Consider the following 116,591-nt stretch of genomic DNA (forward strand, 5'->3'; position numbering starts at 1 on the left):
AGGTGAGCTAAAAAAGGCAGTCTGCCATCAAAGGAATCTAGGGACTTCTGTTGAAGTTGATGTATATATTTGATGGTTTAAATGTTATGCATGAATTCTGTTATCTTCGCTAGCTAAGAAGAACGGGAGTGGATCGTAACCCTTGGCTAGCGAAGATGGAATTCTATGATCTCTTTAAAATGGTTAGAAGAAAGACATTAATCAATTCCCCATTCACGAAATGACTCATCGCTGTATTTTAACAGGAGTTGCATGATGGCTTTCACGTGTTGAGCAGGAAATGGTGACACTTAATTAAATGTAAGGGAGTGATGCTTAATTTTTAGTCAATTTTGTATCTTTTTCCTTTAAATACCAAAGCTAGCTTTTTTTTTTGGTAATGTTGTTTATAAACTTATCATTTATTTGGGATAATGCTAAAGACATAAAGTCAGTGTTCTCTCTGTTCTCAGACTACTTTAACCACCAATAAAAAATCTTGTTGTCAACTTACCATGATATAACCAAGAACACTGAAAGTGTGGTTAAACCCAATGAATTAATTACTATAAATTCAAATTTATTGGGAGTTTTTTATCAAATGTTTACTAAATAATAGTTCACAGAAAGACATGTCATTTAGCAACTTGTAATTGTTCACAACTTTGCCTCTTGGTCTAGATGAATAGTTGTCTCATTGATAATCAAACCGAATCTCCTTATTTTTGTATGTTGATTAAAACAAACAAAATTTGTGGTAATGACCTGTACTGTGTTAATCCAGTACTCTGCATTCTTAGCAATAAAATAGCAAATATCAATTTTTAATTACTGTGGATATATAGAATAATAGGTAGCCCTTACGGACTCGTCAAGATATTCCACATGATATTGTCAGTATCAATAAATAGTTGACACAGCATAGGTTTCTGACACAGAATGAATGTGTTCTAATGAACTTAAAATTTTTGTTTTCTCTCAGAGCAATTCACTATGCTGTTGAATATTAATCCTCTCAAAAAAATGTTTGAAGAAATTTTCTTTTTTATTTATGAAATTTCAAATGAGAAAAATTGATCCCAATTTTTTTAATCACATCCCCCTTTCCCTTATTCCAAAACTAATCTCAATTAAAATTTCTAATGGAGTTTGCAACAATAACTACTCATTTAAATACATCATAAAATATTAAGATGTAAAAAAACTGCTTGTTATCACTGAATGGTAAAGATTATTTTAATTTATCAGTTAGTAGTAAAAAGTGAATATACATTGTATATTGTATATAACAAAGATTTAAGTTGATTCTGGACAAAGAAAGATAACTCCAATTAAAAAAAAATCTTGCTATTGCACAATATTTTGCAATTAGATATTTCTTGCTTACTATTCTGGACAAAGAAAGATAACTCTAATTAAAAAAAAATTTGCTATTTCACAATATTGTGCAATTAGATATTTCTTGCCATTGCGCAATACTGTGCAATTGAAAAGACTTGCTATTGCACAATACTTAATATAATAATTTTAGATCCTGATTTGGACCAACTTGAAAACTGGGCCCATAATAAAAAATCTAAGTACATTTTTGGATTCAGCATATCAAAGAACCCCAAGATTTCAATTTTTGTTGAAATCAGACTAAGTTTAATTTTGGACCCTTTGGACTTTAGTGTAGACCAATTTGAAAACAGGACCAAAAATGAAGAATCTACATACACAGTTAGATTTGGTATATCAAAGAACCCCATTTATTCAATTTTTGATGAAATCAAACAAAGTTTAATTTTGGACCCCGATTTGGACCAACTTGAAAACTGGGCCAATAATCAAGAATCTAAGTACATTTTTAGATTCAGCATATCAAAGAACCTAACTGATTCATTTTTTGTCAAAATCAAACTAAGTTTCATTTTGGACCCTTTGGACCTTAATGTAGACCAATTTGAAAACGGGACCAAAAGTTAAGAATCTACATACACAGTCATGACAGTTAGATTCGGCATATCAAAGAACCCCAATTATTCAATTTTGATGAAATCAAACAAAGTTTAATTTTGGACCCTTTGGGCCCCTTATTCTGTTGGGACCAAAACTCCCAAAATCAATACCAACCTTCCTTTTATGGTCATAAACCTTGTGTTTAAATTTCATAGATTTCTATTTACTTATACTAACGTTATGGTGCGAAAACCAAGAAAAATGCTTATTTGGGTCCCTTTTTGGCCCCTAATTCCTAAACTGTTCGGACCTTAACTCCCAAAATCAATACCAACCTTCCTTTTGTAGTCATTAACATTGCGTTTAAATTTCATTGATTTCTATTTACTTAAACTAAAGTTATTGTGCGAAAACCAAGAATAATGCTTATTTGGGCCCTTTTTTGGCCCCTAATTCCTAAACTGTTGAAACCTAAACTCCCAAAATCAATCCCAACCGTTCTTTTGTGGTCATAAACCTTGTGTCAAAATTTCATAGATTTCTATTAACTTAAACTAAAGTTATAGTGCGAAAACCAAGAAAATGCTTATTTGGGCCCTTTTTGGCCCCTAATTCCTAAAATGTTGGGACCAAAACTCCCAAAATCAATACCAACCTTCCTTTTGTGGTCATAAACCTTGTGTTAAAATTTCATAGATTTCCATTCACTTTTACTAAAGTTAGAGTGCGAAAACTAAAAGTATTCGGACGCCGGACGACGACGACGACGCCGACGCCAACGTGATAGCAATATACGACGAAAATTTTTTCAAATTTTGCGGTCGTATAAAAACTCAACTACCTTTTATTCTATTTATTCGTAATTATGACGTCACACAATGTATTGCCTAATATTTTCAGTGATACAGCCAGTACGTTGATACTTGAAAATATGCGGCAGTAAGATCAAAGGGAAAATATACGAATTACCGATAATCATTAATCTTCAATGGATACCAATATTTGTGAGTTTTGTGGGTACAGGTGTTCCATGAATTCAAATGTGCAACAAATTACAAATATTCTGTAGGCTTTGTATGTAAAACCACAAAAAATATATTCACTTAAATGCTAGTTTACCACAATCCACGAAAATTGGTTCCTACGAAATAAATGAATCCATAGTATTTGGTTAGACCTGTATCATTGTGTATAGATGTTGAAACCCACACCATTCTTCTTATATAGAATGGATACTATTATAACTTCAATCATAGAGGCAATCCTGTCATTAATCAATTGTGAATGGATTCTTGAAGGATTCTACAGGTCTTGCATTTGTGTCTCTGCATTTTTCTGTGTGACTCCAACATATTATTTCTTTATAAGATATTGGTAATAAGAGATGTATTTACTGCCTTATAAGTCCTTAAAGAATTTGTTGACTTGTTGGTTCAATAAATAATTGATTGATCAATTGATGAAGGATTATATGAAAATACCCTCAACATAGTTGAAATAATCTGCTTAAACATTTACTTTTATGGAAAAGTATTTCAGAGCCAGACTATTAAAGTTCTAAAAAACAAAAAAATAAGTACTGAAGCCACAACTCCTGTCTCCTTGATAGCTTGAGCCAAGACCAGAATATAACATGGACATTTTTACTAATTTAGTTACACAGATTTTAAGGAGCAACGGGACTATTTATGGGCTATTGCCAATTCTTAAGATGAATTGTGATCTTTTAAATATATTTACTCAAGCCAGGTATACATTGATCATTGTTTAAGCCTGTACTATGATCTAGTTGCTTCTAAATCATTTGGTCTCAGATGGATAGTTGTCATTTGGCATTCATACCACATCTCCTTATTTTTATGTTTACTGGATAGATATGTGTTTATTTTGTTAAAGCATTTTGAAAGAAAGACAATCAAAAGAATAAAGCAAGCACAATTTTTATTCACATCATCTCAAAGTTATTTCAAGTTCTCTAGCTACTTCTAATCTGATTTTACTTTGTAGTTTCCAACTTGTGTCATATGACAACACTTTGTCATGTGATTGAAACTGTAACCTATAGCAACGACTCTTTCTTCCAGTTATATCACAGACATAGGTGTCAATCAATTTGACTGACATAACTGAATCATTAGCCACTCCTCTAATGACATCAAAAAATGTATATTCATCAAAATCTTTCTTTTCATTCTCCCAGAAACTCATGTCATGATCAAACATCACTGGAAATAAACTTACTGGACTATATTCAAAAGAATTATCTCCCCTGATTGTACATTGTTTAGAAAAATCTAAATTATTTGAAAATAACAATTCAACATGAGGGAGTCTGAATGCTGCTAAAGTCAGAAGATTTAAATCTAATACAAAGACTAAACAATTGACTGTGTTCTTATTTGAATGTTTTTTGTAAAACCACAAATGACCAATAGTTCTATTCCTGATTTCTGAAGGACAATAAAAGTATACTTGTATTGAACCAATCTCATTCAAACCAGGCAGATCAGTATCAAAATTTTCTAAAGCATCACATGATATTTTCAAGCCTGGAAAAGATGCATCCAGACAGGAGGTTATTTTCTTAAAGCTTGAAGAAATATCTTCAGATTTACATATTTCTCCACTTTTAAAGCTGAAAACTCCAAGCATTTCAGATTTTACAGGACAAGTGAATGGGTTTATTTCACAAGGTCTGAATACTTGTCCAGTCATCAGACATAGCGGTGGCAATTTATCCTTAATTTGTCGATGAGAATCTGAAAATTGCTCACAATGTAAATTTTCCAGTTCATCATTGATTTCATTTACATTTCCAGCTGTTTCATGATTTGAATCTGCAATTTTGTTGAATAAAAAAGGCAAATGTTCCAGGAGTGAAAATCTCAAATGACAGCCAGACATTTTTTTAACTGCTTCCACTCCTGCCTGACAGTCAGTTACTTCCCCTTCTTGTTGCTTATAAGTTATCTCCCCTTTCGACTGACATGAATTTTCATTGCTGAGTTTACCTTGTCCATCAATATTTTGAAAGCCATAAATTTTCACAGCACTGACTTCAAAGGTTTGTTTCCCATCAAATTCTGAACATTTTTCTGTTCTATAAAATCTCAATTCAAAGTTTTCAAAGTATTTTGATTTGGGCATTTCTCCATTGATCACAGCAAGTAATTCTTTCAGTGAGCCTGGTACCTCTTCCAAAACTGGGGCTGGTGCTGGAATCAGTTTAATAGAAAAATGTTCTGCTATATTACTTTCGAGGTGTTTATATACCTGAGAAACTGGATGATTATCTTCCTTGAACAGGTTTCTGGAAAATATAAAACTGACGTGTGCAATTATAGATGCCAACAAAATTCACACTGCTAATTACCAAAATAAAAATATTTTTATGTGCTTAACCTTATTACATTGTAATAGCAAAAACTCTTCAATCAAACTTCACATATTATTATCAACACAATAACTTCTGATGCCCTACGTCTAGCAAAGAAAGAAACAATATTCTTTTAAAACATATTAATATTTTTTCATTCCCAACTGATTTTTACACTTTTAATACCTAACATATCTTTTTATTTATTTGCTATGCTTAATACAACATTAACTAGCTGTGGTTGATTAATCTCATTTTGTGTGATGATATCTAATGACAAATATAAATACAGCGTGACTTCATCTTAAGCCTATGTTCACTGGACATGATATTGATAAAAATAACCAAAAGCCATGGTATAGGTTAAAATATAAACAATAATATTCACTCTCAACTAATAATTATATTGGTCCATTAATTTTTCTTATTTTGTTTTGCTAAGAGATAGTGTGGGTCCCAGGTTAGATTGTAGTTTTTAATATCATGGATGCCATACAAAATAATTACATCTCAGTTCCATTATATTATTAAGATTTATTCTTTGCCTAGTTTTTCTTTATCATTTCCATGAACATGTCCCTGAAAGACATCAACTTACCTTACAATTCTGCTGTTTAAATATTCAAATTTGATTAAGGCTAATTGAATACATTCTGTTGGTAATGGAATTATCTCCCCTTTCTGAAAGACATGAGTTATTGCCCTTTCTGTGTTAAATCCTTTATCTTGACTCCTATAAAAGAAATGTAAACTAACTGCCAAGTTTAATTGATGAGCTTTGATTTTTTGTAGATTTGATAGCTTAATAAACTGGAAGTTTCACCCCATAATTACATATTTTATCTCAACTGTTCAGTTTATTTTACTCTACATCAACAACTGTGTATAAAATCATTATTGTTATAGCTTGAAATCAAATACTTTCCAGTAAAACACTTGATTAAAATCTTCAAATTAAAGTTTTAATTGATCTTAAAAATATGGGTTTGGCTGAAATATTATTCATTTTTTAAAGGTCTATTCCATTGCACACCTGATAACAAAATCTACTGAAAATCCTTCTTCTAACAGAAAACCAGGTGCTCCGCAGGGCGCAGCTTTATACGACCGCAGAGGTCAAACCCTGAACAGTTGGGGCAAGTATGGACAAAACATTCAAGCGTGATACAGCTCTGAATTTGGATTGTGACCAAATTTTTGACATTACATGGTTTTTTTTTACACAAAACAAATGTCAAGATTTTACAAATCAATTAAAGATTTCTTCTTCAAACTTTTTAAATCTAAAATTAAATAGTTGACACAGCATAGGTTTCTGACACAGAATGAATGTGGTGTAATGAACTTAAAAGTTTTTTTTTGCCTTTGAGCAATTCACTATGCTGTTGAATACTAATCCTCTCAAAAAAATGTTTGAAGAAATTTTCTTTTTATTTATGAAATCTGAAATGAGAAAAATTTACCCCCCCCCCCTTTTTTTTCACATCCCCGTTTCCCTTTTTCCAAAACTGATATCAATTCAAATTTCTAATGGAGTTTGCAACAATAACTACTCTTTTAAATACATCATAAAATATTAAAATGTAAAATAAAGTGCTTGTTATCACTGAATGGTAAAGATTGGTTGGTAGTAAAGTTAATATACATTGTTTATTGTATAAAACAATAAAAAAAACTTCATCAGTAACATTTTATATTGGCAAATTTCCAATGAAGTTATTTACATAAAGTTATTGGCAAATAAAAATAGAAAATGACATCATAGTCATGTCTGGCAAATGTCCAACATACATTATCTAAAAACATTTTAGATAAGATAAGGAAAAAAAGCTTCATCAGCAACATTTTATATTGGCAAATTTCCAATGACGTTATTTACATAAAGTTATTGGCAAATAAAAATAGATAATGACATCATAGTCATGTCTGGCAAATTTCCAACATATATTATCAACTACTATTCTATACAAAGAAAGATAACTCCAATTGAAAATTAATTGAGATTGCACAATATTGTGCAATTAGATATTTCTTGCTATTGAGCAATACTGTGCAATTGAAAATTTCTTGCTATTGCACAATACTTGATATGGAATCCTGATTTGGATCAACTTGAAAACTGGGCCCATAATCAAAAATCAAAGTACATATTTAGATAAAGCATATCAAATAAGCCCAAGAATTTAATTTTTGTTAAAATCAAACTTAGTTTAATTTTGGACCCTTTGGACCTTAATGTAGACCAATTTGAAAACTGGACCAAAAATTAAGAATCTACATACACAGTTAGATTTGGCATATCAAAGAACCCATTTATTCAATTTTTGATGAAATCAAACAAAGTTTAATTTTGGACCCCCATTTGGACCAACTTGAAAACTAGGCCAATAATTAAAAATCTAAGTACATTTTTAAATTCAGCATATCAAAGAACCCCAAGGATTCAATTTTTGTTAAAATCAAACTAAGTTTAATTTTGGACCCTTTGGACCTTAATGTAGACCAATTTGAAAACAGGACCAAAAAAGAATCTACATACATAGTTAGATTCGGCATATCAAAGAACCCCAATTATTCAATTTTTGATGAAATCACACAAAGTTCAATTTTGGACCCTTTGGGCCCCTTATTCCTAAACTGTTAGGACCAAAACTCCCAAAATCAAACCCAACCTTCCTTTTATGGTCATAAACCTTGTGTTTAAATTTCATAGATTTCTATTTACTTATACTCAAGTTATGGTGCAAAAACCAAGAATAATGCTTATTTGGGCCCTTTTTTGGCCCTTAATTCCTAAACTGTTAGAACCAAAACTCCCAAAATCAATCCCAACCTTCCTTTTGTGGTCATAAACCATGTGTCAAAATTTCATAGATTTCTATCCACTGAAACTAAAGTTATAGTGCGAAAACCAAGAAAATGCTTATTTGGGCCCTTTTTGGCCCCTAATTCCTAAAATGTTGGGACCAAAACTCCCAAAATCAATCCAAACCTTCCTTTTGTGGTCATAAACCTTGTGTTAAAATTTCATTGATTTCTATTCACTTTTACTAAAGTTAGAGTGCAAAAACTAAAAGTATTCGGACGACGACGACGACGACGACGCCAACGTGATAGCAATATACGACCAAAAAATTAAATTTTTTGCGGTCGTATAAAAACCAAAGACCCCTGAAAAGTATTTTTAAAAGCATGTAAATAACATCAGTAATGTCTCGCTGTGACTATGAGATGAAAACAGCAATAAAAGCATTGTTTTTTTTAATTTTTGTATTCTTCATTGTTGTCATGGTTGTGGTATACACTAGACTGTGAATTCTTTCACCTTTTGTCATACAGGTCTACTTTATGTTGTCAGTTTTACTCATTGCTGAAGGCCATATGTTGGGTTACCTGTAGCTGTTAACATATTTGTTATTTGGTCAATTGATTGTTGGTTTAATAGCAATCAAACCTCACCTACTCATTTTTATAATTTAGAATGTACCTGAAACCAGTAGAAGAATACTGCTCAAAGTCATTGACTACAAATGGCCAAACATCTTTCAAAATGAGGCCAGCATTAGCTGCCATAGAAACGACCTGCCAACTGTCATGCCAAGCTCTCATGGGTTTGTCTGCAGGTGTTCCACCTTGACCTTTACATAATGTCATTAGGATTTGTCCTTCATCTGTAATGATATTCTCAGCACTGTAACAAAAAAATGTTGGTTGAAATAATTATATAAGCAAAAAATGAAAAAGGTTGCTCTGGGTGAGACCACAGCAATTTGATAAATGAGTTAAAATGACATTTCTGAAACAATTTTTTGCTTGTTGCTCATGTAAGAGCTGAAGACATGCCATCAGGGCTCACATTCAGTGAAAATATAAGCATTTAATCAAATTGTCATTTACTCTCTTTTGGAGTGTTGTCTCATTGGCAGTCATACCACATCTTCTTTTTCATTTTAGCATACAAATTATTATTTTTTAACTATAGACAATAAAATATATTGTAAAGAAAACAACAATTTATTATCAAATACCTGGTTGTTATTATTGGACAAGGTACAAACAGTAAAACTTTACAGTTTTGTATGTAAAGTTTCAAAGTAAATTTCATCATGGATCCCTTTTTCCGCAATTAGGGGTTCATTCAGGGATGAAAATAAATTTGAAATTTGCGCCATTGGCTTTTACAAAGTTAAATAGCTATCAATGTATTAAATTGAGTTGCAGTAACAAAACAATTAGGTCAAAGTCAGAAAAGTATCAGTGGCGGATCAAGAAATGTCCATAAGAGGGGGCCCACTCCAGTCATGTTTCAATGATTCCTTATATAAGCAACCAAATTTTTCTCACAAAAGGAGGAGGGACCAGGCCCCCTGAAAAACCATCTAAATCTGCCTCTGGGTATAAATAATTTTGTATTTAGCACAAAACTGGAGAAGGGCTCTGTAAAACCTCACCCTTCCCTAGTTTCTCAGTCTCATACAAAAAAGTTAAAAAAAATGTCTGACATTGATCAAATATTGCATTAATTCTTGTAGCCAAAGGGAGATAACTATTTGTAATTTTTCTATCTAAATCTGAATAAGACTTCTAGAAAATCTTATTAGTAAAGATATTTGATTTTCCCTATGGATGAAATACCCTATTTACTTTAATATGAATTAAAGCATATATATAGGAATCTAAGAACCAGTAAAAAAAGGTTTTTTAATACACATCATGATCATTTATTCTTATCTGAAATTACATGACTTTTGCATGACATCACAAAAGTCTTTTATGAGTTGAAGCTTACTGGCGCCCTGTATAAACAATAAACTGTTACAAAAAACATTCAAAGAGATATGTTTAAACCATCATAAACACTTTAAAACCAAATCCATTTTATGACCTCACTTAGTGTTTCAAAAATTGAACCATAATCTATCAAAATTTCTAAATGTTGACTTTCTCAACTTTTCCCTCCATCAGCTCATTACTGATGACCTTTGTTTTTGGGACACTTGAATGAAACAAAAGTTGTCTGACTGAAAACAAAATCTCGATTGGAATAAATAATGCAAGCAATAAAAAATAAGTTTGTTTATGGTAAAACATAAATTTAAATTTCTACTGTCAAATTTGAGTAATTAAATTGAGTAGCACTGAAATCACTTCCGTGAAGATAGTTTCTGTTACCTGCAGAAGAAGTCAGACAACAGCTTTCTATTTTTCTTATGGTTAGACTTCCCACCAGAATGAGGAAAATTGAAAATAATTCTATCAAACTTTACATTCTTGAATCGAGGATCTGTATGTACTTTAGTAGCATCTGTTGCCAGGTACACTGTTACACCTAAAATTGAAAAAAATGAGAATTAAACAAAAAGAACGCCATGGAAACTATGAACTTTGTTTAAACCTGATACCTTTATTTTGTAACAAAAGGGAGATAACTGTTTTCCTATCTTAATTTGAACTAGAACACACCCGCAAAATCGCAGGAATTTGAAGCTTGATTGAAAGTATATATACTGTTGTAGGGAGACATTTCGTAAAAGATTTTGTGTCTGGAGAATTTCAGTAAAAGAGTTCATGTCTGGAGAATTTCAGAACAGATATAAAAATTCATAGGCACTTGGAAACAGTTTCAGTCCTTTCCCTTGTTTCCAAAGTCCGTTAATTTTTTTTCTGTTAAATTCCATTATTTTTAAGTTTCTGTATACTATGAACATACATATCCCATAAAAAGAGTATATTTGCTATTAACTATCAATTTCAAGTTTCTTCTCATAGGAGATCACTGCTATATTATAAAGAGTCTTTATAATATAGCAGTGATCTTAGAGAGTCTCTATCAACCCGATAATTATTGTGCTGTCCCTGAGAACTGTAATGAAATTTATGTGCAAGTTTAAAACCTGAAGTCCTGTTTGACTTAAAAGTGAAATTGCTGGGATTTTAAGCTTGGTCGAAAGTATGTTATTGCTTTTTGGAAGAACTTTTGTAAGGTCAAATAAAATAGTATGTGTGGTTCCAGTTACATCTGAAAAAAAATTAGGGTAGGTACATGTAGGTAGGGATTTTCTTTTATTTTATGGTGTTTTTTTTTACATTAAGTCTATGGGAGCATCATTCTGACTTTAACAGTGCTTAATGAAAAATGACAATAAAATCTTTAGGGTAGGCTAATTTCAAGACAAAAAAGTAGGGAAGGTAGGGTCACTGGAACCACACATATATTTTTATTTGGCCAAAAAGATTTTATGTCTGGAGAATTTAAGAAATGATATCAAAAGTCATATAGGTACATGGAGACAGGAAATTAATTTTAAGCCCTCTCTCTTTTTTTCATAATCAGTCGGTTATCATTTTGTTTTCTGTTATATTATATTATTTTCGCGTTTCTGTATATCATGTATACTATGAACAGAGACATATAATACATTCTATGTCTCTGCTATGAACATACGTATCCATATTATAAATATTAAAGTGTATTTAATTTCCTATTAACTATTAATTCTAAGTTTCTTCTCCATGGTGTTCTCTGCTATATCATACAGAGTGTCTATATATATATATTATAGTAGTATTTTAATCATAGTACACAGTACATGCAGAAAAGCGCAAAAATAATTATCCTGTCCCCGTCAGAGTACTTATGAAAATTATGTGTAAGTTAAAACCAAGGTATAATAGTAGCGGTTCTTACGATCTAAAAACCACGTTATGGACAACACTCTGATTGGCTTATTTATTTTTCATTTTTGTTATCTATCATACAATTGGTTCTCAACGTTAAAACCGGTAGTCATGTCTGACATAAAAGTCAGTCTGATGACGGAATGAATATCCGGACGCCTTTATTTTCGTTTTTTTCCCAAAATAACCAAAACTGAATAGTCATAAGAATGGATGACAAATGCGACTATGCATGGTATCAATAGGACACAAGGCATGCTGATCAATTTATTGTGGGAGGAAGAGAAACGACACACAAAATGAGGTCTTCTTGTTTAATAGTATAGATAAGTCAATAAGAATATAAGAATCTGTGTTTCTCTCTTTTTTTTAATTATTTATGCAATGAATTTATACATATCTCAAAAGCCAGATTTCTTGTAGCAAAAGGGAGATAACTTTTGTGGTAAAACTTTGTTTAAAAATTGGCACATTTTTTCTTTTTATATTTTCACAATATTAAGTACATAATGAAATGTGCTATATTTTATTGTGAGAATTATAACTTTATCATGTTTATATAAAGCAATGAAAAAAAATCCCACATGTTTCAGCAACAAAGTTTCAATTTCCTTTATGCACATCAAATGGCAAGGACATACAATATATTTTCTATCATTTAAGATTTGCAAATCCTATACCGTACATTAATAGAAAATTTAAGTTAATAACTGATGCTTGAAATTTTTTTAATTTTGTCATGTTGGGGTCTGTTAGTCTACTTGACAATATACCACATTTCATATTTTCATAAGCATATAGTAAAAGATCAATATTCAGTAGCAAGGACTGCACTACCACATGAAGAAACAAGAATGTGTCCTCAGTACACGAATGCCCCACTCGCACTATCATTTTCTATGTTCAATGGACCATGAATTTGGGGTAAAAACTCTAATTTGGCATTAAAATTTAAAAGATCATATCATAGGGAACATGCATACAAAGTTTGAAGTCGATTGGACATCAACTTCATCAAAAACTACCTTGACCAAAAACTTTAACCTGAAGCGGGACAGACGGACGAACAGACGGACGGACGAATGAACGGACGCACAGACCAGAAAACATAATGCCCCTCTACTATCGTAGGTGGGGCATAAAAAATATTCGAATTGTGTAATTAGTGAGGTGAGAGTATTTTTGCACCTTAAAGAAGGCCTCACTGTGACTTAGAGATGAAAAATAGCAGTATCATAAATTGAAAGCAAACAAACTGTACTAGTTGTGTGTACAACATACCATGTTCCTTTAACAGATCAATATTTTCCAATGCTGTTTTGTGTTTCTGAATGGACTCTTCTGTCTCAAAACTAGTTGACACCATAAGCTTTCTATATTGTTTTGAAAGGAACTTCACCATGGCAACTGAAAAGGAGAAATCACCTTCACCAAGAAGTAAAATCTGACCTTCAAATGAAGAGTTCATCCTGAAAATACACATGTAAATTTTGTAGTGAAAAGGAAATTTAAGCAGCATCTTCAGTCAAATTTTCATCTAAGAACTTTAACTTTAAGAACTACATAATGCAAACAATCTTTTACATTGGCCATGGTTGCAATAAAATAACTGATTTCCAAGTAGATTAAAACCAATCTTTCATATTTGATTAAGCTATGAAATCATTGTTATTAGTGGGTCCAGGGATATTAATTAAGTGGATTTCATGGGTTAAAGCCATGAATTTAATTGTCCAGAATAAGTGTTAATCATCAAGGACGCCTCTGGGCATGCTGGGTGCGGGAGTTTCTCTCAACATTGAAGACTCATTGGTGGCCTTCGGCTGTTGTCTACTCTATGGTCCAGCTGTTGTCGCTTTGACACATTCCCCATTTCCTTTCTCAATTTTAATCAATAATATATCCATGAAAGTAATATACCATGTTTTATTACTACTCTTATAGTTGTTGCAATGACATATGACTCATATGTCATTGAAACAACTATAAATTTCTAATTTATTATTATTGACCATTAATAATATTTAAAGAAAAATTGAATCATAATTTCATTTTATTTATTACCTTTATTTTACCAAGTGATATGTTTCTGATAACACAAATAACAACAACTGTAGAATTCTGTTCAAATCCTTCAAAGACTAACAGTACTGTACATCTTTATGAAGATTGCTTTGCATAGAACACCAACATCTTTCTAAATAATCATGTGGTCAATTATGGTCATTTACCTAAAAAAGATTAAAATAAATCATCAAAAAGTATGCATTACACATATATATATGCATGTTACAATGATCATGATGATGACAAAATATTTTCAACCTAAAAGGATATACATGTACATATATCTTAAAATCTTGTGCACCGCTACTGATAACAGATTAAATTGAACCAATAAGTTGAAATGAAATCGTATTTAGACAAATATTTTGACACAACAAATGGTCTTTTTAGTCTCAAAACTTTCAAATTTTGATAAAACCATTACACACATTAGTTCATTATATTTCATTTTTAAATTTTATCTTCATCCATATGTTTCTGTGATATGAACATGATGAATGAGAACGTATTGTGTTTTTTGTCATTATGTCCTGTCAGGGGCCCTTAATTGGAAAATAAAGAACTTTGAACTTTACAAAAATGTATATCATAAAATTAAGAATGGAAACAGGGAATACATGTGTAAAAGAGACAGAATCAAAACTAAAGAGCAAAAAATCAACCCAAGGGTCACCAATAGGTCTTCAAAGAAACAAGCTTAAGAATAGCAGCTTTTTCGTCACATTGTGTATTGCCATATATGTATATCATGTATATACATAAAGCATGTCAATAAAATTGAGAATGGAAATGAGAAATGTGTCAAAGATCTAGACAAAAACCTGACCAAAGTGCAGAAAGCAGCCGAAGGCCTCCAGTCGGTCTTTAATTAACACATGAGAAAATCAAGTATGCCTTGGCATATAAATATCGATTCAGTTTTAATAGCCTTGTCTATTAAACAACTGATTTTCTTTTTCAAAGTGGTTGAGGGGAAGATACCAGCACTCCCTCCAGACATATATGTAATGCCAGATGAACTTATAAATTCCACTGACTAAAATGACAAATTAGAGCAACAACCTTTAATAACTTTGTCACTAAGAACATAATAGACCAACAAGTCTTTTACAACAAAACCAGCAGTCATAGTCCCGAACAGTAAGGCAGACCAGTTCAAAAACTCCATTTGTGTGCGCACTGCATTAAATTGGAACCGTCTGGTATACTCTTTAGTGTGCATCCCTATAACTGAGGAGTATGAATTAGCACTCCTCAGCAAGTGCAACTAACTTGACCAACCTGTCACACAATAGTAAAAAGGAATCTGTGACATTTACAGGTGGGAAATACAGAGTGGGTCTCATTGGGGTCTAAAGGTGAGGCGGGATTGCTGATTTTTTATAAGCGTGACATGTGAAAGTCAAATTATTGTGTCGGGAAATGAGGTCTAGCAAGTCGCGGGAAATAACAAAAAAAAAATGAGAATTGCTTATGTACATGTACATAGTGTAAGCGGGATACAGGAATCTGACAAAACAGTAAGCAGGATCTGGGATTGGAACCACCAATGAGAGGCCCTACACTACAGAGTGGGTACCATTAGGGTCTAAGCCTGACGTGGGATTGACAATTTTTTGTAAGCGTAACACGTGAAAGTCAAATTATTGTGCCGTGAAAACGGGAAATGAGGTCTAGCGTGACATGGGAAATTACCAAAAAATGAGAATTGCTTACATATATAGTGTAAGCGGGATACGGGAATCGGATAAAACAGTAAGCGGGATCCAGGATCCTAATTACTCCCCCCTACAGATACATCTCCTGATTCATGACATTATTTTCATTCCTATTATTTTTGCCCATTATCCTTTATTCTAAAAACTACTAGGCCTATCTACACCCTCTTAAACGACCAATGCCTCACCGACAACAGTCGATGGCCGAAACGTCTTCTTTTCAACTTATGACACTTATCTGCCCATGTTGACCAGAATGGAAGGGAAATTTCATTTTTATCCATTTTACACTCAATTTAAAGATATGATTTCTTAACCAATGTTTTTGTTTTGTCTTTACAAAATCGTGCTTGAGATATATATCATAATATCACATGCAAATTGCTAAAATTTGGGAAAATATGGTTTTAATATTTACCGGAAGTGTTTCTCACAATATAAAACAAAAGTAAAGTCGGATTGATTAAAAAAATATTCCGACATCTGTCATAAGTTTCCTTTTCTCTCATTCATGATTTATATTTAAGGTGGTCTAATTTAGATAAATTTGCTAAGTTGATTAGTTTTGGTCAATTTGTATATCATCTTTTTAGCCTTTTGGCGAAAGAAAACAAATGAGGAAGAAAAGATTCCGACTACCCGTCACCGGTAATTATTTAGTAACGCCTTCAGGTGATACGGAAGTTGAAATTGTTGAATTGTTCAGGTGTTGAAAACTGATAAATAATTTACAGAGTGTTTCCATTTACGATGATAATAAGCTGACGGAGAATTGTTCAATTTTAACTAAATATAAGATATATTGCAATCAAAAGAATCAACAATGCTAATTATTCCAAAACCAATAAAACTCATCACCTTGAAATTTGTGGTTCTCATATCGCTTGTCAAGTTGGTTGTTACACAATCTGTGAACTGTCCCTGTGAATCTCAATCTTTGTGTCGGATAAATCATTTTACTAACCATAGAGAGGTAAGAAATAAAAATAATAAAAGGTATTGTTCATGTTGTTTGAAAAATGATTGAGGGACCGAATCCACCATATATAGTTTACATGATTTAATTATGAAGGTACATTAATGTAGGTATCAGTTTGTCCAAAATCATTTAAGCTCCCATTCACGTTAGTATTTTTTTAGGAAAACATGTCATACCATTCATTGATGATATTTTTATGACTCAAAATACTTTTAAATAGAGAGCCGTGGTGTAGTGGTTAGTGCATTGGACTACTTTTCAATTCAAAGTTTTATTTAGAGTCGATATTCAATAAACTACATAGCACAAGCTCTAGTGAGCTTTTCAAATCGACTTATAACAAAATACAATACACACACACACACAATACAATACACACATACAAAAGTCATGAAAACAACACAATTTTAAACATATAATGCATAGTAAGATACCATAATGACATATATAAGTTAAAAGCATATAGTACACTTAAAACATAGCACAAGTTAATAATAAGATTGCACAAATCATGTAGTCACACAAAAAATAAAAGTAAAATAAAATAGGCATACACACTATACATTCTATATGCATGCACTGCACTGGCATGAGCTGTTACATGTACTTGGATCCCATGTTTGTACCAATTTTTTGAATTGGTCGAAAGATGTTTCCACTCGACAATGGTTCGGTAGCTCATTCCAGATTTGTGCAGCATTATAGCGAAACGATCTTAAGCCATATTTAGTAGTTTGAACAACTGCTGTTTCCTGTGATCTTAAATCATACTTGTTAATTTTTATATCAATCAAATCATGAAGGTAGCTCCGACTTTTTTGGTGAATTATTTTAAATGTTTCTATTGCAATTGTTTTTATTCTTCTTATTTTTAAAGATGGTAATTTAGATTTTTCTAGCAATTTTTCGTAAGGAATATCATCATGATCATAATCTTCATAATCTTAGAGCTCTTTCTTGAAATTTTTACATTTTAAAAGAATTTTTTTTACTACAGTAGTGCCAAATTACTGGACAATAGTTAAAGTTCGAAAGTATGAATGAGTAGTATGCTGTTAACCTACCTAGCCTGTTTAAATATTTACCCATACATTTTAGAATATTTAATTGTCTTGATGCCTTTTTACATATATTTCAGAAATATGATTGTTAAAATTTAAGTCCGAATCTATAGTTATTCCAAGAAGTTTAACATTTTCTTCACAAGAAATTTTATTTCCATTTAAATTAAATATCAAATTATGTTCATTTGTTTTTTTCCCAATTGCTATAGCCTGGAATTTATCAGGATTAGCCTTCATTAAATTTATAGAAAACCAGTTTATTAGATTTAAACTATCAGTTTCTAAACTTTCAACAACTTTATCTAAATTATGATCACTGTATAATACAGTGTTGTCATCAGCATAATTATAAATGGTGCTTTTTTGTACAAAATGAAATATGTCATTTATGAAGACATTGAAAAGAACTGGACCAAGGATTGACCCTTGTGGTACGCCTTTAAACATATGATCCCATTCGCTGTAAGAACTTCCAATTTTAATTCGTTGTTTTCTGTTTTCTAAATAACTTTTTAATAATTTTAGAGAATTTCTAGACAGACCGTAATAATGCTTCCAATTTAAGTGTAAAATGGATAAAAATGAAATTTCCCTTCCATTCTGGTCAACATGGGCAGATAAGTGTAATAAGTTGAAAAGAAGACGTTTCGGCCATGGACTGGTGTCGGTGAGGCATTGGTCGTTTCTTTCAAGTATCATTATTTTAATAACCCCCACTAATTTCAACACCCCCGAACAATGAAATTTTATCGCGAACAGTAGAATTTTATTACATAATCTGAAAGATGAAACCTTGAACTTTCAGGAAAAATACTCCCACTGCTGGGAAAAATCTGTTAAGCAAGTATCAGTTCATTATGTAAAGCCATTATTATAGCATTTTTTTCAACTAAAATAGAATTTGCAGCTAAATGATAGCATCAAAGGCACCTTGATACTTAAAAGAAGCAAAAAATTCATTTTTTTCAATTTTATTAATGAAAAGATATTTTTTAAACCTATGTGTTTAAAATTTTGGTAAAACTACAAAATCACAATTTGTGACAAAACTTCGAATTTGCTACTCAAATAAGTGATTTATAAATCACTTATTTCAGTAAGTCCTCTGACTGTCCAAAACATCATGATTCAACACAAAAAAAAATGCTGCCTCACTTTATTTTGAGACAATGACAACAATTATACTTATAAGAATACACTTGCCAAAACTTGATTACAAAGTTATTAAACATAAAACCAATTAAAATTTGGCGCGAACATGTAGGGTGCGAAAGGACTTTGGGTGCGAACGTGAATGGTGTGAACGGACTCGGATTTGTTAAAGACACCCTTATAGATTTCGATAAAGAGTAGGCTACAAGGCAGCACTCACACCCACAAAGTGGAAAGGGATTAATATAAGTTTCAAAACTTGTTTCCCAATCCACTATAAATAAATATGTTTAAACTAAATATGATCAGGACATTGAACTAGATTTGTTCTCACTAGAAGTTTCAATTTTAGAAACATAATGATGACCTTTGATATATATTGACTCTAAAGATAAAAATTTATGATAGACCAAAACCCAAATGCACAGGAAAAATATAATTGTTTAATAAAGCATTATTGTGTTATCATGTTCAAGCTCAACATCAGTGTACGGATCGTTTTATAGGTCTACATGAATACATGATGTATATTTAAAACAATTAACATTATCATATTTTTTTGTTTTTGTCGAAAAAGGGAGACATACATAGCGATCCATCATTTCATGGGCAGAAACAGTGTCCTCAAATAATTACTCTGTGATTAAACATGTCATTTGCATGTTAAAGTTTTTGAAATTTCAATAACTTTCTTAAACTATCCTTGATTTCTACTAAACTTTGACAGAAGCTTGTTAATGATCAAAAGCTAGTATCTAGAAGGAAATTTTGTTAAAATTTTGTACCTGTTTATCCATATTTAACTTATCAATGGACAATCAATGTTTTTCTTCCAGCATGTTCCAGTTAACATTACATACAGTCTGCAGTTAAAGATTTAAAAGATTTATTAAATTCATAAACTATCCTTGATTTTTACCGAACTTGGACAGAAGCTTCTTGCAATCAAAAGATAGTGTCTAAACGGATATTTTTCGTTATTTTTTTCCTCATTTTTGCTGAGTTTGCGATTAACAGCAAAAGTAGGCAAGACACTGGGAACCCTCACATTTTTTTTCTTTTCTTGCAATGGCGTTGTCAGTTTATTTTTCTACTAATAAGTTTGAATGTCCCTCTTGTCTTTTGCCTCTGTTCTAGGATTAACATGTACAAAAAGAATACACCAGAGGGGTGCATACTGTATCAATCATTGTCAATTGGCTAGTCTTTGACCTGTTCTTTAGCTAGACAGAAAAGCCTTCAATACTTTATGATCTGCCCAAGATCAGTTCACCAGTGTCCAGTTGGTCTCGTATTTATATCGGTTTGATAAATTTGATAAGAAAATGTACTAACAGGTTGGGTGTTTTTTTGCTCTGACACCTAGGGATATTGTGTTTTTCGGTCTGTGCATATATTCTTTTCATTCTTTTGTTCATCCATCTGTCAGTTCGTTTTTCCATCTGGTCAGCTTCAGGGTTTTAGTTTTTGATGAAGTTGAAGTCAAATCAACTTGTTCCCTATGATATGATCTTTCTTATTTCAATGTCAAATAAGAGTTTTTACCCCACTTTTGCAGTGTTGATCATGAACATATAAAATGGCAAGTGGACCATCCATGTATTACATTGTTTGGACAGATTCTTGTTTTACATTGATGTAAATTAGATTTCTCATGTTTAATCATGTTAATATGTTGATGTCTATATGAAAGTTTAAAGTAACGATAATATTATTTTTAACATTTTTAAAAAATTTCAAATTATAATAATAATTTTTAAACATTTTACATGTTTGATGACAAAAATTGAACATGATTAAGTTAAACTACAATGCATCAAAGACTTTCTACTTCATTTGAACCATGATTAGATAAAGTCAATGAATGCATACATTTCAAAGATTGAGTTATCATCTAATTTAAATGTTTTTTGGGACATAATAATAGGTTTGTTTGCCCAAACGCTACCTACCCAGAAAAAAGCTGCCTACTCAAATTCTTTTATTATCCTGATTTGAAGAAGTTTTTTTTTAATCAAATAGGCATGAAGACTAATAAACATCTGATACTTCAATTTCTTTTTTTGAAAAAAAAAAGAAAATGCCTACCTACATGTACCTACCCACTGTCTCAACCTTTAGGTAGGGTTTGGGCAAACCAAAATATTTTTAAGTGTGGCCTTGTTTAAAAGGTATACCTACTACAGGAATGATGAAAACACAATAACATGAAAAAAATAAAAATATCAAGCTGCCAAATGTCTGAAAAGTATCAACAAACAATAACAAAGGGAAACTTTGGAAGGGCAAACTGTTTTGTGTTGAATACCACATACACCAGAAATATCATATTTTTGAATTGGGCTTGTATTGATTTTATATGGCAACTATAAACATGATAAAAGGTTTTGAAAATAGCTGTGAAAGTCAAAACATAAAACTTATATTTTTATCCCCAAATGAGCCCCTGATTGTGATGGAATGTGATTGGCATGACATTTGGATTATATATCATGTATATAAACTATATATATTATATGTAAATAAATACATGCTATTTATTAAGGAAATAATGGACATGCACATGTATACATGACATACATGTAGTGTTTCAGCTACAGAAAAAAAAGAAACTTTACTTATCATGCTTATTATGCTTATCATGCTTATACACCACATCTTTTTAGTTTTTAAATGAACAGTATTTGATACAAATACACAAACATGACAAATGTATATATTTTGTGGTCAATTCTTAAAAAGGGGACTAAAGATACCATAGGGATAGTCAAACTGACTCATAGATAGAAAACAAACTCACAACACTATCATGTATGGATAAAAATGAAAAGGCAAACAGACAAATAATAATACTGAAGACACAACATAAAAAACTAAAGACAAAGCAACACTAGTGACACTCATTATATTAATTATGATCATGAATAAAAGGAGATGGAGAGATTAAATTTATGACAGTGAGACAGAAACACACAATTCAATAAGTACAGGTACATGTATAATACATACTTATTCAAGTGTGTTTTTTTATTAACTGGTAGAGTAGAAAGTACATTTGTACTTATACAAATGAGCATAGACATGATAGAGTTATATCCCTTTGACATTGAAGTTTAACATTTTGACATTAAGATTTTTTTTAAACTTTTATCAGTAAAAAAACGTCTCACTGTGGATTCGTATATTGTCGAGCCTGCAACTTTTGTTGCAGAAAGCTCGACATAGGGATAGTGATCCGGCGGCGGGGGCTACGGTGGCGGCTACGGCGGCGGCGTTACCTAACTTCTTAAAAGCTTTATATTTTAGAAGGTGGAAGACCTGGATGCTTCATACTTTGTATATAGATGCCTCATGTTACGAAGTTTCCGTCAGTCACATGTCCAATGTCCTTGACCTCATTTTCATGGTTCAGTGACCACTTGAAAAAAAAGTTCAAATTTTTTGTAATGTTGAATTCTCTCTTATTATAAGTAATAGGATAACTATATTTGATATGTGCGTACCTTGCAAGGTCCTCATGTCTGTCAGACAGTTTTCACTTGACCTCGACCTCATTTCATGGATCAGTGAACAAGGTTAAGTTTTGGTGGTCAAGTCCATATCTCAGATACTATAAGCAATAGGGCTAGTATATTCAGTGTATGGAAGGACTGTAAGGTGTACATGTCCAACTGGCAGGTGTCATCTGACCTTGACCTCATTTTCATGGTTCAGTGGTCAAAGTTAAGTTTTTGAGTTTTGGTCTTTTTATCTAATACTATATGCCATAGGTTAACTATATTTGGTGTATGGAAATATTTAATGATCTTTATGTCAGTCGCGCAGGTTTTATTTGACTGTGACCTCATTTTCACGGTTCATTGCACAGTGTTAAGTTTTTGTGTTTTGGTCTATTTTTCTTAAACTATAAGTCATAGGTCAACTATATATGTTGTATAGAAGCATTGTTAGCTGTACATGTCTGCCTGGCATGGTTCATCTGACCTTGACCTCATTTTCAAGGTTCATTGGTCTTTGTTTAGTTATCTTGGTTAATGTTAAGTTTATGGTACAGTTGTTATAAAGCTTAGCTTTTTACTTAGGACTATCAACATAATATCAATGATTAGTAGAAGGCGAGACATTTCAGCGTGTGCACTCTTGTTTTCATTACGAACAATTTTAATTTATGTTTGTACTGATATGTTTGTACTGATTTTCATGGAAAACTTTTTGTGGATATTTGATTTCATGGTTTTGTGAAAGTCTGCACATGTACAAGCTTAAATAAAATGTGTAATTGGTTGAACATTTAAATTCATTTTTTGGTTCATCTGTAAATACCAAATCCATGAAAATTGATAACCCACGAATAATAATGAATCCAGAGTAATTCGTTTTTAGTGACACACCAGCCTCAACACACCTGCTGTTTCCTTATTCTAATGGTTTCATTTTAGTTTTTTGTCGAGCCTGCAACTTTTGATGCAGAAAGCTCGACATAGGGATAGTGATCTGGCGGCGGCGGCTACGACGGCGGCGTTAGCTCACTTCTTAAAAGCTTTATATTTTAGAAGGTGGAAGACCTGGATGCTTCATACTTTGTATATAGATGGCTCATGTTACGAAGTTTCCGTCAATCACATGTCCAATGTCCTTGACCTCATTTTCATGGTTCAGTGACCACTTGAAAAAAAAGTTCAGATTTTTTGTAATGTTGATTTCTCTCTTATTATAAGTAATAGGATAACTATATTTGATATGTGCGTACCTTGCAAGGTCCTCATGTCTGTCAGACAGTTTTCACTTGACCTCGACCTCATTTCATGGATCAGTGAACAAGGTTAAGTTTTGGTGGCCAAGTCCATATCTCAGATACTATAAGCAATAGGGCTAGTATTTTCAGTGTATGGAAGGACTGTAAGGTGTACATGTCCAACTGGCAGGTGTCATCTGACCTTGACCTCATTTTCATGGTTCAGAGGTTATAGTTAAATTTTTGTGTTTTGGTCTGTTTTTTTTCATACTATATGCAATAGGTCTACTATATTTGTTGTATGGAATGATTGTAAGGTGTCTATGTCTAGCAGGCAGATGTCATGTGACCTTGACCTCATTTTCATGGTTCAGTGGTCAAAGTTCAGTTTTTGAGTTTTGGTCTGTTTATCTAATACTATATGCCATAGGTCAACTATATTTGGTGTATGGAAATATTTTATGATCTTTATGTCAGTAGCGCAGGTTTTTTTTTACCATGACCTCATTTTCACAGTTCATTGCACAGTATTAAGTTTTTGTGTTTTGGTCTATTTTTCTTAAACTATAAGTAATAGGTCAACTATATATGTTGTATAGAAGCATTGTTAGCTGAACATGTCTGCCTGGCATGGTTCATATGACCTTGACCTCATTTTCATGGTTCATTGGCCTTTGTTTAGTTATCTTGGTTAATGTTAAGTTTATGAGACAGTTGTAATAAAGCTTTATACTTAGGACTATCAACATAATATCCATGATTAGTATAGAAGGCGAGACATTTCAGCGTGTGCACTCTTGTTTTTAATTCAGATGATTATTTTGTATTATTCAGGTTACTGTCATAACAGAAAAGAAATCTGACTTTAAGAAATGGACCTGGGAAGGAATACACAATGTTATTCATGTAGTCCGTGATACAGAAAGTGAGGATGAAGCAGATCTTATGTGTTATACACATAGCAAGAAAGCTAACTATGGAATTCTGGGTAAGATAAAATTGAGAATGGAAACGGGGAATGTGTCAAAGAGACAACAACCAGACCAAAGTGTAGATAACAGATAACAGCCCAATGCCACCAATGGGTCTTCAATGTATCGTAAAAATCCTGCCGCGTGCTTCTGCTGGCCAATAAACAAAAATGAATACTAGTTCAGTGGTATAGACATCATACTAACCTCCAAAATATATAAAAAAAGATGTACATTTTTATATATATGCATAATTATCAAGATTCAAACCTCAAATTTGTCACTTTTAATGAAAAGGATACTACTGAGATTAATCCTTGAGTCCTTAAGGTGGTATCTAACATTACAGGGAGGTAACTCCGTAAAGTCTGAGCTTACTGCTTTAATAACGTTGTGTTGTAAAAGGAATATTAAGCTTCTCAATGATCAAAATTGGTGTTTGACAAATTGCTATATAACCAGTGTAATTTTTCTGACAAAACGGTTGGTTCAAAATTTTTTAAATTTTTATATTTTTGTTAAAGTGTCAAAGTAAATACATTGACAAAATTTTATGAAAATTAAACAAGCCAAATTAATTTTAGTGAAAGTGTTGGGTACCACCTTAACTCACCATTTAATGCCTATAGGTTGGTCCTCAGCCAGCATCACAATTATTTGAGCTCAGTCTAGAAATCATTGAAAAATGAATTGAAACGATTAATGTTGATACAAATTTTCTCCCCATATTGTTATGACCAGAAGCCTTGTTATGAGCTCATACTTTACTGTTAATTATTAGGATTATGCTGATAATGGTTTTCTTTAAACATGTTAAAGTTTTGACTAGTTGGTCCATATGTAGTTTGTGGACTCATCTGAAAAAATACTTTGTGAGAACCTTTCTAACATTTTTGGAATTATTGAATTTAACTATGCGCATCAGAGCAAAATGCTCATATTTCATTGGAATAAAACTATATTTGGGAGTGTGGTTATAAAAGATAAATAAATATAACACAAGTATAACACATGCATAGTCTGTTTCATAGTTTGTAGCTAAATTGTTTAAAGAAAAATAGAAATATGATAATAAGTGGTCTGCCCAATACCAAAGCGTTGAAATATGATGGCGCTGAAGACCACAGCACTAAAACGGCTTGGGGAGAACACTGTCAGATGAACTTAGTGGATGTCAGCACTTAAAAACAATATAACTTGCTTGTTAAAAAAATATTTAAATCACGATTTATTAACACTATGGATTGGAATCAGGCATGGAATCAGGCAGCAAACTTTATAAAAGAAGAAAACATGTATAGATAATGACAATACCCAGACTTCTTATATCAATACTGTACATATAGTCATGGCAAACACCGAGGAAAATTTAAAAACAGAAATTCCTTTATCAAATAGCAAAAACAAACACATTAAACAACTAATCACATTAAACAAATGGAAAACATATTCCTGACTTTGTGCATGCATTTTCTTATGTATAGAAAATGGTGGATTAAACCTGGTTTTAAAGCTAGCTAAACCCTTCACTTGTATATATGACAGTTGCATAGAATTCGATAGAATTGACAACAAAGTGTGAGTAAAACAAACAAATAATTAAATAGATAAAAATGACAAAAATTGGGGTACAGTGGTCAACAAAGTGTTATTATTGTGCACATTTTTGATTTCGATTTTTTCATGACAGACAAAAATGTGAGAATAGTAATGCCATAACAGGAAAAACTGCATACAAATACATTTATACTGTATGTGTCAGATTACTGAATGTAACGTTTTGTTATTGCAATACATGTCATCATGATCACTCCGTCACATTATTTGCTAATCATAAAAACCTAGCAATCATTTAGATCTCACAATCATTTCTAAGTTTACAATATTTAAATTGTTTTATATAATTTCAGTAAAAATGCCATACAGTGATGATATGAATAAATCTGATTTTGACACATGGGTAAACAACTCTATTAAACGTGCAAAGAAAATGTACGCCGAAATTATAGCGGTGGACTTGTTAGATATTGTCGGCAACTGTCACATGAATGAGCATCATGCACAAATAGCCTTTAACTTTACCAATGCCTTTGCCAAAAGGGTTCACCTTCACAATCAAAAGGTTTGTTTTGCCATGATATTAACACGATTCTTCTTTACATGTTTTATCTTTAAAGTCATATGAAACTTTGAATTAAAAAAAATAATGCATATGTTTTTAAAACTAAATGTTTTTTTATTTTGTGTAATATAACTTTGATATGTACATATACTTTTTTCTCAAGAAAATTCTATAAAATGTCCAAATTTAAACTAAATTTACTTTTTTTAATTGTTTGCTTCCAGCAATTTCTGAATTTACAGTATATACTCCATGAGATAACACCCTCAAGGAAATTCTGTATCTATAGTTATTTTAAATATATATAATTTTGATTCTGTTCATCTCTTTCAATAATTCCCCAATGAATTATATCTCAGATCCACTTGCTTCACATTTTTGTTAGGTATGACAAATTTAGATGGATATAAAAAGGATTGGGCTATAATGGAGGATGATAATATAAGAAACTTAAGATAGATAAAATTTTACCTAATAGTATGCAGCTTTCCCACCTGAAAAGAACTATCAATAAAATATTATTAATGATAATAACCACATTTTATTGTGAGGTATTACATATAATGAGTGTATTTTTATTTTATTTTTTAGTTGTCATGCATATTGCCATGGAAACCACCATGTTTTGGCTCAAATTGTGACTTGACTTCAGAATTGATAAAAACTGGAACTTGTGATACTATAATGACAAGTCCAGACAGCTTTATTACAAATTGTGATAAACCCTGCAGGGCAAAAGCTACTATGCCAATCAGTAATGTAGTCATAGGTAAGCTAGCATATAAAAAGCTACTATGCCAATCAGTAATGTAGTCATAGGTAAGCTAGCATTAAAAAGCTACTATGCCAATCAGTAATGTAGTCATAGGTAAGCTAGCATATAAAAAGCTACTATGCCAATCAGTAATGTAGTCATAGGTAAGGTAGCATATAAAAAGCTACTATGCCAATCAGTAATGTAGTCATAGATAAGCTAGCATATAAAAAGCCACTATGCCAATCAGTAATGTAGTCATAGGTAAGCTAGCATATAAAAAGCCACTATGTCAATCAGTAATATAGTCATAGGTAAGCTTACATATAAAAAGCCACTATGCCAATCAATAATATAATCCAAATGAAAGGTAAGCTAGCATAAAAAAAACTTAAAAAGCTACAATAAAATTGAGAATGGAAAAGGAGAATATGTCAAAGAGACAATAATCCGACCAATGAGCAGAAAACAGCGGAAGGCCACCAATGAGTCTTTAACGGAGCATGAAAATCCCACATTCAAAGCAACATCAATGAAAATTAACATCATGCATATCATGGGGTAGCTAGAATTTGAAAAGCTATTATGCCAATCATTAACATTATCACGGGTAAGCTACATGTATCATATAAAAAGCTACTATGCCAATCATTAAGGTTATCATGGGTACATGTTAACAATACAACATACCAAAGAATTTCCCCAATAAAAGAAAGCAAGACATCTAAGTGTGGAGAGTTGTCTCATTGGCACTCACACCACATCTTCCTATATCTACTCAACCTGTTAATTTAGAAATTTATCCTTACTACAGGAATAAACGGCATTTGTTTGATTTTTGGTGTTTGAACACCACTTTTCAGGACAGCATTTAGGCTATTTCGCAGCGGCCAGCATTTGTGCTTTATGGTATAGGCATACTTCATCGAACTCATCAACATCTGTATTTCTCAAAAGAACCAGTAAATTTCATTATACTGTGGATTTATTATTATTCATTGGATACTAATTTTCATGGATTTCGTAGATACAGGAGAACCAAAAATTAAATAATCAACAAATTATAAATACTCTAAAAAAAGGTATGCAGACTTTGCCAAAACAACGAAATTAAATATCATGATAATGCAAGTTTTCCTTAATCCATGAAAATTGGTTCCAATGAAAATTAATGAATCCACACTGGTAGATGAATTTTTAATTTATCTTTTCAGGAACAGATGAATATTTGTACCATTCAAATGTACCTGCCTCCATGTTGTTCATGGGCGTGCCTTGGCATGGGTATGATTATAAGTGTTCTAAATACTTAGTAAGTATTTTGAAGGTGACTGTTTATTGTAACCTTCAGTACCTGAAGAGAAGCATGTTCATCAAAATAATTCAAATTCATGAGAAATATTTAAAAAAAAAAAAAATTTTTTTTAAGTCAGTACCGCATATTATCAGCAAAAAATAATCATTATTGTAAGATAGTCCATACTTGTTGATGCTCTCATTTGATTTAAAAAAAAAATGTGATATTGATTGCCAATGATGCAACTCTCCACAAAGACCAAATGATGTAGAAGTTAACAACTTTAGCTTACTGTACAACCTTCAACAATGAGCAAAACCTTTACTACTTTCTAAGCTGTAAAAAGCCTAATATGACAAGTATAACAATTCAAACAAGAAAACTTAGTTTTTCATACAAAATTAAGAATATTTAGTATAAAATGTGAACAACTACAAGTCTAGGTCTTTTTACGTAAATAACATTTTAAGTAATACTGTATATTCTAGGTTTGTTCTAGAAGATGTTTGTATTAGATTCTGTGATATATTTTTAGGGTAATGATGAAGATGTTTGTATGTTACCACAGAAGAATAACACTTGTGATTTTCAATCAAAGAAGAAAATGACCTTTTATGACCTTGATACAAAATACCACAGTTATTTTGAAAAGAATCACAAATGGAGTAAATTCTACAGTTCTAATTATTTCAATGTTAATGTAAGTATTTACCAGTTATCAAATTTTTTAAGGGTGTGTGATATACAATTTTATAGCTATTTTACGAAATTTCCATTTAATTTTACTGGCTGATAATTTTCTTTCTCGGTGAAGTCTAGTGATATGAAAATTATCACTAAAAAATAAGAGAGCATGTGCCGTTGTTAATGAAATTAATATCGTCATAGGTAAAATAGCAATAAACAGATTATCTTTGTTCATCTCACCTAGATTTCTTTTCTCACTTTTGCCATACTGGCTCAAGTGAGAAAATCAATCTTGTTGAAATGATCATCGATATTATCTATAAATTAAAAACATTTGTTTTTTATCAATGAATTTTAGTGGAGATGGTGTTATTCTGCTACAATCTCATTAAAGGTTTACCCGCCTTAGATGAGTTGTCGCCGAGAAACATCCTCATGTTTGAAAGACCATTGATGATCTGTTTATAAAATTGAGAATTGAAAGGAGGAATGTGTCAAAGAGACACCAACCTGCAGGCCCGTAGCCAGGAATTTCCAAGGGGGGGTTCGTTGGACTCACAAACTCGACTTTAACAGTCACAATTCGAAACAGAACATTGACTTTAACAGTGCTTATTTGTTTTCAAGGGGGGTTCGTCCGAACCCTCCGAACCCCCCTGGCTACGGGTATGACCTGACCAAAGAGCAGAATGGCTATTTGATTATGATGCTTTAAAGTGTTTAAATTGTCATTAGTTTCTAGCGATCATTTTCTTTCTCACACAAGTTGCATGCTATGAAATATGATCACAAAAAAAGATCACGTAAAAAATACACCAAATAGTGATAAGTTAATGTTATTGTTCATCAATGTCAAGAAATTAGCTAGACTAATTTAATTAGTCACTCTAATATTTAGACCTTGGAAAAATTATGTCAGATCTTACAGTTATTTTATATGAGAATTATAATATTTGATTGAAACTAAAATTAGATTGTCTCTTTTCTAAAAGCTTCATTTATATAAATAAATTTGGTGTTTTTACTGTCTTCTGATTGGTTAGAATTATTAGTTTTATTTTCAATGTTGTCAATTTTGATGGCGACGCGCCCACTCTGACGTTGTGTATTCATACGCCAACATGTGTGTACGTTGTTCTTGTTAATATAAATAATACAAAAAGTTCTTTTAGCCTTATTTTTGATAGAAATTTTTTTATAATGAATGGCAATAATTTATTTTGATTTTATTGAATCATAAAACTAATTTTTGACTCTTCACATTTTACATAATCCGCTTCGCGGATTATTCAATGTAAAGAGTCAAAAATTAGTTTTATGGTTCAATAAATTCAAAATAGATAATAGCCATTCATTAAATAACATTGAACTTTGTAGTTATGAAAATAACATATCATTGTTTTATGACGTTGCATTAAATTTGACAGAACCATATGAATGAGATATATATATATATATTATATTCAATATTTCGCAGATTGGTTTTATTTACATAGAGGTATTTTGAACTTTACAGTCAATATGTCCACTTTTGCAGTGCTATGTAATCTTTTAGTACTTGTATATCATAAAATTGATAATCGAAATGGGGAATGTGTCAAAAGAGAAAACAACCCGACCAAAAAGCAGATACCTCTTACCAATGTAGAATAAACAAACATACAGCAATTGGCACAGAAAACTCCGTTTAAAAGATGGAACAGCAAACTACTAAGTTTAGGCATATATAAAAGCATACACATACATACAGACACATCTTGTATTAGAATTTGTTTTTATAATTATTTTGTTGCAGGGAACTTATTTTTAATGTTATGTTTTAGGTTACAAATGACGGCGAACATCAAATCTGGTATGAATCTGACGAAAGTTTGTATGAAAAATACAAGTTTGCCCTTGACATGAAACTCAGAGGTAAATCTTCTTAAACTCATATATATTCAAATCCTGCTCAACAGAGCATACAATTTATATGTATATCCTGTAGTCATAGGGATGTCAAACTTTGTTTGTAACATCTAAAACACACATGGCAATATTTACTTCTACGGTTCACTGTTCAAAAAAATGTAAAAGAAAAACAAACAAAGAAACAGAACTACCAGGGAAATCAAAATGAAAAGTCCATAATCAAATGACAAAATCAAAGCTCTAAAACATCAAATGAATGGATAACTTTAGAAAGCAGACTTTAAGAGAGATAATTTATTTGTGATAGTCAGGTTTATTAATATGTTTTTATCCGAGGGGGGGGGGGGGGGGGCAATACCTTTTTATGTTAATCTATTATGGCCTTTTAAAAGTGTTGTTAACTGTTATCTGAGATAATTTAAACTGTTAACTATTTTCAACCCACTGTGTTAACTGTTATCAGCATTTTTGAATTTGTTGTTAACTGTCAAAATCGAGGTGTTGTTAACATGTTAACGGACCTCCTATTGCCCCCTTTTATTAATACCAAATTATACTAATCTGTGTTGTGAGGAGGCTTAGATTAAATCGTTGGTACATAGGAATCAGTAATTTTAAAGTTTTGCTAATTAACCATGTTTTGGGGCATTCAGGGTTGTCTATTAAAATTTTAATCCTCATTGATACATTATTATAACCAAACTATCTGTAACCCTTTATTATTGTGTTTGCTGCTTTTATAGGTGTTGTGATATGGACAGTGGATGACCTTGTGAACTTTGACCAAGGTGATGCCCAGGAGTGGCATTGGTTGATGCATAGTATGATGGTGACTGGTAAACATACAGAGGGAGCAGACATGTCTATGGCTTGTAAGTAACTGCTTGTCCTTGTAGAAAGCAGAACGTCTAACACCTCACTATGGATCACTTTCAGTTTGAAATCTTGAAAAACATTAGATTTGATAATCAAGGAAATAATACCACTGATCTTAGTTTAATGGGCAAGACGTCTAACACCTGACTATGGATCCCTTTGAAATCTTGAAATATATTAAATTTGACCTAGCTACTGTTGATTCATTGTTATTCATCCATACTAATTTTTAACCGGATTTTTGTGTCAAAAATGTCGATTATTGATTTGGGGATGTACGGCGGGCGGGCAGCAACCAAATGTTGTCCGTGCATTTACTCATGAACCGTTCAATCAAACTTTTTAAAATTTTAATATGTTGTTACTGACAACAAAATTGAGGTCAAGTTCAATAATGACGATTTTGACTTTTACCGTTCAGGAGTTATGGTTCTTGAAAGTTAAAAAAAATGTCGTGTCTGTGCATTTACTCATGAACCAGTCAACCAAACCTTTTAAAATTTTAATATGTTGTTACTGACAACAATTTGGAGGTCAAGTTCAATAATGACGATTTTGACTTTTACCGTTCAGGAGTTACGGTTCTTGAAAGTTTAAAAAATGTCGTGTCCGTGCATTTACTCATGAACCAGTCAACCAAACCTTTTAAAATTTTAATATGTTGTTACTGACAACAAAATGGAGGTCAAGTTCAATAATGACGATTTTGACTTTTACCGTTCAGGAGTTACGGTTCTTGAAAGTTTAAAAAATGTTGTGTCCGTGCATTTACTCATGAACCGTTCAACCAAACCTTTTAAAATTTTATTATGTTGTTACTGACAACATAACGGAGGTCAAGTTCAATAATGACGATTTTGACTCTTACCGTTCAGGAGTTACGGTTCTTGAAAATTAGATAATGTCTTGTCCGTGCATTTACTCATGAACCAGTCAACCAAACCTTTTAAAATTTTAATATGTTGTTACTGACAACAAAATGGAGGTCAAGTTCAATAATGACGATTTTGACTTTACCGTTCAGGAGTTACGGTTCTTGAAAGTTTAAAAAATGTTGTGTCTGTGCATTTACTCATGAACCGTTCAACCAAACCTTTTAAAATTTTAATAAGCTTGATTTTTGCCTTTCCATTTGAAAACCATACAATTCATTCATTTTTTTAAAAATATTTTCAAAATCCTAGGTAGGTGGACTTAGTAATTTTTTCTTACTTTATGCATTAAGGGCACACAGTTTGTCCTGCTAGAGGGTCATTTTCTATCTAGTTTATATGTTGTTATTGTTGACAACATGGAAGTCAAGTTTGATATTGATAATCATAAATTTTACCTATTAGGAGTTTTGGTCCTTGTAATATTGATAAATGCCAGAACACAAATAAATGTTAAAGAATCCGGTTTACTGTCATTTTGACAGCTCTTGTTGTGTATTTCCTGGGTTGAGTTGAAAATTTTTTTAATGTTCAATGAAGAAAGAATTTTCTATAGGAATGTTTACAGAATGTGTCAAAACCATGAAATCAAATATCAATGGAAATGCATGATAATTGGTACCAACAAAAATAAAGGAATCCATAGTTTATATGATTTAATGACAGATTCAGGGAGGGGGAGGGGTTCCGGGGTTGGAACCCCCCTTTTTTTTTGGCCAATCAATGGATTTGAATGAGAGCATATAGTTGGAACCCCCCCCCCCCTTTTTTATGCCCCACCTACGATAGTAGAGGGGCATTATGTTTTCTGGTCTGTGCGTCCGTTCGTCCGTCCGTTCGTCCGTCCGTCTGTCTGTCTGTCTGTCCGTTCGTCCGTCTGTCCCGCTCCAGGTTAAAGTTTTTGGTCAAGGTAGTTTTTGATGAAGTTGAAGTCCAATCGACTTCAAACTTAGTACACATGTTCCCTATGATATGATCTTTCTAATTTTAATGCCAAATTAGAGTTTTAACCCCAATTTCACGGTCCACTGAACATGGAAAATGATAGTGCGAGTGGGGCATTCGTGTACTGAGGACACATTCTTGTTTTACTCTAAGTTGGGAAACCCCCTTTTTAAAATGGCTGGATCTGCCACACTGATGATTTAATGATTAATGGAAAAGAAAATATATTGTAGATTCATGATGCAAAAATCTAGTTTATTGATAGGCTTTTATTGCTGATCTACATATCAAATACACACTTCATCAGTTTATAGAAGAAAACAGCTTTAGAGAAATAAAAACAACATGTAAAGACTTTTATCATTAGCACTGATTGTGGTCACAAGTTTTGTAGATCCATCAATTTAAATTTGTTCATTGAAATAAAACCTGTTAAGAGAATTTGATTGCCTATGTTTTATGTCAGCTACTTGGAATTATGTTTATTTTACCTATTCTATAATCAAGCATTCATTGATACACCTTGTTCATAGGTCACATTTGAAAATTTAACTTATTGCCAAATTTTTGTTTTAGTGAAAGCAATGGCCATTGGTGTGGGATGTTTTATTGGGGGAACATTAATTGGAGCCATAATAACAACAATAATAGCCAAGAAACAGATGAAGTTGATGAACAGAAGATATCAGCCTCCATTTCAAAAAGACGAGGATGATGAAACTGCAAACTTTCATGAAGATGATAGATATTTGTGATAAAATAACTTTAATACATGTTAATTGAACAAAAATCAACTGGTTATTTCTATAGCCCTCCGTTATATGAGGGTGGTAAAGGGTAATTTTCGTGCAACGTGATCGCCGTTTTTTATTTCATGTTCAACGTGTTTTTACTTTTTTATTTGACGTTCAGTCGTGCAAGATGTTCAACGTGTTCTGCTTATTTAATTTTATGTGCATCGTGATTTTCAAAGTCTTATTTTGCGTGCTCGGTATTTTTCAAATAAAATTCAAACACTTGGCAGGGATCTTCAAGAAATACTTTTTTAAACGCCGTAAACCAATTATAACATTAATGTGTATACTAAATCGGAAAAATCAAGTAAAACAAAGAGTTAATATATACAAGAAGACAGTGATTCAGTCATAAAAGGTTCACATAAAAGTATTTATTTTTCGTCCAACGTTCATTACAGAAATTATTTCACGTTCAACGTGAAATTATGTCTTATTTCACGTTTTTTTCGTGCAAGCAACCCCCCTTTACCACCCGCTTATATGTTTAGTAATTGACTTCATTTTCCTTTTTATTTGCTTTAGAAAAAAAACACTGTTTGAAATTGTCTTGTGGGTTTTAGATGCACCTTTGACAATTTTATTTTTTGTCACGATCATCATCAGTCTTTTATACCAATAGTTCACTGTTTTAAGTCTGAGATGTAAATGTTGTTATGTGTATTCACCATATCATTGATCGAATTTCAATTTTGTGATATTTTTTACTGTAAAATTTTTATTAACAATTTTTCAAGAGTTTTGTAGAATTTTTTTTTTAAACAAGAACTGAAGGTTGTGAACAGATTTTTTTATCAGACTATTTGTTTATTTTAAGATATTCTGTTTGGTTGTGATTTAATGCCATTATAAAATATGTTTAAATTGAACCATGTGTTAACACATGCAGGAAACATGTCTTAGAATAACCTTATTTAACTGGATATTTTTTTGAAATTTGTAAAATCTGAACACTTGAAGCAGGACAATTGATGACAATTCTGCAAATTTCTTGTTCTAAACAAAATTGGTTTAAAATCTGTGACTCTTTTCCTAAATAATCTTTAGACTAAAAATACCCATAATATGTCATACACATTTCTGTATATAACTTGAAATCAATTTTAATCATAGGAGTTTTTGTAAAAAGAGTTGCTGATCATTTTTGTCAAGCCTGCAACTTTTGTTGCAGAAAGCTCGACATAGGGATAGTGATCCGGCGGCGGCGGCGTTAGCTCACTTCTTAGAAGGTGGAAGACCTGGATGCTTCATACTTTGTATATAGATGCTCCATGTTACGAATTTTCCGTCAGTCACATGTCCAATGTCCTTGACCTCATTTTCATGGTTCAGTGACCACTTGAAAAAAAAGTTCAAATTTTTTGTAATGTTGAATTCTCTTATTATAAGTAATAGGATAACTATATTTGATATGTGCGTACCTTGCAAGGTCCTCATGTCTGTCAGACAGTTTTCACTTGACCTCGACCTCATTTCATGGATCAGTGAACAAGGTTAAGTTTTGGTGGTCAAGTCCATATCTCAGATACTATAAGCAATAGGGCTAGTATATTCGATGTATGGAAGGACTGTAAGGTGTACATGTCCAACTGGCAGGTGTCATCTGACCTTGACCTCATTTTCATGGTTCAGTGGTTATAGTTAAATTTTTGTGTTTTGGTCTGTTTTTCTTATACTATATGCAATAGGTCTACTATATTTGGTGTATGTAATGATCGTAAGGTGTACATGTCTAGCGGGCAGATGTCCAGTGACCCTGACCTCATTTTCATGGTTCAGTGGTCAAAGTTAAGTTTTTGAGTTTTGGGTCTTTTTATCTAATACTATATGCCATAGGTCAACTATATTTGGTGTATGGAAATATTTTATGATCTTTATGTCAGTCGCGCAGGTTTTATTTGACTGTGACCTCATTTTCACGGTTCATTGCACAGTGTTAAGTTTTTGTGTTTTGGTCTATTTTTCTTAAACTATAAGTAATGGGTCAACTATATATGTTGTATATAGAAGCATTGTTAGCTGTACATGTCTGCCTGGCATGTTTCATCTGACCTTGACCTCATTTTCAAGGTTCATTGGTCTTTTTTTAGTTATCTTGGTTAATGTTAAGTTTATGTGACAGTTGTAATAAAGCTTAGCTTTATACTTAGGACTATCAACATAATATCAATGATTAGTATAGAAGGGGAGACATTTCAGCGTGTGCACTCTTGTGTAGTTTTAGCACAATGTCAATGATCATGATAATACTTTGCTTTTAAAGAGCTTGCTTTACTGTATAAATCTGATTACTTCCTAGACCTAATAATTTTGAGATTAAATTGCTTATTTAGAGCTTGAGTTTAAGCAACATATTTTTCTTCACTGTATGGAATTAGGGAGATTATTTATATGCTTAAAGAATCGTCATATTAAACATTTAAATGCTTATTTCGAGATTTAATGGATATAGTAAACTTAAAAATATTCCTGCTGAATCCATATTCAGTAGTTATGCAAAACATCCGGCCATGTTGAGAGTTGAAAAACATAAAGAATAATGCTTTGTAATGTATTTAAACATATAAGTGTAAGAAATATTTGTATATGTACTAAGAAGATATTTTCCGTTTTATATTGATGTATACATACCATGCAACTTTATCTTGTAATATGTGAATCTGTTGTTTGCTATATTTCTATTGTTATATAGTGAGTTATTTTATAAATTATGAAGAATACTTATAAAATTATGGATTTAAAAAAGTAAAATAACAAAAATACCTGCCCCAAATCTAATTTTGATAAAAATAAGCCTTACAGAAAAAATAGAATATTTTAGGTATTGTTTTACCACAGCATAGAGATGAAATTTTATTTAAGGTGGTACCCAACACTTTTCACTAAAATTTATTTGTCTCGTTTAATTTTCATACAATTTTGACAAAGTATTTACTTTGACCCTTTAACAAAACTATAAAAATTTCAAAAATTTTGAACCAACCGTTTTGTCAGAAAAATTACACTGGTTATATAGCAGTTTGACAAACACCAATTTTGATCATTGAGAAGCTTAATATTCCCTTCACAACACAACGTAATTAAAACATTTAGCTGACTTTACAGAGTTATCTCCCTGTAGTGTTAGGTACCACCTTAAGGAATGACTGTAATATTTTTTCTGTCTATGAAGAAATAACATTAAAAATTTGGTGCACACTGAATAACGCGCGTAGCGGGTTATTTAACAGTGTGCACCACATTTTTTATGTTATTTGGAATAGACAGAAAAAATATTACAGTCTTTTCTTATAATTTAATTCTAAATTCCATTTTAAACCGTAGAAAACCATGAAAAAATGTTGACGACGTCACGGTCACATGACTAAATTATGTCTATGGCCTGATAACAAAATAACGTCAGCCAATCAGAAGATGCATTACATCCAAAATTAAATTATTTATATATATGTACATATGATATGTGTCTTTAACTTCTGCATATGTTTCCATAAATGTTTAACAAAAAGTCATAAGTAGGTAGAAGAATATCATCTAAGAGATGTTTTCAATCAGTCAAGTTGTTAAATAAGAACTTTTTTGTACACAAAACTGTAATCAATTAATATCTAAACTGTGTATAGTGATTGAATTATAGTTTTACATTTTTATATCAGCTTTACATTGTTTTTTAATATTCTGTAAATACTGTTGTTTAATTTGTATTAATTATTACTTGAAGCATATATTTTTTTAAGACATTACAAATGGAATTTTATGTTGATTTTGTTTTTAAATTCCATTTATCTAGTAATTCTAAATGAAAGGGTAAGACAGACATTGAACAAAAATCCAATGGAAAGGGGGTGGTAGAAGGGGGTATTTTAATTCCTGAAGAAATAAAACATTCTCTCCCGGACCCCCAAAATATAATCATTTATTCCGAAGTCCAGACAAGTGTGAATTCTGAATTCCCGCAATAACAAAGCCTAATTCCAGACTCCTGAAAAATAAAATATGATAGTATGTATATAGACAGTACATGTTTTTAAAATGTTTGTTTGTTTGTTGATTCATTCATTGTGTTATCTTGGCCATGCAGTGCTCTATTATTGATTAACTTGAACAAAGAGAAGTAATCATTCAATACAAATAGATTGTCAAATTAGTAAAATTTATTTATTTTATTGTTGCAAGTTTTGCTTTTGTACTAAATCTAAATAATTTTCTATTTTCTATTTTATTTAGATAAATTTTCTTAATTTGTGCTTTTAAACATTCCATACTTTTTTGTAATTCCAGTCTACAGTGGATTTAGATATTTATAGAATCATTAAAAAACTCAAATAAATTACAAAAGCTTTAATTTTTTGATCTCAGAGTTGATAGGACAAATTGAACACAGTTATCTCCCATTATTTTTATTTTTTTTCATTTTGAAGAACGATCTCTCATTTTGTGGCATTTTTGAAAGGTCAAAAGGGGGATACTTAAGGTGTTCTGCAAAAACATATTTTTTGGACCAAAATACCATACCTGCCAACTTTTCAAAATTCCCATGGGGGTTTTACTTGCAAGATGGCTCTTTCAGTCTTAAAAACCTTCAAAGGGGCCCTTCAAATGTATCTTAATGTCGTTTTCTGGCTTCTCCATACTTTTCAAAGCATATAGCCATTGTAAAATTAACTATTTTGTTTAAAATTGAGGACAAAATTTCCATTTGGGAGCTTTCATGGGGTAAAGAGTGTCAGTTGGCAGGTATGAAATACATCCAAATAAACCCCATAAATTTAATATTGATATTTCATGCAGACGACACATTATTGATTCCAATATGCCTAACTGTTTGACATAATCATGTGACTTGTTGTTTTGAATGGTATTGAACATGGGAAAGACGTACTTACCCAACACTTCAATATCTACAATTATCCATTAACATTTTTGTGTAAGAACATATGGTTGTGATGTGAAATAAGTTTTACACCATATTTGTATAGTTTATATCAAGGTCACCAAGATACAAAATATTAAGTTATTTTTTTATTGCTATTTTATATCTTTTCTTTTAATGTAAATGTGTGAGTAATTTTATGTGTTTCATATTTATTAAATAGACACACTTGATTGTACCTTGAGAAATACAGATTTCTATTATTAAAACCATTGTGTATGTATATAACTTCATAATGTTTAATGTAATTATATGTATTTTACTATTTACTTAAATGACACTGGCACAAGTGATTATACCATGCAGATACTTTTAGCAAAACTATTTTCTTTATATATATAACTTCAGAATGCAAAATTTAGTTGTTTTTTTTTAAATGTTGTCATGGTCTTTGTTAAAGTTATACATCAGTTTCCATGTTTAGCGCTTTATATCTGACATGATTAGTGTATCATTTCTTGTGTATAAGCACAGACAGATGAAATTGAATGCTTTGATGTGATATGCAGTTTTTATGTTTCGATTATTAATGTTCTCATTTAAATTACTCAAGATTAAATATAATTCCAATCTGAAGTAGATTAAGACATTTTGAGAATGATCACAAAGCTAAAATAGTTTATAAAAAAACGTTTGATTCACAGTTTATAGGGTAAAGAAAGTAATGATAATCACAGTTCAACACGCTTTTTTCATTTTTAATTATCACTCTTTCTGAAAAGAATCATTTGTATATTTGTGTTGTTTTGCATCAATAATTTTTGTTCAGGTAATAAATTATTTTGAAATTTTATTATGATAAACCAGTTATAAAGAAGCAGGTATGATTAGGCCAATTTTCCCCCCTAAAACCAAGACCACATAAAATTAGGTTAAATTCAGGGAAAAGGTTAAGCTGTATAAAATTTGAATGTTGAATAATCAGTCAAACCTGAGAGTATGTTTTTTATTAATTAGAAAAAACTATTTAGAGAATATGAATAATTATAGTATGATCTAAGATCTATTTTTGTTCCAAATATTCCTACCGATAGATATCTGATTTCTGGGAGCTTTGACTTCTAGAAATTTACTGCAGACCAAAGATCTAAGGTATTAAATAATGTAAAATCCAAAATCAAAATTTATATTATCAATAGCTGCCTTTATAGTTTATATAGTATAGATCATTCTAGGAAAAGCTTATTGTTGTAGTCAACACAGAATCAAGCTCTTAAAATGAGTGTCCTAGTGTTTGTAAACATTACTCAAAGGAATTTTTATTTTGTAATACATGTACACCTTATCGCTATTTGTTTGCCATTACTGGACATCACAAAGGTTCCCGTAAAATTTTGACATCTTAATAGGAAATATCTTGCGCCACAATGGAAATATAGATGTACGATGTCAAAAGTTCAACTGGTGCAGATTTTAAGGTCAAGCGGAACAGATCTCTAAAAAGCGATAAGGTACATACCTACATGTCTCTGTTGTAATTTGATAAAATTTTGTTCAGATAATCCAGTGAAGGAAATTATTGATTTTATTGTTTTTATTTGGAGTTTAGTATGGTGTTCATTATCACTGAACCATATATATATATTTGTTTAGGGGCCAGCTGAAGGACGCCTCCGGGTGCGAGAATTTCTCGTTGCATTGAAGACCTTCTGCTGTTGTCTGCTCTATGGTCGGGTTGTTGTCTCTTTAGCACATTCCCCATTTCCATTCTCAATTTTATATTAAAGAACTACACCAACTGCTAAAAATTGTTGAAAATGTCAGCATTTTATTATGACATCTATTAGATTTACTATTGTATTCAAATTAAAAAAAAAACTGAGTTGGAAAGAAAAATTCAGTTAAAAAATATCAGTTCACTTATTGAATTATTACAGTGATTTTCAAGACTACTTGCTGATAAAGCATTACACAAAATATTAAATTTTGTGCATTTTGTATCTTGTTGCTTATTTATTGCAATTCTTTTATGTTATATCATTTGCTTTTTATGAACTGTTTTAATAAACTGATCATTTATACGATTTTCTATAATTTTACTTGCCTTAAAGACAAGACTGGTACCCCTAATGGATTATGATACCGGAGCAGTTGAATTCACCCCTGGTTTGTAAGGATTTCGTTTTCCTTAAAGTTAAAAATTCTCTTGACCATCCTTCTGTATGTCCTCCTGTCGGATCATCCCTTTTGAATTTTCATACTCTAACCAGTGGGGGATCCAGAAATTTTCATAAGTGAGGCCCACTGACTGCCTAAGAGAGAGTCTGCTCCTATCAAGCTTCCGTGATATGCAGTATAATCAACCAAATTTTTCAAAGAAAAGGGGGGCCTGGGCCCCATAAGTCTGTCTCTTCTAACTTAAGTTTTTCTCATCCAAAATTTAACAAATTCATACAACATGCTAAAACAAAAACTTGCAATCAAGATTTGATTTTGGGCAGTGAGTCACTTACTGTTCTAGAGTTATGACCCTTGAATATTGTTCCCCCACTCAAGTTTTTCTCATCCAAATTTTATAAAACTTGTACACAATGCTAAGAACCACAACATGCAGACAAGAGTTTTTGTAGTGAGTTATTAACCGTTGGAGAGTTATAATTTAAAAACTCTTTTAAATTGAAAAATGGTAAAGCCTTAGAGGGGGCATAGACACATTTTTCTTTGATTGTTTTTGGCTATATGTTATATGTCTTTCTTTGACTTATGTTTTTAGCTTACCCAAGCTTTTGTCATTTCTTGTCATCTGTCATTGCAATCCATTGTCTAAGTCGAATTTGTTTGTTACTTTAATCTTTGTAATGCTCATCAGCAAAAAAGAAAAAAAATAGATGCTTACATTATATTAAATTGGTTTATGGACAACTGCTTGCACAAGTGTTCTTTTTAGGTTTGAATAATACTGTTGTTTTTTCTATGGTCGGTTGTTGTCTCTTTGACACATTCCCCATTTCCATTCTCAATTTTATTAAATAGAATAAAGAAATATAAAAGAGAGGTTGAACTGTATCAATTTTCAGGTCAATACTTGAATGGTCAAAGTTTAAAAATATGAAGAAAAAAAGCCTGAAAATACAAACATAATAAGACCTGGTGCAATTTGCTCTTTCTAGGAAAATAATTATGCTACATTTATTAGATTTTAATCAAATTTATTAATAGTAGAAAGGGTGAAAAGCCTATCAATTTGAAGGTCAAAGTTGCAATTATTCTCAATCTAGGTTTCTAGATGTTTCTTAATTATAGCTTTTAATCTTATTTTTTTTTATCTTGTAATGACTCCCTCCAGCACAGGCAGTCATAAATACCCCTGGAGAGAGTATTGAAAAATACCTGAAATCTACAGATACATGAACATTTTCAAAGAATGTGTACCTCATATTTATAAGACTTTTTGGTTTCAAGATAACTTATACTTTTACAAACAAACAAAAATGTAATATGCATATAGTCCTTGCTTGGATTTATTTTTTTCATGATAACTCGTGCTTGTCATCATGAATTTTGAAAACAGTTTGAAAATAATCCTCAAAATTAAAAGTTTTATTTCTTCTACCAATCATATTTCCTTGCACCATTGAGAAACAAGTCAAATCATATGTGGCACTTATTTTTTTCTATCAATAATAGAGGAAGCAACACATGTCTATTGCTATCTTATCCAGCGATTAATTCCTTAACTTAGCTCACCTGAATCACAAGCCAAATGAGCTATTACATGTCCCATCATTTTTCATTTTTCGTTTATCAATGTATTCATAATTAATCAAGCACTCTCCAGAAATAACAGATCCTAAGTATAACAAATGATATATATCGGAAAAATCTTATTATATAAATCGTGGTTATTTACTTATAGTGCAAACTGTTTTGATATACAGACATTCATTCTGATTTGAGATATGTTTTGTATATATTGTTTGTGTAATACGAAAACCACTCAGTGTTAGCAGCATTGTTACTCAAAAGAGAAGAAGATACCAAATCAAAAGTTGAAAACAAACTGACAATGTCATTACAAAAAAAAACGAAAAAAACGATAACAAGACAAACATGAAAAATGACAGTAAATAAAACTCAACATAAAAAAACTAAAGACTGACCAACCAACCCACAAAAAAAGGGGGGATGATGTCAGGTGATCCGGAAAGGTAAGTAGATCCTGCTCCAAATGTGGCACCCGTCGTGTTGTACAATGTTTTTTTTTGAAAGAGTGACCTGAGACTATTACATTATATATTATGTTTCATGAGTGATGTAGTCATTAGCGACTTCACTTTCGTCTTCAACTGCAAATCTATAGGTATAGGTTGGTCTTCGGGAATCCTCAATTTTCTCAATCTTGAATACTGCAATGGTGTTTATAGTCGTATTATACCATGTATAATTGTATACAGAACTAAAATAATATCAAAATGGAGAAAAATATGTTGGTGACCTTCTGCTGTTGTCTGCTCTATGGTCGGGTTGTTGTCTCTTTGGCACATTCCCCATTTCCATTCTCAATTTTACGTTATCATCTATGTCTGAGGTTTCAAGAACGCTCGCAACTAAGAACGTTTGAAAAAAATATGTTAATATAACGACAGGGAGCTGACTGTTAACGAAAGATCTTTCCAACAGAGACCAAAAGATCTGATAATGTTCCTTTCTATATGATGGGGATGCTCTAAGTCTAATATTTCGATATATGTATTATCTGTATTATAAGATTATTTAAATTAAACAGTGATAAAGATGTCATAAATTAACCATTAAATAAACGGTGGGAAAGTATGCTATTACTTAGAAAAAAAACCAGTATAATTATCGTGCATCATATTTCATGATTCTGTGTTATTTTCTTTGTTCAGTACAAAGAACCAAAAATCAGAGTCAAACATTACATCATTACATGCCTTTAAGGTATAATTCCAAAGTCGTATTTCAACTATACTGATTTTATAATAGTTTTTCGTCTGAGAATAATATGTCATTACTACAGAAAATTGACCAAATAAAAAAAAAGAATCAAGAAAAAATGGCAAAAATCAGAAAATACAGATTACGCAACAAAAGAATATGTAAGGCCTAAATATAAAGGCCAGAGAATAACGGAAAAATACAAAATTGAAAGAAACTTCCATACTTGCGACCCTCATATAATTTCAAGAGCCATTTTACCTTTATGCATTCATGTATTGTACATATTTTTGTTCGAATTATTGGTTCTAATACTGAAACTACTTTTCTGCATAGCTTTTGATTTGACATCTAAAATTCAGACAAGGGTTAGATATTTCGCGGTGGTGTCTTGCCATGACGTTGTTTGCTTTTTTGTCTTGAATATCTGTCCCTAATATTTTATTAACTGTGCATTTGTGTTCAGATATTGCAGATCAAATTTATTCCTCCATAGTGTGTTAATTTACGTTTTTTGATTGAGTTAAGCCTGCCAATTGATATTTTATCGGGTGTTTTTTTTTCTATGTTGTGCTGTTATCTATTGTAGAAAAGGGAGAGGGTTTGGTACCATTAAAACGTTTAATCCCGCTGCAAATATTTGCAACAGTCTTAAGTCAGGAATATGATGTATAGTAGTTGTCGTTTGTTTATGTAATTTTTTCGTGTTTCTCGTTTTTTTTATATAGATTAGACCGTTGGTTTTTCCGTTTGAATGGTTTTACACTAGTAATTTGGGGTCCCTTTATAGCTTGTTGTTCGGTGTGAGCCAAGGCTCCGTGTTGAAGGTCGTACATTGACCTATAATGGTTTACTTTTATATATTGTTATTTGGATGGAGAGTTGTCTCATTGGCACTCACACCCAGCTTCCTATATCTAAACAATTGCGTAGGTATTCCAAATTTTAAACTCAGTGAGCCAACCTTTATTCAATGCTTTCACATTGTTCCAATCTTTTCTATATGAAGTTGGTAAATTTAATTAAAAATACTTTCCTGAAATATCCTGTTGCAACTTAGAAAATGGATGGCAATAACTGAGCCGAGCGAAACGAGTCGGACAAATTTATGTCTTTCGTGTCATATTTGTCGAGCCTTCGACTTAAAAAAGCGAGACATAGCGATCCTACATTCCGTCGGTGTCGTCGGCGGCATCCACAAATATTCACTCTGTGATTAAAGTTTTTGAAACTTTAATAACTTTCTTGAACTCTCCTGAAGAATCTCTCCTAGATTTCTACCAAACTTGGACAGAAGCTTGTTTACGTTCATAAGATAGTATCCAGAAGAAAATTTTGTAAAAATAAAATTCTATTTTTTCTGTTTTTTTACTTATAAATGTACTTAGTTTTTCTGCCAGTTACCATTACATTCACTCTGTGGTTGATTTTTTAAAAATTTAATTAACTTTCTTAAACTATCCTAGAATTGTACCAAACTTGGACAGAACCTTGTTTATGATAAGAATATAGTATACAGGAGTAAATTTTGTAAAAAAAAAAATCCAAATTTTCTATATTTAAATTTACTTATAAATGGACTTAGTTTTTCTGCCAGGAAACATACCATTCACTTAATTTGTGGTTAAAGTTTTTAAAATTTTGATAACTTTCTTAAAACTATCCTGGATTTGTACCAAACTTGGACAGAAAGAAGCATGTTTCTATTAATAAGATAGTATCCAGAAGTAAATTTTGTAAAAAGAAAATCCATTTTTTCCCGTTTTTGTCGAGCCTACAACTTTTGTTGCAGAAAGCTCGACATAGGGATAGTGATCCGGCGGCTACGGCGGCGTTAGCTAACTTCTTAAAAGGTTAATATTTTAGAAGGTGAAAGACATGGATGCTTCATACATTGTATATAGATGCTCCATGTTACGAAGTTTCCGTCAGTCACATGTCCAATGTCCTTGACCTCATTTTCATGGTTCAGTGACCACTTGAAAAAAAAGTTCAGAATTTTTGTAATGTTGAATTCTCTCTTATTATAAGCAATAGGATAACTATATTTGGTATGCGCGTACCTTGCAAGGTCGTCATGCCCGTCAGACAGTTTTCACTTGACCTTGACCTCATTTCATGGATCAGTGAACAAGGTTAAGTTTTGGTGGTCAAGTCCATATCTCAGATACTATAAGCAATAGGGCTAGTATATTTGGTGTATGGAAGGACTGGAAGGGGTACATGTCCAACTGGCAGGTGTCATCTGACCTTGACCTCATTTGCATGGTTCAGTGGTTATAGTTAAGTTTTTGTGTTTTTGTCTGTTTTTCTCATACTTTATGCAATAGGTCTACTATATTTGTTGTATGGAATGATTGTAAGGTGTACATGTCTAGCGGGCAGATGTCATCTGACCTTGACCTCATTTTCATGGTTCAGTGGTCAAAATTAAGTTTTTAGGTTTTGGTCTTTTTATCTAATAAATTTTGCCGAAGGTCAACTATATTTGGTGTATGGAAATATATTATGATCTATATGTCAGTCTCGCAGGTTTTATTTGACCATGACCTCAATTGCACGGTTCATTGCACAGTGTTAAGTTTTTGTGTTTTGGTCTATTTTTCTTAAACTATAAGTAATAGGTCAACTTTATTTGTTGTATGGAAGCTTTGTTAGCTGTACATTTCTGCCTGGCATGGTTCATCTGACCTTGACCTCATTTTCATGGTTCATTGGTCTTTGTTTAGCTATCTTGGTTAATGTTAAGTTTATGTGACCGTTGTAATAAAGCTTTATACTTAGGACTATCAACATAATATCAATGATTAGTAAAGAAGGCGAGACATTTCAGTGTGTGCACTCTTGTTTATTTATAAATGGACTTAGTTTTTCTTCCAGTTTTAAAACATTACATACAGTCTGCTGTAAAGGTTTTTAAAACATTTTTAAGATTCTTAAACTATCCTGGATTTTTACCAAATTTGAACAGAAGCTTCTTACAATCAAAAGATAGTATCGAGGGGAATATTTAAATTGATTTTTTTCATCATTTTTGTTGAGTGTGTGATTAACAGCAAAAGAAGGCGAGACACTGGGTTCCGCGGAGCCACAGTGTGGGAACGGAACTGTACGGTTTTCTAATCATCTGTTCATTCGGGAGACTGTCAAGAGGGGCTCCGACATTCGAAAAATAACAAGTTGCTTGATCGAAACTTTGACGAACCCTAATGTTACTATAAAACGTTTCTTCTTCATGTTTTGGTTGCTTAAACATTCTTTATATAAATATGAACTAATAAAATAATAAAACAGATATATGCATCCAAACGTTTTCCTTGGAATGGTAGAGCTCCGTGTGAAACGATAAAAAATGTCGCACAACAGCGATCAAAAATGTCAAATAAACATCGAAAAACCAATCGTTGCTATCAGAATTTTCACATGTACCCTTTCTGATATATAGTCTTACCTGTCTGAAAGTTTCATAGCCATTGTTCCAGTAAAAATCCAAATATATTCATTTTCTCCATGTCGGGTATTTTTATTGACTGTACAATCGCTTGCAAGTGTACTGTACTATCACTCGGAGCCTTCCTGTACAATCACTTGGAGCTTTTCAGTTAATCGTCTGGCCAACTAGACTACTCCAAAAGGAGGATAATCTAGTTAACCTTATGAAGACTTCACAGTTCAGCTAGCAAGTAAGGCAGCAACCATTTGATTTTCGGGGGGGGGGGGGCTATGGTTCGAAGTCGAAGACAATTTTTTTCTTTCAATTTTAGCATTACATATAGTGGCAGCTGAGGGTGAAACAAACAATTTTTTTTTCTCAGAATCAAAAACAAATTATTTTTTTCTCCAAAAACTGGAAACAAACTTTTTTTCCAATAAAAAACATAGCCCCCTCCCTCCAGAAAATCAAATGGTTGCTGCCTAAGCTAGTCAAAGGTATTACCTTTACCTACATACTCATTGCATTTTGCTGTAATAGTTTCTAGTGTTTATGTTGTTTTTTTTATGGCATATGAATAATTATAACACTCAGGTAGATTATACTTACTACTATCTCTTCTGCCACATTCATGATCAGTCTATATTTTCCCTGTACAAGGAGCTGTGCTCTAAGGTTTATTGTATAAACATGGAAAACAAAGTATTGCAACACCAAATTGAAATTGAAATTAAAAGAACACTCTTTTTTTTTAGTGATATAATTTGTTAAAATAGAACAAGTTAAACATTATTTAAATATCACCTGAGTTTGATCAATAATTATCGACTCGATGAATTTTTATCTGCACATGCAGCTACTGTACCCATAAACAGCAAAACAGGTGTTTGATCCTCATTGTTTTCAACACTTTAAATAACCAAGTTTATAAAGTTATGTGATTGACACCTTGTAATGAGTCCTCCACAACTCTTAACCGCAGCAAGATGGCAGATTATCAGCATGAGAGAAGCAGGAATGTCGCTGTGACAACCGCACGTATTGTTGGTCATCACCATTCCACTATTAGTCGTTTTTAGAATAAAAATCGGTCAATAAACGATGTTAAAGACTATCCGAGACCAAAAAGACCCCCTATGCCATCTGCTAGGGAAAATCAAGTATAATGAAGCTTGGTCAGAAAGAAACCCATTGCATACAATACAATCCTAAAAAGAAAGTGGTGGGCATACAGGAGCCTTTTAACACAAATTGTTCGAGATCGACTCATCGCTACTGGTTATTATGTATTAAGACCTTTTCGGGGACCTTTGCTTACGAACAGACACACAGTTGTGAGGCCCCTCATGGGGGGTCCTAGTAATCACATAATCACCATTTTTTTGCCAATATAATCACATAATCATTAAATATTTGCTTATCTTTAGTAATCAAATAATCATAAACTAAAAATACAGTCCTAGGTAATCAAATAATCATGAAATATTTGGCTTAATAATCAAATAATCATTAAAAAAACGGCCAAGTAATCACATAATCAAAAACCCCATGAGGGCCCTCAGTTGTCCGTATCCAATGTAACGCAAAGCTCGCCTAAGTTGGAAATTAGCATCGTGTAGGAAGATCTATTGTTCCAATTGAATTCGGTTGATCTTCCTTGGCCCGATCGGAGCCCGGATTTGAACCATATCGAGCACATATGGGACACTATTGTGCGTAATGTGCGCGAAAGGACATCCCAGTACAAACACGTGCTGAAATAGACAATGCCCTTCATCAGAAATGGTTGCTGCTACCTTAGCAACACATTAGTCGATTTATGGCAGGAATGAGAAGATGTTAAGAGGCGGTTAACCGTTTGAATGGAGGCTGCGCACAAAGTACTAATGCTTTGGCGTGAAACGATCAACCATGATGTGAACCATCATTTTAAGATAAACCTTGAAATGTCTGCATGACATTGTAAAGTTCGACTACAGTAAAAGTTGTAACATGCAGTTTTTTGTACAAAAAACACTTCAGTTTGTTTTTAAAATTGTGGTTAGATAAATCATTTTTTTTTCAAACTTTTTTTGTTCGTTAAAATGCCAATGTAATCATAAACTATGTTTCAATATCATTTTACAAATATTTTATCATATTCCATCCAAAATAAAAGGCTGATTTTTCAAGTTTTAAAAAATCAAGGTGTTGCAATACTTTTTTCCATGTGTATATTTAGTATTTATAAATGATTTAATTTGTGATCTGTATAATTTAATCCAAATACAGGTATTTTCAATATCAATTGTTATGCGCCTGCTCTTGCAGATGACATATCATGTATTGCCAAAACAAATTTGGAAGTCTATCGTTTATAGCGCAGTTGATGGTATACAATTGAACATGCTAAACAATTGGTAAAACCGTGTTATTTCTGATGACAGTTTCACACGTGTCAGGAATATTCACACGTCAGTGACAATTACGGAATTTTGGAAACACTCAAATTCTTTGGAGAAGTTAGAAATTCGTTTTTAATCATATTAAAGTTACCAACTGAAATACCAAATACAACAAGTAATACATGTGATATGTGTACAAGGAATTTTAAAGATGTTTATGTACACGCGTGTTGCAATTGTCCAAGTACTAATGTACAGCGCGAAGTCTGGTGGGACATTTTAAGTGACAATTTTCCAGTGCAACTTCACTGTGAATTAAGCATTTATTACTCGGTCGAAAAGCACTGACAATTTTTTCAAGCATAAATAAATCGGTTCAATTTCTCAAGCTGTGTCATGCACATGTTCTCCAGTGTGTAACAGACAATAGTCTATCTCTTAGACAGTGTTATTAGATGTGTCAATACATTATGTGCATGGGCGGATCCAGCCATTTTTAAAAGGGGTATCCCATCCCAGGATAAACGGTTGGTTCCAACTATATGTCCCAATTCAAATACATTGATCGTCCAAAAAAAAGGCGATAATTCCAACCCCCGGAACCCTCCCCTGGATCCGCCACTAATGTGTCACTGCATTTATACTTTAAATATTGCTTGTATAAACTATTTATATATTATCTTTAAAAAATTTGTGTATTTACCTTATATTTTGCTCTTATACTAATATTTTGTGTGCAATTACGTTTACTTATATTCATTAATTCAGGTATGTTCATTGAACCTCATTTATGAGGAATTAAAGATATGAATGAATGAATGAATGAATGAATGAACATTTATTATTTATTTGTCTTTAATTCTCAACGTTTTGTCAATCAATTTTTATGAGGGTCTTGGTGGAGGTCTTTCCTTTCTATATAGTCTTTAAAAAAAAAACATTTGTCTTTATCTTTAAGCGTGACTCTTATTCTGTGAAATAAGGGAATTCCCTGAAAATTATTTTGCTATTTCATTTAGTTTTTCTTTCATTTCTGTAATCAGTATTTTATTACATAAATAAATCCATCCAGACCCTCACCTTGTTTGTAAACCCCATTAGTACAGATTGAGAACTCTCCTTACTTATAAGATACATAGGCGCTTAAAAAAAGCTATATATATATAACACATTGTATATGAATTTTTTGTTCAAAGACGAGTGCTGGTGTATGTATTCCACACGTAATGAAAGTTTTATTATGACCAGAGACATGGAAGGGGCAACAATTGATACCGGTTGTTTGAGGGGCCCCTCTTGTTTGTCTGAATCAGATTTTTCTTAAAATATTTTATGTTTTTTGTTTTGTTTTTCGTTGCTTTTGAAATAAATTACGCTTTCAAAATCAAACACTATATATATATATATATATATATATAAGGATGAATAGGTGCTGGGAAATATCTGAAATACGATTTTTTTTTGTCACCTGCTTGACAACAATACTTGTTTTCATCAAACTGGGTATTTTTTTAACTGGAATAAACTATATCGCCCACCCTCTTTGAAGTACAATGGTCATATACCTCAGTGTAGGTTAGTATAATACAAATGTATACAATGGGCGTTTTTCAATAAAAGCGTAAATTTCAGACCTTAAAAAAAATAGAAAATCAACTTGTCTTAAATTTAATTTCAAGAGTTATTTTGAATACCTCTATAATAGACCTGTTTGTAAACAAAAAGTGCAATCTTAAATATTCTTTAAAATGATATTATTTTCATAATTTGTGTACTGTTTCGTAAAAGTCCCCTACGAAATTTCTTCTAAACGATTTTAAATGTTTCCTATAGACATTCCAGTTTGTTTACTTTAAATACTAGAAAAATATCATTTTTTTTCTGAATTGAAAAACCATTTTTATCGATAAAGATTAGACAGTACTTCACATATGAAGGTTCAACTCATGTTACGTAGTGGACATTTTGATGCGTTTCGTAGTGGACAAAACCGTTTCGCAGTGGACAAAAAGTTTCGTAGTTGACATCAACCCTATTATATGTTAATAAAAACATAATAAAAATTACATGAAACTAACCCTTGTTATTTGTTTTGCACGAATATAATTGAAAAAAGATTAAAAAAAGACTCCATGGTAGTGATAGTGTCCACTACGAAACGTTTTTCTCCCATACTTGTTTCGTAGGGGACCGTTTCGTAAGGGACGTATTCGCATGTTTTATTTTTTCCCCACAATCCCTATATTGCAATAGTAACAAAACTGAGTGTATTCATCAAAGCATTTATCAAGCTGTACACTGATATTTTTTTCATAATTTTAAAACCAGATACTGAAGGAGATTTGACCCGTTTCGTAGGGGACATTATCAAAAATACGGTATCACTCTGGTCCATTTAATGTGCTTAATTTTTCTTACCAACAATTTAATTGCCGTTATAAATTAAAAGCATCACTTCTTTTGTAATTAAGACCCTAATGTATATATCTCTTGCAAACAAAAATTACATTGATTTTATAAAACTGTTTATTGGCAAATTTTAATGACTTCGTTTCGTAGTGGACATTTTGTGAGGGACACACCTTCTGAAATTAAAAAACCTATTTTGAAATGTGTTTATTAGAATATGTTGGCTCTGAACATACTTTTGAATTATTAAAGAACTTATGTAAAGTAAAAAAAAACATTTATTTCTTCATTTTTTTACGATATTTTAGAGTATGAATGTTGAACAGGCGGTCTAGGGACATGCCATTTTGGTTGTTTTGGACCATTCAGGGGTCAATATCTTATCAATCCCTCTAAAAATAAACTGTTTCTTTGCTTTAAAATGTAAAATCTAATTCAATGTACTGACTGCACAAAAAATTACTTGCAAAGATCAAACACATTTTTTAAAGTGGACAGAACAAGAAAATACGTTTTTATTGAAAAACGCCCATATGCACGTATTCATGATGATCACAGGCGCACTCGTCTCAGAATTTTCCCCCATTATTTATATAAAGGTATATAAAATGGGACGAGTGCCTGTGGTTATGCTGCTATAACATTGTAAAAAAACTTCCTCTGGGCAACAGCGAAAGTTCAGCAATAATGGTATAAAAGGCACAGATATTTTAAAATGCGGACGTCAGAGAAAACACCGACAACAGTTTGTATTTAGGCGGGAAAGAACTTTAAATCCAAGATGTGTTTCTAGAATTATCTTACCAAACACATGATTAAAACTTTTTATGTTATACAGCAAACTGATTAATTAAAATTTATGACGATTTATCGAATAAAGTTTATTATTCAACTATACCTTAAAAAATCTAAATTATAAAATTTAGAGAGTAATATAATTGTCTAAGCACGTGGTTCCGATAGCTCGATCTTTTCACTTCCGGTAATCTTTCAGGTTGGAAGCATGTCTTTTTTATCCCCTAATTTTCACCTATTTTCTTAAAATTAATCTAAACAATAAGTTAAACTTGTTGAATAAAGATATTTTTTACTATGAATAGCTTCTTTTTCTTGCAGAATGCCACCAAAAGGACCTTTACAGTCCGTTCAAGTCTACGGTCGAAAGGTAAAACTGTAAATTAATTTCTTGAGCACATTCATGACATTCAGCACATAAAGGGCTATTCTAAATAAACTTTAATTAAAAATACGAACCCCTGCTCGATACTTACACTGGTTTTATTTGAAAACTGACTCGTAACAAAAGCTTAGCCAATTATGACTCGTGGGCTACAGATAAACAGCAATTAATATGCACTACACAACAGATGATTATCTGATACTGTTTACATACCTGTTCAACAAATACAATACAAAAAGTATAGAAATAAGGACAAAATAAAACATGAATTAGAAAACTGTCAAACATTTTGCATCAAATTTTAGTCTCAACTTCTGCCGAAAATCTCAATGCTGACTAGACTTTAGTCCAAACACAGGGGCTTGTTACAATTGCCGGTGTCATATGGTATTTTGAACCCCATGGTAAAATGACCCCGGGGTCAAAATACCGCTATGGTAAATTGAACCCCCTCATGTTAAATTGAACCCCCCCTGTATGGAAAATTGAACCCCCATGGTAAATTGAACCCCCCTGTTTTTTTAATTCTAGATGATTAATAAAACATTTAACATTATATAAAAGCTAATCAAATATTAAAAATCATTAATACAAGAAGGGGAGGTCAATTTTCAATGATTGGTTAAAAGAAAAATATTTGCTTGGTATAATGCTCTGAAGTCTTAACCAACAAAATTTCAATCAAAAAACTTCTGAAAGCATTATAACTAGACCATATAGCTTGGACACTTTAATTCTTTGAAATTTGTAATATTTATATAGAATGGTAGACTTAAGTTTTGATTCTCCATGGTAAAAAAAGGGGGAGGGGGTCAAATTACCATGGCTCAGTTAATCTAAAAAGTAAAATTTTCAAAACATCTTTTCAAGCTACTAAAATAAATACAAACTTCTTATTGGAGTATAATAAATATGGAAAGGAGTTACAGTAGCTAGATATTTTAGCATTAAAGGTCTTTAGATGTATAGTAGGGGGCTCAATATACCATGGTAGGGGGGTCAAATTAACATGCCATGGCAAAGTAAAATTTTCGAAACATCTTTTCCAGCATGGTAAATACATTCAAACTACTATTTGGAGTATTATAACTATGTTAAGGAGTTAAAATAGCTAGAATTTTTGAAATTCAAGGTCTATAGTAGGGGGTTCAATATACCGCAGGGGGGTCAAAATACCATGGCTAAGTAAAATTTTCAAAATATCTTTTCCAGCATATTTAATACATACAAACTACTTATTTGGGTACTATAACTATGATAAGGAGTTAAAATAGCTAGAATTTTTGAAATTTAAGGTCTAAATATAGTAGGGGGTTCAATATACCGCATAGGGTCAAAATACCATGGTTAAGTAAAATTTTCAAAATATCTTTTCCAGTTTATTAAATACATACAAACTACGTATTGGAGTATAATAACTATGTAAAGAAGCTAGAATAGATTGAGTTTTTGAAATTCAAGGTCTATAGTAGGGGGTTCAATATACCGCAGGGGGGTCAAAATACCATGGCAAAGTAAAATTTTCAAAATATCTTTTCCAGCATATTTAATACATACAAACTACTTATTGGGGTATTATAACTATGTTAATGAGTTAGAATAGCTAGAATTTTTGAAATTTAAGGTCTATATATAGTAGGGGGTTCAATATACCGCATAGGGTCAAAATACCATGGCTAAGTAAAATTTTCAAAATATCTTTTCCAGTATGTTTAATACATACAAACTACTTATTTGGGTATTATAACTATGTTAAGAAGTTAAAATAGCTAGAATTCTTGAAATTCAAGGTCTATAGTAGGGGGTTCAATATACCGCAGGGGGGTCAAAATACCATGGCTAAGTAAAATTTTCAAAATATCTTTTCCAGTTTATTAAATACATACAAACTACTTCTTGAAGTATTATAACTATGTTAAGGAGTTAGAATAGCTTGAATTTTTGAAATTCAAGGTCTATAGTAGGGGGTTCAATATACCGCAGGGGGGTCAAAATACCATGGCTAAGTAAAATTTTCAAAATATCTTTTCCAGTTTATTAAATACATACAAACTACTTATTGGAGTATTATAACTATGTTAAGGATTCAGAATAGCTTGGATTTTTAAAATTCAAGGTCTATAGTAAGGGGTTCAATATACCGCAGGGGGGTCAAAATACCATGGCTAAGTAAAATTTTCAAAATATCTTTTCCAGTTTATTAAATACATACAAACTACTTATTGGAGTATTATAAATATGTTAAGGAGTTAGAATAGATTGAATTTTTGAAATTCAAGGTCTATAGTAGGGGGTTCAATATACCGCAGGGGGGTCAAAATACCATGGCTAAGTAAAATTTTCAAAATATCTTTTCCAGCATATTTAATACATACAAACTACTTATTTGGGTACTATAACTATGATAAGGAGTTAAAATAGCTAGAATTTTTGAAATTTAAGGTCTAAATATAGTAGGGGGTTCAATATACCGCATAGGGTCAAAATACCATGGTTAAGTAAAATTTTCAAAATATCTTTTCCAGTTTATTAAATACATACAAACTACGTATTGGAGTATAATAACTATGTAAAGAAGCTAGAATAGATTGAGTTTTTGAAATTCAAGGTCTATAGTAGGGGGTTCAATATACCGCAGGGGGGTCAAAATACCATGGCAAAGTAAAATTTTCAAAATATCTTTTCCAGCATATTTAATACATACAAACTACTTATTGGGGTATTATAACTATGTTAAGGAGTTAGAATAGCTAGAATTTTTGAAATTTAAGGTCTATATATAGTAGGGGGTTCAATATACCGCATAGGGTCAAAATACCATGGCTAAGTAAAATTTTCAAAATATCTTTTCCAGTATGTTTAATACATACAAACTACTTATTTGGGTATTATAACTATGTTAAGAAGTTAAAATAGCTAGAATTCTTGAAATTCAAGGTCTATAGTAGGGGGTTCAATATACCGCAGGGGGGTCAAAATACCATGGCTAAGTAAAATTTTCAAAATATCTTTTCCAGTTTATTAAATACATACAAACTACTTCTTGAAGTATTATAACTATGTTAAGGAGTTAGAATAGCTTGAATTTTTGAAATTCAAGGTCTATAGTAGGGGGTTCAATATACCGCAGGGGGGTCAAAATACCATGGCTAAGTAAAATTTTCAAAATATCTTTTCCAGTTTATTAAATACATACAAACTACTTATTGGAGTACTATAACTATGTTAAGGATTCAGAATAGCTTGGATTTTTAAAATTCAAGGTCTATAGTAAGGGGTTCAATATACCGCAGGGGGGTCAAAATACCATGGCTAAGTAAAATTTTCAAAATATCTTTTCCAGTTTATTAAATACATACAAACTACTTATTGGAGTATTATAAATATGTTAAGGAGTTAGAATAGATTGAATTTTTGAAATTCAAGGTCTATAGTAGGGGGTTCAATATACCGCAGGGGGGTCAAAATACCATGGCTAAGTAAAATTTTCAAAATATCTTTTCCAGCATATTTAATACATACAAACTACTTATTTGGGTACTATAACTATGATAAGGAGTTAAAATAGCTAGAATTTTTGAAATTTAAGGTCTAAATATAGTAGGGGGTTCAATATACCGCATAGGGTCAAAATACCATGGTTAAGTAAAATTTTCAAAATATTTTTTCCAGCATATTTAATACATACAAACTACGTATTGGAGTATAATAACTATGTAAAGAAGCTAGAATAGATTGAGTTTTTGAAATTCAAGGTCTATAGTAGGGGGTTCAATATACCGCAGGGGGTCAAAATACCATGGCAAAGTAAAATTTTCAAAATATCTTTTCCAGCATATTTAATACATACAAACTACTTATTGGGGTATTATAACTATGTTAAGGAGTTAGAATAGCTAGAATTTTTGAAATTTAAGGTCTATATATAGTAGGGGGTTCAATATACCGCATAGGGTCAAAATACCATGGCTAAGTAAAATTTTCAAAATATCTTTTCCAGTATGTAAAATACATACAACCTACTTATTGGAGTATTATAACTATGTTAAGGAGTTAGAATAGATTGAATTTTTGAAATTCAAGGTCTTGAGTAGGGGGTTCAATATACCGCAGGGGGGGTCAAAATACCATGGCTAAGTAAAATTTTCAAAATATCTTTTCCAGTATGTTTAATACATACAAACTACTTATTTGGGTATTATAACTATGTTAAGGAGTTAGAATAGCTAGAATTTTTGAAATTCAAGGTCTATAGTAGGGGGTTCAATATACCGCAGGGGGGGTCAAAATACCATGGCTAAGTTAAAGTTTCAAAATATCTTTTCCAGTATGTTAAATACATACAAACTACTAATTGAAATATTGTAACTATGTTAAGGAGTTAGAATAGATTGAATTTTTAAAATTCAAGGTCTTGAGTAGGGGGTTCAATATACCGCAGGGGGTTCAATATACCGCAGGGGGGTCAAAATACCATGGCTAAGTAAAATTTTCAAAACATCTTTTCCAGTATGTTAAATACATACAAACTACTTATTGGGTTATTATAACTATGTTAAGGAGTTAGAATTTTACCGCATTGTATTTTGACCCCGGGTTCACTTTTTAGGGGGTTCAAAATACCATATGACACCGGGTTTACTATCCATACGAACCCCTAAAAAAACACAAGGGAGGAAGCTCATTTGCGACAATGCTTCAAATTATTGCTGTAAAATTTTTCTAAGACTTTCACTTACTTTGTGACCTGGATAAATCTGTTCCCACTTGAATTATCTCTTCAATGACATATATTTATTACCTTAAGTAACCTCTATAACTATTGTAATCCTTAAAACAAACTCGACATTTCTGAAATAGAACGAATCGAGGCCCTAGATTTGAAAATGAAAGTACTAAAGCGACACCTACCGGAAAATATATTTTCGGCACTCTCGGGTGGTACCATAAATGTTATGTTTTTCGGAAGTCTTCTGTATTTTAGATTTCAATAATGTAAAAATTGGCGGGAATTATTAGGTACACACTGTCTTTCATCTTCATATTGTGGTAAACTCCCGTGTGAAAATACAGAAAAACATTAAAACAGATCAGTTGCCTGAAAACATGCATAGGATTTTCCATACTATACTTTTTCGACCTCTTTCCAAAAAAATCTGCCCCCTATTCAATATGGCCGAACTAACCATGAAGAGCCCTATTTATAACTATTTGGTAGACTTAAGCTTGCACAGAGGCAGATTAAAGCCAGAGCCTACTTTTTTTCTGGGAAAAAAAATGGTTGAATATATAGGGAATTTCTGAAGCATGACTGGAGCCCCTCTTGGGCAGTCAGTGGACCCCCACTTATGAAATTTTTTGGGATCTGCCACTGTAATCAGTGGTAATAGTAGTACATCTTACTGTGAGCGTGACATTGTGAAAAAGGAAAATTACAGGAAAGTGCACAATAAAGGTCCATTTAAAAAATTATTGCAAGTCAGAAGACTTCAAGAAATAAAGATGTAGGTACATAGTAACTATTAAATAAGCCACACGTGATGAAAGTATAACTACTTCCATGGCAATGATTGTCAGTGATTACTGTTACACACTCTGATTGGCACAATTTAGTTAATGAATAAATGTACCATAAAATTTATATAGAATCAAGGAGTTGTGGTGGTACAATTGTTCAATGAGACAACCATCCACTAAAGACCTACTAGGGACATGTATGTAAGCAAGACTTTGTTTAAGTCATACAGCTGGTCAGTGCATGAGAAACTACTTTTAAAACTTGCTGGATACATGTCTTAACCCTTTCAACGCTATACACGGCATATGCCGCGATGACACGCCGTCCGCCACTGCTATTCGCGGCATATGCCGCGATGACAACGGATTTTTCATAAGGACTCTTAAACCATTTGGTTTTCATTTGGGTTCTCTCTAATTTTTCCTTGTATGAATTGAGGATATGCAAGGTCTCATTTGCGCTTGAAATCCCGGCAATTTTTATTGTAAAATCATGCAGTAGAAAGAAAATTGAAGGAAAATAAAAACAAATATTTTGACAAATGCAAATGGTGGAAATCGGAAACGAAGCTGTAAATATTGAAATATTTCAGCATTTCTATGGCGAAACTGATGACAAGGATTAGTTAAAAGGTTTCTTGTTATCTCAATGTGTTTATTACATTCAATTCATGTGGGAAATATGATTTGATCGATCATTACGAGACGTAGAAAAAGGGGTGGAAACGGAGGTTGACTGAAAATTTTGAGGACGGAGCAACTGATTTGTGCCATGATTACATAATACGTTGTGTATGGTGCAATACGCTACGGAATCGATCAATTGGTGTCTCTTTTATTATATGGCAGATAAAAAAAACAAAATAGATGAAGACGAAAAGTAGTTTTTTTTCAAAATTCAACACAAATGTAACAAATTACACCTTTTACCTGTTAATTACCTGAAAATGCAGGTAACCTGATAAAATTTTACTGAAATAACTGCCTAACATTACAGTTCATACTCTTCTGAGCATTTTTCATGCAATAACTTCTTCTGTATCTCTTATAATAAAAAAGATACAGCAGTCTGAAAAGGAATATACTGTTCTATTGAATGAACACAAAAAAATGCAGCAGCAGCAGCCATTTTTCTATTTTTTTGTGTAGCGTTAAAAGGGTTAAAGTGTTATTATTTTCTGTGTTTACTGGTTTAGAAATTGTTATGCATGTGTTCATACAGAATTTCTAGAAATAAAGAAAAGAGAACACTGATTGTAGTTCTATCTCTAATAGTAAATCACTAGAGATTCTTAATGTTAGGTCCACTCTTAAATTTAGCCTCCTAAGATGAGTAAGATTTACAAGTGTCTTCAATCTAATGGAATAAATTTTTCTAGCTGTTCTAAAACATGTGCAATCTTAAAATGAATAACTTGAATTTTGAATAAAAGCTATGAAAAAATGCCATTTCCTGTTTAGCTCAAGTAATTATATATTACAAATGTAGTTGTATAAGATAAGAAATGATTAGTTATGCATGCTAAACAACTAGGAGAGAAGATGTGATCATGAAGGTTATATAAGTAAGAGAAAAAATGACTTTTTAAACATTTTTGACTTGACCACTTCTATGCCACACATGATGATAGAATATTATATCAATGATTGTCAGTGATTGATGTTACACACTCTCTGATTGGCATAGAAGTAGTACAATGGTCAGTTGATACAAGATAATTTCAACGAGACTGCATTCATACGGTGTTCCTCTAATCTTGTATAGTGCAGTTCTGAATGCAGTTAGTTTTTTTGTTTGAATTGTTTTACATTGTCATTTCTTGGTCTTTTATAGATGGTTATGGGGTATGGGCATTGCTAATTGTTGAAGCCTGTACGGTGACCTATAGTTGTTACTTCCTGTGTCATTTTGGTCTCTTTTGAAGAGTTGTCTCCTTGGCAATCATACCACATCTTCTTTTTTTATATCAACATGTTGGATCACATTTTGCATCAATTTTGCAGTACTTATTCAGTCAGTAGATACTAAATCAAGCTTAATACATACTTGTGATCTATTGTATTAGTCCAAATTTAACCCCAATCTTTAGTAATTGTCTTTAGTTTATGTGTTTTGGGCTTACTGTTTCATTGTCGCATACAGGTAGTAAATTCTACTTGTGGTAAAAGTCAACATTTCTCGACAACAAATATATATTCTTGTTATTTAATTTTCTAAAATATATTTGACCAGAAGCCCATAGTTTTGTCATTAAAATGAGCTGCCGCTGTTGAGAAATAACTCATTTGATTTTAATACCTGCATCTTTTAAACTTATGTTTGCAAATTCATACTTATGCCACAAATGATGAAAGTATAACTACTTCCATGGCAATGACTGTCAGTGATTACTGTTACACACTCTGATTGGCATAATTTAATTTTTTGATTACCTCTTCAGGAAATGAAATTTGATCATGAAATGTATGATTTTTTTTTCTTCATTAGTGTTTGATTAAGCAGGTTTATTGGTTGATAAAATTGGAAAAACTATTTCTATGTATAAACATGTCTGAAAAGCTTCCAGAAGAACTCTTAGAGTATTAAAATATTAGTTCATAAGTTATTTTGTTGCTTATCACTGTATATGACACCACTTAGGGACAACATCAAAAGATCGATGTAGGATAAGAAACTTAAATCAAATAGTTTGGGGGTGGGGGTCAACATTGCTGCAAGTTTTGTTAATCTAAAATCGATTTTACATATATCCCTATTGGTCAATCAATTTTTCCCAAATAAAGTTAAGAGAGGGGGTGTGGGGGTCAGTGAAAAAACTATGTGAATTAAGTTTTTTATCCTTCATTGAACTTTTGATGTCGTCCCTTATACCTCCAAACAACCCTTTGTACAAAACTATATTATCTATTAAGACCATCGTCATTTACACATATAAATATTAAGAGAAAATATTATGCGAGACCTCATATCAATGACTGATAATAACATGTTTAGCATTTTCATTTTTTCTGGATTTTGTCTTAAGGCCAAAAAAAAAAATAGGTGTGTTTCCTGTTGCATGCCCCAAAAAATTAGGGTCGGTAGGTAGGTATTTTTTTTTTTTTTTTTTTTTTTTTTACTGGTCTGCTTCGGTTGTTTTTTGTGTATTTTTATAATCAGTTCAAAAGTGTCAGATTCTGGAACAACACACTTGAATTTAAAGTCCCTCACATTAAAAAGCTGCACAACTTCCCCAACTGTCAATGTGGGAGATATTTCATGGTTTTTTCCAGTCACAGTAAATTCATTGTTCTTTTAATCCAAAGTCATGATACTGATTGAATATATCAATAAAGGTGGTAGAATTAGAAAATGGGGCTATTATACTTTTTATACGACCGCAAATTTTGAAAAAATTTTCGTCGTATATTGCTATCACGTTGGCGTCGGCGTCGGCGTCGTCGTCCGGCGTCCGAATACTTTTAGTTTTCGCACTCTAACTTTAGTAAAAGTGAATAGAAATCTATGAAATTTTAACACAAGGTTTATGACCATAAAAGGAAGGTTGGTATTGATTTTGGGAGTTTTGGTCCCAACATTTTAGGAATAAGGGGCCAAAAAGGGCCCAAATAAGCATTTTCTTGGTTTTCGCACCATAACTTTAGTTTAAGTTAATAGAAATCTATGAAATTTTGACACAAGGTTTATGACCACAAAAGAAAGATTGGGATTGATTTTGGGAGTTTTGGTTTCAATAGTTTAGGAATAAGGGGCCAATAAAGGGCCCAAATAAGCATTTTTCTTGGTTTTTGCACAATAACCTTAGGTTAATATAAGTAAATAGAAATCTATGAAATTTAAACACAATGTTTATGACCACAAAAGGAAGGTTGGTATTGATTTTGGGAGTTTAGGACCCAACAGTTTAGGAATTAGGGGCCAAAAAGGGACCCAAATAAGCATTTTTCTTGGTTTTCGCACTATAATGTTAGTATAAGTAAATACAAATCTATGAAATTTAAACACAAGGCTTATGACCATAAAAGGAAGGTTGGTATTAATTTTGGGAGTTTTGGTCCCAACAATTTAGGAATAAGGGGCCCAAAGGGTCCAAAATTAAACTTTGTTTGATTTCATCAAAATTGAATAATTGGGGTTCTTTGATATGCCGAATCTAACTGTATATGTAGATTCTCAACTTTTGGTCCCGTTTTCAAATTGGTCTACATTAAGGTCCAAAGGGTCCAAAATTAAACTAAGTTTGATTTTGACAAAAAATGAATCGGTTGGGTTCTTTGATATGTTGAATCTAAAAATGTACTTAGATTCTTGATTATTGAAGTTTTTTGGTCCAGTTTTCAAATTGGTCTACATTAAGGTCCAAAGGGTCCAAAATTAAACTTTGTTTGATTTCATCAAAAATTGAATCCTTGGGGTTCTTTGATATGCCAAATCTAACTGTGTATGTAGATTCTTCATTTTTGGTCCTGTTTTCAAATTTCAAATTCTACATTAAAGTCCAAAGGGTCCAAAATTAAACTAAGTTTGATTTTAACAAAAATTGAATTCTTGGGCCTCTTTGATATGCTGAATGTACATGTACTTAGATTTTTGATTATGGGCCCAGTTTTCAAGTTGGTCCAAATCAGGATCTAAAATTATTATATTAAGTATTGTGCAATAGCAAGTCTTTTCAATTGCACAATATTATGAAATAGCAAATTTTTTTTTAATTAGAGTTATCTTTCTTTGTCCAGAATAGTAAGCAAGAAATATCCTATTGCACAATATGCATAGCAAGAATTGTTTTTAATTGGAGTTATCTTTCTTTGTCCAGAATCAACTTAAATCTTTGTTATATACAATATACAATGTATATACACTTTTTACTACCAACTGATAAATTTAAATAATCTTTACCATTCAGTGATAACAAGCAGTTTTTTTACATCTTAATATTTTATGATGTATTTAAATGAGTAGTTATTGTTGCAAACTCCATTAGAAATTTTAATTGATATCAGTTTTGAAAAAGGGAAAGGGGGATGTGAAAAAAAAGGGGGGGGGTTAAATTTTTCTCATTTCAGATTTCATAAATAAAAAGAAAATTTCTTCAAACATTTTTTTGAGAGGATTAATATTCAACAGCATAGTGATTTGCTCAAAGGCAAAAAAACCTTTTAAGTTCATTAGACCACATTCATTCTGTGTCAGAAACCTATGCTGTGTCAACTATTTAATTTTAGATTTAAAAAGTTTGAAGAAGAAATCTTTAATTGATTTGTAAAATCTTGGCATTTGTTTTGTGTAAAAAAAACCCATGTAATGTCAAAAATTTGATCACAATCCAAATTCAGAGCTGTATCATGCTTGAATGTTTTGTCCATACTTGCCCCAACTGTTCAGGGTTCGACCTCTGCGGTCGTATAAAGCTGCGCCCTGCGGAGCACCTGGTTTTCTCGTTCCTGTGTGGACACTCATCGATTGTTATTGATAACACACTTTGACTGATGGCCATAGCAGAAGCCATGCCGTTGTTTGACTTCAATCTGTATCACACAAATGCTTACTGTATTAAAATTTTATTTGAAATCAAACGTTTAAAAGATGCCATTCAAAGGCTATACTAAACAAAAACCGTTTCCGGAAAAAAACAAAAAAAATCCGGATTTTTTTTTTTTATTTTTTTTTCAAAAAAGTTAGGGTCGGCACCAAAAAATTAGGGTCGGTCGGGAGATTGGAAACACACCTATTTTTTTTTTTTTGGCCTAATAAATGGAAAGTTTCTTTTAAAGAGTAGATACATTATCTTGGTTGAATGAGTATTTACAAAGAAAATGTGAAGAAGCAATGACTTTCCTTTCTTGACGTCCTTTCTTGGGAGTACTGAATAAACCATATGTATTATATGAAATACTTATGCCACACATGATGAAAGTATAACTACTTCCATGGCAATGATTGTCAGTGATTAGTGTTACACACTCTGATTGGCATAGATCACAATTTGTAATCTTTAGGAAGTGAATGATCTATCCTTTTATTTAATTGTTATTTTAATATTTTTAATTAAACATGTCTGCCAAAGGTTTCAGAAAGGGTGGGATTGTATCCTGTAGTTTCATGATACAATTCACAGAAAATCTTTAATGATGAAAAATTTCAAGTTTTTAACAATTTAATTCGTAAAACATTTTGTTGCATATTAAATATATCATGTTTATTTTTACACTACATGTACAGTGTAGTGTAAACAAGTTGAATGTATTTTTTATTTAACCCATTCTTGCTGATTTCAAGCAGAAATTTTATGCAGGAAACATACCAATGATTGAAATAAACATGTTCACCCTTTAGTGTTCTGGATGTCGTCATGGTTTATAGTCTTTTAAGAATAGAAAGTTATTCTCAAACCAAATATTTAAATAAATAAAAATAAACCTAGAAGTCCTTTTCAAGAACTACCGGAGTAATAATCTAAAAAATAAGATAACAATTGTACAGCAGATGAAAGCTCTTCAAATACTTATGCCACACATGATGAAAGTACAACTACTTCCATGGCAATGACTGTCAGTGATTAATGTTACACACTCTGATTGGCATTGTTGAGATGTCCTACTTGCATGTATATCTGTGGCAAAATAGGCTAATGAATTCCTAATGAATTCATTTTATTACTACATTTGTACTTCACTTTTGAGTCTGGATCATACATTTTTGTGATCCTGGTGAAGTGCAAGTGTTTTCCCCTTTATAACGGTCAAGTATTTAGTTATAAAAATGATGCCATCAGCTTTTTCTAATGATCATGAGAATGATATAAATATTAATGTTTACCAAGATATAACTAAACAATTCTTTTACTCGGTTAACATTCAATACTTATACAACAGCTAGCCCTTTAGATACAGGCTTATTAAAGGGTAGGCCAAAAACCCAAAGTTAGTGTTATGGCCCTTTTACATTTGATTATATTAAAGGGTCAGTTAAAAGCCAAAATTTATAGTTATGACCCTTCCTCATTTTTAGATGAAGATTAAAAGGTAGTTTACCTTTGCTGGTCTTGACATTGCATTGAACATGTGTCTATTACATGTTGATAATTGTGTTCTTTTCTGTCAATAAATGATTGTATAAAAATGATGTTATTGTTTATTTCAGAAAACTGCCACGGCTGTAGCCCACTGCAAGAGAGGATCAGGTTTAATCAAAGTCAATGGCAGACCTTTAGATTTACTGGAACCACAAGTTCTAAGATATAAGGTATTGTGTAAACCTATACCTTCACTGTGTAAACCTATACCTTCATCAGATAAGGCTGTCACTGACATGAAAGAAGTTCTTCTGAAATGTCAAATAATTTTGCTGCATTATAGCTCACAGCTGTGTATCCCAAGCTCTGTCTGACCAACAAAATGTTACAAAAAATCGTTTGGTCAGAAAGAAATATTTAGAATTTTAGTTGACATTTATAGTAGAAAAGGTCAAATTTCTTTTCGTTCCAACAAATCCTAAATCAGTTTGGCACAGACTGAACGGATTGTTAGGATTGTGCATTTAAATTAAACTTGAGTTCATGCAAATGGAAGGGTACTCGTGATGAAACTGTGACCGTTCTGCTTTAAACTGAGATTAGCTGAGGACAATCATCACAGCGCTCTGATGGTGACCATTCAATTATACATTGTAGCAATAGGTCATGGCAGTTAAGATCTCAATAGATTAAATCCTTGCTTCATTTTCTTGTTCATATTTAAAGTCTCTCTTTTATAGACATATATATAGATGTAGTTTCTATCAAGCTTGAATATTGTATTTAAATTTGCCCCAACTGTTCGACATCTGTGCTCATATTAGGCTGAGCTGAGCGAAGCATTTTATTTTAATGATTTGGAAAATAACTTTTTCTAAATAAAAAACAAAAAGTGTTGATTGGTCCTAGTAGTTGCTGTATATTTCATTTAGGTATGACAGTCTTTACTACAAACCATTTAATTGAGCAACAAATAAAAACACAAAATAATGTAAAAGATTAATATAATATGAAACTGTTTGCAACATTTTTTTATGGTTTTTCATAATAAATTATCATGATTGTATAGATGCTAATGATGATACTGTGACAGTTCTGCTTTTAACTGATAATTATTGAGGACAATCATCACAGCGCTCTGATGGTATTATACAAAGTTTTCTCCAGATGCTGACCAGTATACTTGTATGCTTGACCAACAATCAACTAACTCAATCTTAATGTTTGTTTTAGTCTTGAAAACTTGAGTGGTAAAAATTTACAATATTAAACTAATGCCTTTAACTCATCATTGCCCTGCAAGTGTTAAAAAAAAAGACAATCCAAAAGTTCATAAACATATGCATGATCAAGGCAATCTTTGGAAAAGATGTTAATTTACAAGTAAATTTTTAAGGCTTGTTCATATATATATATATATATACATATATCAAATATCTTTGTTCTTGTCCAATATCATTTCAACACAAGTTTTACACTACAAAATTGTCTAACCATTATATGGATAAAATTGTAATGAAATTGCCACTTGTAGACTTATCGTTTTGTTGGTGTATCATATAATAAATTGTCATGATTGTATAGATGCTAATGATGATACTGTGACAGTTCTGCTTTTAACTGATAAATATTGAGGACAATCATCACAGCGCTCTGATGGTATTATACAAAGTTTTTTCCAGATGATAAAGTTGAAGTCCAATCAACTTGAAACTTAGTACACATGTTCCCTATGATATGAACTTTCTTATTTTAATACCAAATTAGAGATTTTACCCTATTTTCATGGTCCACTGAACATAGAAAGTGATAGTGTGGATGGGGCATCCATGTACTAGGGACACATTCTTGTTATCGTTTATCTCATCAATATATGGACACTTGTAGACATGTTGTATTTCTGGGGCCCAGATGAGGTGCAGTAGTCTAGGGAAATGGTGTAGCTTGTCAACCCGGTTGTATTTTTTGTACACTTTGTAAACATAACAATAGATACATGTATGAAGTTAAAATTAATTGTGCAATTCACCCTGTTCAAAAATTATATTTTCTTTGATTTAAATCATTTTAATAGTTAAGACTGAAAATTTGTATGTTTATCTGTATGATGATACTGTGACAGTTCTGCTTTTAACTGATAATTATTGAGGACAATCATCACAGCGCTCTGATAGAATCATACAAAGTTTTTTTTCTGGTGTTGAGTTGTAATAATCAGTATGCACTTAACCACCAACCTGGGTAGTGGCCATGGGTGTATAAAACAATTTTTCATACAATAATACATTATAATTTTGAATACAATTGTTGAGATTGGTCTATTCTGGGAAATCCCCCATGTATTAAATTCTGGAATATCCTTGTCATGTTAAATTTGTAGTTGCATGTCTTTTCAATTGTCCCTTTTGTTAAATGAAAACCAGGACAGGAATGATATCAAATTTAGGTTGGAGTTGTAAACTTAATGCATGTCTGAACTATGATGCATAAAGCATTCACTGTTCTACACAATTTAAGTTTGTCAAATGCAAGTTTTCTTGTACATTGTTTCACATTCTCTCTAGGCATAAAAGTTATTTCTAATTTTCACTTTCATATGACTTGCTGAGTTTCAAGAGTAGTCTAGATCTGCATGAGGGAATTAAACTATTTAACTGAAGTTGACTCTATCTGTTATAATATTGTATTACAAGCTACTTTACATGATTAAAGTATAAACATCAGAAATCATAATTAATCGTACAAATCTGACATTCTGGTCAAATTTATATTTGCCAATTTGGAATGTTATATTGGACTTTGAAAATTTGTATGTTTATCTGTATGATGATACTGTGACAGTTCTGCTTTTAACTGATAATTATTGAGGACAATCATCACAGCGCTCTGATGGTATTATACAAAGTTTGTTCATGTCGAAAAACAATTAGATGTAGTTATGATACTTTGAACAATGTTTACAAGCTTAGTCACACAAGTTTTGTAAGAAATTGAAGTGTTCTCTTTCATGTCTTGTCACAAAGTTTGGTATTTGTTAGGCCTTTGTTCGGCTTTTGCTTCAACTTTTACTCTTGTGTCCATTCTTTCATGTTGAATTGAATAGATTTAATCAATGATAGAAGAACTGTATAAGTACTGAATTAGTGGCATTGCAATTCTACTTGAATACATTTTTAAAGCATGCTACCTTTTGTGCTCTGTAGAAACTATAATGGACAAGCTAAGACCACATGATGAACATACAGTTAATTATTTGAATGTCATTAATTTCAGCTCCAGGAACCAGTTTTACTGCTAGGAAAAGAGAAGTTTGCTGGAGTTGACATCAGAGTCAGAGTTAAAGGTGGTGGACATATTGCACAGATATATGGTACGTTTATATTAGGGTCAAAATATTGCTCGTTAAAAAAAACAATTCTCAATACTCAGAAATAGGACAGACATTGGAAGGTTGAAAAAAAGTCCAGAAAACAAAATCTTTTATTTTATGAATGGCTTTCATTTATTTTGACTTTATTGAACCATAAAACTAATTTTTGACTCTTCATTATGTAAAATGTGAAGAGTCAAAAATTAGTTTTATGGTTCAATAAAGTCAAAATAAATTATTGCCATTCATTATAAATAAATTTCTATGAAAAAAATAGGCTCAAAGAACTTTTAATACTATTTATATTAAAACAATAACAACATACACACATGTTGGCGTATGAATACACAACATCAGAATGGGCGTGTCTCCATAAAAATTGATAACATTGAAAATAAAACTAATACTTTTAACCAATCAGAAGACAGTAAATACACCAAATTTATTTATTTCTCTATACAACCTACAAATTGTATTGGAATAGTCAATGTTTACCTTTTCTAAATATGAATGGAATGCTTTCCACATGACTTTAAACTAGCAGCAATCAATCAAAAGATGTTGGACAGAAGAATATTGCACGCTTCAATTCATTTTGTTCAATACAACTATAGACAACTAAATTTTGCAGTGCTTTGAAATCTTATCCAGTTGGTCAACATGTTCACAATGTAGCTATGAATATATAGACTATAGCTATGTAAACTGTACTTTGTACTTTGTACAGTTTACAAAGATAAAGAAAATCAAAAAAAATAATTTTATTTCTGTTTTATTTTACTTTCATAATTTGTTTCATACATTTATGTAGTGCAACAAGATATCAGTAAATACTTGTTTCAAAAAATGAAATTGAATTTTAACATGTAGGAGTTAAAGATTTACAATCTGTCAAGAAAAATTAAATTATTGTGATAAACCTCATTAAGTTTTCTTGCCCTTTCATTTTGAAAAGAAAATGTAGTATTCCCTTTGCTGTGCAATCAAAATTTCAAAATAACTAATGTGCTGAGTACTTGATTTTGAAATAAGTCTTGTTACAAAGGTTACTCAAGATGATAATGTGACAGTTCTGCTTTTCACTGAGATTAGCTGAGGACAATCAACACAGCGCTCTGATGGTGACCATAAATTCGTTATAATAGACCAAAACAAAGTTTTGAATTTAAAGTTTTACCAAAGGTTTGATATAAATTCTGTACTATTCAGTTTGAAAGACTGAAAGAAATAGTCTTATTCTTTAGGAAGATTGTAACTATTATAAGTCAAATACAATCACATTAATAATGAATATTTTATATTTCAGCTATCAGACAGGCTATCTCAAAGTCTCTTGTAGCTTACTATCAGAAATGTAAGTGTATAATTAAATAAGCAAACAATTTTTTTGCCATGTTGATAAAAAGAAATAACTAGGAAAATAACACCAATCTACAAAACACTTTATAGAAAAACCAGATGTGATCTTATCTAAGGAAGGGTATGCAGTCCTTCTCCACATGTTGTCCTGTTAAATAAGTAGGTCAACAAAAATGCAGAATCTATATGAACTTGCCTTCAGAAATTGAAGTATAAGAAACAAATAAACTTTTTGAAGTATTCATGCACCCACAAAGAAAAGATATTCAATGATAAGTATGTTAATATTGTTGAAGAAGTTGCAGTAGACCAACTTTTACCTTCACTTCTGGGCAAGGGCAGATAACTGTTTATCTAGTCATAATCTGTGAAGGTGACAGCAAATATAAACCATAGTTAATCACAGGCTACCTTCTTATAGATCAGTCTGTTTCACTTCATGGTCACACATTTAAATTGTAACTGACAACATAGGCAAGTTTACCTAGTTCTAGTAATCACATAATTTCCCTTTATAAATATAGTCTTTTTAAAAATGGACAGTAATAGTACAATTTTACATGTCTCTATAGTTAAGTTGAAGACCATATGTTGATCTGAAGAGATCTTCTTGTTATGTTTTTGTGTTACTGTATATAACTGTCTAATTAACATATACCAAACTACTCTTTCAACAATCCATTTAATTTTGATGCTATAACTTTATTTAAGGATTGCTTTTGTAACAATTGATGATTTCATTTCAGATGTTGATGAGGCATCCAAGAAGGAAATCAAGGACATGTTAATCAGCTATGACAGGACATTATTGGTAGCTGATCCAAGACGGTGTGAGCCTAAGAAGTTTGGAGGTCCAGGTCCACGTGCTCGTTACCAGAAGTCATACCGTTAAAATGGACATTCTTCTGGTGTACATTTATCAGTAAAAAAAAAGAAAAAAATCTACCTTGTGTTTTGTGTATTTACTTTCCATCTCGATTGTTAATGTTTGAAATTATTTAAGTATCAAATATGATAAAAATATTTTTGACTTTAAAATAAGATGTGGGAAGTTGTCAATGAGACAGCTATCCATCAAGAACAAAGAATAAGAAGCTAAAAACTTGTTCCTGATTGCAGTTTTTGTCTTGTTGCCTTGCCTTGATGGAGTCAAAAAGCGAGACATAGGTATGCTGTTTATGGTGGCGTCAACAATGTATTAGTTTGTGATTAGGTCTAGTTTATGGTGAACCATAAGTGGTAGGTCAATCATATTTGGTATGTAGTTGTTTAAGCATTGGCACATCTCATTTCCATGGAGATTATTTGGCCGTGCCCCCTTAGTCATGGTCTATTGACTTTGAACATTTTTTCTAAGTTATCAAGTATTAGTTTGAATTGTGATACGGTCAGTTCAAGGGGAACCATTAGCGGTAGGCCAATGTTAATTGGTATTCAGTTGTATAAGCATTGGAACATCTCATTTCCATGGAGAATATTTGGCCTCCCCCTCAGTAACAGTCTAATGACTTTGAAACTATTTTAGTTTATATGTATTAGTTTGTGATTAGATCAGTTTAAGATGAACTGCTAATGTTAAGTCAATGATAATTGGTATGCAAATTTATTGGCATTTGCAAGTGTTGTTTCCGTTGAGATTATATAGCCCCATCCCCTCTTCATGGTTCATTGACTTTGATACTTTTAGATAGTTTACAAGTTTATGTTTGTATTTAGGTTTGGGAATGACTTATAAGTCAATGGTATTTGGTATGCAGTAGTTGTATTAGCATTGGCACATCTCATTTCCATGGAGATTGTTTAGCCATGTACCTTCAGTCATGGTTCATTGACTGAAATTTGCAAATCTTGCATGTTAAAGTATTGCTATTTTAATTTCAACATTTGCATTATCAAAATTACAAAAAAGCGAGACATATCTCTGTGATAAAAGGTTTGTTTATCATTTCTGTAATTAACATTCTACACTATACAAATGTGAAAAAATAAAGCTGAGATGTCAAACATGTTTTGTCAGATTTTAACCCTCCCATCCCCTCTTGCCAATGCAATGTAGAAAAAACAAAGAATTTGTCCCCAGTACACAGATGCACTATCCGCACTATCATTTTCTATGTTCAGTGGACACTAAACGGGGTAAAAACTCTACTTTGGACTTCAACTTCATCAACAACTATCTCGACCAAAATCTTTAACCTGAAGCAGGACAGACAAGAAATTACTAAATATGTATTGGAAGATGTGGTTTGAGTAAAACTTTCCATCCGAGTAACAATTGAGAAAAGTAAATCATTATAGTTCAAATCACGGTCTACAACACCGAGCCTTGACTCATACTGAACAGTAAGCTATAACATGTATAAAGGGACTATTGTAAAACCATTCGAGCAGGAAAACTAACTCAATTAAATATCCATATCAACAAAAACAAGTAAACATACATTGAAGGAATAAAAGGATTCTTGCATGTGTGTAGCCATTAGAGAAATGGAGGTTTCAAATGTACCAGGATTTAAAGAATTTCTGAATATGATTAATGATAGTTTGTATGAGTGTAACCATTATGCCAATGGGGGTTACAAAACAACGCAACTCAATTATGGTGCACATTTTGTGCTTTGTATGACATTAAATTACCTAAAACTAAGCAGGACGACCGGCCAAACTAAGATCATTGGTGCCTTCCATAATCATATAAACACAGGCACTTTAAAAGACTTATTGTCTATGTGGCTCATTGTGTGTCATGCCGTCTTGAATAAAAAAAAATACCTTAATATATATAGGAAATTTTTTTCTGAGACAAATGCTTCTGAAAGAGTCCTATGTTAAATCCCCCTTGCTAGCAGCCATCTTGGAGGACAAATCAGCTCTTAAGTAACCAATTGGTCAGCCCCTAAAAAGAAATATTCATACCATATTTGGTTTCAATTCATTAAGCGGGTTTCTACAAGACATTTGTATAAATATTCCTTACGTTCCTTTGTTGACACTAAATCCCCCTTTGGCAGCCATCTTTGTTGATGGATTTGCTACAAATTAACAACATATAAGTCTTTGTTAGGATCATTAATGCCATGTTTGGTTCCATTCCATTCAGTGGTTCTTTAAAAGGAGACATTTGTATAAATATCCCATGGGGTTTTATGTTAAACTACTGTCACTCGCTGGCGGCCATCTTTGATGATTGTTCACCTTCAAAGTTACAACTTCATAAAATTCATTCATGCCACGTTTTATTTTTTTTTATTCAGTGATTCTCTAAAAGAAATCATTTGAATGTATTTCCCATAGGGTCCTTTGTTAAAGTAAGCCCTCTCTTGCGGCCATCTTTGCTGATGGATCGGCTTTAAAGTTACTACACTTGGTCAGCACCTCATAGGTAACATTCGTGTTTTGTTTGGTTTGATTCCATTCAGTGGTTCTCTAAAAGAAGACATTTGAATGTATTGTCCATAGGGTCCTGTATTAAACGAAGTCCCCTGCTGGCGGCCGTCTTTGATAATGGATCGCCTAAAAAGTTGCAACACTTGGTAAGCACCTCATAACACGGGTGTCATTCGGTTTATCGAGAGAAATGATCGTGAAAGAATATCTAACGGCGGTCAAGTATTGAGAGACGATCGTGAAAGTTCTGGTAACGGATCGTGAAAGACATTTAATCGAGAGGACATGTGAAAGATCAGTAAATATTCTAATTTAATTAATTACACAGACAAACTTTACGACAAAATAAAACTGTCTGTCAAAATGGTTTAACATTATGATCAGTATGTGAGAATATCCAATTTCAAAAGTACATAGTTTTTACAAAACAACACAAGGCAGATTGCTTCTCGACATTTCAATGACATAAAAATGTAAACAAACACGATTTTTTTCACAAATTCGACTAGATAAACTACTTTTATCCGAGTAAGGGCATTCTATTTGAATTAATCAAATGGTTCTCATAGTTATTTTGTATAAATATAATCTGAAACTTGGTAAATAAAGAACTATTTACACAAAATTGATTTTTCGGATCGTGAAAGATGACGTACCGCATTTTTGAAGATCGTGAAAAGGATCGTGAAAGATCTGATGCTACGAAGACGTTCAAATTATTCTTCAATTATATGATAATTAATATTTGTTTTTGGTATTGAGAAAAGCTAGATAGGTCAACATCCTCAATAGGTTTAAGCATTTCAAAGTATTAATATTTTCAGAAAATGAAAAGAAAAAGAAATAACAATACGGCAATAATAAAAGACAATGGGTGACAAAACGCCGAAAAAACAATCCAGTGTTGTTGTTATGATTGTAAGGTGTACATTTTCGACTTCTGCAAGGTTTCAACTGACATCGAACTCATTATCATGCATCATTCGGCAATGTTTGTTTTATGTTGTTTGTCCTTTTGGTTATATACCTTAATGCTTATAGCGCCAAGGTATTTCGTGTATGGTATACATGTCTATCTGCATGTTTCATATATGACAATGGTGATGTCAATTGATAAATTGAATGATAGTAAGATGTCTATGTCTGGCTGTCGGTCAGGGTTCATATACTTTTGACCTTATGTTCCGAATTAATTGGCCAAGCATAACTTTTACATTTGTCAGTTTCTAAGGCACTGTAAGGATCGGAACACATTTATTTGGTGTACGGGATATTTGTAAAGATCTGTATGGCATGGTTCATCTGACCTTGACCTCTTTTTATGAACCAATGACAATCTTAAGCGCATTTGACACTTCTAGTAAAACCCTTGATATTATAGACGTTATAAACAAATATACTATCATAAGTAAAGCATTACAGCATTTGCGATCTGGTATTCTACAGTCTGTAGTATATAGTTAAAGCAATCCACATCTGCGTTGTATATAAAGAACTTAAGAAAGTACTGTTGCACAAAATGTTGGTTATCGTTCAATCTCAAATTACACATGAAAGATGCCGTTTTTGCTGTAATTTTTTGTTTGATGGATAACATTTTGGTTTAAACGTTAATGCATATCCTTATTATTGGATAAATAGTGTCGGTCTGCCTGAATTGCACTAGACCGATTCACAGAGCTGAATCTTTCACACTTATTTAGACACGTTTTTAGTTGTTGTTTATTTTTAACTTTCGAGGTAAAGTGTTGAATAGAAAAAAAAATAATAGCTTTAATGTTCATCCTTATCAAAATAGTTACAGGCTTCAACCACTTGCAGGTTTATCAAATGGTAAAAGGAATACTGATTTCTGATTACTAGTATTAAGTCTGGTCACGCATTTTCCTTCACGATCAAAATAATACGTAGCCTGATCTTTCACGATCAAGTTTGATGGAAATTCAATAAATTCAAGGTTTTCATAAACAAATTAACGCTTTTAAGGGAAGAACATACTTTAGTTTCACTGTACTATCAGATACACCAAAGAACAAATTTCAAATATATCATGATATTCTGAAATATGACCATTATAGGTACAAAAAGCGTGTTATTTGCAATTAATTTCATAGACACGCATTGCGCCTTTTGTGTTTTTTCAAAAAGTACTTCATATTTTCTTTATCTTCTTCCACAGTTATGTTGAGGAAGTTAAACCATTTTGACAGACATACTTTTTTGTTCGGATTTTTTCCGCGTTTTGACAATTAAGCGATTTTTTCAAAGATTCTGAACTAGAATGTACATTAAATGTCTTTCACGATCCGTTACCAGAACTTTCACGATCATCTCTCAATACTTGACCGCCGTTAGATATTCTTTCACGATCATTTCTCTCGATAAACCGAATGACACCCGTGTCATAAGGAACATTCATGCCATGTTTGTTTTCATTCAATTCAGTGGTTCTCTAGAAGAAGTTCAAAATGTAAAAGGTTAACGACGACGGACGCAGGAGACCCAAGTGATGGGGGAAAAGGTCAACCTCCAACAATTTCCTGTTCACGGTTTACTGAATACTTATACTGTGTATTTCTACACATTATGAAAGAGCCTATTTTTAAAAGAAGTATTTTATCAGGAACTAAAAACTTGAATTTTTGAAATTTGGAACCCAAGCTTATGCTTCGTCGGGTGATGCGTTTTCACATGCATTGCTCGGAAACTTAATTTCTTTTTACCGAATACTTTAAGTGGAGGTATAAATATCTGTGAAAAGAAACTCATAAAAATCAAGTCTTTGAGTTTTTATGCCAGACGCGGGGACAAAACCTCACAGGTAAACTTGTAATAACTGTATATCTTTACCGTTGCAAAAAAAAAACCCCAAACATGTTGCATTGTTATGGTAAATAAGCGGGAAATTAAGTCAAATGATAGTATAATATAAATTGAAAAATCAAACAAGATCCGTCGTATTGTGTGGTCATTACGCAATGTTATATAAAAAAAAACCCAGAGTGCACACGCTGAAATGTCTCGCCTTCTTTACTAATCATTGATGTTATTTTGATAGTCCTAAATATAAAGCTTTATGACAACTGTCACATAAACTTAACCAAAAAAATCAAACATTCACCAATAAACCACGAAAATGAGGTCAAGGTTAGATGAACCATGCCAGACAGACATGCACAGCTAACGATTCTTCCCTACAACAAATATAGTTGACCTACTGCTTATAGTTTAAGAAAAACATATTAAAAAAAAAGAACTTAACACTGAGCAATGAACCGTGAAAATGAGGACAAAGTCAAATAAAACCTGGTCGACTGACATATAGATCATAAAATATTTTCATACACCAAATATAGTTGACCTATTGCAATTAATAATAGAAAAAAAAACCCAAAAAACTCAAAAACTTAACTATAACCACTGAACCATGAAAATGAGGTCAAGGTCAAATGACACCTGCCAATTGGACATGTACACCTTACAGTCCTTCCATACACCGAATATACAAGACCTATTGCTTATACTATCTCAGATATGGACTTGACCACCAAAACTTAACCTTGTTCACTGATCCATGAAATGAGGTCGAGGTCAAGTGAAAAATGTCTGACGAGAATGAGGACCTTGCAACTACGCACATACCAAATATAGTTATCCTATTACTTATAATAAGAGAGAATTTAACATTACAAAAAATCGTAACTTTTTTTTTCAAGTAGTCACTGAACCATGAAAATGAGGTCAAGGACATTGGACATGTGACTGACGGAAACTTAGTAACATGAGGCATCCATTTACAAAGTATGAAGCATCTAGGTCTTACACCTTCTAAAATATAAAGCTTTTAAGAAGTTAGCTAACGCCGCCGCCATAGACGCCGCCGCTGCCGCCATAGCCGCCGCCGCCGGATCACTATCCATAGGTCGAGCTTTTGCGACAAAAGTCGCAGGCTCGACAAAAACGAATCTGCTGGACCTGTCTTGCAGCATGCAATATCGATTGTAAATATTGCTAACACACTTCGACTCTACAATATCAAGCTACGATCAGACTAACAGGCTGACGGACAGACTCGATTGGCTTTTAGACTTGTAATCTCGGTTGCCAACGCTAGTCAAAAAAAGAAAAAAAAGGTACTATTTTATGAACTGAATTGTTACTTTTTTAAATGATTGTTTTGTTCACCAGGTGATAAGTTTCCTGTTATCTGATTAAAATTCGCGTGCTCGTATTAATATCAGGATAACGAAGTCAGTCTGAGAGATCTAATTTTTAATAGATTCAGTGGTGTATCCTCATTTCATTAATAATCGAATCATTGCTGCCTAATCTCTGTAATAAACTATAACAACCACGTAATATTTGCCTTGATAGTGATCACATTGGATACAATTTGTCGTGAGCAACGCGATAGATTTTGCAATTGGGGCATTTGAGTTTTCGGATTTTTGGAGACTTGGTGTTGTCATTCTGAATTTTAATCTAGTTTTCTGGTTACTATTTTGTGAATGCTACACACCGCGAGGAAATAGTAAATGCATTGGACTGTTCATCTGACCAAAACATAACAATACAGAGAGACATATTGAAAGAAAATTGTTTGGATGCATAAGTTTTCATAATATTTTTCCATACCAACATTTTCATTAGACGATTTCCACAGGAGTTATTGAACTTTGACTTTGTCAAATCTTAATATATATTTTTCGTTTTTTGTTTTGTATTAATGGCAGATCTTCCAAAGTTCTTGTTTTAATTGTTACCAAGCTACTTTATTGACTCAGCTAAAAATAAAAATCAGAAGGCACCTATATATAATGCTGTAGACTCACGGCATTTTGCTATTTATTATGTCTTGTGGTTATTTTTGTCGTTACTATTGTCTCATTGATGTATACCCTGTTATAATAACTCCCTTTGCCATACTTCATGCCAGATTAGTAAAATTAAAATGGAAAAGCCACTGATCATGTAGCTACTTGTGTTAGCATAATAGTTATATTTTGGCGAGTATTAAACAATAAAGAAAGATTTACAAGTTACCATGGATTTTAAAATTCGGTTTTAATTAGAGGTACGATTTGCCTTTTCCATCCAAAGTTGAATCAGTCTCCATTTGGCTGTATGTGTGTAGAAATCAGTTAAACAATTAGACACCGTTGTCTTTCCGTTACATCTCATGCTCTAAACAGAAAAGAATTTAATGCCACTTAAAATCATGAGCAGCATAAACTAATGTATTTTTTTAGGGATTTGTTGTGCCGGTCTTATAGGTTGTCTAAATGTCTTAGCTAACTTTTGATTCGCCGTTAGCGGATAGTTTTTTCCCCCTTTCATACTGTTTTTAGTATAGTTAAATTGAGATGAACATAACAATAGTCCAAATCGATTGAACCTTTGATAGTTTTTTGTTCATTGCACAGAGAACCTAACATTTGACTGGTGAATAGAAAATACTGTTCCTCCTAATTTTCTTCTTGCCGGCAATACAATTAAATTTGGCTGTGCGGGGTGTATAAATATGCAACCACCTTCGGTCATAATGGAGACGTTAAGGTCATGAAGCTCTAAATTATGTCGATCTTATACCTCTTGGCTTTCAAATTTTCGACTTTGAGCGTCCCTGATGATGGTAAATCCAAAACAATCTGTGGACGCAACACATTTATCATGTGTTGTTTTTATTGTATACGTGATGTAAATAATACCTCTGCTTGCGGGATATATAATAATCAGCACAATTGTTTCCAGTGGCAGTTAACATTTCCGGCCCTTTATCCCTTTTCACCAATTTAGGACCTACCTACACAGCTACTTTTGGATAGGTACTATTTCTGTACTAAAAATATCTGGTACTGGAAATTTACTTTTAATAATTAGTACTATTGTATTAAAATACTTTGGTACTAACATGATTTATGAAAAATCTTTCTATAATTATCCGTTTATTAATTTAATAAAAGAAGTTTTTATCTCCTTTAGGCAAAGTTGACATAAGCAATTTTAAACGTGTTATGTTCATGTTTCCAGTGGCAGTTAACATTTCCGGCTCTTCATCCCTTTTCACCAGTTTAGGACCTACCTACACAGCTACTTTTGGATAGGTACTATTTCTGCACTAAAAATATCTGGTACTGGAAATTTACTTTTATTATATTTAGTACTATTTCTTTACTTTAAAATTATTGTAATATTTAGGTACTTTTATTTTACAGTACTTGATTTGTACTAAATATTTTGGTACAGAAATAATACAATATTCCATGTTTGAAAATCATAATTTTAAGAGATTTGAAAAAGAAAAAAAATCAAAATGCTGAAAATGTAACGGTAGTAACCAACAATCTGTAGTACCTAAATTTTAAGTACAAATTAAGTACTGTAAAATACAGGTACCTAAATATTACAATAATTTTAAAGTAACAAAATAGTACTGAATATTAAAAGTAGATTTCCAGTACTACAGATTTTTAGTACAGAAATAGTACCTATGCAAACGTAGCTGTGTATTGTAGTATTGTTCTCGTCCTAAGAATGCATGCAACATTTCCCACTTGACATTAAGCAAAAAACAATAAACAATTAATCATTGCACAGTGAAGGAAAGGCGAAAGATATCAAAAGGACATCCAAACTGAATTTACTCACGAGTCGAAAATAAAAAAGGATCAAAACGAAAACAACTGTATACAAAGCACAGCATAGAAAACTTAAGAATGAGCAACACGAACCCGACCATATAAAAAGCAGGTCTGATTTCAGGTGATTCGGAAGAACTGTCGATTTGTAAATTGACTTTCAATGCAATGTTTATAATGGCAACCAAACAGTGACATAAGTAATCAGATTCAAAATTAGCAAAAGGTAAACCCATATTGTATACCTGCATACCTTGGGCTATACAAAGCCAGCTATAAAAAAATGTGAAACCATATAACGTTAAAAAATTTAAGTTGGAGGCATATTGTTTTAGCCCTGTCCGTCCGTCCCATTATGGGAATATAGTTATTTCACTAGCTACTCGTACAGTTTGAAGGGTAGGAAGTTTTCACTTTCTGGTTGTTGGTTCCTTTTATCGAAGGTGTGCATGTAGTCAGTGTTTTGAATTTGATTCGTATTTTCTACTTTAGGAGATAATTGAACTTTTTGGAGCACCAGGTATATTATACTTGCATAAGAGGTGCATAACGTTTCCGATTAATTTTCCTACAATTAACCATAGACCTATTGTTTGTGCTCATATGCTCATCTTAGTGTATTTTAGATTAACACTTTGTATCTGCGGGGCATCATTTGTGTCCCCCAGACACGATAATGTCCCAAAGGAAACCCTACATTGACTTTATTATAATTATAATACTTTATTTCAAAAGCAAGTACAGCTTATAGGATATATATATTCAATTTTTGACAAATTAATTATACATGCATCATATCACATAAACAGACATATTATAATAAAATGTTAACTACATATAAATACATTAAAACACTCTGATACTAGAGGGTGTATCCAATATACTATTGTTTGATATATATTTATCCAAATGTCAGCATATTTATCACATTCCAATAAAAAATGAAATTCGTCGTCAATGGAACTTGTATTACTGTTACAATAAATGCATACTCTATCTTTCCTGTCAATATTATAAGATCGTCTCTATATCTAAATTATGTGCATAAATCCAGTATTTACAAATATAAGGTTTATATATATTATTCATTTGTTTGCCTAAGTAAAATTGTAAAGTATGTGTACAAAAAATATATTTATATGATTGACATTTGTTTGAGACTTCAAAGAAAGCATTTGCTGCGCATATTCATATAAATGTATCAACCATTCTCACTTTTAATTGTCTTAGAAAAAAATCTACATTATCTACCTTTTGACTTAACCAAATAAAGTTAAAGCCATATTTACCAAAACTATCTTAAATCTTACAGCGCCAGTTCAGCTTATCAATTGTTTTTCTATTACAGCTACTAAACATTACATCATAACAATTTTTAAATATGCAATTATTAGTACATTATAATTTTATCCAATATTTTACCATTCTATATTCTCTCTCTATCATGTCTATACACATACGCATTCTACCCAGTTCACAATATACCATGTTATCAACAGTACTCTTTTTATGCCCCACCTACGATAGTAGAGGGGCATTATGTTTTCTGGTCTGTGCGCCCTTCCGTCTGTTCGTTCGTCCGTCCGTCCGTTCGTCCCACTTGAGATTAAAGTTTTTGGTCAAGGTAGTTTTTGATGAAGCTGAAGTCCAATCAACTTGAAACTTAGTACACGTGTTCCTTATGATATGATATTTCTTATTTTAAACCAAATAAGACTTTTGACCCCATTTTCATGGTCCACTGAACATAGAAATTAAAAGTGTGAGTTTCAGGTTAAAGTTTTTGGTCAAGGTACATGAGGTAGTTTTTGATGAAGTTAAAGTCCAATCAACTTGAAACTTAGTACACATGTTCCCTATTGGTTGATCTTTTTACCTTTTAGGCCAAATTAGATTTTTTACCCAATTTCACGGTCCACTGAACATCCGTGTACTATGGACTCATTCTTGTTTTACTTTCAGTATAGGTTTAAAAAAATACATATGCACCCTTTCAATAACGCATGCCTTATGATACCCCCAAATTTCACAGCCATAATTCAAAATTTTTGCAACATAAGTTTCAAATAAAGTCAATAATGTTTCATAGTTATAAAAGTCATCCTGTATTTTCTTAAACATACTATATACTGCTTTTTCCCCCTTGTTCTGACAATCTCTTTTGTGTATTAACAAAATGACCAGTGTAATAAAAAAAAGTAAGCATAAACTCATTACAAATATCAAGTGTATTACCACACAAACCATTTTCTTCCTGTTTAGGCTTACCCCTATTTATGAAAATTACAATCTTTACAGTTACTTCAGATAAGAGTAAAGGGGCAAAACCTAGTCTATTTTATTTTAATTTCTCGTTTTACTTGGGATGGTGATGAAACAACACAACATAATAAACAATTGGAAAGACATAACATGATGTATTGAAAATATTTACAATCGAACTTAACATTTTACATAGGTAATGTACATGCGTATATATAAACAGTGTTGCATTCAAGGTCGTTTATACTTAAACACTCGAAAAGGAAGCAAGAGAAGCGACATAAATTACATTTAACATGTTTAATAAAAGGATCAAAATTTTATTCATGTATTCTTATAATAATTAGGATGGGAAAAATCTGTTTCCTTATCTATAACAAATCCAAATTATGAATTAAACAAAGAGTCGATATATCGCTTCATTTATACCATGTTTTCTTTGCTCATTGTTGAAAGCCGTACGGTGACATATAATTGTTAGTTTCTGTGTCATTTGATCTCTTGTGGAGAGTTGTCTCATTCGCAATCATACCACATCTGATACAAATGATCTATTACACAATTTCTGTATTGAATGAACATAAATATACTAGAAATAAAGCTCTGTTTATAATAAAAGATTGACTGTTTTTAATAGTAAACTTTAACAGAAAATAGCAGATACAAGTTATTTGATGATATACAAAAAAAATAAAGTGATATAATTATGCCCTCTTATATGTTATACTTTACAACATTACAATATTTCAGTGCTTTCATTATACAAATAAGAAGATTATGTGTGAGTGCCAATGAGACAAATCTCCTTCCAAGTCACAATGTATAAAAAGTGAGCAATTATAGGTAAAGGTAAGCCTTCAAAACGGAGCGTTTACCGAACTGAAAGCTATTAAAGGACTAAAAAGATGTGTCAAACAATTCAAACATGGTAAAATTTCTAACAAGTCCATACAAAATATTGAACTTGACAGATGAATCATATAATTACAACTAACACAAGATCACTGACTTTGGTTTCTTGATATATAGAATACTAGTGATAATTATGAATGATAAGAGTAAATTGAAAAGAAATTTATACAGAAATAAACCACCTTCCTTTCTTCCTCGAATGTATAGCTATAAAGAATTTTATAGGTTAGGTGTCTCTCAGGCTAGTAATCTATTCGTATCAATGTAAGAATCCTTACATTGTCAAACATAGGATACAAGAAAGGCTGAGGATACCCAAGTGTTTAGGGGCCCTTTATAGCTTGCAGTTCGGTGTGAGCCCACGCTCTCTATTGAAGACCGTACATTGACCTATGATGTTTTATTTTTTTTCAAATTGAGACTTTGAAAGAGAGTTGTCTCATTAGCATTCATACCACATCTTCTTGTATATATAAAACATGAAACGCAGAAGTGAAGACAAGAAAAGAAAATGTACATTAATTATATAATTACATATTTTAAAGTGTTTACACTTTTGAAAGAAACAACATATGATATACAAATATAGAATAAAAAGACTATGGCACATTTTTGTCTACAAATACCTGTAAGTCTGTAATTATTGTCAGTTTTTTTATCAATATAATAATCTTAACATATCTAAAAAGTCTTTAGTTATTCTTAAGAAAGTCTATGTTTTTTCAACACTCGCAAAGATTAATAACAAACATTTATAATGTTATTAATAATGGCATTAATATAAGCTGAATAGAATCATGATTGATCACATGTTGATTAAACGAGCAAAAATAAATGTAAACATCACATCATAGTCTAACTCAGTTACTTGTCGGATTTTGCCAAATTACATGCATTGTATTAAATTAACTGACAAACAAATTCTGAATCAAAGCAAAACTCGTTGAATCAGTGAAGCACGCTTTTAAATATTACTGCTTTTATTTTTCATCTCTCAGCAGTGGATTTTTTATTGAGCAAAATACACAGCAAACACTCTGCTGAAAATTTGCTTAATAAACATGATATATATTTGCTTAGTTTATGATGTTGCGTAATGTATATTTGCTTAGTTTAATTGTGTATGATTTTTTTCTATCTTATGAATCAAGTTCCGTCCGTTGAGTTCATTTCAACTTATCATTAAGAGATAACGATGAAATCTGTTCCAGTGTCTTGTTCGGCTTCATTTAGATCTTCTGTGTCCACCCCTGGTATTGCAAATTGAACTTCCCGCCATTTATGTCGAATTGCCTGTTTTTTGACAGTTTTCAAATCTACTTGATTTTGGTTGATATTTTTTAAAATCAACAAGACAAGTTCTTCATGCATATGATTTTCACATGCTTTATCAAGAGCAGTTTTGACGTCAAGCAAGGTATGTTTGACCTTCCTGAGTATTGCTTGAGCAACATCTATCTCACCATGTCGGCATGCTTCGATAAGGGCGTTTGCGATATCTAGTCGTGTGTGTTCGAATTTGTCCAATAAAAATAGAGCTACTTCGTCCCATCCTTTAATGCAGACAGATATTATTGTTTTTTCCATTTTCAAGCTTTGAAGGTGGCATTTATCTGCTAACGCTTTGACGATTTCTAACTCTCCATTTTCACATGCTTTTGCAAATGCTAGATTCAAATCACACGAACTGAATAACTTTTCGTCTAGGATATACTGTACCGTTTCCGTCCAACCGAATTTACATGCATTTATCATTATTGCAGATATATCTAGTTTGATTGGATCACAATGGTGCAATACAAAAGATACAACTTCTTCATTATTAGAATCTGTGAATGTTTTTTCTGGAAGATCAGAAATATCAAAATCAGATTTACTCATCCGCGAAAACATTAATTTAACGATTCCCAGCTTACCATTTACAATTGCTTCTTTTGTTGCCATTAGTTTGTTAGAAGTTTTAAAAAAATAATTGTCAATAAGCCAAAGAAAAATATTACTCCATCCATTCCGACCTGCTTCCCTCATAAGCAACTGAGGATTTAAACACATGTGGTAGAAATTTTGTAAAAGCCATTCAACAATATGAAGGTGCCCATAGTTACAAGCCTCAACCATTGCTGCTTGCAAATCGCATTGGTTACAGTGTTTCTGAACCAGAACTAAACATTCGAGCCAACCGTATCCACACGATTCAACCATAACGTTGTTAACATCTATTAATTTCAAATCAACATTTTCTAACGACCACTTTAAGATACCAAACGCCCCATCTTGACAAGCGATATTAACTATTTCACCTATATTAAGAATATCATGTTCTACTGTTTCAAGTATCCATTGGAAAATGTCTACCCAGTCCATTTTACAACACTCTGATAGAAGTTTGTACACCTCAACTTTCTTAGAATCCAATTTATGAAGGATCAACATTAAAAGCTTACTTTTAGTTTCATTTTCCTTCTTTGACTCATGAGAACCCATGTCAAGTATACAATCAATCAACATATTTATGTCAACATGATTTTTAGAATATATATTGTTGCCATGGCTAATTTCAGATATACTTGGAGCAAATATTTCAATTAACAATTGTACGATATCGATATTGACGCATTTACATGCCAATGAAAATACAGCATTCAAATCTAAGGTTGATTTATCAGCACGCTTCAATAAAAGTTTTGTTATACTACAACCGTCATCTGCATTACGGCACGCACAACTTATTAAAGATTGAATATCAAACATCTTGATAGTGGATTTTGCAAGTAACACATTTACCGTATATTTACTACCATGTTCGCAAGCATTGTGCAAGGCAGTTTCTGGATCAAGGAATGTGCCCACATCTGCTAAAATCCATTCAATAACTCTACAGTTATTAAATCGACTTGCATTGTTCAATGCTATTTTCATATCAAAAACGCTGTGATCAATGTTTTTCCATAACCATTTACAGACAGGTAAAGTTGAGGTCCTATGACCCCGACAGGCTTTTATCATGGCAGATTTGTAATCAAATCTATCAGCGCTATATTTTTTAGAAAGATATCTGATAAGTTTAAGATCACCATGAAAACAGACTTTGTTCATAATATATCTCATATCGAATTGATACGACGATTTATTTTTCAATAACCATAATACTGGTGATGAATGACCAAAGTGACATGCATGATACATAACATTATCAAAGTTGATGAATTTGGAGTTAATTCGTTGTAAGAATAACAGTAAAAACTTTTCCTCGTCACTTTTTCTATAAACACTTCCAAAAATAGAATCTTCTTCTTCCTCAGCATCATCTTCATCTTCATCATAATCATCATCGCTAAAGAATATATTATTATCGTCAGAAGCCGCTGAATCAACAAAATTACTCCACCGAATAAGTTCTTTTCCAATAAATGTATCAATATAATTTAATGTGTCGATGTCGTGTTTAAACAACAACTTTAAAACATCATACCAACTACCGTCAATTGCAATATGAATGAGTCTTTTTTTCATACTATATTCTATTCCATGTATTTGTAAAAGCTGTCCGAAAATGTTTTCGAAATGTGGTTGATGCGTCTCACAAAAAAAAAGTACATGCTCATAATTTTCAATCGCTAGGTCGATTATTTTTATTTTCTTCAATAATTCATGATTAAAATTATCCAACACCCATTTCATTAATTTAGGATTTCCATAAGCAAAACATGGTCCTATAACCTGATTGGTATCCTCTATTTTTGGGGTAATTGTCTTTAGTATATGCAGTGTAACTTCAGTTACGTAACAATCTGGTTTAATATAGTCTTCTCCTCCAAAAACTAAATACATTAATTGATAAACACTTAGTAAAGAATTATCTACATTTTGTAGCATCCAATCGACTATATTGATTTCCCCTTCACATTGGAATATTACTTTTGCAATTAACATCGTCATTCTAATGTTGTGATTTTCTACTTTCCGTAAAACCAATTGTACATAATTAAGGTCATAGAATTGATACATACTACTCCAAATGCGTCGCCAGTCGAGCAAAGAATGTTTGGTATATAGTAACAACCATTTAACAATATTTTCATATTTATCCTTAAATGCATGTATTAAAGAGGTAGACGGATCTATGGAAAAAGTTATATTGTTGTTTCCAATGTCAACTGATATAACCATTTCACCATCATTATGATTGACAGTCACTTGACTGTCATCAATGTCACTAATATTTTTGAGTACATATAATGAAAAGAAATGTGTGAAATAATCTTTTCCATCCTCCGATAAAATATTTGTTGTATTTTTTATGAATAAAAGTATTCCATATATAAGATCGTTATCCTTCTCCTTAATTAGCTTGGAATTTAACAGTCTTTCAATAATCCTCTGTTCACAAGAAGAATAAGCCTTATCAAGTAATAAAATTATCGTTTTTGCAAGTATATGATAATATGGTTTTGCTATTTTTATAACAATTTCGTCTTCTTGTTCATTGTAGTTTCGTGGACGGACTATATCTACTATATGGTCAATACTAAGCATTGGAATGATGGCTGTTGGGTTTATCTTTATATAAGAAATAAGAACACTGTCCTCTACAGCTCGATGTTGAAAATAAATCTTGTTTTCTTTTCTGATTAGAAATTGACTTGTCATTTCTTTACGAATAGATTTAATAATATGTGAACTCACTACAATTTTTCTATCATAACATTCATGGCAAAGATTTTTGTGGTCTCGAACACCAGTCTTGTTTTCTTCTATCGACATCCTTACCTGTTTATCTATCTTTAATTGTGTAGATGGAAACAGAGAAAATTTTAGTTTATCAGCTGTTATTATTGATGGGGCTTGATTTAATAGGATATAAATCAAGATTACATATTTTAGACCCTTTACGTCACTGTCGATTCCTTCAATTCTCAGGTTTTCAATGTCTTGTAATAAACCTTTTATATGATATTTAAAGAAAGCTGCACCTGATATTGTGAATTTTGGATTCTTCGTAAAAAGTCGACAGCATTCTGGAAACCCGATATAAGGGTCGCTTCCAATCATATCTGCTACCTCATCTTTGTTGAAAGTTTTGTAACTTTGATATGTTGGAAATTCACACTTTAGTACAGATTTGTCAATGGTATTAACTTTTATTTTGTCAATATTGATTTCATTAGGGTCATGCTGCGAGACCATATCTTTAAATGTGATTTCTATCGCACTTTTTTTACAGTAGTTGAGAAAAATATTTGTTTTCTCCTTCTGTGATAGTCTAAATTCCTTAGAGTTAAGATCAATCTCAGAAATGCTATGACAGAAAATATCATGTGATGACAAAATACTTTGACATTCTTGCTTCACTGTGTTACGCATAACAAAAATTACCCAAACGTTGCCTAACTTAATGTAGGAATGTAAACTATCGAGGATTTGTACATCAGTATCCTCAGACAACTGTTTTGTTATTCTACCGAAAACGTCTTCAAACAGAATTATTGTATTTGCATCTTTATCTATAATATCTGTGAATTGAGCGAGTCTTGTAAGTTTGATTACGTCAATTTCTGGATGATTATCCTTCATTTGCCTTAATATTTCTAAGCTATTTCTGCTTTTACCGCTTCCCTCTCTTCCAGATAATATCAACACTTTACTGTTATCGAGCATCCGAATGCATGCTGTAACGGCCTTTATTTCTGTATACATCTGGTCTTTTCTATGGTTATCAATTTCAGCTGATGTTTCACCTAAAACAATATGTTGTCAAGTCAATGTATACGTTCTTTCATTCAATTGTATGAATTGGTATAAATGGGGAAAATTTGATAAAAATTCACTCGGCTTTAGAATAAATGTAGGAATATTGTTGGTATTCTAAGATCACGTTATGAACATGATTTAGAAAAAAAATAAAAGGGTACAATACGACTAGAAAAAGAAACATACTTCAAATACTAGAAAAGCAGTTTATGTTTGTGCTAGTGATAGTTTTTTTATTTTGGTGAGCAGTTTTGACTTTTCATTTCTAAACACAATAATTCCAAACAATCTCATCAAATACATTTTCGCATTTAATTGAATAGTCGTTTGTAAAATCTGATTTCCAATGTTTCCGCCAATCAAGTACAAAGTTCAAATGCATTAAGGACCCAAAATTCCAAGACTTTTTGTCAAATACGGATAAGATTATATATACCTGGGATAAGAAAATCTTAAGTATTTCGAGTAATTCATACTTTTCAAACATAGTTATATTGAATATAAAATTGATATTCATGTCAACACCAAAGTGCTGACTACTAGGCTGTTGATACCCTCAGGGACGAAACGTACACCAACAGTGTCATCTACCCAGAGGTTAATGCTGTGGTATCCTTTTACGGATTTGGCTATACTTTTACGGATTTGGCTATACTTTTTGGACCTTTTGGATTATAGCTCTTCATCTTTTGTATAAACTTTGGATTTCAAATATTTTGGCCACGAGCATCACTGAAGAGACATGCATTGTCGAAATGCGCATCTGATGCAAGATAATTAGTACCGTTAATTTCATTAATGCATTTCTGACAACATGTATATACCTTTCGGCAATAAAGTGTATGCACAGGTTGTAGGTATATATTGGCATCGATTTTGCACCTTAAATAGAATGCTTATTCATGTGCTGTTATGAATCACATTTTATGGCTCAACACAGTAAAGACCCGTCTAAATTCCAATTGATTTACACATTCAACATCGCTTGTTGCTAACTTAATGATATTGTGTCGTTGAATAATCAAGAATTTTCTAAAGTTACTGCCTAGATTTATCCAACAGAACATACGTTGAATAAATCTAATATAAACAAGGCCTTTACTTGATTAAGATATTTCAGTTATACATCGGAAACCCTATATATAAGTTAGGACGAAAGTGTCGATTTATCGTTCCGTTGATACTGTTTTCTTGCTTTAAACGGCAATCATGATTATGTTCCTTTGTAACTATTATTATTCCACATCACTTTATGTCTTTACTAGTTCTTTCTCAGATACAAAGATACAGTTTATGAAGTTTATTGTTTCTATAGAAAATTATCAACTGGGACAGCACATCCGTAGTTTTGGAGATATATTGTTAACTGCGCAAACTTGGATACGATCCTGGAAAATTTATCGATCCTTTACATAAACTTATTCTTAAAGTTACCAATTTAACACTGTTAATTTAATGTATTATATATTTAAATATAGTTTTAACTTACCCCAGGAGTAGATTACCTTAGCCGTATTTGGCACAACTTTTTGGAATTTTGGGTCCTCAATGCTCTTCAACTTTGTATTTGTTTGGCTTTTTAACTATTTTGATCTGAGCGTCACTGATGAGTCTTATGTAGACGAAACGCGCGTCTGGCGTATAAAATTATAATCCTGGTACTTTTGATAACTATTTACACCACTGGGTCGATGCCACTGCTGGTGGACGTTTCGTCCCCGAGGATATCACCAGCCCAGTAGTCAGCACTTCGGTGTTGACATGAATATCAATTAAATGGTCATTTTTATAAATTTTCTGTTTACAAAACTTTGAATTTTTCGAAAAAACTAAGGATTTTCTTACCCCAGGAGTAGATTACCTTAGCCGTATTTGGCACAACTTTTTGGAATTTTGGGTCCTCAATGCTCTTCAACTTTGTATTTGTTTGGCTTTTTAACTATTTTGATCTGAGCGTCACTGATGAGTCTTATGTAGACGAAACGCGCGTCTGGCGTATAAAATTATAATCCTGGTACTTTTGATAACTATTAACGTTACGAATTTCGGTTTTGATGAAAGAGAGACGAACAAAACCAAAGTTTAAACAAATCAAAAATATACCGACTACACCATGTCAAAAAAAAAAAGACAAACAGGAAAACGTAATATTCTAAATAGAAATATTGAACAGATAAAGTATTTTATGTTATGAAATATATCATATGAAATTCAACTTTTTATAAATCTTCTAATGTGTATAACAAAAAAAACCTTCTAGTATTTGTAAATTTTGTGTATTGTGTATTTAGTACTAAACAATACATTTGGTTATTTTTTTTTATTTAACTAATGAAACGATACAATTACCCTCATTAGAATAAATGTAGATCAAACAAAACTTACGTATGAGCTGTGACCGTTTTGAGCGATCTGGAAATAAAACAAACAAAACATAAACACAACCAACTTTTCCATTGGTTGCTATATTGGAAACATTTGCTTATCTTTTCAGCAAGCCGCAGCAATGGTAAAGTTTAGTAAAAATAATATCAGTGAATTTTTGCAAAACACATTAATAACTCTGAACTAAAAATGTATTATCCGAATGCATCAATCAAATTGTGCTACTACCGAAACGCTTTATTTTACCATAACAGACAGTACTTAATGTTCTACATTGACAACACCAATGATTTATCGCAAAGAATGAAATTTGGTTCAATATTCTTTCATTTTAACAATGAATTTTACCGATGTCAAACGACAACTGGTGTTTATGTCATTGTAACATTTCAAAGGCGCCTTTTTGCAACATATACATACATGTATTTATCAGTTCCTGTATGGTGCCAGTGCTTACACTGTTCATTATACATCCTCAATAGACAGTTGCCGCAAGCTATTTTACCATGGTTTCAAAAGGATCCGTTGAAACATATACTTTGAACGTTTTTCAGATACCATAACGAGTTTGGTGCCTGATGTGAAATATTGTAACGACAGCCGACCTCTTATTGTCACTATCAAATCCCATCCAAGAAGGACATTGTGAGATCGACCTACAAACGCGGCAAATGCATTTGTTTTGAATGTTAATTCGTGAGATGTTTCTAATTTACTTATCATTGAAATTCTTCATCATCAGTAATCAAAACCAGAATTACAAAAACATTGAACGAAAAATCTTCTTAAAAATGATTATGGAACAAGGTCATAAATTGAATTAAATATACCTGTAATTAGTTTTCGTAAATCTTGTACTTCTGCTTTAATTTCACGAGATGACGTCTCTAACGATTCTATTCTGTCTTCTAATTTCCTCAGCTTGCAAGACACCTTTTGTCTTGTCTTTATGTGTTCTGATGTGACATTCTGAAAAAAAAAATGAAATTGGTATACACGAATTATTACATACTCATTGCCGTTGATATGGATAAACTCAACATAGATACCAGGATTTAAATTTTGTACACCAGACGAGCTTTTCGTCTACAAACGATTTTTTCAGAACACTCTTATACACTGGGTTGATACCACTGCTGGTTAACGTTTCTCCATCTAAGGGTACCACTGTTTCGTATGCAAACGAAAAGTTTGGTTGTTAAAATTGTAAGCCTGGTCACTTTAAAGAGTTTCTACATACTTTTATGCCAGTTTTTGTGGCAGGTTCAACTATTGTTTCTTTTTCTTTAGCAATACAGAATTTATTTGTTCAGTAAAATTACACGTGACTAAACGGTTTTGGATCACATGAGGGCAATTGAAGTATTGTTGGTATAATGACAAGTTATTGACAGATATCTCTTAATCCTGATTTTGTTTTCTGTCCGTGAGCAACAAGGCGGAAGCATTCCCATTTTTTTTTTGTTACGTTATTATTTTTGAATTGTCATAAGCTTTGACATCCTCCCACAAGACAAAAATATATTCGGAGAAAAATGATATAGTCACTGAGGTGAATATATAGTCTTTATGTAACGCAATATGATAAATAAGCTAAATAAGTAACAATGTTACCTCACGTATACATTCATTTCTGTTAATGGTCTCTAGGAGTGTATTTTGATAAAGAGAACATAGTGTAGCATCTACAGGTCTGATCAGAAGATTTCTAAGAATGTCTTTGACTTCTGCTTCTTTGCCACACATACGAGCTATATTAAGTAGACAATCCTCAGTCTAATTTAAAATGTCATTAAAATCAACATCGGATAAGCTCGCCGTTTTTATATGAGCATAGTCTTTATTTCTATGCTCAACCAAACATTCTACATCTTTTCTGATAGGACAACAATACTTAAGAATTGTTCCTTGAATTTTGATATCAATGCCTTTTAAAGCTATACCAGGTTTAGCTGCAAAAGTACAAAAAGTAGTAGAACCCGCAGTTGATCGTTTTCTATCACTGGCACATGGCACTAACATTGTTTTGAATATGTTATTCCATTCAGTTGCTTTCATTTTTAAATAGTCACACGGGTAAATAAATCCAGGTTGGCACTGACAACATGGCTGTTTATTCTTCCACAAATGGTAAATGGTATGTTTGTGTAGATTAAGAAATTGTTCCAATGTTTGACTCTGCAATGTTAAACAGCTTAACCAAAATACATCTAAACAACAATTTACCAACATGCATCTTGCAAGTGTAAGATCTAACACATCTGTAGTCACCCCAGGTTTTGCATAACTGCAGCAGAAGTCGTTATATCTTGTTGCTATGTGGCACGGTAACTTGTTATGTTTGTCGAATAATAGCTCCAACTGGGAAGGATATATGATTCGTTTTTGTTTAATTGGTAATCTTTTACATTGACAACATCTTGAATCATAGCATAAATGATATAGTTCATGTTGATTTTGGTTTAGAAATTCTTCAAATGTTAGATGTTTGTTTTTTAGATTTAAATCAATCAGATCTGTTAATGCCGTTTTCGAATGATCAACTATCAGAATGGCGTATCGTAAGAAGTTCTCCTGCTCTTTTGCTAAAGTCGACAATGCCATATCTAAAATGAAACAAATTATGACTAATAAATTCAGATTAACATACAACTTTTCTTTTAATTACGACAATTAACATTGAATCCATTACTGATACATATGATATACAATATGTATGTCTACTTTTTAAAACATCTTGTTTTTTACAAAATATTTGACAGGATCTACTAGAATTTTGGCAAAATGAAAGTACTGGGTTTACGCGATAAAGGTAAACGGATTTGATACTTCAAATTAAATATTACATATTTGTATAAAGAAATAAAGAGAACGTCCATCAGCAGGTGTATATTATGTCTGTAAAGTAAAGAGAAACATTTTTCTTATAACATTGAAAAAGTAAATCGTAATAGTTTTAGAAAAATAAAAAAGTGTTTGAGCCACCATTTTCTTCTTCAAAAAATGCCTGTCACAAGTCATAGATATGACTTTTTTTATCCCTTTGTTTGCTTTTGACGTAGCCATTTGCGTAGGGACTTTATGTTTAAAATTAACCTCATGCTAGTTCCGTATTTTTTGTTATATCTTACTTTCTACTTAAGGTAGCACAAAACAAATATTTTATACTCCAACTCCCAAGTTTTGAAATGCTGTAACTTTCTTAATAATGCTTGAATTTTATAAAAGTGGTAGTTTTGGATAGCTAACAGATTACTCTTTCAAATGAATGCAATGTTAGTATTATGCAACAATTATATAACTAATAAAAATGTAAACTGTGTATAAAATATTTTTCACTAAATTTCCTATTTCAAATGAAATTAGCTTATGCATAGGTATCCCTAGAGGGTTAATTTTATTGTATGTTGTTCCTATGGCCATTATCTAATAAAGGTTGTCTCAGATTTCAGATGGAATGTATAGAACAAATTTTACACTCATTAAACATTATCTTCTTTTATGTGGTTAGCATGTTTACACTGATTAGAGATTTATGAGAGAATGGAATACCATAAAGACAATCTAAGACACCCTATTGAAGCCCATGATGTGTTGATAAAGATTTCTTTAAAATTTTCTGTATAGTTAAAGAGATGATAGAGCTAAATTCTTTCAAGTGAACAAACCCAGATTTTGCCACTAATTACATACTAATTGATTACATAATGATTGCATAATAAAAATATTGCATTCATTTAAAAGATTAATCTTTTATCTATCTATATATACCTCTTTTATTATTTTCTATGCATTCATAAGAAAGTTACAGCATATCAAAGGTTAGTGATTGAAAGTAAAACAATCTTTGTATTGTGCTACCCTAATTCCCCTCAAAATTGGTAAACACGGGAAAAAAAATTGACTAAAATATCATTGAATATTTTATACCAGAGAACGAGTCGTCATACGACTCTTCTTGGTGCAGTTTAACAAGATATTTCGGTATTGCCTCTAACAAGTGTAATGTAATTTTAGATGAATAACTGTTAATTTAAATTTGATGACATTTAGTTTTTAAACTGCATTTAGGAGAGTCAAAGTCATATATAGTCAAAGTCAGGTATTCAATCCAGATATCAATTTTGTCACTTGCTGCTAAGGGTAGGTATATGTTCAGATCTTTAATTAACAACGTATTTGTTTCCAATAATTTACGAAATATATCTTTACGAATTCAAATGTCGATACATTTGTTCTTCCTGAGTATCATAATATATTTGTAGATCGTGGAAAATTTGTATTATCGTGCATAATTGATTCTAAACCTTGTTTTCATCATATAAAAAGTATTCAATACGGTTTTCATAAATTCCCTCATTGCTGAACGCAAGTATTCGTGATTCTTTTCTTACATAAAGCTCGAAAAATAATTGGGATTTTACAAATCATTCATCCGGTTCTTTTTTCCTTTCTGATATGTGTGTGGCTCTGATCTGGCGGTGGTCTAACATCTGAGAATTGAGATGGTCATATTCATATTTTTATATGATTTATTCAAGAATATTGTCTCAATTATAAAAATTGTTGTAACAAATTACTTTGCTTTTCATAGGCCCTTAAATTGGAATAAAAATATCTTATTTTATCTTATCTAACAAATTCACTATAACATGTAGACATACATGTGGGGCCCGTCAGTAATTTTCTCTTCTAGAAAAAAAACCCAGCCTATTCAAAACCTTGAAACCAGTAATTTCTAATGTTCACAACATATTTACCAAAGAGATGTGGACGTCTGTTCAAGTGATTTAAAGAGGAACATGGTACGGTTTCAACAAAGTGATATCCATACAACTATAGTATAACTAATCACCGTATTTGAATATAAAAATAATAAGACAACGCGTGACCGAACGACACATGGATTAAACGAGTGCGCAGCATGAGTTTATTCCATAGCGGCGTTCGATCACAAGTTGTCTTATTTTTTATATTCAAATACGGCGATTAGTTATACTTTTTATTACATTGGCTAATGGCTTTTTTCTATGAAATTAATGCAGAAAATGTAAGGAACTATATTATTTTCCTACGCATTCACAATTTGTTTTGATCGGACGTTATCGACGTCTTGACAACGCCTATTGTTGTATGACGTCAGAGAGTGAAATAACCACGTTTATTTCACATGTGAAATTATCGGTTTTTATTCAACTGTGAAATCTATGTAATTTATTGCAACCAATGTAATAAATAAGTATATCACTGCATTTGACCTATTTTCCTGTATTCTGTATTAATGTTCTGAATTAAATAATTGGTATGTTACCTGAATTGTTTTACATTGTCTTATCGGGGCCTTTTATAGCTTATAAAATTGAGAATGAAAATGGGGAATGTGTCAAAGAGACAACAACCCGACCAAATAAAAAAACAACAGCAGAACGTCACCAACAGGTCTTCAATGTAGCGAGAAATTCCCACACCCGGAGGCGTCCTTCAGCTGGCCCCTAAACAAATATATACTAGTTCAGTGATAATGAACGCCATACTAATTTCCAAATTGTACACAAGAAACTAAAATTAAAATAATACAAGACTAACAAAGGCCAGAGGCTCCTGACTTGGGACAGGCGCAAAAATGCGGCGGGGTTAAACATGTTTGTGAGATCTCAATCCTCCCCCTATACCTCTAACCAGTGTAGAAAAGTAAACGCATAACAATACGCACATTAAAATTCAGTTCAAGAGAAGTCCGAGTCCGCTATGCGGTATGGGCTTTGCTCATTGTTGAAGGCCGTACGGTGACCTATAATTGTTAATGTTTGTGTCATTTTGGTCTTTTGTGGATAGTTGTCTCATTGGCAATCATACCATATCTTCTTTTATATATGTATTAAGTATGAAATTAAAATTTAAAAGCAGACAACATGCATGTAAACATGAACTATAATGTAACATAAAAGGATCGTTTTGCATTATCTTCATAGCAACCGTAGTATTAATATAGTGCATTTTATATCTATTTGAAACAATGTTTACCATAAAATGTGATTAACTTTGATTAAACTGAAAACAATTAAATGCAATATGATACTTGCTGTTTTAGAAACAATTTTTTACAGATTTATTCTGCCTACTGAAATGTCAGAACTACATGATTGTGTTTTTTTCGATATATGAATTTAAAAGATCGAAACTCACATTGTCAAACAGACCTAAAACGGCCATAACTCTGTTCTGTTTAACTCAAACTTCAGAAATCTTCTTTCGGTTTATTAAGCATATTAATATGAACATAATCAACGAAAATTGGATCGTTCTTTACTTATATTGGGTCTTAGGTGCTGATTCGAATTAATGAGTGATCTAATAGACAACTTTCGAGTTCGATGCATTTCCGTCAAAAACTTTGGTTTTAGTGAATATCTTTCGTGCGTGAAGAGGCGTCATCACTTCCGTTCCAATGTTGAGCGAAAACTATGATGATATATTCCACGAACTATTCGGCAAATTGAATTCTCAAAGTTGACAATCAGAACTACTGTCATTAGAGAATTGTGTTTAAGTCCCTTCAGAATAAATATTATTTCTAGTTTATCCTACGCAATGATTATAACTCGTAAGATGTTTGATGAACTTTTATGGTGCAGGGATACAGGCAATCTGGTAAATGACGTTGTGTGCGCATAATTGACTTGTTTTTTTCCGATGAAAAGAACTCGAAAGTTGTCTTTTGGAAAACAAATTTATAATGAACCGTATGAAAAAAAAAATATAAACATAACTTCTTCTCAGAAATCGCAGAACACTTTTAACAAGATCAATAACAAATAAAAATACTACTGTTAATACGCACACTTATTTCTTTCGTATACATCTTAGTGCTGACACAAAGATAAACAGATGTACGAATACAAATCTCAAATATTATATGCATGTATATAATTTCAAAAATTGATAAAATTCAAAATGTATCCAGACTCAATCGTTATTATGATCTCCCAACAAGTACTTTTTACATTTAGCTGTTTCCACAAGTGTACCAACATATAAAATAAACTGACAATTACAACTAATTTTCTGATTACAATTATAAGGGGCAAGGTAAAAGTGGTGATACCCCTCCGAAAATTCAGAGGCAGTCCGTTTGGTAACAGAAAGGTATAAATTTATAAAAGAAAAGCACTGATTTGTATACTTAACAATGACCAGTTGTATTGAAATACAGTTAGGAAAACGATAGTTCATTAATTGGTTTTTCTCGCCTTTATATTGAATTATTTTTTACTTACATATATATCAAACCCGTAAGGTTGAAGTTCTGGCAAAATGAACAACTGTCATTACAACTGAGAAGATAAAAAAATGCGTACCTTTCTTTAAAGTCTTGTCTTTTGTAAATATCTAATTTCAATCAGGATTTCATTGGGATCTTTTCTCTAACATATATATAACAACCGATACATATGAATATTTAAATGTTCTTTTCTGTCAAATCTCTGTAATCTATTCATTTCTAAATATATATCCTTGTAATTGTTTATTTCTGACACTGGGTTTTTCCTATAATGATTCAACGAAAATAGACTGGGTTTTTACAAATCTTTATGATGTATCTAAAAGGAGAACCAAAATGTTTTAAATGTCTGAACAAATGATAAAAAATACAGGTATAAAAAGGCAAATAGTATTGTTACCGTGCGAGGGCTTAACAGCCAGTCAAAGTCGTTAAAAACCACCCATATAGATTGTTAATTGTTATTGGACATCTTAATACTTAATGTTTATATTTCTCATGTTACTTTTCAATCTTAATAAAGTATGAGGGAAATACTCGCTACGATATGCTACTTCGATGATTGTTTGAATAAGCATATTACGTGCAGGTCGATGCCACTGCTGGTGGAGATTTATTTCCCCGAGGGTATCACAAGCCCAGTAGTCAGCACTGTTTGTGCTGACATGAATTGTCATTGATAGGCGAGTGTAATATTTGAAAAAGACGTCTAGTTAAGGACTTTAATGCACCCACCTAACACACGGCTAATTTTTTTTTAAATGAAAGAATAATGATTTAACTTTGATTTTTGCCCGGTCGTCACAAAATCGTACGGTGCAGTTTTTGTAAAATTGATGTTTATTTCAGAAATTAGTTGAAAATTATAAAATTACGACATTTTTTTCAAGCAAAAGAAATTTAGTCGTTTCTCTTCTTTTAGACATCATAATTTAAGTGAATTATATTTTTAAAATAATGTAAAACAATATTTACAACTGTAAGTCCGCATGCTTTTGCATTCCTTCTAAATATTTGACATTTTGAACGAAAATTTTCATAATCCTGACCTTTTCGGATCTACAATTTAATTTTTATTAAATGCTTTTGCACTCTATCGGATTTAGAACACACCAAATTACTCATCAGTAATCGTTTTTTCATTCAAGATCAAGACTTAATCTCAACATTTCTTAAAATCACGAATTTCTGTAATTTTATGATGTTGGGTAAAATCACTATAGTTTCCGGAATCCCTTATCTATTTCGTTATCGTTTTTTTTTACTGAATATAGTCGATTTCCGTGTACTTAATAGTGCTATAAGAGTACGATAAATCATATTTAAACGGTTCTATTTCTATCTTTAACTTCAGTGTAGCTTGAATAGATATAAAATCGTCCTAAATTAAGATCAAATCAAAGTAAAACATAGTTTTTGAGTTCTGTAGAATTCACCCCTTTCTAAATAAGGAATCGTATCGGAAAATTGTAGAAAATCTTCCGAGTCGTGTCAAATTTTCACAGTCCAGTTAACAATGAAACCCTTCCTATGCTAAAAAGCAAAAAACTATCCATTGATTGACACAGATGCATGGTCTGTCAGGTATCTTCTACATAGAAACTATTTGGTTCAACACTTACATAAAGATACAGTTGTGTTGCCGCAGTGGAAAAACGGAATGACGAAGTTTACAGAAGACTGGCAGTCGATGAACATGAAAAAAATGAAAACATCCCATTTGAAAATACAAAATATCAGAAGAGTTGCTATAAATATTTCAAAAGTAAGCACAACCTCTTATCTTCTGTTTGTCTGTACAAAGACTTTGTACTACATGTACCAATTCTACCGACCAGTCTCGTCTCATATATCAACGAGGGCAGTAGATCTACAACTCATTCTGATTTGTTTGTTTGTATATTTTGCAAATGTATAAAGCCTATAAGCAAGTAACACAACTTCATAAGGTATCCTCTGAGGAGTAAACTCAAGCTGTATTGCGTGTTACTACATATATATCTCCTACAATGATCTGATTTGCAAAAGAACTCATGATAATTTTACTATTAAATCTTTATAGCATCGAGCTTGCATCGTTAAATATTTGCTACAAAATTTGAAATCAGAAAGTAAAGAGCTATTTAATTCTGAACATAACACAGCTTTTACTAACATTTCGACGATTAAAGGTGACGTGCCTGTACACAAGGAGAAAAATACACAACATACTATCAGCTTCAACAAAAGCTAAAAATATATGGCCAATTTATAGTTACATATATACAGCCTCAACAAGGCAAAGGCACAATATCCAATATTATATACAGTAGCGCTATAATTTTGTCTTATGCCGTGATGACGGAAAATTACCCGTTTAAAATGACTGTGATATACAGTCTGTCGAATTTAAAGATATGAGCAGTGACTGCGAAACTGGTTGCAAGCACTTTATGCAGCTACGAGTATTTTACGGAAGCAGAAATAGGGTAAAATTGTAATCCAGTCAGATGAATATCCATTATCTAAAAACATGTCACTGAATGTTTCAATTGAAATTATCCCATCTGCTTTAAGAACATTTCTGTATTGTCTTTTGGATGATGGCGCATCTGCGGCAGTTAATAAAGCGTACGATATTTCTATTGACAAAGTTCTTATATGTATGGTTTTAGTAGAATGGATATTATCCATAAATATTTTTATTTACTCTTTTTCATTTAGGTTTATCATTACAAATGCATCGTTTTTATGGACACACCTTTGATAACTATTAACAAGTTTGGCTGCTTAGGAGATTAGAAAAAATGAAAATGGGGCATACATTCTACATGGCATTCTTTTTCTTCTGGGGGTCAAAAAGTTATCCAAGACAATGTAGACCTACAGAAACAATAAAAGTTCTCCGTATGACTTTGGTTGGCTAAAAGGCAACATCGGTCCGGTATGATGTCATCCAACTTTCTACAAGATTTAATCTGTTCACGCATTGGCATAGGTAAAGGGGGAGGGTTGAGATTTCCAAAAACATTATTAACCCCGCTGCAATTTTGCCCATGTCCGAAGTCAGGAGCCTCTGGCCTTTCTTAGTTTTGTATGATTTTTTATGTTAATTTCTTGAGTATATTTCGAAGCTTAGTATGACGTCAATTATCATTTAAAACTAGTACATTGTTGTTTAGGGGCAAGCTGAAGAACGCCTCCGGGTTTGGGAGTTTCTTGCTGCATTGATGACCCATTGGTGGTATTAGGCCGTTGCCTGCTTTTTGAACGGGTTGGTGTCTCTTTGACAAATCCAACATGTCCATTCCCAATTTTTAATTCAATCTGTATATAGTAGATCTTGTGTCCGCTTTGCGCAAAACCTCTGCTGTAATGATAATGATATATGCCCATGCCAAGGAAGTTGCCTTTGTATGGATATGTTGACAGATAAGAATGATGAGATTACAAGTTAAAATGAACCTATAATATTCCGATATCGCAATCTTCCGGTACCTAAATGGTCCAACATCCCACTGGTCCGACGTTTCGATCATTTAGGTTATACGCTAACGGGATTTTAACATAAGAAAGCCAAATAAAAGGTTCAATATTAGCATAACCTTGTCCTCCGTTTGGACCAGTGAAACAAGATATAAAAGTAATACTTAGTGTTAAAGTAGCCGAACGTCATCACTGGCGTAATTTAAAAAAAAGTACAAACTACTTTGTCAAGCGTTGTTTGATTAATTATATATCTCAAGATACACGGCGGCCGACTAAAGTAAAATCAACACAGTTTGACGTACAACGAGTGATCATATTTTCTTTGTGATGTTTTAAATCAAAATGGTCAATTTGTTAATATAAATATACTAGTAGTGCTTTACTCATTTTAGTAAAGTTAGTTAGTACTCGTATCATATCTGATATAGTAATGTAAATGAAAATGCGGTATGATCCAGACTCAACATATTGCAAGTGACAATAATAAAAAAAAAAGCCCTATGTTTGTCTGATCTTGAAGCGGTTGGCAGGCTTTCAAACTAACAGGAGACCATACGCTTCCTCAATTTTAATGTACAGCTCATCATGGGACTTTTCTAAACAATTTAAAAAATACGTCATATGTTATATTTTTCCCTTGCTTCAAATATTTAATTTCGGAATATTTATATCAATTTAAAGATATATGTTTGTAAATACGTGCAATCAAATGATATGGAGGTATTATAAGATTTAGATGATGCAAATGCGACTACAGATACATTTGTGTGACTTAATGGTTGATATTCAAAGACTCCGAGAGAAAACGTCACGTTACATTCGTTACCGTTAAAATCAACTAAAATTAATTAATAATATGATAGAAATATATATTCCCAACACTTATACAGCATTCTTATAAAATTGTTTCGTTTTTGCGTTTGTTTTGAATCGATTTTTCTACTGGAAGTATCCGTGAATTGAAATTGCACCCATGACCTTTGATCTCGATTTAAAAAAAAATGCACCATAATTTCTTTTGACGACCGGGATATTTAGAAAGTACACATTCTTAGCTTTCCAGTGATATATGATTTAGCCGTGTTACGGTAGGTGCATTAAAAATGTAAATTTGGCTCTCATATCACTCGCCTATGATATGGTTATATTTATAAATTTACTGTTTACAAATTTTAGAATTTTTTGAAATACTGAGGCTTTTATTCCTCAGGCATAGATTAACTTGGCTGTATTTGGCAAAACGTTTGGGAATTTTAGTTCTCAATGCTTTTCAACTTCGTACTTTATTTGTCATTTTAAACTTTTTTGGATTCGAGCGTCACCGTAGAGTCTTTAGTAAACGAAACGCGCTTCTGACGTATATATTAAATTTGGTCCTGGTATATATGATGAGTTTGTTTTCATATAATAATAAGACAAAGCCGAACGCTTCTCTTTAGATAGAAAAGAATAAGATTCAGTTTAAAGAAAAAGTTTCGTCAATAGATTACAATTTGTGGCAACAAAGACCGAAGTATGATATGTAAGATTTTTTAGGTGTTTCCTTTAATTGACTGGCATAGCAGTGTCATATTTTTTTTTTTTTTATAAAATCTACCATTTTTTTCAATTCAAATTAGGATTTTGACCCTATCTTATAATTTTAGAAAGATACGAATCAAAGTAATACAGAAATGAATTTGACTTGCTCAAACAGATAGCTAGTATTTTTTCCATTTGCAATTCAAGTATATAGATGTATAGTTTGCGATGTCTTCTAACATGTCTAATACTATTCTTTATTTTGAAACAACCTGATTACATAGTACATGCACATGGACAGTTATTTGCAGTGGTAAATGCAAAAAGGAGAAGGTAATAAAACCGGATAATTAAACAGAGAAAGCTATTTAACCAAGAGTTCCAATTATTAAAGTTCTATACATCCCTTTGGAAACTTTACGGACACTGTTACCAGTTGGTTGAACATTATCAAATATCTGTTTCACAGTTAACGGACGGATATGTTCCAATTAACGAGAGAGAGAGAACAATCTGGTTTACAAAATTAAACCGACTGAGGTCACCACATCAACTATGAGAGAAAATCAACAGAATAACAGAAATACTGAACTGCAACAAAACCAAACGTCAACATACGTCAAGTACGTAGAAACGTATTATTTGATAACATCTGCCATATTCCTGACTTGGTAGAGGACATTTTAAGAAAAAAAGGTAATTAAAATTGTGTAAAAATCCTAATGCACACTCTGTGTTGGTAGCATAAGTTTGTTACTAATTAAGATGATTTTGGGTACCTTTGGTCTGGTTTTTGTTTGAGGGAAGACCATTTTATTATCCGGATGTGGACAGATGAACTTATTTGCGAACATTCGTTTTAGACTGTTAGTAGAGCATTTAAACTATTTAGTAGAGCAGCATTTGTGTTGACCTTTGAACATACTACGGATTGTCCATTCTCATCCTTTTACATTTTTCATCCTGGTCCCATTTCACCAGAACAATCAAAATTTGGTATTCTTTCAAACTGCAGTAAATTGTTCTTGTTGTACATGTAATTAATATAAAATTATTGAACATAAGCATGATTATTGTAGAAATACGAAGGCTGAATGTATTGGTTTGTTTCTAAAGTCGAGTGACAAATAGTATATGCATATAGGGACGATCAACTGTAAATGTTAAGAAGCAAAAAAAAAAAAAATAGCCATACAACAGGCCATTATTAAACAGGCCTCTCAAAGAGTTGTTGCAGGAATACTTTAATGTGTAGAAACCATGGTACTCCTCCCCATCTGACGTGGTTGTGTAGCTATATTTTTGTCCATTCAAACTCTGCACTTTGGGAAGCCTGCAACTCTCGGTAAGATTAAGTTCGGGTCATTTTCCATACGTATTTATTGGTTTCGAATTGATATGCATTAATTATCATAAATCCACATATCAAACCTTACTGACTGACCACGGTTGGTCTCGGTACAAATTTTATAAAATGAGTTGACTAAGAATTAATCTTTATAAATCCAATTATCGCCCTAAAAGGCTTGTAAACGACTATGACTGGAAGAGACTCATGTCATCATTAAGTATATGATGTTTCTCATGAAAAGTAATAGTTTTGCTTCAAGTCTGGTTTGGTGATGTCACACTCTAGGAACTAGCATATGTCTATAGTATACGGATGCTCTACTCGCATTATCATTTTCTATGTCCAATGAACCTTAAAAATGAAAACTACTTTGACCAAAAACCTGAAGGGGACAAACGAACCGAATAACATAATGCCGTTAGGTGGGGGAATAAAAAGATGATTGTGGCTCACCAACTGAATCATATCTATGCATTACTGCAAACTCACTTGTTAATGGTGCAGCATTTCCATAAATCATAATTAATCAATCTTTAATATTCCTTTGTCAATTATCAGTAGCATCAATTTACTACCAATATTGTCTCTTTGACACATTCCCCATTTCCATTCTCAATTTTACCAATAAACTGATCTGTTTCCAACATGACATGTAGGCTGAATGAAAAAAATGCCACACATTGTACAAATAGAAAGATCATGGTTTCAAAATAAAACCCAATAAGATGCATTTTACTATAAAACCTTGAAGGCCATGTTTCTCTTAATTTGAATAAAGTGTGCAGTTTCAGAGAAAAGTTTCAAAAAAGATTACAGACAACAGGCTCCAAAAATCGCATACATGTACTTGCCTTAAATCCAAAAGTGGAGCTTTCTTAACCATGTTGTGCCATTTTCTATTTGAGCTGACTATCTGACATCTCAGAACTATTTTACCTTGACTAACACTATATATACAAATGACAATTTCAAAAGACAAATAATATTTTATAAAATTTATTATAAATACTGACATTTGTGAAGCATATGATAAGGTTAGTGATTCAATAACAATTTTGTACCTGACAAGAACATATGCACCAAAAACTAGAGGCCCTAGAAAGGATTAATATGTTATGGTTTAGATTATGTTCTTATAATCTAAAGTAGAATATCTTTTTGTATTCAACAAATATTCTTGACAACAAAAAAGGAAAAATAATAAAAGGTTTATCAGAAAGACATTTTAATGAATTTTGACTAAAGTTAGACATTGGTATAAATTTTTCATTTAGGGAAGCTTCTACCTCCTTAACAAATGAATGTTTGTTTGCCAAATTAAAGAGAATTATAGGTCCAAATAATTATAAAATTTTACATTTTTCAATATTAAACAGATTCCCGTTGGTTTGGAAGATGTGACTAATTTTGTTCTAAATTAGAAAGTCAACTTATGTTCTACATTCATAACTTATGCAGTCTGTCTCATTTTTCAATGACAGTAATTGTGACCTAGTGAACTAATAATCCTTTTCAGTGCCTCTTTAACATTAAACAAGTACAAACAAAAACATAGACTGTGTATATATCACCTCTGACCCCATTTGAAGTACTTTAAACCCACTGAACCTTTTAAAATAATTAATATGATGAAAAATAATCAAATAAATTTATCCCAACTTCTCTTTCATATTTGTCTTTACTTTCTTGATATTTTTTTTGTATCTTTAATAACAATGCAATATAATTAATTATTTCTCATACACATACATTTTTAAACTTGTTTATCTACCAATGATTTATATAAATTCTTAATTACATAAAATATTCAAATAAATAACATGAATAATATTAACCAGTTGAAGTTATACAAAAAAAAGTAAAATATTAAGTTTTGTTCATTTGATTACAAAAGTAAGATCATCTAAGAAATCAAAGGGAGGCAACTGCCAATTTTTTTTTATAAAACATTGAACATAATACTGAAAACTACACATGAATTATCATATGTCTAAACATCCAAATACAGACGAACCTTTTGCTTCTCTTCATTCAAACTCATGCAAGTCAAGATGAAAGGAAACAAATATTGCATATCCCATACTTAAGTATTATTTTTATGTAGCACTCAATAATTGCATTCTTAAAAGTTTCACATGTTTTATAGCATGATACAAGGTATTGGTACAAAGTTAAGGAAGCTGTAGACATAATAAAGTATAAAAAATTCTGTGAAAATGTTATTCTTGTGCTCTGGTTATATCAATTTAGATGTGACACTTTTATAGTTTGTTATCTAGTTACATATTTTGTTTATTCCAAAAAAATAAATACAGCTCACCCTACACTTAAACAATGCTCTACTGAAGAAGAAAAAACATCTTTTAGCAATTTGTTAAATACTTTTGTGCAAACATCCTTGAAAGAATTAAAACTTAAAATATCCATTCATTCAAAAGATTATTAACACAATGTTGATGTTTTAATAATAAATACGCAATAACTAAATCTTTAGTCTGTCAACATTATAAAGGCTGGAGAAAACAGAGTACAGCTTCTCAACATTAAAACACTTGTTAACCAATGCGACAAGATCTTTAATAAATAGATTGTTTGAAAAAAAGTTGAATTTTAGCTATAAATATGATTGTCAATTGAAATTTTGTTTCGAATAGTAAATTATAACCCTAGACCAATTATCTATTAAATGATAATTTGAGGACTTATGTTAAGATGGTTTTACTTCCCTCAAACTGATATTTCAAAACAAAATTTCAAGGTAAAATAAATTCATATTTTATTTAAATTTTTTCAATAAACATGATAAATATTTCAATAATTTCATTAATGAGATGGCAGTTGGCAAACTATAAACACGATTCTGCATTTCTGTCACAAACCTTCTTTTATGAGGATTTAAAATTCAAAATATTTTTGATGACCTTGATTATGACAAATGAGGACAGCTTCAAGCTCTCACAATATAATTATAAAAATAATTAACATTAGTTTTTGTTCAGTCATTGTAATAGCTGCTTAATTTCGTCTTTTTCTGCACATTCTAAATATGAAATCCCGTCAGGTGAACTACCTTTTTTACTGGCACCCTGTTAAATAAATAATTCAATTAAAAGTTATCTGACAACTTAAACATACAAAATAATAAACATTGTCTTGACACCAAATATTCTAAGACTTCATTAAATGTTTCATTAGAAAAACAGAATCCACCACTATAAATCGTATATTATGATATTTGTACACCCTAAACAGTTAAATGTCTTACCTCATTCGTAAAATTTTCTAAAAACAACCTTTTATTTTTATCAACCTTAAAAAATTTCAGAAACACCCATAATCCCTGGCCCTCCTCTCATGAAAACAGGTAACAAGAAACAGTGAAGTATTTTTCCTTGTCCAAACTTCTCCTTTATTATTACTAAAATTTCTTTACTATGAATTACATTAAAGTGCCACATGTGAAGCATCAATTGATTTTGATTTGAGGTCCATGCATTGGGGATTCTGTGTTGCACTGTAAGTTTATGGTCTATAAAAATATTAATCAAATCATGAACAATATATGGTACTGTTAACTCAGAATTTATTGAGTACTTTTATTATTGCGATTTCTCAAGAATGGACAAAAATGCGGAGTTTAATTATTGGGATTTCCAAACAAATTGCATACAGATCTATGTTCCAGTTATCATCAGCATGCAAGTTCTTATTGTTGCACTGCTCACCCTGTTGCATGATTTGCATTGATCATAGCCTGGCATTAATTTTCAATTTACAGTTATTAACTTTTCATCTTTTTTATGAAACATAACAAAAGAAACCATTTACACACGGTTTAAAAATATTGTACACGTGGAACCTTTTCTTTGGAATACATTCCGATTACGGTTCATTGAAGAAAACTTGTTACTTCATGGATATTTGATTTTCTGGTTTTGCCAAAGTCTGCATACAAGCCTATACAAAAGCTGAACCGTATTAAATTAAAACATTAAAATTTGTGACTTTAGGGAACTATCTATACCACAAATTGTGGTCTCGTTAGCCTACAGTAGAAGGGCACCGCTTCCAGCCCCTGAGTGCCCTAAGCTGTGCCGTGGGTGCCCTCGTGTGTCAATGGTATAATAAAAGCTTGCTAGCTTCAATTGGGGATGCCACAGGATTGAATACCGGTCGGGTCAAACCAGTCTTGACAACTGGTATTTAATCAGATATCATTTTTAGGAGTAAGAGCAAAGAGTAAATAGCTTGGAGTCAGAATAATGTGTCCAGGTAAAGTAAACTGCCGTCCTGCTAACTGTTGATTTAAAATTGAGAATGGAAATGGGGAATGTGTCAAAGAGACAACAACCCGACCATAGAACTGACAACAGCAGAAGGTCACCAATAGGTCTTCAATGCAGAAAGAAATTCCCGTAACTGGAGGCGTCCTTCAGCTGGCCCTTTAACAAGTATATATATATATATATATATATATATATATATATATATATATATATATATATATATACGAGTCTAAATTGAAAACTACGTTCAAACCTATGATTGCGTTGGATAAAAACCGCAATTTTTATACGTGTGCATATCAAACAAATTTCGTTGTAGAAGGGTCTAAAAACAGCACAAACAACATTTTCCAAAAGACCAAAAAAGTGAAAAAGTATATTTAAACAAAACGCATTTGACAAGCAGGTCGAACAACTGATGTTCTTTAACCCTACTGACTGCCATTGACGATTGCCAAATAAAATTGATCACAAGATGTAACAAAATGGATCTGAATATAAATTTAATACGTCACAGAAAAAAAAATTGTTAACTTGTGGCTACGATGTTGTGCCACAAACATTCGGTGTCAATATTTCTTTAGTACACCAGATCTAGATTTCGACAATATATGTCTCTTCAGTGATGTTAGGGATCGAATCGGTATTTGGAAGGCCATATAATTTACTCTCAATTTAAGATTGACTCTTGAATTTTAAGAGACAATATAGGATGAACGGATCATATAAACCGGAGGGAAAATATGATACATGCCCAAACAAAATTTCGTTGTAGAAGGATCTAAAAACAGCACAAACAACATTTTCCAAAAGACCAAAAAAAGTGAAAAAGTGTATTTAAACAAAACGCATTTGACTAACAGGTCGAACAACTGATGTTCTTTAACCCTGCTGACTGCCATTGGCGATTGCCAAATAAAATTGATCACAAGATGTAACAAAATGGATCTAAATAAATTTAATACTAAACAGAAAAACTTTTTAAACTTGTGGCCGCGATGTTATGCCACAAACATACGGTGTCAATATATTTTAGTACACCAGATCCGGATTTCGACAATAGATGTCTCTTCAGTGATGTTAGGGATCGAAACGGTATTTGGAAGGCCATATAAAGAGTATCCTCATTTTATTACAACTCGTCTAAACATCAACCCAACAATGTTAGATCTGTAAATTTGCTTTCGCAAATTTTTGGTTCTTCCCTCGCCGGGATTCGAACCCATGCTACTGTGATATCGTGACACCAAATCGCCTGCACTGCAGCCGTCCCGCTAGACCACACGACCACCTGGGCTCTCAAAAAAAGAGCTTTCGGTGGCCATATGTTACCTTTCCACGTCAGTTTTAATCTAGCGTGGAAAATGTTGGTGGCCCTGAAAAGGGCCGTTGTTGATATTAGCTGGGTGGCTGTTTAACCTCCGAATCCGTACAAGGTACGTTTCAAAGCGTAGACAACGTCCATGGCAGTGACAGTCTTCCTCTTGGCGTGCTCTGTGTATGTGACAGCATCACGGATGACATTTTCCAAGAAAACTTTAAGGACACCACGGGTTTCCTCATAGATGAGTCCAGATATACGTTTTACTCCACCTCTTCTTGCTAAACGACGGATGGCTGGCTTGGTGATACCTTGGATGCTACAGTACATGATATATAAGGCATGAAGATGTTATTGTTACAGATCAGCTAAATTATCTATAGTAAAGGATCCTACAAATTAATGTAAGATACAGTCACAGAAAATAATTACATTCATAAGTACGTCTGAGTCATCATTGATGGCGATCCGATGGATACATCTGTTGTAGGGTTGTCACTGACTCAGACGTACATATATATATATATATATATATACAACTCGTCTAAACATCAACCCAACAATGTTAGATCTGTAAATTTGCTTTCGCAAATTTTTGGTTCTTCCCTCGCCGGGATTCGAACCCATGCTACTGTGATATCGTGACACCAAATCGCCTGCACTGCAGCCGTCCCGCTAGACCACACGACCACCTGGGCTCTCAAAAAAAGAGCTTTCGGTGGCCATATGTTACCTTTCCACGTCAGTTTTAATCTAGCGGCGTACTACAGTACATGATATATAAGGCATGAAGATGTTATTGTTACAGATCAGCTAAATTATCTATAGTAAAGGATCCTACAAATTAATATATATATACTAGTTCAGTAATAATGAACGCCATTCTAAACTCCAAACTGTACACAAGAAACTAAAATTAAAAAAGGTACAAGACTAACAAAGACCAGAGGCTCCTGACTTGGGACCTGCGCAAAAATGCAGTGGGGTTAAACATGTTTATAAGATGTTAACCCTTCCTTTATACATCTAGCCAATGTAGAAAAGAAAACGAATAACAATACGCACATTAAAATTCAGTTCAAGAGTTCCGAGTCTGATGTCAGAAGATGTAACCAAAGAAAATAGACACAATTACAATAATACATAAATAACCACAGACTACTCACAGTTAACTGACATGCCAGCTCCAGACTTCGATTATACTGATTGAAAGATTATGTATTCATCATATGAATATCAGGCACAATCCTTTCTGTAAGGGGTTTAGTATCATACCATCAAACATACATGTATGGGAAGAACATTACCCGTGTCATGTCAACAACTGGTTTTTAAATAAATGGGTTTAGTTCCGATGCAAAGACCCAATAAGTGAATCAATATTAACGCCAACATATGCAATATTTAATGACCTGACAACAGTATCGTAACTATAACCTTCTTAATAAGTCTATTTAAAGGTTTTGTTAGCTTCTGAGGTGAATACTGACATTTTTGTGCTTTATAAAGAATATTTCCATAAAAAATTGGATGTGAAATACTTGAACGTATAAGAAGTTCGCACATTGAGTTATATTTACGAATGATGTCCTTATACCGATGATAAAATTTAGTAAATGTTTTGACTAGTTTGTAATACCGAAAACCGTGGTGTAGTAAATTTTCAATAATACATAAATTTCTCTCGTTCAAATCTAAAACATTGTCACATATACGAGCGAATCGTACAAGATGAGATGTTTAGCAGCCAGCTGAAGGACGCCTCCGGTTGCGGGAATTTTTCGCTGCATTTAAGACCTGTTGGTGACCTTCTGCTGTTGTCTTTTCTTCTATGGTCGGGTTGTTGTCTCTTTGACACATTCCCCATTTCCATTCTCATGTTTACCGTAAGATGGTGACAAGGAAACGTCACCATCTAAAAATGGATAACTAACGATAGGAAATGAAAAATCATCTATCTTATTATAAATTCTAGTATTAAGCTTTCCGTTAAGAATATAAATATCAAGATCGCGAAAAGGACAGTAGTCATTGTTAGTATTAGCTTTATTTAAAGTAAGTTCAATTCTTATATGCATTCTAGAACGCTAAAAATCTGGCTTAGCACTTTGGTTAAGCACAAATCATGGTTAATATTCCCAATACATAATCTGAATGCCTGAATCTGCTTTTAATTTGCTTCTTGACAAAAACAGCCGATATCAGTCATTTATCATCATCATGTAACTGTATAATTTATAAGTACATTTGTACGCTGAGCCTTTCATCAAAATTTCCTTCAAATGCTTAACAACATTCAATTTTGTGCATGTTGTGTGCATGTACCAAATCAGGCAATGCTGACCATCAATGTGTTGGTTGTTGTTTGATAATCAATGGTTGTATATTCGTTATATTATAGGTTTTGGTAATTAGTATATTGTGTGTTGTACTATCTAATATTCCATGTCCTGTTTCGAAGATTTTATTTTGTATTATTCATCATGGTTTCTGTTCCCATCAAAGCTTTTGAGTTTATATCCGACGGATGCAACAATCAGCAAACTGTGTTTGACCTGAAAAAGTACAAACAAGTTGCATTTTCTTTTCCATTCAACTTTTGAAGGAACATTAACCAGGGATTTTCATGACCTGTTTTAGGATAGCAGTCCGCCATCGCTCGAATATCTTGCGCCACCGTAAACAAATCCCCGCGATCGTCAAATAATACCAGCCATTGTACAAATCTATTTTCGTTTTTTTCCAGCCGCGGCCATTTTTTTTAGCAATCACACACAATTAATCCCAAGGATATTGTTTTTTTTTACAGTTTTAAAAAGCCTTAAAAATCATTAGCCACATTGTAAAAACGGCATTATTTTTAGACCGTTGGTTTTCCCGTTTGAATGGTTTTACACTAGTAATTTTGGGGCCCTTTATAGCTTGTTGTTCGGTGTGAGCCAAGGCTCCGTGTTGAAGGCCGTACTTTAACCTATAATGGTTTACTTTTTAAATTGTTATTTGGATGGAGAGTTGTCTCATTGGCACTCACACCACATCTTCCTATATCTATTATGTAAGGTTATTTACCCGGTAAAAGAATAATTTAAATCAAAAGTTATCTGAAAATTATATGTTTGAAGAAAAGAATGTTCTATTAATAACAAATATATTAGAATGATAAGCGTTATATGAATTCCAAATACTTGTATTATAAAATTTCATCCTGATTCAAAATAATTAAGGAAAAAACATTCTTCTTTTATAACTTTGTAATTAAAAGTATTATTTAAGTATTCTATGGAAAACCTTTGTTTTTATCAACATACATATTTTTTGAAAAGGAGTAACACGAAGTGATAAAGTGTTTCCATTGTCAAAACCCTTATTTTGATGTTACTTTTTTTCAATGTGAACACGAAAGAGTGTCTCATTTGAAGCAGCGGTTGATTGTGCTTTGTGATACATATATTGGGGATTCATGGATTTGGGCATTTGTGTCCCTTTTAATAATATAGCTATTCAACGTTTTTTGTTCTTTACTGTAGTTCATCCTTTTCTTTCAAATATCCGCCTTTAACGTTTCTGATAAAGGTAAATCTAGAAAAGGGCTTCGGATGCATGAAATTCATAATGTGTTGCTTTCAGTTTTTGAAAACTTATTAAATTTTTGTATTGCTTCATATTTGATGTACTAGTTTAAGTATGAATATGAAAATAGGGAAATGGTATATGATTGCCAATAAAAGGACCAAGCCTTAGAAAAAAGAACAAAGATATGTTAGTTTATTTTGCTTCTTTAAATAGAACAGATGAAAAGCTACTAAAAGTACACCGAATGAAATAAGTTTTGTTTCTGTAATTTGTTTATAAATATGCCCTTTATTTCTAATGCTATCTTCTTAAAAAAAAATTCTTTATAAGATAATTAAGCAATTTTTAAGATTTTTTATTATTAAAATTATCAATTACATAGCATATCAGACAGTAAAACGTATGCAAAGAGTAAAACTACGAAAATCTTGAACTCCAAATGCAAGTGGAAGATAATCTTTTGAAAACAGAAATATTAAATAGCGAAGTCTCTTTGAAATTCCTTTATGAATATTTTAGGACTGTGATAACAAATGAAAACAATTCCTCTTGTTCATAATTTTCTCATCGTTTACGATTTAAAGTAATTGCAGCTTTCTGTTACGACTCAGATAATTGTCAGTTGAATTTATAACTGAAACTGGTTACATTCGTATACCGTTTTCATAACATTTAGATATCGTCCCTTTAAGTATTTAATTTTAACCGCCTTATAACAAATATTCCTTTTTATAACAAGTATTGTACATTTATTTTTATTTGGTTTTTAAGTAGTTAAAGTTTAAATGACATTGTTCAGAATTTAAATGATACGTTACCTTCCTCATTGCTAGTATAGGTATTAATGTTGTAAAAATTAATGAACCGTGTAACACTTATAATTGCACTGATAATTAAGAAATAATTAATGGCAGCCTCAGAATTTTTTCATTGTACCATTGGTTGTGTAATTATATTCGATTATTTTATCCCTAAT

At 32.0% G+C, this 116,591-nt stretch overlaps 4 protein-coding genes across 4 annotated transcripts; 2 read left to right on the forward strand and 2 right to left on the reverse strand.

Moving 5' to 3' along the window:
* Window positions 1-3,844: 3,844 nt before the first annotated feature.
* On the reverse strand, window positions 3,845-14,206 carry LOC143083867 (ferredoxin-fold anticodon-binding domain-containing protein 1 homolog). The gene is made up of 6 exons (XM_076260246.1): window positions 14,039-14,206; window positions 13,256-13,443; window positions 10,469-10,625; window positions 8,784-8,987; window positions 5,895-6,029; window positions 3,845-5,230 (listed from the first exon to the last, which is right to left on the reverse strand). The coding sequence occupies exons 2-6, from the start codon at window positions 13,440-13,442 to the stop codon at window positions 3,871-3,873; spliced, it is 2,043 nt and encodes a 680-aa protein (XP_076116361.1). The 5' UTR covers window position 13,443; window positions 14,039-14,206; the 3' UTR covers window positions 3,845-3,870.
* A 2,222-nt stretch (window positions 14,207-16,428) lies between these two features.
* On the forward strand, window positions 16,429-35,002 carry LOC143083868 (di-N-acetylchitobiase-like). The gene is made up of 9 exons (XM_076260247.1): window positions 16,429-16,732; window positions 24,524-24,677; window positions 26,571-26,782; window positions 27,374-27,551; window positions 28,751-28,848; window positions 29,369-29,533; window positions 31,344-31,434; window positions 32,175-32,303; window positions 34,761-35,002. Exons 1-9 carry the CDS (start codon window positions 16,583-16,585, stop codon window positions 34,937-34,939), a joined length of 1,356 nt encoding a protein of 451 aa, XP_076116362.1. The 5' UTR covers window positions 16,429-16,582; the 3' UTR covers window positions 34,940-35,002.
* A 19,043-nt stretch (window positions 35,003-54,045) lies between these two features.
* LOC143083869 (small ribosomal subunit protein uS9) lies at window positions 54,046-72,423 on the forward strand. Its single transcript, XM_076260248.1, has 5 exons — window positions 54,046-54,201; window positions 66,878-66,979; window positions 70,023-70,119; window positions 71,426-71,473; window positions 72,225-72,423. The coding sequence occupies exons 1-5, from the start codon at window positions 54,154-54,156 to the stop codon at window positions 72,368-72,370; spliced, it is 441 nt and encodes a 146-aa protein (XP_076116363.1). The 5' UTR covers window positions 54,046-54,153; the 3' UTR covers window positions 72,371-72,423.
* Window positions 72,424-93,608: 21,185 nt separating this feature from the next.
* On the reverse strand, window positions 93,609-100,306 carry LOC143084293 (uncharacterized). The gene is made up of 3 exons (XM_076260704.1): window positions 100,172-100,306; window positions 94,428-95,419; window positions 93,609-93,782 (listed from the first exon to the last, which is right to left on the reverse strand). The coding sequence occupies exons 2-3, from the start codon at window positions 94,557-94,559 to the stop codon at window positions 93,609-93,611; spliced, it is 306 nt and encodes a 101-aa protein (XP_076116819.1). The 5' UTR covers window positions 94,560-95,419; window positions 100,172-100,306.
* Between the last annotated feature and the right edge of the window lie 16,285 nt (window positions 100,307-116,591).

This window comes from Mytilus galloprovincialis, chromosome 7 (assembly GCF_965363235.1).
Source record: "Mytilus galloprovincialis chromosome 7, xbMytGall1.hap1.1, whole genome shotgun sequence".
Classification (NCBI taxonomy): Eukaryota; Metazoa; Mollusca; class Bivalvia; order Mytilida; family Mytilidae; genus Mytilus; species Mytilus galloprovincialis.

What these genes read in the sequence shown, in the direction of transcription:
- LOC143083867 (XM_076260246.1), bottom strand. Translation starts at nt 13,442, where the DNA reads ATGAACTCTTCATTTGAAGGTCAGATTTTACTTCTTGGTGAAGGTGAT. An exon ending in TATTCTTCTACTGGTTTCAG is followed by an intron (nt 6,030 to 8,783) that starts GTACATTCTAAA and finishes TTTCTTTTATAG; the next exon opens with GAGTCAAGATAAAGGATTTA. An exon ending in TTAAACAGCAGAATTGTAAG is followed by an intron (nt 5,231 to 5,894) that starts GTAAGTTGATGT and finishes TATATTTTCCAG; the next exon opens with AAACCTGTTCAAGGAAGATA.
- LOC143084293 (XM_076260704.1), bottom strand. Translation starts at nt 94,559, where the DNA reads ATGTGTGGCAAAGAAGCAGAAGTCAAAGACATTCTTAGAAATCTTCTG. An exon ending in GAAATGAATGTATACGTGAG is followed by an intron (nt 93,783 to 94,427) that starts GTAACATTGTTA and finishes TTTTTTTTTCAG; the next exon opens with AATGTCACATCAGAACACAT.
- LOC143083868 (XM_076260247.1), top strand. Translation starts at nt 16,583, where the DNA reads ATGCTAATTATTCCAAAACCAATAAAACTCATCACCTTGAAATTTGTG. An exon ending in ATTTTACTAACCATAGAGAG is followed by an intron (nt 16,733 to 24,523) that starts GTAAGAAATAAA and finishes TGTATTATTCAG; the next exon opens with GTTACTGTCATAACAGAAAA. An exon ending in AGCAGACATGTCTATGGCTT is followed by an intron (nt 32,304 to 34,760) that starts GTAAGTAACTGC and finishes TTTTTGTTTTAG; the next exon opens with TGAAAGCAATGGCCATTGGT.
- LOC143083869 (XM_076260248.1), top strand. Translation starts at nt 54,154, where the DNA reads ATGCCACCAAAAGGACCTTTACAGTCCGTTCAAGTCTACGGTCGAAAG. An exon ending in CACAAGTTCTAAGATATAAG is followed by an intron (nt 66,980 to 70,022) that starts GTATTGTGTAAA and finishes CATTAATTTCAG; the next exon opens with CTCCAGGAACCAGTTTTACT. An exon ending in TGTAGCTTACTATCAGAAAT is followed by an intron (nt 71,474 to 72,224) that starts GTAAGTGTATAA and finishes ATTTCATTTCAG; the next exon opens with ATGTTGATGAGGCATCCAAG.